At 39.8% G+C, this 144,179-nt stretch overlaps 3 protein-coding genes across 9 annotated transcripts in view; 1 reads left to right on the top strand and 2 right to left on the bottom strand.

The window, feature by feature from the left end:
• The first annotated feature begins 56,271 nt into the window (after positions 1 to 56,271).
• On the top strand, positions 56,272 to 81,714 carry NT5E (5'-nucleotidase ecto). Of its 2 annotated transcripts, XM_053939494.1 has the most exons (9): positions 56,274 to 56,633; positions 61,172 to 61,394; positions 66,896 to 67,084; positions 71,275 to 71,472; positions 72,911 to 73,062; positions 76,187 to 76,299; positions 77,115 to 77,260; positions 78,746 to 78,946; positions 80,521 to 81,714. In XM_053939494.1, exons 1-9 carry the CDS (start codon positions 56,316 to 56,318, stop codon positions 80,676 to 80,678), a joined length of 1,698 nt encoding a protein of 565 aa, XP_053795469.1. In that variant the 5' UTR covers positions 56,274 to 56,315; the 3' UTR covers positions 80,679 to 81,714. The 2 variants fall into 2 exon arrangements, with proteins under 2 accessions (XP_053795471.1, XP_053795469.1); XM_053939496.1 differs by lacking the exon at positions 77,115 to 77,260 and having other exon boundaries at positions 56,272 to 56,633; positions 76,187 to 76,295.
• Positions 81,715 to 83,099: 1,385 nt separating this feature from the next.
• SNX14 (sorting nexin 14) lies at positions 83,100 to 128,812 on the bottom strand. Of its 5 annotated transcripts, none has more exons than XM_053937744.1 (29): positions 128,691 to 128,812; positions 128,483 to 128,603; positions 127,604 to 127,680; positions 127,428 to 127,506; positions 120,904 to 120,947; positions 116,249 to 116,336; positions 112,523 to 112,607; positions 110,143 to 110,299; positions 109,790 to 109,865; positions 108,915 to 108,959; positions 108,752 to 108,832; positions 108,493 to 108,607; positions 107,946 to 108,101; positions 107,532 to 107,656; positions 106,412 to 106,470; positions 102,886 to 102,912; positions 99,085 to 99,217; positions 98,231 to 98,432; positions 97,194 to 97,277; positions 96,958 to 97,058; positions 96,570 to 96,681; positions 94,734 to 94,774; positions 94,449 to 94,568; positions 90,139 to 90,262; positions 89,441 to 89,605; positions 88,305 to 88,400; positions 86,867 to 86,958; positions 86,656 to 86,712; positions 83,100 to 83,271 (listed from the first exon to the last, which is right to left on the bottom strand). In XM_053937744.1, exons 2-29 carry the CDS (start codon positions 128,585 to 128,587, stop codon positions 83,233 to 83,235), a joined length of 2,685 nt encoding a protein of 894 aa, XP_053793719.1. In that variant the 5' UTR covers positions 128,588 to 128,603; positions 128,691 to 128,812; the 3' UTR covers positions 83,100 to 83,232. The 5 variants fall into 5 exon arrangements, with proteins under 5 accessions (XP_053793719.1, XP_053793720.1, XP_053793722.1 ...); XM_053937745.1 differs by having other exon boundaries at positions 127,604 to 127,677; XM_053937747.1 differs by lacking the exon at positions 102,886 to 102,912 and having other exon boundaries at positions 128,691 to 128,811.
• Positions 128,813 to 144,112: 15,300 nt separating this feature from the next.
• SYNCRIP (synaptotagmin binding cytoplasmic RNA interacting protein) overlaps positions 144,113 to 144,179 on the bottom strand; it is a 25,156-nt gene continuing 25,089 nt past the window's right edge. For both annotated transcript variants that reach the window (XM_053937807.1, XM_053937808.1), the window contains exon 12: positions 144,113 to 144,179. This exon is cut by the window's right edge. The gene's annotated coding sequence lies outside the window, so the exon portion shown is untranslated.

The following is a 144,179-nucleotide window of genomic DNA, read 5'->3' as shown; positions in this document are numbered from 1 at the left end:
AAAATTGAACAGCTGGGGGGTTTGCTTTATGAAGATACATTAAAGGAATGATGTTTGATTGTCTGCACAATGTCCAAAAGCCATATGTTAACCACTTCAAGTATCTGAAGAGTGTAAACAGCAAGCAAGGGTTAACTAGGCTAGAACAAGAAGGTGTAACTAAAAATACAGAAAATAAATACACTAGGGGAAATTCTTAAGAATGAGCTTTGTTAATTACAGATAAGTATCTGAAAAAAAAAGCAGCAGGAGCCTCATTTTTCCTTGTAACTTAGAGAGTAAACTGGACAAATCACTGAGAAAAAAAATTAGATATCTATTTGGGTTTGGCTGGCAAGAGAGTTTGACAGCTATTATTGTTTGATAATATCTTCCTTTGTGGTATTTATAAATCAAAATGCAAAACACAAGTGGTCACTCAATGAATTGAAATAGCCATTTACCTCATTTAACCCTACTTTTCTAAAATGTTAGAGCAAACCAAATAACACCCTTATGCAAACTATACTTATGAACACTTCCTGAAGGTATTTTCTGTCAGATATTTTTCAAAATAATAAAATCAATAACACTGCACATTTAAAATAAACCAACAAACAAAATTGTTCCTAAACAATTGTTTAGGACAGAAAGTTGGAACCACTAAAAGAAAACCAGCATCTTCTGCATTTGCAATCCAGAATTCAGGGAGTCTTTTCCTCTGCAGCTTCAGAAATGTTCTTTTGTACTTCTCGTTTGCTACTCAGCCCTGCTGTTGTAAGAAGAAAAGTTTGTTCCTTGTCAAAAGGCTGGAATTCCCATTTATTTGCAAATGAGGAACTTGATATTCCCACTCCTCTTACACAAAGCCATATTGTTATTTACTAATTTCCTCTTAGTCCTGCTTCAGTGTTTTAAAGATGGATTAGAAGGTGCAAAAGATAAAAATGTACTCTAGGTGAGCTCCAGGGAAAATTCACCTCAAAAAAAAATCTGCTTTGGAAATAATTAGACTCAAGATCAGCCAAATAAAGGACATAAGAAACTGAATGGGTTGGAAAAAACAGTTTGGGTTGGAAGGGACATTTGAAAGTCATCTAGCTCCAACTCCCCTGCAATAAGCCAGGACATCTTTTACTAGAATCAGGTTGCTCAGAGCCCCCCCATCCAGCCTGGCCTTGAATATTTTCAGGGTTAGGGCAAGTACCACCTCTCTGGACAACCTGTTTCAGTGCATCACTACTCTCACTAAAAAGATCTTCCGTATATCTAGTCTAAATTGACCCTTGTTCGATTTAGAGCAATTGCCCCTTGTGATATTACCAAAGGGCCTTGTAAAAAGTCCCTCTCCAACTCTCTTGTAAGCCCCCTTGAGGTATTGGAAGGGGCTATAAGGTATTCCCAGAGAGAGGGAAGATCAAAGGTCTTACAGAAGTCCTTAGAGGGATTGACTTCCATGCTAGTCAATCCACTACTCAACAATGCAGGAAAAGAGATTATACCAAGAGCTGTCTCATTTGAGAAAATTAAATTCCAGTAGTAAACAAGTGTCTCTAGAGCTAGGAACCAGGGTCCACAGCCAAAAGAGGGAACAAGTCAAAGGAACTTTGCTGACATGCTGGTACAGCCTAGACTACACGCTCACACCTTCAGCTAAGGGGTACAGACACCAAACTGCAAAATGCTTGTAAGAGTCTCTAATATAGAAAGGGAAACCCCTTTTCAAAAAAAACCAATTTGAACATAGGTGGAGAATTGTTGCCTCAGTCTGCTTACTAAGATTACAGCTACCAAAATTCTCCATTCAAAGCATTTCTAAAAAGCAGAGACTGCTTTTTCAAATTGAAATATTTTGTGTGATTCACAGTGCTCTATTTTTTAGGTTTTTTTTTTTTTTTTTCTTACTTTCCAGGCCATCCTAGAAGGAATGAATCTAGAAAATAAAAACAGAAAAAGTGAGAAGAAAAGGGGGAAGAAAGATGTGAGAGAGAAAATTAAAATTGACCACAGAAAATATATTTGAAAATAGCAGAAAAAGCTAAAAAAAAATGTGGAGAAGTCTCATCAGGATCCAATGAGGGGCTTTCAGTTTACTATCTTATCTCTGGGTGAAACTAGTCACAGAAATCTACCAAAAACTTTGACAGAGCAATTAGTCAACAAAGGAGCAAACAGGTGGAAATCCATGACCGAGAAAGAGAATCCGTCCTGCCAAGCTGGCATCACAGCCATGACCTGCTGGCTCCAGCTCTCTGCAAAGTTTAATGCCCGCATCCTTTAAAGCAGTTAGTGCACTTAATAGGGGTCAGTGGAAATGAAGCACCTACATAATGGTTAGTCACCTAAATATCTTTGCAGATCCAGGCCTTATTTCAGCAAAGGGCACAATAGGGCACTATTTGTCATGGAAAATGAGATTCATCACATTACCAGTGACAGAACTTTCTAAAGAAAGTCCCAAACTGAGCAACTTTATTTGGAAATGACCATGCAGCTACTTTTCTGAGCAAATGTGCACATTTACACTTTGTTCCCAGGGAAACAGTTACAAGAACACTGAAATATGGAAAGATTTTTGCTGCTGTGTCAGGTGTTTTCATAATAGAAAGTTTGTCCATAAACATAGTCCTCCAAAAAAAAAAAAAAAAAAAAAAAAAGAAAAAGAAAAAGAAAAATAAAGTAAGGGTGACTCAAGGAAAAAAGCATCCAGGGCAGAACAGAAATTAAGCTGACAGCCCTGTGAACCCAAAACAGCCCCCAAAAAAGATGTGTCTGCCAGCAGAGCCAGCTGCGGCGTCAGCCAAAGAACTCAGCCACAAAGCCAGACACGGCTGCTGGAAAAACACATTCCAGGTCCTACACACTGCTGCCAAGTCCACCCCATGATTATAGCCACGGACTTGGGAGAACCCAGAGGAAGAAGGTGAAAAGGAATAGGATCAACACTGCCTACAGGGAGAAGAGGCAGTGCCAAGGCAACACAAAAATTACTGGTTAGTCCGATTTTACTTTGTTCCTGCCCTACTTTAATGGAGAGTCTAGCTATGGTCTTTCAAAGTTTAAGGGAGACTTTGTCATTTTTGGCAACAAATCTAGCTTTCATAGCAAACATGATAATGGCCTGAAATTACATGGACTTATGGTCCAATGGATTCCAAAGTGTTTTACAAACTTCAGCTGATATATGGCCAATGTATACAGGGACCTCTTCATCCACCACTGAGATGTGCTCAGCCTCTAAGACAACCTGTCACGAATGCTTAGCAAAGCACAGAAGCTCTTCACAGTATTTTAGGCCAGGATATGGTGAATACTTTGCGCTACTGAATCTGAACAGGAAGGAGGAATATAATTATTTGAGCAGATATTCAGTTGCACTCACTTACACTCCTTCTGCTCTACACCTGCTCTTAAACTCTTACTACACTGCCTTTGAGTGTCACAGTTTGATGACCTTTCTTTTCCAAAGTCTCTTTGGAACGTCCTCAGCAACACAGTTGGATTCTCCTTCTGTTCTGACTGGTGCATATACTGGGCTCACACCAGTGGTTACCCCTCCACATATGTGTCCCAGTACAGTTCCCAGCCAGATTCAACTTCTTCTGGGACAGAAATATATAAAGGCCAATATAATTCTGGGTGAAGCCTTGTAGATCTCTTTCCCTTTGGTTATTTACTGCACAGTGGCAATTTACCATCTATGATGCTTTCTTTCATAAGCACTGATGTATTTTAATTGTCTCCTCCACAAAAAAGAAAAACAAACAAACAAAAACAAACAAACATAAAATCAACCCAAACCACCATTTCACAAGCAGTACAAAGTTTTTCAAGCCCAATGTCTACCTGTCAACATGAACATTCATCTTAGCCACAATTTGATTCCTTCCCCTAATTCTATAACAAAATTATCGTTTTTGCTCTAAATCTCTATTAAGCACATAAATCTTGTGGCCTTTCCAAAGTCAAGAAAATGTCAAATTATTTAATCCTGTAAAAAAAGCTTTGTATAGCTAAGCAGATTTGTGCAACATCTAGAAAGTTTGATGGATTTGGAAATGTGACAAAATATGTAATGCAGATTTTCAGATATAACAACAGAATCACAGATATTCTAAACAAAATAAAATCAAGCACACTTTTAAACTTCACCTCCAAGACAGGGATATAGACAGATCTTTCTCTTCAAGGGATATTAGGGAAAAAAAATTTCTAATTCCATTTGTTTTCAACTTTCTTTTTTCTCTCTCTTTCAGTATTTTCTCTGGTAACAGGGCTGATTTTTACACCTGTCACTCACACTGCATTCAAATCTGGCCCATCCAGTGCCACCATGGACTCATGTCAGGATAATCATTGTAAGAATGTCAAACTCTGATTTTTTTATTTTTAGCTTTTGAAAACAGATGGTATTTTCCAAAGGTAAAATATTTCTGGTCATGTGTGAGAAAGAAATATTAACTGTCATTGACTGAAAATTTCATCCTAATACCGAGCAGATGGTCCCACCCCTTTCAATTCACCTGAGTGTGTCACACAGTCCTACTTTGTGCATCCAAGAATAGACTCAAGCCTTCTTCATATGGTAGATGTACTATCACTTCACAAGGACCAGGTAGGAAATCTGTAACAGTCTAGAAGAGGCGACAAAAATATGACAAAATTGACTATATTTGCCTCAGGAAACTTCTACAAATCAGGTGCATGCTAGCCTTGGGAAACTGCTTTCAGAAGCTCATACATATTAGAAGACCTGAAATAAAACAATTTATTATGCCTCTTAAATATTTCATTACACATCTAGTAAAAGCAAGCAGATGTAAAAGTCAAGCTGTCAATCTCAAGCTGGGTTGTATCTCAATGTTCTTATTTTCCTTAAAAAGCTTCTCATACCCAAAAAGTGAGAATAATGTGCTAGATCTGGATCCCACGGTCTGATTTCACAGGTCTTTAACTCACACCCAGTTACTCCTGTGCTGGGCTCAGCAGGTTGAGCTTGGCTGACTCCAGTGAGTGCAGCACACCCGTCAGGCACTGGGGACCTGGTCTGATTTGCAGATATCCAGAGATGGAGACACCAACATTCCCCACAGTGGTATTTTCCAAAGGTTAGTCTTTTCCCTGTTAAAACTTGTGTCTTATTTCCAATATGATTTTGTCTGGCTTCAATTTCAGGCTATTGGTTTTCATTATTCCTTGGGCAAATAAGCCTGCTCATAATCATACATGTAGATATACAGCCCTGATGTTCCTATCCTGTTTTCTCTGCAGCTCCCAGAGATCTGAACAGATGGCAAAGGCAGACTAGCTCATGTATTAAAAAGGGAAAAGCTCAGCTAGGGAAAATATTGCACTTAAGAAAGTTGTTTTATTGGTTTTTTTTTTTTTTTTTTTTAAGATGACAACAGCACCCACAAAGACATGCAGCATTTTAAGACTATAGTCTTTTGTTGAACTTCTCACCACCAGCTCCTTGCTGGAGAGCTCTCTCCACAGAATTCCTCCCCACATCAGCTAGTGGTGAAAATACTTTTCCTGCTCCAGTTTTTCTTGATGGGGGATCCAAATTTACTCCTTGGTTTGCTACATTTCAAAGGGAATTATAAAATGCCAATCTCTTCCAGTGCTTCTTTTTTGGACTGCTACTCTTAGCTGAGGTGGCTGCAGAAAATCACACCAGCATTTTAATGAGGAATTCAGAGAAGTTAAAAGACCTTTCCATTGGTGTTTAAATCTCACACAAACACCAGGCTGCAGCTGTAGCCTTTGCTGCTTATGGATAAATGTATTATGTTAGAACATGGCCAAGACCTCCTTCTAGGAGGTCCTGCAGGAGTGGAGCCAGCAAGTGATTATGAAAGGCAGCCTAAAGAACATTTGACACTGTTTTCTGCCTACGCTTAACAAGCACCTCGTAGTTCGGGCTGCAGTTTGCACGATTTTGGCTTTTAGAAAATATGAAACACCTTAGTAGATGGATTTTACGTCTAGGAGATTCCATCTGAGGCACTGAATCCACCCAGTTTTATTACTTTCAAAAGGTTGGGAAAAGCTTCAAAGTCGCATCTGACAACTTCATGAACTTATTCTAAAAAAATATCTGGAACTTTGGCATCCATGCACTTTTTTAAAAAATAAACACATACAAAAAAAGGTCTACACCTCAAATAAATCTCACTAGACTTATTTTTTTCAGCTAAAATCAATGAATTTGTTCATTATTATGTATTTCATTTCCTTTGAATAAATAAGTCTTTGTTTACTACCTTTTGAAATACTACTCAGTATGTCACTCAGCCCTAGTCTGTCTTGTGATCCAGTGACTGAGATGGGAGAACCAGCTGGCAACTGAGAACATTTGAGTGAAATAAAAGCAAAGAGCAGAAGCTGCAGACTGGTCAGAGCTACAAAGGTGAAGAGAAGGGCATCATCCATTCCAGGAGAGAAGCTGGGACCACTGTTAGGAAAAAACTTCTGAGGAATGCATATGGATTGCCTCTCTCTCCATGTCTTTTCTAATTATTTTAATAAGACACACTGGGCTTGACCCAAAAAGGGACTCAGGTAAATGATGACTATCTTATACAGTGCATGGCCATTAGTGTCAATTCCACAGCATTGAACAGCCACTGGTGCTCTCTACATTCTGCACAGGGCTATCAGGCAGGTGAAGATTGGATTGAGAATGAGGACGATACTGGAAAACCAACAGAAAATGCTACAGAGAAGTAGCCTGCACATTTGGGATTTTAATTTCAGGTAAGATAGTGTAGAGCCTTAAAAGACTTGATGAGAGCTCAGCTCTGGTCTCCCCCAGGTAACATTCACTTACTTAGACACAAAGGCACCTATTAAGTTACATGAAATTTGCATTTTTTTCTACAGAGCAGCCCAGCTTTAAAAAGAAGATTGGAAATTGCCTCTTACAATGGTCAATATCCTTCTCCTTCAGAGTTCTTCTGAGGGGGAACTGGCCTAGGTTTCCCATTCTTTAGCAGAATTATTTGTCCTAGGTTATTTGTCCTGACCGTGCTAGTTTGTGCTGGAGGTGCCCATCAGAGGAGCACCACGAAATCTGAGGATGCCCAGGTGATGGAGGTGATGTACCCTAATAAGAAAGGCAGGAAGGCTGCTAATTTTGAGCATTGCAACTGGATGTACTATGCTGATGTGCTGTCTTATGAGCTGCTTTTAAATATATCGTAGTTGTTTGCAAAGGTGTTTTCTGCAGCATTGCCTGCTGCTCACAACTTTAGCCCAGAGGGACTAAATTGAAGGAATAGGAAGGAAGCAAAAGCCTTTTGCAATATCCAGCTTTGCATGTCAGAAAAGCAGATGTTCATCGACAGGATGAGATCAATAGAAGTATGGGGGCAAGGGACAAAAGAGAAAGAGCAAGCAGAGGAAGGCAGTACAAAGTAGTAAGAAAAGGGGAAAAGTGAACAAATGACAAAAGGATCATGACAAATTTCCACACAAGCTTGAAGTCACAAATGAGAAAAGAAGAAATTAGAAGCTCCAAATGAGAAAAGGAGAAATCAGAAGCTCCCTTTGAGACCATTAAAGAAGACGGAGTCTGGACAAGCAATCTAATATATGAGAGGCAAGGCTAGACATGGGCAGGCCTTCAGCACTTAATTGGGATTGGAGCAGGCTGACTCTGCCCAAGAAGGAGCTCAGAGGCTAAAAAAAAGAATGGAGGACAACATATACCAAGGAATTGTGTAGGGTTACTTGCAGCTCAGATATCCAGTGACTGAAACACTTCAAAGAGATGCACAAGAGAGCAAGACCACTGGAAGGACAATTACTAAGCAGAACTCCAGATAGAGAAAAATCAGCAAGCCAGACAATGATGTGAGGAAAGAGTTCAACCTCACCCATGCAATAAAGCAAGCAGTAACATCACACTTGTTGGGCCAGTCAGCTTTCCAGCATTCCAACACTTCTTGTCCTCTGGAATCTGGTATCAGAAAATATGACTAATTCAAGAATTCCAGGTTGAGAACAATTGCAGTTGGCACTGCTACATTTCTAAAAATATGTGTTTCTAAACCAAAAGTGCACAAAGTCTCAACAAAATCACTATGCTACTCTAGCTTCAAAAATAATTGTTATAAAACTACCTGCAGGAACCAGATAGTGATTTCCACCATCATACTCCAACGTCTGCAGTTTTCTAAGCCTAGCTTAGTTATTCCAGTTAGCCTAGGAACAGGTTAGCTCTGGACTGTTTTAAATCCTCATTCTTGAATTCAAATTCAAGATTCAGCAATTTGTCATCAAGTTACTTAAGCTTTCACCCTTCTACTTTGCTATCGGGATGTGTAACTAAACATATTACAGCTGAAAATAAACCAAAATGATTGGTAGACTGTGGCAGTAAAATTATAAGTAACTGAGCATGTCTTGCAACATAAGGTGAATAATATCTGAAGCAAGTTAGGACAAGAATGCTTGAGGATTCTCAGTTGGGGTGCTAAGACATTTATTTATTACACAGTTCACAACTAGTTGCTAGCTTACCTTGTTCTCTCTTTTTATTTCCTTTTTCCATTTGATGTGGAATGTCAGGACAGGTACTTGTTTCAAGTTTGAAGAGGAGAATGAAAGTGTTGTTTCTTTAAAATGTTCTGTCCTTTTTGTTCATGTACCTAATGCCTAAAGCAGGACTGTATTGGAAATTCTGGTTAAAGTATTTTCTAGAGGAAAAGGTCAGCCGAAGCAAGAAAGAAGGATGATCTCATATTTCTGACAGCTCAGATACAAGCAAATCTTAGCACCAATAAGTTATGTCATCTGTTAAATTCACATAAGCAGAATGCTTATGTAGATTTTGCACTGTTATGACAAGGCTGTAGAGAACAGGGGGTAAATATTCCATATGAAATAGCTATCTATACAGGGTTACTTGTATCTATTATTATCTTTAAATAAATCAACTGAGAGTTAAGGCCAGCATGGTTTTCTGTTCTGTCTTCAGAGACCTAAGCTGTGCCACATTAAAAAACATAGAAAGCATAAATTCATATTTGGCCAGAATAACACAGAAAGCCATACCTTAGTATCTTACTCACTGAGACACCGTCCATCCTGACCTTGGCTGTAGCTCCATATTTTACACACTATTACTGTCATAGTAACAGACAGAGCCAACAATAATTTGCTTATACAATTTACAATACATTGTCTCCCAGCCACACTGAGGTCTCTTTAACCATCAGCAGATGTGTTGCTTGTATTAGCTATATTTGAACAAAGCAGAATCTGTTCAGCCCTAAAGTCCCTATGGCTGGTTGGCTGTGTTTTGAGCGTAGTGCATAGCTAATTTGGTGTTCATACCACTGTAAGTAATTACAGCACAGCTGAGGAGGTCCAGAAGCTTTAGCCCACAACCTGCTGACTAAATTTCATGTGTTTCTCCCCTTGCTGGCATAGCTCAGCAAGTTTAATTGGCAATTAATATTGTAGATGTTCTGTGATGTTCAGTTCTTAAAGTTCTTTCTACGTCAATAACATCCAAAATTTCTTCACCATAGCCTTAAAATATTAAATTTCATTTATTAAATCTTCAATATTCATGCTTCATAATGGAGCCACAAAATCTTGTACAAAAATCTATATATTCACATTAATAATCCTGAAAAATAAACTAATGCAAAGAAGAAAAACACCATCACTGTTGTCCCACATAAAAGACAGAAGGGCTGTGGTTTTTTAATGTATAGGTGTGGACCTACTTCTGTAAGCAAAGGCATTGAAGAAAGAAAAAAGCAGATCCCCCCAAAAAAGGCAAGTCTTTTGTTCCAAATTTGGATTCCTGATACAGCAATACAAATATATCTAGTGCAGTGCAATAAAGAATGCAGCTATAATTAATTTTTTTTTTCTGGGTTCAAATTCTGACTGGTGAAAATAGGTTGATCCTAACACTTGGTTAGGATCAGCAAATAACTTAAACTAGTAGTCCCTGAACAGAAATTCATTTGGACAGAAAAGCTGTGTGGTTTCAAGGATCACTAGGCTGAGAGCTATGACTACTGTTTTTAACAGCCGAAGTAGACAAAGAATTGCCTTCCCAGAAGGTTCCCCTGAAAACGTTTGCTTCCTATTTAAAGAATATGAAGTCAAGAGAAACAGTTCAGAAAGCTGCAATATATTTTACCTTTCTTGGCTAATTTTTGCTCTTTTACTTTCCAGAATTAGAAGACAAGGAACAAGGCAAGTCTGAAATAGATGGAGTTGACTTAAGAACTCTATATATTCCTCTGCTTACTTACCCCTTCTTCTATCAGTATTTCCTCACACATTTTATCCAGCACACAGCCTTTTCTTTTTAATACCTTTATCCCATCATTTATTTCCCTTCCTGGTATCCATAATACCCATCTTTGACATCTGGTTATTAAACCTACCATTATAGCACAATGTAAAACATGGAGTTTATAAAGCTTGTTGCTTATTTTGATGGTGTGGCTCCACAGCCCAAAGATTTTGCTTTTAAGCCTGACATATCCAGTCTGCAAGAGATTCATACAGCTATAGAGATGTTCTTATGCCTGCTAGAAAATGAGAAATTTAGGTTCAGAATTTCCCCTTCTTCTTGCTGCCTCCACAGGAGATAGTATTTCTCTAAGCTGATCCCCAGCTGTTTTATTGGACCCTTGAGTCCATTGCCAGATAATACATAACCCCAAACAGCCTTAAGATTGCTGGAAGTTCCTGAAGGGTCTGGATGCAGGAATACTGCAACTCAGAGAAAGGCAGCTTTATACTTCCTCCCTTGGGCGTCCTTTTTGCTCTTTGGACATAATAGAGCATCCGGACTTCATATTTCACTTCTTTCTCTCTGCTTCCCTTTCTGGAATGCCAGTGTACATCAGACCTCGCGTCTAAAAACCTAGGTGAACTTGCTATAAAGTTAGATGTTGGTCTAATTACTGCAGACTGGATGTTTAATCCTTCTGCTGCTTCTCTCTGAAGAATCACAATGCCTGAACTGTCAAGCACTGGCAACATTTCTCTAGGATCTTTTGTTCTTATATAATAATATTCATCTTAGTTGAGACAATTATGAAATTAAGGACCTTATTCCTTTTCCTAAGATGGTTTTGCTTAGTTCCAATATGTCTCCAAATTTTCTGAACTTCAGGGTAGTAATTGTCAGCAAAATAGATAATTCTGTTCTTATACAGCTCTTCATTGTTCTTCCCAGCTGCCTGTAAAAAATTATAGCTGAGTTTGATAATTCTGGAAACAGAAAACATATCTTGAGGGGTTTTGTGCTTCTGCCCTTTAAGATCTTTACATAAGACTATCAAAATGCAAGGATTGTATAAGTGACAGAGACAACATTCCCACATTTTAGTTATTTTCTGTGTTTTTAGGAATGCTATAAATCCTGTCATTGCTTCTCCTTTGAGCTGTTTCCTAAATCACCACATTTTACTCTTTGGAGCCTGTTCTGTTTTACCAGGAAAAATGAGATGTGTGTTCCCCGCACAAGGTTAATCGATAAAATCTTTACAGTCTCTTCTCATCTGGCCAGCCTCACTTTAATTTCAGTAACAGTGCTGTCAACTCACTCAGAGAGGCAGTTTAAGCTTTCTGAAGCCTTTGTACTTCATTTCCCCGTTCTTTCATTCTTTATTGCTAACTCTTTTTAATGTATTATCCAAGTTTCTGATAGCCAATCGTTTTCACAAAACCCAAGATCTGCAAGTCATGTTGCCTCTTGAAAATCTCCATTTTTGAGCGTATCTGTTAACCCTCAAATGTGCGGAAGATTACTTGTAAAACATGCTGTAATGTATGGGAAATACTGAAAAAACAGGTTACAAATATCTTCAAATGTGTACTGTTTCTAAAAGTACTGCTTTTCTTCTTCATCTTGTGACTTTTGAGGCCTGATTCATGATTTTCAAATGCCTGAGACTGGCGGTGATATTTTTTCCCAAAAGCAGAGCAAATTTTCTTTTTGGCCAGCAGAGTACCTCAGGACAGTTCTGGACAAGAGTCACTCTGTATCTCACCACTTAAGCCATTTTCCCCAGCAGTTGCTTAATACCATACTTCACCTTCCTTTCCAATGGAAAAGACTCTTACCAGTGTTCCAAGTCCTTTTACATCAATTTTTTCACCATCTAAGTGTTGAAATGGATAAAGTGTGGCAGGCAACATTTATTTGAAAGACATATTTTCCGATACCAGTCACATTTACACATGCATCTCTGCAGCTTATATACACAGAGACACGTCAGAAGATTGGGTGATCAGACACAAGAGCAGCAATGAGTGCTCAAGGACTGTCAGCATTTGGTTTTGCCAGACTGTTTGGTGCTTGTGCCAAATACCTCACCACAGCCTGAGATTTGATGGAACTGAATGTTTTGGAGAATATTGTGGAAAGCTGCCAACATTACCCTTAAAATTAAAGAAAGCATGAAATATTATATTTAATTTTATGATTCTGAGAAAAGTAAGCTATTTATTGAGGATAAGCTTTATGACTGAAATAATTTTTTTAATTGGCAATTTGACTGTACTTTATTTTTTCAGATCCATCTGTCTGAAAAAATAAAGGGAACAGGAACTGAAACAGTGCACAGAACTTAAGCAAGGTACCAGGGTTGTTTAGAATTTGTAATATTAATGTACTAAAAAATCTACTCTTTTTCCAGTCCTCTCATTGTAATATTTGAGAACCTGAGATTTTATATTCATAGCATTCTAGTTTTTAATTAAGGAAATTTAGAATAAGATTAAATTAAGGGCATTAAAAACAAGGAAACAAGAATAGTGAAAAACAGTTAAATATAATTCAAAGTGAATCTTCCTTCTATCATGGCCTAAAGATTACTGCATAGACAACAAAAGCAAGGTTTTCCAAATAAAAATTACCCTAGACAGACCTGATGGGAAAGCTGGGAGCTGAGTTGTTAAACACTGAAAGTAGTGCAAACATGAAAGCACAAAAAGGCCTCTTGGGCAAGTCTGCAAAATATATTTATAAATACAACCTGAGGAGATCTGGGAATCACTGAAGAAATTTAAAAGCTAAGTTAGGCTGGTTTATATTGAAGATTTAGGTGGGTCTACAGTTCTGGACAAAGTGAGGAAGGGCTCAACTACACATGGCAGCTTCCACTGCAAAAAGCCATCATACAGCTATCAAAGGGTCATCAAATGCACGTAGTGAGACTCACAACTGAAACAAGCAGGCTGTGGCATCAACCTGCAAACTCATGCAGGAGCAAAACAAATTTTACATTCTGCAGCATCACACACCTACATTTTTCTTAAAATGAATTGTTATTCCAATAGTCATAGATTCCATCTCTAAAAAGAAAGAGTTTTTTTCCAAAATATTCTTTTTAGAGATCTTTTAAATGAAAAAAAAAAAACCTCAAAGTGAAGGTTCTTCTTTAAATAAATAAATTTTAAGGAGATTAAAATATAATGTGTTTTAAAACCTACCAGTTTGGTATGTTACATACATAATACAAATACATAATACAAGAATAGATCTTTCTCTGTTCCCAGTTGTCTAGAAGTAATGTCAAAAATATTTCTAAACAGCAGGATTAAAATACTGCACATTACTTTTTATGCTGCTAGCAGCTGTACTATCCTCTGCAAGCTTCGCTTTTCCAAATGATTAGAGCTACATATTACAAAATCCTGGTTTGTTTACTTTTCTATCAAATACCTTTAATTTGCACCCTGAATGGAAGTGCTTTAGGTTCCAACTCAAATAACAGTAGGTTTTGAAGCTGTAGCCACAACTGCTTTAATCATGTGCTATATGGAACAAGTTCTAAATATTAAGGAGAATAGGAGCTCCACCAGCTAAATAAAAGGCTGGGATCCAGCAATACTTCTCTGCAAACACAAACTGAATCTCACTCTCTGTGTGACCTTGAGCAAGCTACTTGATCTTTTTGTGCCTTGACAAGACAATTATTAAAACTTGGACTTCTCTGACTAACAGATGTTTCTGTCCATCAGTGTAGAGAATACTAGAGTAAACACATTACTGAAAACATTCATGACAATAAAACGATGTGGAACCAAATTTCTTTCATTCCCTGTGATTTGCATCTTCATAATTCTTACTGCACTCACTGACAAAGCCACTTAAACCATGAGATCACTTGTTTTCCAGCAAATTAAGTCCCAATACTTGCCAATCATTCTGCTTCAGAGGTCAAGGAAGATGAAGTCCTTCTCTTCCTTGCATAGATCCTTTAGACCATTAGAATTACATCTATTTGCAAGAAGAGCTCACAAAGCTAACAAGTTCCAAATGTTTCCTTTTCTTAAATGCATGTTTGTTTCAAATCACATGTTTTTAATCTGCATAAATTACCCATTTATTATTTATCTTAAGTATATGCTGTCCAAGAGATAGCATAACTAATACAAGTTAGAAAACATTTTTTTCTTGCTATCACACAAACTGTTGAGCTAGACAAAAAAACACTATCTTCTCATGACCAAATTATGAAGCCTGTAGTACCACTAAGTAAAATACTAATTGCAGAGAGTATCATTAATAGAGCTGATTACTTAAAATAGGCCTAGGCATAATTAACACTAAATACATCATGGTAAAAAGTTTCAATACCTTGGAGTCACAATCACACTTACCTAATCAGTAGGTTCATTACATGCTATCCCAAGGTGATCACTCAAAGGTAAAGTACTTATTCAAAGCTCATCTTAAATTCTAGTTGTATTGAAGAGAGGGAGGGAAATGCTTCTGAGGGTGGGACATCCCACCCTCTACCAGCTGACTAAAGTCACCTGTCTCAGTGTAGAAACAGTCTAGATGAAACTCCTAGTTGAGTTATCAGGTTGAACATCTAAATTCAGGTGAGAAAAATGCCAGCCAAATGTGGGACAGTCTTCTTAATGATGCCAGGCAAAGAATGTAAAAATTAACCAAGTTCAATATGTCTGTTAGATTGCAAAATACTTCTAGGTCTCTACTTCTTTTATGTGTAATGCTTGGTCATTCTTGCCTCGGAGAAAGACCTTTGAAGCATCTTAAAACTATTTGGTTTTTGGATTTTTAAAATTTATATTCAGATGAATATATGCTTTATGCAAATAGAGAAATAATATGCTTGAACACGTGTCCAACGGTTCTACTGTAAAAAGAACAGTGTTGAAAGAGACAATGCACAAAACAGAGTCGGGAAAACATTAAAACTCAGATGCAGAAGAAGTACTATTCCATAATTAGTGTGAGCTCTGATAGATTCAGATTATTGCTATTCAGGCTAATGTAAAATAAAAACCCATTAGATGTTGCAGACTCAAGGTGGTTCCATGAAACTTGCTCTTCCAGTAGACATCATTGTAGATTTTGGGCATTATTTTATTTTCATAGCATTGATAAGCTTTTGTCACAGGGCAGTTAAAATACAAGTGTTTAAACAGAGGGTTGGTTTGGAGAGTTTTGAGGGGATCTTTTTGCTTTGCTTAACATAAAAACATCCAATAAAAATTATTACTTCCACCTTAGGGCTATTATATGTGAATCCATATTTTCCCAAGGATGCAACCTTATTACACAACCTTTCTAAGGTTGCTTAACAGTTAAGGTTTGAAAAATTAGTTCAGGTATATAATATAGGGTATAGTTCAGGTATATAATAATATAGGGATTAGTTCAGGTATATAATAATATAGGGATTAACCAGAATCTCTCTGGTGCCTCAGACTGATTCCAGAAGGTCATCCAGCAACAGCAATGATGTTATATGTTATGTGTCATATATGCATCTTGTCATATCACAAGAACCTATTTCATACTAAAAGGAATCCAAAGAGATTTTGGCAAGGAAACAAGAGATTCTTAGGACATTCAAGCTGGTGCTTACATGTTCTAGTGGCATCCATTCTTCCAACATATTCATGGGGACTAGAACTAGCTGTAGAGCTGGGAAGGAAAGATAAAAGGGTAATTTAAAAGAATCTGTGAGCACCATTGATGGAATTATGCTTCCAATTTGAGTCTGGTATGAACTCTAATGAGGTTCCCTCCAGAGAAGTAGAAATTTTTTTTTCTGTGCCACTTGTATTAAAAGCTATAATTCCAGAAATTTGCAATTAACTCTAGCTGCAATGTCATGAGTTTTTTCTCCATTCTTATCTAATCCTTAGAGACACTGAAAATCTAACAATGCCAAGTGCTTGAAAGATGTCTTCACAAGACAGTTTCCAGCACATAATATTGTCAAGGCTCTCTAGTCTCTCACCCATTTCCATGCAGTGAATGAAATACTGACATATAAAGATATTAATCCAAAAAGCATTTTTGCACTTCTAGGTTAAAAGAACCTCACAATAATACCCTGCTGTATGTCAATATCACACAGGCAGTTGTCATTACAACTGGCTCTGTCCAGTTTTATTTACTGTGATCAGAGCTTGATATGAAACCTGAAGCCTTTTGCCATATCTCTCAAGAAAATAAAAGAAAAAGACAAAACAGCCAAAAACCTGACTTATGTTTCCCAAAGCTGCAAATGCAATGATGCTAGTAAGCAGGTTTCTAATGAGTTTTATGAGTAATTAATCAGTTTCTTCTGGGACAAAACAAATTTTCAGACATCAGTTATACTGTTGACCAGGGGAAGAGTTAGGTTTTGAGGGGATTTTTTTAAGACAGTAAGAGTAGAAAACCATATGGACTCTTCCTATGGATTGGCTTCACCTTGCTGTACATGGAACTAAAACATACAGTTCTTTCCTGTGCAGAGAAGTCCCAACTTAAATGTAACATTTTTTTTCCCTTTAAGAGCCCCACTGCAAGGCTCTTCCATTATCACCTGCTGGCCCTGGCCAAGCAGGCACCCCAGGTCTGCAGGAGGAGGATGGATGGCAGCAAGGCTCACAGCAAATTCAGGGGGTGACATGCATCCCCTCTTTTGCTCCCCTTTTTGAGTAGAACACGGCACACCAGGAAGCTCCCACGATTTCCCTGGGCACTCAGTGTCCCCCAGCCCATCCCTCAGCAATCTCTTTCCCAACCTTTATGCTATGTCATTTCAGCTTTCATCAGTCCTCTTCCTGGCTTAATGCCTCTGTTTCCTTCTTCTTGGCCCACTCCCAGTTGATGAAGACTTGGTTAGGACTGAACATTAGTCCTAAAAGGAAAAGGACAAAATAACCACAATCTAGTGGTTATTATAACTACAATCTAGTGGTTACAGATGCTCTCCTACCTTTCAGTCTAGATGTATCTGTATCATTTTGCAGCCCTGTGCCCTCCTTCCAGAGTTAGGTAAGACTGAGTAGTTCCCAACTGTGTTTATTCTCTATTGCCCTAACCCACAAAATACACCTATGAACTATTTACATCCCTTATCAGCCTTCATCAATCAGGTTAAATATCAGTTATTTTTAGTCTGCCCTTCTGAAGCAGGCTTCCTCTTCCACACTTCTCCGCACCTGTTTCAATTTGAATATTTTTTGTGTTTTTTAACACAAGCAGACAAAATTGTATGAGAATTCAGCTAAGGTCATATTGGCACCACTCAGAAAAATTCCTCTTTTATTTAATGCTTCTGCTAGCAATATTCTGCTTGAGATTTATATTTACTTTTTTTCCCAGCTGTGCCACATCCTTGGCTCAGTCAGAAACTTTTGTCTTTCCCTGCTTTCAACTGCTGCTTCCTGCTTCACATAAAACTTAAGACAAGCTATGGCAATGAATTGAAATGTGTTTAATAACGTCTTGCTTCACTTAATTTAGTCACAATGAAGATTAAATGTTATTTATAGTGTTATTTTACTTGTTTGGATTAGAAGAATTTCTTATTCGTGAAATTCTAATAACTCAAAAATTATACCAACAATAATAAACCAAATGCAGGGTGAAGAGCAGGCATCTGTGCTGGTCTGGGACTGCAGTTCCAGAAGCTTCAGCTTTGCTACTGTCAGCTTCAAAGCCTGACTACAGTTTCAAAGATGTCATCATCTTGCTTTAAAAATTAAGGCTATTTTAGGAGGTTCCTCAGCTGTTTATAGAGATCCAGCTCTCAGCACAGTCAACTCAAGAGGTGGGAGCATATGTCTGAGGACATCTCTGGGCTTCTCAGACCTGCGTTGGACCTTCCTCAGTGTATGTTCAGTATCCCATAAAGCCTGAGACTTTTCATGGAAATTAGCAATGAGTTGAGCACCAAAAGCCACAATCATGCTAAACTGACTCTAGTTGAAACATGAGGTTCTTTGCTTTTTCATATTCCTTGAAAAGGTCATGGCAAAATGACAGATTTACAGATCAGATAATCTTTCTCCAGCTGTTGCTGAAGCTGTGTCTCCTCCCATGCTGGATGTGGCCAGTTAAGCCAGCATCGTTGCTGTGAAGCATTAGTAGATCAACAAACCCAGGGATCAAGGCCTTTCATAGATTATGATACCACATAGATTATCCTTTATAACAGATAAAATTCCTCAAATCTATATATCTCATCACTGAAGTAGCTTTATCAGTGCTGTTTTACTTTTCCAGAAAATGCACAATTTCCTGTATTATTTTACCAGCTCACTTTGCTGGTTGCTGGAGTGTGTGCACATTAGGAAGCTGGCCTTCTGGGCCATGCTCTCCATTTTGGTTTTATTTTCCTTCAGTGATTTGTCACTGGATAAAACAACAGAGCCCTGGAAGCATGATTTGAAATCCCAGTTCTGCCCTTGGCCCAAGCAAAGTAGAGGACTAGTCAGGTTCCCTTCTACCTCCTGATCTCCCCCTCCTACTTCTCAACTGAGTGTTTTTAGCACTAGCCCATCATGCAAGAGGCAGATGGTAGCACGTCAGATGAGGAAAGTTGCTTCCCTGACCAGATACAGTACCAGAATGCCTATTAGGACAGTGTTAAGTGGGAAATAAACTCCTATCTTGAATGAATGAGAAATAGATTCAAGACAAGACCTGAGTGACTAAATGAAAGTGTTCAGGCTGTCTGGTTTGGTGTCCAATAAATCTGCTTTCCTATAGGGTTGTCACGCAAAAAAAAAGTAGGTAAATTGGATGACCACTTGGCCTGTTCCAGAATATTTCTGCCTTTTATCACTCCACTGCAAGGGTTAATATGATATGGGCTGTAATGAGCTGGCCAGCTCCTGACATGAACAGAACCTGATTGATTATATGCACAGTACACTAACTCTCTGCAGATGATAATGGCCATTCATGTATCATGCATTCAGCAATCACCAACATCTTTAATACAGATGTAAACCTTTGTATTGATGCCAGTTAAGCTACAATGAAGAGAGAAAGAATGTCAGAGAACATTCATTTTCTTTCAAAGGGTCACTCCCAGCAGTACAGCATGCCATTTTGTGCTGCCGCTGTTTCTCAGAAACATAATTCCCAGGAATGTACTGTTCCTAGTTTCAGAAGTAAGGACACAATTAAACAGAAAAATACTGCAAACAGATAAAATCCATTGCAGCACCGCTCTCATCCTCTATGCAACAGCATGATGATGCAATGGCGTTTGTGACAAGATGTCAAAGGGGAGAGGGTGACCACTGTTCCCTGCTGGACCATTTAGGATGAGCTGGACAGTAAATAAAGTCCAGTAAGTTTTTCTTACCTTCAGTTCACAAGAGGCATTTGCAAGTACAATGTCACGGCATTTTCAGAATAACCTCAGATCCTCCTGGAATCAATGAGAGACAGGCAGGTACCACAAAACAAATCCGCAGAAGAGTAATTCAAGGAGAAACTTGTGCAGGGAATGGAAACAAGGTGCAAGTTGAAAAGGGGATAATATGCAAAACAATGGTGATACCACATAAAAACTTGCACAACAGACTAGACAGGCAAGGAACAGACAGCAGGAAAACATGGGATGGCTCATAACAGAAAACTAAAATTTCCAGGACAAGTAACTTGAGCTGAAAAGAAAGGTGGGATAAATAATAATTTCAAAGGATATGTTTCTTTGCAATATAAGCTGAGATCAGTCCTCCTAGACGCAACTACTTCATCATACTGCTAAATCCTAGCTTTGTGTTGAACACAGGTATGGCTGGAGATGGTGCCCCCAGACCTTGTCCTTGGCTTGGTGTCACCCTGTTTTGCTTTACACTCAGCTCTTTTCTCTCTTGTGCAAGCACAAACACTGAGGCACCAATGCACCAAAAAGCTCACCTGGATGAGAAGAAGGAAAAGACAGCCATTCCTCACCTGCATCAGTTTTCTGATCAAATTCAGTAGGAGCTGTTGCAAATGGTTCTGTCAGCAAAACACAGGAGTCAGCAGACAGAGACTGGCATGAAGAAAGAGTGTTCATGGAATGGGGCATGGACACATGCAATGAATTACACCCTTGACATTTGCTGTTTCTGCTTCATATCTGAAAGAGGGCTTGTATGCCTGAAATCTTGTCTGTGTTATTTTATCAGTTAGTCTAGTAAAAACAATAACAGAGAAGGGTCAGAATTAAGATTTGGAGCAAAACCAGCTCTAGTTTGTAACTAATATAGTTGCTTACTTGAATAATTAGACTCACAAAGTTAGTTCTGCTTTGCCTGCCTAAGCCAAGTTTTGCAGCAGTTGGAATTAAATCACAGGAATGGGATTGGTCAGAAAACAAATTATAAAGTAGAGTAGCTTAAAGGTCAAAGTCCCAAAGAGTTAAGTATTCTTTGAGGAATATTTCCATTCCCAAATGTAGACGGGTGTAACTCAGGCTTGAAGTCATTGATAGGAGTGGCTAATTGCATCAGGTGCATGACTATGGCTCCTGAGAGGCCAAAGTATCCCACAACACCAAATTAGATAAATTGGAGGTTTGTTTTCTCTTTCACTCTCCAAGCAGTACTTCTTGCTTACTTCTTCTTCCTCTCTACCCTCTAGTAAATGTGTAAGTCACTTTTCATGTCAAAATGTCCAACAGGGTTGCTTCTCGTTTCAAGACAAGCTTAACCTATCTGATGTGCCATACCAAAAACATGAGAGCTATTTAGCAAATCTACATTTGCCCACGCTGTATTTAGGCAATGTTTTGACAGAGGTCATTTAACACTGGGACAAATGAGATGGTGTCAGGTGTCTGTACTATATGAAGGAGGGGGAAATATTTACCACCATTATTTTTGTATGCATGTAATTCTGAGAGATCTATGTATTCTGATAATTAATAATCATATGTCCAGAAGACAAAACACTCAGCAATTCAATTTATTCAGCAGTTCTTGCTGTATTAAGACACTAAGAAAAAAGGAGAAGCAAAAAAAAAACTTCCATGTGCTGGAAAAGAATAGCCTAGGACACCAGAGAGACAAAGGAATGCAAGTCCATTTAATGTGTAATCAATTCACCTCAGTTTATAATAGGAATTAATCTCACTTCCTCCCGTTCGGTAAAAAGTATGCAAACAGAGAAGTGTACCTGATGAAAGTATATAGGAAGTGTCAAATATTCCACAGATGCAAGCCAGGAGCTCAATTTAATTGGCAAAGCACAATCAACAGAGAAAATAGATCTAAGGACCTACTGGACTTCTCTTTTTGTATAGCTAATTCCCATGTACGTTAATGCCCTGCAAAAATTATTTGGCCTCAACATATCACCAAAAAATCAGTCAGAATTAACTATTTCATCCTGAAGGTGTAATTTTAGGAGACTAAAGTTCAGCATTTCAACCGCTCAGCAAAAGCATTCAACATCAATTAATTTGTCTGTAATTTTCTGGAGGAGATTATTGAGAACTCAGATATGTCACTTTTTTTTTTTTTTATTTGCATCTCCAATGGGAATTTCAGAGCTCTGTGTTCCCTCCCCAGGAAAGTGTCCCATTTCTGGCATGGATTCAGTCACCTGTAAATCTGCCCAGACTCTCAGCCCTTCCACTCAAGCAGAGACATATAGAACCTTCCTACAGCCACAAATTCACCCAGAAATAGCTGAACATGATCACCAGGAACATGAATAGCTCCTATATGTAAGGTAACAGTGTTGGGGAATTTCTCTTTTTCTCCTCCAGAATGAATCACACAGAAACTGATGGCAATACTGCCCTTGATGATGATGATCAAATCATAGATTCATAGAATAGTTTGGGTAAGAAGGGAAGATGAAAAAAATCTAGTTCCTGCTTTGTGCAGGAACACCTTCCTCTACACAGGTTGCTCAAATCCCCATCCAACCTGGCCTTGCACACTCTCAGGGATGGGGCATCCACAATTTCTCTGTGCAATCTGTTCCAGTGTCTCACCACTTTCATAGTAAAAGAATTTCTTCCTAATATCTAATCTAAACCTACCCTTTTTCAGCTTAAAGCCATTGCCCCTTGTAGAAAGTCCCTCTCCAGCTTTCTTGCCACTCCCTTTTACGTACTGGAAGGTGCTAGAAGATCTCTCTGGGGCTTTCCTTCTCCAGGCTGAACAACCTCAATTCTTTCAGCTTGTTTTTCATAGGAGAGATGCTCCAGCCCTCTGATCATCTTTGTGGTTCTCCTCTGTTCTTGCTCCAGCAGGTCCACATCCTCCTGATGCTGGGGCCCCAGAGCTGGATGCAGTACTCTGGGTGGGGTCTCACAAGAGCAGAGCAGAGGGGCAGAATCACCTCCCTCAATCTGCTGGTCACATTCCCTTTGGTTCAGCCCAGGACATGGCTGGCTTTCACAACACCCCCAAAACCTTCTCCTCAGGGCTGCTCTCAATCCATTCTCCACCCAGTCTGTGTTTGTGCTTGGGATTGCCCTGACCCAGGAGCAGGACCTTGCACTCGGCTCTGTTGAACTTCATGCTGTTCACTCAGACCCACCTCTGAAGCCTGTCCAGGTTCCCCTGGATAGCATCCCTTCCCTCCAGTGTGTTCACTGCTCCTGGTAGCTTGGTGTCATCAGCAAACGAGCTGGGGGTGTGCTCCGTACCACTGTCCATGTCACCAACAAAGATGTTAAACAGCACCCATCCCAACACCAGTCCTTGAAGGATGTCCCACTCTTTGAGCATGACCATCTAGCCAATTCTTTATCCACTGAGTGGTTCATCCATAAAATCGTGTTTCTCCAGTTTAGAAACACAGACCTTGTAGGATGAACAACTAAAATAGGGAAAGAATTGTGCATCCTTAGTTCTCTACTTGTCTTGTTCAGATGCAGAAATCTGGAACAACTTCAAAAGAAGACATCAACACCTTCAAGGCTTAGGATTCCAGCCAGCAGCAGATTTCCTTGCAGGTCACAGTTATTATTTAGTGTCAATCCTGCTGTCCCCAAAACAGTGAGTAGCTGAGGTCTCTAACATTATAGTGTTTGTTACAGAAGTTTGTTCTCCTGCTCTGTCATATCTCAGAAGAGGTATTGGAGAGGTCTCTTGCCTACTGCAGAATTTGTTGAGCCTCTCTTGTAGATCATTTTCAGAGCTACATGCTAAAACTGCTAGTTGAAATAGAGCCTATGAGCACCAGTATGATATCCTACTATAACAGTCATCACCACCACAACTCTCTTGGCTAAATGGAAGGAAGAAGTACCCACAAACAAATGGGACATTCGAGAGAATTTAGCACTAATCTCCAAAACTGCAGGATGCTCTGCTTCTTGATGTTCCCAAATTACATCTCCCCTGAAGCCCTTCAAAATTCATTTCTGGAGAACCACCGGGAAACACCACAGGATGAACTGCCTGAGCAGCTCAACACCTACCTGAGGCCTGAACCTTCTTCACATCCACAAACCAGGCACTCTGTTAATCTCTCCTGTGACACTCAATCCAAAAGTGCTTGAAGGAAAAGGCAGCAGAGGCTGCCATACTTTTCCAAAACAGCTTAGTTTAACCAACACTGGATTTGCTTCCTCTCTTGTTGCCAGCTATGGAGACCTACCCTTCCCTTTCACCAGCTCTTGCATTAATTTGACCCCTTGAAAAGTGAATTTAGCTCACTAAACTGGCAGAAATCTAACCCAACAAAACAAAACAAATCAAGAAAAAGTGAATACTTTTCACCACTTTAATGAGCTAATGGATCAGACACATCCCAGGGATGACAGAAGGGAGAAAAATGGAGTATGTGTCCAGGAACAGGCCTGGCCCTTTCACCAGCAGCACGTTCGTGGCCTGAATCAGCTGCCTCATGAAGCCTCACCCTCAGGAGAGGATAAAGCCTGTTGGAGAGGCCAGATACTCTGAAGAGGACTGGGAAAGAGAGAGTGAGACCCTTCTAGTCCAGCTGCAGTGCTGGAGGGCCCAAGCTGCTAGAAAATCAGGGCTAGGTAAGTCTTCTCAGAGGAGAGTTGTGACACCCTCTGGCTGGAAGTTTGGTCACCCATCAGCTCCAAATGGAAGGAGAGGCAGGAAGGGCAAGGGAGGTTGTCAAAGCCTATCAGTCCCTGGAGCAGGGGTACTGTTGGGCTAGTCATGCCTTTGAAAGGGTAGTGCTACAGTTGGCATTTTTTGTTGGCACAAAAAATGATGTGTCCTCCAACAAGAAAATTAAGGACCAATCACAACAAAGTTTACCACAGTGACTGAGGACATAAAGGTCTGAGCTGAAATAAAAGCCTATCTAACACAGCAAACTGGACCACATGCAACATTTTCTGGTTGGTATATACAATTGAGAAACATCAGAGAGCAAGAAGTCTGGGTTGACAAAGCAAGTAAATAATTTGTCAAAGAGAAGAACCTGCCCCGTGTTATATCCATGTATGGATATAATTGACCACATTTCATCTTAGGAGAAAAGAAAAGTTGTGGCCAACTTCAAAGGGAACTGAAGAAAAGTATTCTAATGATTAATGAATTAGCATCGTTGAAGTAAACGAGCTATTCTGAATGCCTGCCCAGAGGCAGTCATGGGAAAGTTTCCAGAACTATTGTCATTTTTCCTGGAACTCATTGACTTTAAGGACTCCACAGCTGCAAGAATTGTGTGAGCATTTCAAGACTGTCATTTTCACCACTGATTTTCTGAAAAATTCTTCCTGAACTGATTTTTATTGGTTTCAGCTGGGGAATCCATTGCACCCAGCCAGGAAATGCCACATGCCTCCTAAGCTACTGCTCTATTCTTCTTGCACTGATGCTATCAGAGACTCAAATTCACTGCGGGGAGAACGCTGGGGGCCAAATTTGCCCTCTGATGTATGCACACAGCTCCCATAGAGCTAATGCAGATTTTTTTTGCCTTTGATGCCTCTTATAAAGAAGCCTGGAAGTATTGCATTAGAACAGGGAGTTCACACTATTGGTGGTCCCCATTGTCATTAACACAGTTAGTGGCGTTCCAGTGAAAAACACAGAACAGCTCTTTTGTTTGTTTGTTTTATAAGCAGATCTTCCAGGGTGGGATCTAGCTTGCTCAAATCCTGCCAAAGATGAAACCTCAGCCTCTAAAATCCACGTAAACCAAGAGTGATCCATTCTGCTTTCTTTTGAGAGCTGTCTAACCTTTCAGGCACTCAAATAAATCAGGCACTTTCCTTCTCTGCCTGAAAACTCTACAGGCAACTAATTCACAGCTCCATGCTCAGCAAGGCCAACTGAGCACACTTCCAAAAGGAGTTAGGGATGGTATCTCACTCCTGTTCCCACTCTTACTCCCAGCCACACCAAGCCATCGCTTCTGTTGTGCTAACTGTGATGCTCACGGGTCCCTTGCTGTGGCAGTTTAACTCACTACACAGCAGAAAATCATCCACGTCTTTGCAGGCCTTGTTTTCTGCTACTACAGTGAGTTGAGTCAGCTCCCATAGGGTCTCAGTCCCACAGCCAGCCCTAGGTATGTGGTTGCACATGCAGACAGAAAGTGTGAATGAGACCACTTTGACAGCATTTTTGGCTCATGAAACTGGTTGCTTTATTGCCAGTTAATGTTCAGAAGGTCCATTCCTGGGAAGAGAGGAGCTCTAAGTCATCTGCTGCAACTTGCAAGCAGGAAACTACCCCAGATCTACCCCTACCCTCAGCAAAATCTGCATAAGTAAGGCCAAGACTACAGCTACTGTAAATCACTGACTCTTGAAAAACCTACATCAGGCAAGTTTGTTCAGTTGACTTGGCTTTTCTTTGATACAGTTTGGACTTTTTCTATGAAGTCTAATAAAGACAGACAAATTAGAGCAAATCGTTAAAGTGAATTAAATACATATAAACATAATTTCACATTGAAGGAAACATAAGTGAAGACATGTAACTTGGAGCAGAACTGAAATCCACGCCCACCAGCTGCAGCCAGTTCACCTCCTCCTTCCCGCACTGAGTACGCACCCCGGGTGTGCTGCTCTGGGGAACTGCTCTGGTCCTCTGTCCAGACTCCCAGCTTCAGCAGAGCTTTGATCACAGCTCTTTCCTGAATGCATTCTTGTGTGCTGGAGCAGCCATGCGAGGGGCCTTGATGGGACTGAGTGCTGAGAGCCACAACAGAAACTCATTTAGTTTGATGTGACAAAACTGCTCCTCAGACAAATGCTCCGTGGTGGTCCCACGGTAGGAACATGTGTAGAAGGCCTTGCTGAAGTAATAATGCTGAAGTAATTTCATGCCTCCACCCTCTTCCAGGCCTTGAAAATTTGTCATCCTCAACTGGTATAAATGGATGCAGCTTCTCTGAATTCAGTGAAGCCATGGTAATTTACTGAGGATTCAGATTTACTGAGGGTCTGGTCTTCATGGTCTTACAGTAAACTACCATAATGAGCTTTATTCTGAGTCCTATTTATAAATAAAAGCTTGTTGTTCATAAGTTCAACCTTTCTCAAGTCACAAAAATAAGATTTTTTTTCTAGCTTCTGATTAGAGAATAGACCTACAGACTACCTATATTTATAAGTATCTAAATACTTAAACTCCCATTTCAAAAAATTAAGGACCAGGTTCTGTAGGAGACATCCTATAAAAGAATTCTTTCCCAGGTCTACAGTGATGCTCAGATGAATGATCAGATGAATGATCAATGATGATCAGATGAATCTGATATCCTAAGATTACAAAGAGGAAATATTAACACCTAAAGCAAGTAAATCAATGTGTGAACTTTTACAATACTTTCTGAAGCAGTTATTTGCATACGTGTGTTCAAGTTCTTATGAGCTTATTTGTTAAGCAACTCCATCACTTGCATATCTGCCATCAGTAACATACAGACACATGTCATTTTGGCAGTCTACTGAATCACTGACAGCATTTATCCAGCAATTTTTCAAGCATGTAGAAGGTCTAGATTCCCAGGACCACCAGTGGTACAAAAGAAAGAGGATACAACAGACTCCTCTGCCATCAAAAGAAAACAGCCATTAATCCACCAGGAGTCTTGAGCAGAAGGACTCACAAATGAGCTTAGACCAGATTTGCGAGCAACACAAAAAGTTCCAGAGAGCTAGATGTGACACATAGGCTGAAATTGCAAATAGCTTTGCCTCTCCGCAAGGAGGGGCCAATATCATCCCATATCTTGCTTACAAATCTGGTGCTTGAACAACCATCTGAAATTCTGGAATCAATGCAGAATGTTAAAGCTGTTAAGCTGTTTAAGTCTGATGGGTGCATTCAGTGAGGCCAGTTCTTTAGTAACTGGATATGAACTCAAATTCATTGAAACTATGGTCTTTTCCAGTCCAAGCCATTCTGTGATTCTATGAAACAGTGTTTAACAGCTATTTTACTTAATTAAGTACAATCACAACCAGGTTTTACGTTTTCCTAAGGCCACGGAAAAAGTTAGAGCATTAGATAATTTCATTGCCTGCTTAGAACGCAACATTTCACACTGGAGCAGGATGGAAATCACATAGATCACTGCCAGACATGCAGATTTGTTCTTATAAGATCTCTCAGACTCAAAATAATTTTATAATAAAGAAAAACTCTGCTTCAAACTACCCTGCAGTACAAAAATTCCAGTGACAAACTTCTACTCTCTTCTTTTTTATTTCACATACCCTTTCAAGTCCTTCTCTACTCCACTGTCAAGTTCTGTTTGCATCACCACACTGAGAAAGAGACTGGAAACAAACCACAAGAAAATCTGTCTTGCTAAAATAAACCTGATTTTCCTTTCATGTGAGATGACTAACTAGCATTTTACTTTAGTTTAGTGAAGAGGTTTGCCAGAATTGCAAAATTTTGGATAGAAACTTGGTTTTCAATTTTGTTTTTCAAATTTCTGTTTATACTTTCAAAGTCAAATGGATTTACGCTTGCGTTTTGACCTCTTCTGCAGGTTTTTTCCTCATTGACCCACCATTCCACTATCTTCACTCAGAACCTAAGCTTCCAGAGAACAATATATTTGCACACTGGCTTGCTAACATAATGAGCATAGTTTTAAACCAGAACTGCTGGACACTTGAACTTGAAGTTGTCAGAGAATGGTTAAATGAGGGCAGCCACAGGAGGGGCTTAAAATAATTAAAGGTAAATTTGCATTAAAGTTTAGAGGCTTAAGGACAGTGGTGGGCAAGGAACCATCTCTTTTCCATGAACCAGTTAAGAGGAAAAGATTGTTGAGCCCAAGGTGTTATTGCAATATTTCATTAGCATTGGATGATATATAGAACTGGCATATTTAGAGAAGGTTACAGTTTGTTCAGTGGAAAGGAAAAATCTGACATACTAATCATGCATACACTTTCTCTGAAGTTCCAAACAGAGGGGGACTTGCTGTTTTAAGATCTTTGGACAATATTAAAAAGGGCTAGAAGACTATTGGGACTGTCTTGGATTAGAACATAGCATAATATCACATTGGGAAATTCACATGGCAAAACTTGTGACAGTTGCAACAAAAATTACCTCAAGTGTATAATTTGGTGTTTTGAATTTCTTAAACTTGATCTGAAAAAAAAGGAGTATTACAAGGCCTGTTCAAGTTGGCCAAATATTCAAACACTTTTATAGTCAGTGAACGGAGATAAATATTTGACAAGAGCTATTAATCCTAGTCAGATATTCTAAATGGAGTCAAACAATCCTGGGAGTGCTCCTATCCACTGCCTGAAGAGACAGCCTGGACATCTGGTCTAGATATCCAATGTCTAGATGTGTAGGATACATGAGCTGACTCCCTCCCAGCAAGTTCTTGAAATATATCTGTCCTGGAACAAAAAGGACAGTACTTGCCTGAACTCCACTCTAAGGAATAGGGAGGGATGGGGTGGAAAGGGGAAGTGGGCTTGTGACTGTGGCAAAGAGCAAAAAGGACAATGGAATTTAGGAAAATAGCTATCAAGAAATGTCATATTAACAGGTTAAAAAAAAAAAAAAAAAAAGAGTCCAGTTCTTTAAAAAAGCAGCAATGAGGGCATTGTCAAAAAGCAGTAGTTCTTCCAATCCATGTCTCATTGTCAGATGGTGGCACAGCACTTCACAAAAGATGCCAGACTCTTGTGGGGAGTCTGAAGAAGATGTCTAGAAATACAAGGAAAATTAGGAATTGCTGAAGGAACTCAGAATATTTAAGTCTAGGGGAAAAAAGCCAGACTGATTTACAAAATTGTGATAATACTCTAAAGATAGAGTAGTGCAACATGAAGGAAATTTGCCAGTTAGCATGAACATGTCTGATTTTAAATTGGTTAAAAATGCTCTGAAGTTACAGCAAAAGAGGTTTAGGTTGACATTAGAGACTTCTTTCTCTAGCAAGACTAGTGAGGTGGTGCAGTGGAAATTCAACAGTCCCAATCTATTAACAGAGTTTTATGAACAACTTTCATCAGTGCCTGCAATAAATGTAGATAATTGCCTTGGAGTAAGTGGTGGAGTAGATGAGCTCAGTCATTTCCTAAAGCAGACTCCAGTAAAGCTAATTTTAGCCTAGAGATGCTAATTCCTCTTGGCTCTCTCCACAGTTAGTCGAGAACAGCTCTTACAGATGCAGATACAGAACAGAACTCTCCCCACTGGCCTAACATGAATAGACCCAATATTCCCCCAATATTACACCCATCCTGGTCCCCTCCCTCCACTACTGCCACAAATAGTTTTGTGTTCCTTTCAATCCACTTACAGTCTTTTCTTCCTGATCTTTTCAAATACTAGACTTCAGCCTGTGAAACCCAAAAAGATTCCCATTCCTTCTCACTGTTATCCTTGTTTCTTATTTCTCAGAATTGAAGAAGCACAATTTATTGAGAATTCTTACAAAACAGATCAGACTGACAGGGCTGTGTATGAGAAATGCCTCAGTCTGAGTTACAGTCAGGTCTGTTTTTCAGGAAGTGCAATTACAATATCACAAGTGTCCTTTGTCTCAAATTTTTTTTAATCAACACTAACTAATCAGCAGATATTAGTGCTCTCTGGAATATTCCCTCAGGTTTGAAAAGTAGTCACAAGTCAGCAATCATTCTTAAATACTTGCATGAGAAAAAATGTGGCCTCTTTGCCTTCCAAAAAAACTTCATAGTGCCTTTGAAATTAACTATAGTTTAGTAGGGCATATTGCCCAATAGTGAAAACAAAACAAAAACATAATCCCTGACAGACAGAGGTCCACAGCAACAACAGGCTCACAGTCACTCTCAGGTTTCTGCCAGGGATAGGGTTCAACTTCCATTGTATAGATTATATGCAGGTTCAGTGACCACAGAAAATGCCCTTGAGCCACCCACTTTCCTCAGGATAAGCTGGCTGCAGAGTGCTCCACCCAGATGCTTCAGTCTGCATTGCATGGGCAGGACTGGCAAGTGACACTGATCATTCAGGGTGAGACCACAGGCACTGCCTCAATCTCAGAGGCACACAGGCAACCCTTGCACTGTGCTTCCTCTAGGAACTAGGGAAAAAAAAACATTGTGGCCATCTGATCATTTTATGAATTGCTTTTGCTTGCCAGGGAACACTTGGGGACCCCTAGCTCAAACAACCCTCAGTTCAGAAATCAAGATTTTTATCTAAAGCCTCAGGAGATAAAGCATAGTACAAGGTAATCTAGACACATGCAGGTTTCAAAATTATTAGAAGAGTAAACACTTAAATCTCAAGTACTGCTCTGCCTTATGGTCTGCTAACCCCAATGCTATTCAGCTGCAGATCCTCTCTATCACTTGCTTCTGTTTTATAAGTGACCATACTGGGAGTCCCTGGGTGAGTGACAGCAGATGATGTGGTAGGACAAGGCCACAGCCCGGTATTGACACAGGCAACATAGCCTCGGCACTGAACCCACCTAATTCACCCTTACATTCCCACTAGCCAGCTGCAGGATAAGAAGGGCTGTGGATAACTGCTGGGGGCTGTAACAATAGAACTGTAGAATCATTAGGGTTGGAAAAGACCTGCACGATCATCAAGTCCAACCTGTGGCTGAACACCCCCTTGTCAACTAAACCACAGCACTAAATGCCACGTTCAGCTGTTTCTTGAGAACTTCCAGGGATGGTGAAGCACTTCCAGGTGATGGCTGTTTCTCCACCACTTCCCTGGGCAGCCAGTGCATTGGGCGTGACAACACTGTCCACGAAGAAACTCATCCTGATGTCAAATCTAATGGTTTGGAAGGAAGCAAAAAGGATGTTTACACACTATCAAAAAGGTCTATAGGTCACAGCTTCTTCTTTGGGAGATACTAAGCAGTATGAAGCCAAAGCAGATCACTGGGCTGAAGTGTTGTTGGCAGGAGAGACTTGAGGCTTGGCAGAGGAACCCAGCTATAGGAGTCCAGGACATCCTTCTGGCTGCCCTGGCTGTCTCAAGACCCTGGCAGGGGGCTTGGGGACCTTGGCAAGAAGTCAAAAACACTTGTGGCTTCAATTTTAGCCCGTGGGAGAAGCTGTCAACTGTGTATGAGGAATTACAAGCCAAAAGGGTTTGAGTAGTATAATAGGTGAATTGACACAGGATGGAAAAGTAGAATTTTGGGGTTTTTAGACTGTGATTCAGGGGTACAAGATGGAGGAATTTGAGCATGTCCTAGCCTTCTTCTCCTTCGTCTTGTCCTCCATGTCTTGGTGTGATGGTGACACTTTTCTATTGGTTTAAGGTAGAGATTCATTGTCTAACATAGGTGATGGGAATTGGCACAAATCTGTAAACATACTACACGTAGTTTTGAGTATATAATGTGGGAGCCGCCTAAGGCTCGGGGCAGACTGCTATGGCTTCTTTACTAGGCGGATCTCAGCAGGTCAGAGAGAGAATGTTATAGATAAGGAAAAATAAACAACCTTGAAAACTCAACTTCACGCATTCCAGACCTCTTCCTTGGTTGCGCGGGCTGGGGAACAAGCACTTTTACGATTTCGGGGTCATTCCAAGCAAAGCAGACCCCGTCATGAAGGGAGTAGAGTGAATGAGCAGCTACAAACTCATTCACACAAGAACACTGAATCTGAATTAGATACCATGAAAATGTGAAACCACATTATCTGTTGAGAATTAGACAATCCTACTAGGTCATAAGGGGGAAAACACCTGAAAATGGCAGAGAGAGCACATGCATTGCTCTCTGTGAAAACCAGAATGAGAGACACAAGTGATAGTTTGCTTAAGGTAACCAGACAATGGCCAGAGAGAAAGAACTTGCTAAGAGAGAAAAGCAGAGCATCACTTGGTGAGAAAGTACAGTTAATGGCCATTTCTGCAAGTACCAGAACTAAGGCTCAAATAAGGAAGAGGTCAAGATGCAGGAGAGCAATTAAAAGGTCCCTTTAGCCACACCCCCAGCTGGAAAAGGGAGACTGTTCAGGAAAAATGAGCAATTAGTAAATAGGTACAAAACTTACTAAGAAAAGTAAACAAACCAGGAAATATCATTCAATAGACACACTTGGCTTATTTTTCAGCTCTTAGAATTGAACTCACTTAAACAAGTTTATGATAAATATTAAGACCCATGCTGCCTAAGAAAAGCAACAATGTATTAACATAAGCCATGCCAACTGAATACTGAATGCACCATAGGAATGCTATTGAATAAGAATGAATAAGAAATACTGAATGCCTGGAGATTATTATCTTGATGATGCCTCTATTATTCATGTCATAACCAGAGCTCAGCACTCCTACAGAGTAGCCCCCCATAGCTTCCAGCAAACTCCTGTTTTTTTCTCTTCCAAATGGTGAAGTTTTGTCTTGAGGTTTTAAAAAGGTTTATCAGTAAAGGATAGAAGATAGGTCGTGGTGAGGTGCATGATCAGTCATTGAAAAATATTCATCATATTTATGATTTTAAAACAAAATTTCTTTGAAGCATTTTCAAGTGTTGCTTTACAATTTTCCACACATAAATTTTGGATACAAATAGCAGCAGATTCAAACACTCTGCTGGCATTTCCAGTAGTCCATAGTCATCAAACTGGCAGCTGTACGGCTCTAGCAACACCACCTGTAATTTAAGATGTGTACGTAAATAGTCAGGGGTGTAAAAATAGACTGTCAGCTTTCCTGAATATGAATGCTAAAGAGCAAAGTGTTGCAGTTCCTTTTCTCAGGTGATTCAGATTTATAATGAACAAATTCCTTATGAATCCTCAGCAAGTATACAGACAACTGAATGTTAGCCAAAGATCCAGCACAAAGGTAGGTTGAAACACAGGAAGAGACGTGTAATAGTAGCAATATATAATTTATTCCAGTATCCCAGTTACACTTGTATCTGCTTTCATCTCCACCCAGATATTTTCCTGCACCCTATAAAGAAATGTCAAGCACATTCCTAATCTGGTGTTGAGTGTAATCCGACATTTGGAAAAGTTTGGTAACTAGAAGGTGAGGTCACATACACCCCTGAGAGAATCTGGATACTTCAAAGGATGAAGTTACCAAGCAAGCAGAAATTATTTTTGCAACTTGCACCACAATACTAAGATTACATCTTTCTCCGTTACTACTGGATGGAAAATAATCCTTATTCAAACACTATTCTTCAAAGACAGCCAGAGGTTCTAGGCAGGTAGCAGGGCCCTTTCACTTAAAAAAACATTAAAAATTTATTTTTTAAATACTGGTTACATTTCTAAAAGAGGAGGAAGAAAGGTTCTCCATAAAATACCCCAAATAATAAGCAACATAGGAGGGTGAGAATGGCTGTGTATGATGATAGAGTAGCCCAGCTTTCAGTGGGATCACAAAAATTCCAGTAGATCTCCTGGTTCCCCCTGCCTCCAGCTGTGCCAGAGCAGCAATAGTGCTGTGGTCCTCACCTCTGACCCACCAGGCTGCAGCAGTCCTTTCCCTGTGTGCAGACTCCTATAGCCCCCTGGCATGGTGGCTTCTTGTACCTCAGTTTTCAGTCTGCCCAGCACGTTTCACATGCACCTCATGCTCTTCCTCGCCAGTGCCTCATAGCACCATGGGCATTCCTCAGGCCCTTTCCCGTCAGAGGCCAGCTCTACACAGACTCCCTCAGCCTTTCTTACCTTTCCCTGTCTACCAGCCTTTGTGAACGACCCCTATCCCACTTGATGAGAGTAAATCATTAAGTCATCACCATTTCTAGCTTATCTTTTACTAGAGATCAGATCACCTCCCCCTGCTGTTCCACAGCTTCATTTCCATTCCTGTCTTCCCTGCTCACAATTTCTTTTGTACAGCAGACAGCTTCAAACCTCATTTTTACCATCTGGAAGACAAGACAGCATGCTTTGAAGAGTTTCCCTCCACCATATTTAATCCAAATCCTTTAACCTTGTGGGGATGAGTTGGTTTTGTCAGTAATTTGAGTAATAAGAGCACAAACATGATTGCTAACTGAGCCAAGCTGTTTCTGAGCTTTCCTCAGTAAAATTCCTGTCCTAAATCACAGCTCCCTGTGTTTTAAGAAATAATTGCTCTCCCAACTACATCTGTCTTACAACCAGAATGGAGTCAGTGTCTTTTACCTGACTCCAAATAAGCAAGAGAGATGCAGGAACCAGAAATTTAGCTAACAAGAGGAATTGAGAAGATCAGCAGTGCCAGCTTGCTATAGAAGTCCCAATAAATGCGAACAGTCCAATGAATAATGACCTTTTAAATTTTTCTTTCAGTTCTATTTAGTAGATGAGAAATTCTTTTCAAGAAAGATATTCCTAGTTTCTGGTTTGGTAGTGGACCCCCTAGCTAATACTTTTCTTTAAATTCTGTGGCCTATTTGCCTTCATTCCTGAAGACCTTTTTTTCAAAGCCCATGAAAGCTCTTACTAAGCGTTCATCAGAACACACACATCAGTTCTTGTGTGCTGCCTTCTAGCAGAATGCTTTTAATTGAAAGGAAAACCCGGCCTCCTGCTAGGTTTGGGTGGGCTGCAATTAGTTCCATACTAGTTAGTTTTTCCAGAAAGTCATATAACTCTTCTACACATTCCCACTCCGGACCAGCTGCAAACAATATGCTGAGTCAGGGAAAAAAAAAAAAAAAAAAAAAAAAAAAAAAAAAAAAAAAGAGGGGGGGAAAGGAAAAAAAAGGCAGCAGAAGGAATTTTTCATTGAATTAAGAATCCATTCTGTCCTCAAATCTTATAAAATATGTCTTGTATTCCATCTGTCCTGGAAGATACCCCCTCTGATCATGACAGTTCTTGGCACTCGCATGGGACCCGTGAACCTGCAGTGATACTGCAAATTCCCTCACTGCACGGAGGCTTTGGACTCCAAGCCAGGGACAACACCTCGCAAGCTAATGGTGTGGGCCTGTGTGGGGAGCAAGATACAAATGTCCCCTTATGCCTGAACCATGCGGCTTCAGTGTAAAAAAAAATAAAAGTGCCTTCCTTACTTGCAAGGAAATCAAAAGCCACTGCCCTAGTAGTAAGCTGCAGCAACTGAAGCCAGGAGAAAAGTCGAACATCTGAACATCTGAATTTTGGCAAATTCAGATGCAAATGAAAGTTGGAAGAAACCTCTTTCAGGGTACTTCTGGTTTATTTGAAGCCAACAAAGCATGAAATGGTCTTAGCAGTTTGTTATTTTTTGATGTAATGTGAGGATCCAGAATCTCTTGACAAGTAGAGTAGGAGCTCGAGTTTCAGTTCGTTGATTGGTGGTTTTCTGGACTCGTCCAAGAAATGTATTCAAACAGCATGTGCAGCAGAAACCATTGTAGTCATGAATGTTCAATGGCAAACATCTGAAAGTGGACATCAAATAATGAAAGCAACAGCTAAGTAAATGATAATTTTAATTTCCAAAGACAACTGTTAGCATTGGGATATGTTTTATCTTTTTACATGCACCAAGGTGCGTGCTAGGATTTTTCTATGTTCTAACAGAAAACCATGAGTTGCAGGTGCATTCAGAGCCTTTACTAGGCCTAAGAAACACTTTTGCTGAGACCCATTAATTTTGTGGGGTTTCACAGCCATGGCTTGGATCAGGACAGTTGGTCCTCTAACACAACTACTGCATAAAAATTCAAATCAGTCACAGCCCATATTTAGCTTATTCTTTCACAAGCTTCTCTTGGTAGTAGTAAAAGACACCAGGTAAATTTTGCATTGTTAACTATATGCAAAAGGAATGTGTCACATTTTATTTCACATGGGAAGTGAAAAAAAAAGATATTTTTATTTGAACTTTTTCCTTTAAAGTTGCAGGTTTTTATCATGGGAAATTTTTGAAAATTTTGAAAAGGAATGTTTTAGCTTCACTTTGATTCAAAATATCAAGGGTTTTGCCAAAAAGCCCCAATAGTATAAAGTAAAATAATTCAGAAATACTTATTTATGAAATATGATTTAGTATAAAAAAAAAAAAAACTTTGGGAGGTATTTGCTGCAGGAAATTGAAAATTTCCAGTGGAAATGAAGAAAACCATAAAAGAAGAAAAAACCATAAAAAATAGGCATTAACAAAACAGTATTTTTGGTAAGAAAATCTTCTGCACTAAATACTGTGGCCAGGAGTAATTAGAATTTGTCCCAAAGCCTGAGAGAGCTACAATGGATTTTTGGAATCTTTTAAATATCCCACCTAATACAGTAATAATGTTGCACAGTGAGAGTGTGAAAAGATTATAGTGAAAGGTTTGTATCCCAGTAGCACCTGAATATAAACAACATGTTTGTTTAACTGACAACAGCTTTTTTCCATACATGATTTTAAATTTGCAGAAAACTATAAATAGATAGCACTTTCACTGAAAGCATTAAATTAACCAACTGGGTACTTGACTTCGTAATGTGGAGCAATGTGGAGTGATAATGAACACCATGTGTGTGTGATAATGGGGGTTGTAGAAAAGAGATCTGGCCAGCTGAGTGAAAAGGAAATGCTAAAAAGGAAAAAATCTAAAGTCCAAGCCAAAACAAGTGACCTAGTGGAGCAAGTAAAGGTTTGTATTTGGGGCAGGCTAGAGGCCTGAGAGAGATCAGCAATTCAGCAGGGTATTTTTAAGCATATGCTCAAGGCCCTCCTTATTCTGCAGGAAACTTAAGCATATGCTCAGAGGTTAAGCATCAGCTAAAGTCTCATTGATGTCAATGGGTCTTAAACACATGCCTAGAGATACATATGTGCTGAAGTGCTTTTACAAATAAGAATGGACTGGGGATCAGGGCCTCAGTCCCCTGGTATTCCATAGCAGGCTAACCCTGCAACCTCCTGGCTTTCCAAATTCTTCGGAGTAGATCTCATTTATTATACACACAGGACCAGACTTAAGCGTTAAGAACTTGCATTACTGTACATAACTGCCATTGGCCCTTTGGTACCAAAATAAATAGGAAAGTACAGATACATTTATAAAACACCAGTAATTTCTACTGCAATGTGTCCAAAGAATTCTCTTAATGATAACAGTGAAAGCATAAAATAAGCAGAAAGGCGAATTTGAGCAGATCATTTAGTCTTTCCAATACTGATGTAAGAAGTCTTCTACAATAATGTATTTAAAGATAAAACTGAATCTTAACTGGAAACTGACTTTGAGTAATTTATTTTGAAAGAGCACATGATGCTTTTAATTTTAGTGCAACCAATGGATCTGTATTTCCTTTTGACTTTCTGTGCCTGATTAGTCACAGATAAGTCCACTTATCAACCACAGAGCTGACTGGCCATCACTGCAACAACAGACTAGACTTTGGCAATTCAACTTCATGTAGGCAAACTGCAAAGCATTAATCTGGCATGATACAAATTTAGAAATCCACAACAATTATTCTCTGAATCTCAGATGGCAGGTTAACATTATGAAAAAAGTCTCGAAAATTTTTAGGTAAGTTATGTCAGACTCAAGTGTGGCTTGTCCTTCTTTAAAACTGCAAGAAAATATACCATAAAGTGGCATGGGGAATTCTATGGTCAGGTTACTAGTGATATTAAATATTTTTTTCCATGAAGTTAGCACGGAATTTGAAATTATCAGTGGAAATCCTTCCTGTGCATTTCAGTGAACCTGAACAACCACTTGGTCTTTGCATTTTGTAACTCTCCAAGGACAAATATGTGGCAGAGGAAATGGTAATAAAGATGCACTGCAGGGTCAGTTGAGAACTACTTTAGATGGATTCTGTAAATGATGGTCCATTTTAAAACACCCTTAATGCAACAGGAGCAAACTGGGGTGCATTTGAGTAGCAGGACACTGCCAGAGTACTGCTGTGTGCAAGCACTGCATTGCTTTTCTCTTAGTGATGCCATAGAAACGATTATAGCAAAAAGCTGACTTAAACAAACAAACAAACAAACAAAGATAACTTCAATAAAATTTATTAAGAAAATCTATTAGTTACATGTGTGTTTTCCTTCTGTCAGAGGACTCATGTCTTTAACTGGAGAGCATTACAGTTTGGCATTTCCTGCAAATGCACTGAGGAAAAGCCACAGCAATATAGTATTCCTTCCATAGATGTTAATGTTTGAAGACTCACAGAAGTGGCTAATGTTCAATTTCTGGTTAACATTTGATTACTTTCTTGCTTTGTTTTTCCAGATGAAGACAACCTGGTGAAAGCGTTCCCACATTCCTCTTTGCACTTCTGCTATGACAAAACTTAGCTGATGTAGGCAAATTCAAGTTCTAAAAGCATATATCTTAGTCCAATTTTGTTTCAAGTTTCTGCCTCTTTATTAAATAGGGAAGAGCACCTCTTCTTTCTTGCCCAAGAAAGCTGCTGGTTATCATTCCCATCCCTCCAGTCGGTCGAGTAACACATGATGCTAGCCTAGTATAAATAGGAAACAGGTTCCTATGGAATCTGAAATACTGTTTGTACATCCTACCACTGACCACAGCGGAACAATGGTGTGCCAATGACAGAGAAAAAAAAAATAACTCTATTTGCTTGCTCTTTCTGTGCCTCTGTCTGAAATATACCTAACTCCAAAGCTATTATTTATAGTTATGAGGTGACAACTGAGAGCTAGCAGTCTGCTGAGTGAAAAAATGTTTGCATTTATCCTTTCTAGAGATATCCTCTATACGCACACACATGCATGTGCAGCAGCTATTCATACATACTGGATAGGGAGAAATACCTAATCAACTACAGTGCTTATTCAGTGCTATGAAAGAAAAGTAAAGTTCTTTATTTTGTGTGAATTAAGTGGCAGAACTTCATTTTTTATGATTATTCAAAATGAAGATCATTTTAATCAAAGCCTACAGCTACACTGGCATTGTTTAAAACACTGAGAAGCAGTGTTGTAAGTTTTCTGTGAACACTTCTGGGTATCAATTTTATTAAAAAATCCCCTCTTCGGAGTTGCAAGATGTTGTAACTTGCAAATATGCTTTTTAAAAGTCAATCTTGGGCAAAAAGCTTGGACAGGATAGACATTAGGAGGCATTTCTTCACAGAAGGGATTGTCAAGCATTGCAACAGGCTGCCCAGGGAGGTGGTGGAATCCCCATCCCTGGAAGTTTCTAAGAAAAAACTCGACATGGCACTTAGTTCTGTGGTCTATTTGACATGGGGGTGTTTGGCCAAATATTGGACTCGTGATCTCAGAGGTCTTTTCCTACCTAACTGGAGGTTTTTTCCAACCTAATTGATTCTGTGATTTTGTGAAAAAAATGTACATTGTTCACACAATCACCAAAATGCTGATGTTGGAGGGGTCTTCTGGAAGTCATCTAGTTCAGCTGCCTGTCTGCAGGACTATCACCAGCACCAGACCAAACCACCCATGGTTTTCCTTAGTCAAGTCCCCAAAACTTTCAGGATAGATATTCTACCTCTTCTTTGGGTACCCTGCTCCAATCATCCAAAGCAAAAACATTATTCCTAGCCTCCATTCTAACTTCCACAGTCACAATTTGATGTGTGACCCCTTTTTGGCCACTTGAAGCTATGAAGAAGGGTTTGACTTCATCATCTCCACAGCTTGCCTTCAAGCAGCTCCAGACTGCCCATAGTTGCTTCCTCATCAGGCTCTACAAGCACAGCACCCTTCACCTTTCTGTAAAAGGCATGTCCTCCAGGCTTCTGGCCACCTTGGTAGCCTCCACTTTGTCCCTCTCCAGCATCTCTGCACTCCCAATGTTTCAGCTAACCTCACACATCACTTCTGTAGTTAGGACAAATAGGATGAGCTCAGCTTCATCAGGGTTGCTTGGAAGGTTGTCACTGAACAAGCCCTTTATTCTGCTTGGGATTCATGGAACAGCCTTTGACAGACCCAGCTGAGGCAGTCTAAGACACCAGTGCCCCAGGCTGTGCCTTTTCCCAATTCCAGAGGTAACCACTCCTAGCTCAGAGATGGCAGAAAATGTGGTGCCACAACAGCCCTCTTCTGTTTGCTCTGGGACAGCACAGGGTGGCAGATCATGAGACCTGTAATGGCTGCTATCACTGCACCTAAATCCCGTGGAGGTTATTTCCAGGTGGACTTTACCTCTGAATTTCAGACAATGTCTTTATTCCTGGATCATTTTGCTCCATGAATGGGTCATTTCAAGGAAATATAAAAAACAGTTCATTGATCAGATGCAGTCTTATGACCGCTGCCCTTGATTTAAGAGGAGCAGAAATCCCCTGCACAACTCTTTCCAGCAGAAAAGCATTTAATAAATCTTGAGAAAGTGTGAGATAAATATGGGGAAAAGGAGACACTGATAAGATAAATACTTTCAAAATAGACAGCAACAACAGACAGTTTAAAGTAATTTTCTAGCCAAGTAATTACAAGAGTTCTCTGTCATAATTTCCCATGGAGGAAAAAAATCAAAACCAAATAGGTATAAGTCTGAACCACAGAAAATCTGTTATACCATCCTTCTAAGGGAGAGTTAGAACTTATGTCAAAATAGGAGGTCTGTGTTTTTCTAATCACACAGAACTTACAGTCTCCATCAGTTCTTGGCCCCTGACTGCATGGATTATGGTGGATACTACTCCTCTCATGAGCAGTGCGACTGACCTTGGCCTCTTCTTCAGCAGTTCAGCTGTGTACTTCACTGTTAAGGTGGGAGAAACAACTACTGAACAGAAGAACTACATTCTAATAGCTGTGATTACCCCCAAATCTCAGTTTTCAGCGTGTCAGGACGTTCTGTCCATGTTTCCTACCAAACAAAGCTAACTCCACTTCCCTATTCCTTTAGCTATCTCCCTGCTCAGTTTGTGGTCTCTGGGCTGCTTTCCAGAAGCCATCAAAGCTGCCTGGCTCTCCCCACAGGCTAGGAAGAGGGAATGAGGTGGGATTTAGGTTATCTGGCCATGACCTCAAGCAGAAAGTCCAAGTATCCCACCAGCAGGTGACAACTGCTTGGCTCTCCTCACCTTAGCCATCATGGATGTTTGATCCAGGCCAAATCCCACCCAGCTCAGGGGCTATCCATTCCTACATGCTTCCAGTCAACCTTTGGGAGCTCAGTGTATACACACACACGTTCCTCAGGCAGTTCCCTGTGAGTGTGCCAGGCCATTAAAAATGTTTCTTGTTCCCAGCTTGGAAATATTTGACCGGTTGAAGAGAAATATACTTTTGGCATGTACTACCAACCCACACTTTGTTTTCATATTCTTTGCTATCAGTAAAGACATTTTAATATGCCACAAAAAAAAAAGCTCTGGATGAATTTGCTCAGTTAAAAGTATTTCTGAATCTACACCATAAACAGAAACAGCTGACTCAACAGCAACACTTCCTAAAAGCCCAAAACTCAACAGCAAGTTACATACAGGAAACAAGATCATTTTAGTCATAAAAAGCAAACTCTAATCTCATATTGGGTATTTCTGTCATCTATATGAGACACAGTAATAAGTAATCAGACCTCTGTCATGTTATTTGCCCAATGCCTTAGGATGCAAATTAACTCTAGAGAAGTAATGAGCCTATTATGACAATATGAAGGAGACAGCTTTCCCTTTGCACTCCAGGAAACTTGAAAACCCCCTCTGAAGATGCCTACGTACACTTGCTCTCCAGCCATCAACTGACACAGAACAGCGGTGGCAAAGCCAGCAAATTCTCTCCAGAATTCTCCCGGAGACACACTGATGGGATGGGATTTCGAGTCAAGCTAGATGTCAGCTCAATTTGTACCATCACAGCAGCATGGTGCAATTTCAACACTGAAACCAGTGGATCAGCCATGTGTCATATCCCTCTATGAAGTCTGGACACAGGTACAAAGGAGACCACGTATAACCAATTGCATGAAGTTGCATATTCTCAAGGAATAAACCTTCTAATACCCTGTGGGGCTGAGGCTGGAGGTAAAAAAACCAAGGTTTGACATGTTCCTCCCCTGCTTTTTTGCCTGTCTTAGGGTTAGAGGTGTCATTGAGTAACCCCTTCCTCAATGGAAAGGGAAAAAAAAAAGTTCTGGTAGTTGATTTGTTGTTTTTGTGAACATTTTGTTCTAAACTCCTGAAATTGTTTTCAAGAACCAGAAACTGTTTTCAAGTTTTTGCTTTGCAAGGAGAAAAAAGTGCTCCCCTTCAAAGAGAGGATAGAAGTGCATTAAAAAAAAAAAAAAAAGAAAGAAATGCATACTTTAGGAATGTTTCTCACAGGAAAAAAAAAAGGACACTCATACAAAAGGACATATAAGGCAAAATTCACCGGGGTATAAGATCATAAAAAAGGAAATATTAAAGCTTACCAAACTTTTCTGCTAATCACACAGCTAACCTGTCTGACTCCTCTCACACATGACCAGACAAGCTGCTCCTAGGTCAATGTCAGTAAGAACACACCACATTACAGCAGACTCGGTATCATGACCCAGACTAACACTCTTACATGGACACTGCTGCACTAACACTCTTACAAGGACATTGCTAAAGGAACACAGGCCCTATTGTTAATCATTCCTTTTAGCAAACTTCCCTCGCAGCCTGAGCTAAGCACCATATTAAATTGTGAAGAAATCACTAGAACTACTATGCTGCAAGTGACTTTTAAATCAAGTGCATCAGTTATACGATATTTAGCACTGCGCTGTAAAGGGTGGTAAATGGAGGTGTCATAAATATCTGACTTTATCATCTGTTGACTCATAATCCAGATGCCAATGGGATATAAATCATGTAAAGCATGTTTCCAGATTAGGAAAGTCTGGCTGTTCACTATTGTTCTAGCAAACCACATTATTTCTTTGTAGGATCAGGAGTGCCCTCTGATGGATAGCAGCTATTACTGGGAAGTAAGAGTAGACTGGAAAGTGACACATCCTAAATTGTGTATGCAGTACAAGATATTCTCACTTCCTGCAATATGCATTTACAGTCTTCTGTATGCTTAACTGCTATAATAACCAACTTTTTTTTTTTTCTTGGAAAGAACTTTTTGCATATTTCTCTTTCCATTTCCATAATTTGTATTAGCATTACGAAATGCAATCAGGGCACTGCGTATGCATACATCAAGTTGTAAAATAAATAAACTGAAAGAAATGTAATACAAAGAAAAGAAATAAAAGACAAAATTTAATACAAGGAAAGAAATAAAATACAAAATTTGTGTAACAAGCTCTGAGAAAGTTCTTGAAAGGCTCTGACAGATTCAGATACCTGAAAATTTAAATATTCAGCTCAATATAAAAAAATATAACTGGGGAAACAGGTAAACTCTCTTAAGTGCTTATGTGCATGTAAGAGCCCAAGAGCTAGTATGTCTTTTTCTAGGTCTATAAGCTTTGTAACCTAATAAAACATGTTAACTATCTCTGCAAACTCTGCCTCATTTACATCCTTAGGCAATCACAAAATAGCTGTGAGAAAACAGGAATTTTTTTTTCTCCCTCATCTGTTACTTTACCTGTGTGTCAGGTAGTAAGCATCTTCAGGCTGCTTCTGATTTTAAATTTTATCACCTCTGATATCAACTGTCCTTTCCAAACTGATTTGGAAGCTGGAGAAGAGACACAGACTTGGAGTTTTTTGTGAAGATGACTGTGCCCAGTACCTGGTAACCTCTCTCCCTTCCACTGGAACAGCAGGACTGGAGTTAATGCTTTTGGTGACACAAAATCCCCTCAAAGTGGTCTCAAACACACACTTTCCCTATTATGCACAAAAAAAAAAAAAAATACAAATGCAAATTTGAAATATCCAAGCCCTTACGATACTCATGAACAGCACCTTAGGGTTAACAGCAATTAATACTAATACTGACCACTCAAAGACCCTTAAAAAAGGCAAAATACTGAGAGTGCACATTATTTAATAAGTTGCAAATGCAGACACCCACAAGTTTCAGAGCAAAACCCGCCTCTTTAGGCGTGCACAGGATGATGGGCGGCATCGAGGAATGTGGCTGGGGAACAGGGAGCTGTGTGCATTTTCCCCATGTCTCCATCCCTGCTGCTGATGCACAAAGGCAGCAGCCATTTTGCCCTAGGTCTGTTGTACCCTGTTGGCAGAGACCCTCACTCTGCTCTCTCACTGCTACTTTATTTCACTGTTATTTTTAATATCTAAACCAAATGTCATTTTTAGATTTTTCCCTCTGATGAGCAAAGCAGGAGGAGATAACAGCTTCGAATGAAAGAGACGCATTTTACTCGAGTTTCACGCATACCGTAGAACCTTAAATATTCTGAAGTAGTCAATACTTAGATACTATGATTGTAGCGTCCCTTTTCCACGTGGAATTGCAGCCAGCCGAGACTCAGACTGGGATTACCCAGACGCTGCCCTGGGTGGGCTATGAGGCATCTCCTCAGCACATCCGTCTGGGGAGAGCCCTGGCGCTCCCGTGGGCAGCCCGGCCGCGGAGGAGCGGGCACGCTGCCTGAGCGCCTCCAGGCCCCTGAGGGCTCTCCCTCGCCGGCACCGGAGCGCTCGTTCTGCCTCGGTCTGAGGAAGGACTGCTCAAGCCCTTGTCCCTGAGGGGTTTCTACACCTCGGAGATGCTCCGGGGCGAGAGTGGAGGAGGCCCCACTGCTCGGGCCCTGCGGGACCCGAGGCGGGCGAGGGGCTCTGCCCCGGCCCCTCCTGAAGGCACCGGCCCCTCAAGGAAGGCGCTGCAATTCCCCTGCCAGCGACGGGGAAGGGAAAACCTTCTGCTGTGTCCCCTCAGCTGCCCGCGGCCCCCAATTAGCCACATGCCGTCTAACAGAGCTTCACGCAATCGCTCCCGACGGTCATCCCGTCCCAAGGCTCCAGCCTCCGCCGCGAGGAGGAGGCAGCGGGGGGAAGACCGAGCCCCTGGAGCTGGGAGCCGGCAGAGCCACGGCCTTTCCCAGCCGCAGGGGTCCCCGCCCGCCGCTGCCAGCATCCCCCAGGGCGGGGGCAGCGCAGGGGAGCAGCGCGGGCGCGGAGGGCGGCGCAGGAAGGGCCGCGATCCCCGGCACCGCCGCACATCCACCGCGTGTGCCCCGGGAACGCAGGGCAGCGGGTGCCCGGCGTGTCCTGGAGCCGCCTTAGAAAAGGCAGGAAAACGGCCTGGGAAATCGCTTGGAATTTTAGCTAATTTATGCTGAATTGGTGGAACAGTGTTAAGGTCTAAATAAAACATGCTTTCCACTTTTCAGTGGGCCCGTTTAATTTTATATTCAGATTCGTGAAACTATTTAAAGTGGTGCCTTTTGGCTGGTTTTAGAGCAGGATTTTCATTTTCATGCTATAACCTTTCCCGTACATTACCACTGCCACCCCCACCACCCTTTTGAAGACGCTGAGTTGCCGTGCCGAGCCTCGGGGCAGTGCTTCGTCCTTGGCACCTCATGGAGCTTGACCCAAGTTCATCTGAGTCCACATCCAGCCTTCTTGCCTAAATACCTCTCCACGTTAATTTTGTATTTTCTTGCATTTTCCCCTGTGGGGTGGGGGAAGGTTGGGGAGCACAAGTCTTATGAGGAGTGGCTGAGGGAGCTGGGGATGTTTAGCCTGGAGAAGAGGAAGCTCAGAGGTGACCTTAACACTTTCTACAGCTCCCTAAAAGAAGGGTATAGCCAGACGGGCGTCAGCCTCTTCTCCCAGGCAACCAGCTGCAGGACAAGAGGACATAGTCTAAAACTGCACCAGGGCAGGTTTAGGTTGGACATTAGGAGGATTTCTTCACAGAAAAGGTGATAAGACATTGGAATGGGCTGCCCAGTGAGGTGGTGGAGTCACAGTCCCTGGAGGTGGTAAAATAAAGACCAGATGTGGCACTTAGTGCCACAGTGTAGTTGACAAGGTTGTGTTCAGTCATAGGTTGGACTTGATGATCTCAAAGATCTTTTCCAACGTATTTGATTCTATGATTCTATTGCTGTCACCCACAGGCCTGCTGTGATCTGTGAGCTTGGTGGGTAACTTGCATATACACACCCCAGGCAAGTGGCATTTTAGCTCTGCAGGAAAGATTTGTAGCAGAAAACTGAGTCTTGCTCTAAAACTAGCCAAAAGTCACCACTTTAGATATTTTCATGAAGAAATAATCCAAATAGAAAATAAAATAGATCCACTAAAAAAATGGAAAAGTGGTTTTATTTTTATTTTAACACTTTTCCACCTATTTAATAATAAATTAGCTAAAATTCAAAATAATGTGCCCTCCTAAATTAAAAAACAAAAGTTTCCATTTAAAAGGTGAAATGGCTTATGCTCTTAGCATCTCTTCAAAACATTTTCCATTAAGATTAATAGGAACTGACCCTTTCAGCTTGACATTTTGTTCCAAATGCAAGCATTGTCCATTGGGATAATAGTCATCATAATAATCATCATTACATTATCACCAACATTATTTGGCATCACAAATACCGTGAGATCCCAGTTCTCTTCTGAAATCCCGGTTTCTAGATGCAGCAGTGTGCAATACCTGCTGTTACTGTTTAGCTATGGCAGTAGCATCTACAAAATAAAATCTCTTTTCAAAATTAGTGGTAAAAAAATTGGGCTAAGGGAAAATACTTGTAGTTTTCTAAGAGGAACTAAGCTGTATGAGAACAGCTCAGAAACAGCAGCTGGCTTATGAGTATACAAAATAATATGGTGAAAGAAGATGCCTACTGGGTCCTTCCTGTGTTCAGGGCCCTTGGTGAAGTGCTTATGTTATGAACAGTGTCAGAGGAAAGTACGTGAGCTAGAGCAGGGTAAAAGAGTTACAGGTTTTTGAGGTTGTCCTTCAGTGAAAACTATATAGTTTGAAATTGTCCTGGGTTTCTGTAGAATAAAATACTGCCTTTTGTTGCTGCATAGCACTGGAGAAGCAAAATTACTGCATTTGTACTCTTAAGTGATCAGGGTATTATCAGTTAAGTAGTATGACACCATTCCTGTGTGAACACATGGTTTAAATTTATTCTCCAAAGTTTGACTGGACTTACTCTTTATAGGTGAGGCCTTTCAGATCCTGCATACCTGTCTCTGCCATAAATAAGGAGTCAGAAGTGCAGTGTTGTACTTTTCATTTTACTTGTCATTCCCCTGATCTGAAATCTTCTTTTGATTTGCTGACAATTCAGGGCAATCATGATTTAAACACGAGATATATGAAAAAGGCAAAATGAAAAGCAGTCCAGAAACAGAACTCTATGGACCAAAAGGCAGTGAATTCCCTAGTCACTGGGATGGATGGACTTTAATTTGTCAATAATTCATCAGTGTTATGGAGAAGTATCAATAATAAAATGATATGAAAATAACAGTCTTGTTGCTTTATGAACAAATCGACCTAGCCAGTCCAACACCTTGAATGAGGGGAGACTGACATGCAAACCATGGTCTATACATCTTTACCCTTCAGGCATGCTGAGGTGATGGCAAGATCAAAGAGGCTTTTGAAATGCCAAGTTCTGAGAAAGGAAATTGGGAAATATAACTCCAGAGTTAGCTGGAGGGGGCAGGGATGGGGGTCATGTTAGAAGGTGTTAACCACTGTAGAGAGGAGAGAGACTCTTATCCCAGATGGTGCAGACATTTCATTGTTGAAATACAACTGTGACCAGCGCATGTTATAAGGTAATGAAATCTGTCACAACTGGAACATCAAAAGTGGTCACAGGCTATAAAGGAACGGTGTTTGTGGGAGCAGTAGGGGCAAGACATGTCGGACACTGGAGGCTGTGTCTCTGAGACGCTGTAGTCAAGAGGATCAGAAAGGAGAGGAAGGAAGAGATTGTCTTGCTGACAGCTGCCCGAGGATAGGAGCAGAGGACAAGTAAGATATTGCTTCCTTTGTAATGAATCCAAGATGTACCTCCGTAGCTGACATTTACTGAGTAAACTGAGTTAGTTGCTCAGACAAGTCCTTTCAGTCCACTCTGGTTTTCCTATACATTCTTAGTACATTCTGTTTTAATTAGACCAGTTGAGTCCTTGATTGTTTGCAAATTTCATGCAGACCTTTCCTTAGCAGTGCTTCTAAAGAAGAGGAACTACAGAAAGATGCCTGGAGCCTATCATAGTTGGGATGTTTGGTCAAAGGGGCTTGGACTATGGAGAATTCTCACAGGAGATGGCACTTGCAGAACCGGGGAATGGCAAAGACAAAGGAAACACCTGGATGATCGGATATCTTTTTATCTTCCTCTGGTTTTCTTTTGACCTAGAATTTGAGAATAATGGAAGTCAAATCAGAAAGAGGGCTGTCAGTCAGCTTTCATGAAAATCGATGCTGCAAAGTAGTAATGTATTGAAAAGCGCAAACTAATTGCAGGAAATAGGGGAGCAGACTAAAAAGTGCAAGTAGCAGAACTCGGCACTTCCAGCAGAGTGCAGCATCACCCTGGACGAGCTATGCATGAGCATGAAGGCTGAGAACCGCTTGCCTACCAATAAAAGATAAAATAGTAGGTGTCTGTAGCAAATAAATCTCTCAGAAAAATAATTACACCTTTCAGTTTTTGACTTTTGAGTAATACTTAGATGCTCTTAAATGATTGACTGTGTATGATAAATGTGTTGGGAATGGAAAGTAGGAGAAAGAATCTGGGACTGGAATTGGAAGTGGCAGCCAGGAAGATCCAGGCCAGACACATGGGGAGGAGTGGAGAGTCAGCCAAAGAAATAATGACTTGACTGGTAGCCTGGTGATAGAATAGGACATTGGAAATAAATGAACTCATGGAACTGACAGAGCAGAGAATGAAATGAGCGGAAGTACGGGCAAAGAGAACAGCATTAGTACCTGGAGCCAGAGACAGGAAATAGAGAAACATACTGGAAGAGATGAGACAGGTGGGATCAAAGAGAGAATGAATAAGCAGAAAGGATATTGTGTTAACCAGTAAAGCCCATCTCTCTACAGAGGCCTTGGGATGCATATGTGGAGCTATTCTGCTTCCTGCAAGTCTCTGTGAAACCCCATGTCTGACATAATATAATATCAAGGATATTGTTGCTGTCTCTCCTTTTGAAAAAAGTTCTCAGGAAGAGGTCAATACTATAGATTTAGAGGTCCCAAGCCAACTGTGGTATCATGGAGATAGTAAGATGCTGCCACATGATAGAACTTACGATTTTTTTGTTCTCATTTTCTTTTTTTAAAAAAACTAGGACATTGCAGACAAAATTATTTTTTAAAACCTTCTGAAGTTTGCAGAGTCAAATCTGGAAAAGTCAGGCAATGAGACAGAGGATTTTACCCAATCCTCTGTGAAAAGACGTTATGATAGGTCCTTGAAGCCACCTGGATCTTTTTGCACTGGAATTCTATTTCATGGAAAGAGCTGGAAAAAGCTTGTTTTGGGGGTGATCAGATTTGTACAGTGAAGGAGGGTGACTCCTCTCCCTTTATACCTCTTTTGTTGCAGAAATACAAGGGACATAAGACATGTGGAGAGAAGTTTATAGAGAAGGACAATGACATGGTAAGAGTCACTGGACAAACCCTGAATAACAGACTTTACTTCAGTGCCTTAGCACCTTCCTAGCTTTGTGATATCTGGGAATTCACTTAGTGAAACTTTGCTAGTTGTTTTTGGTTTCTTCTGCTTTTTTGGTTCACTTTTGTTTTCTAAGTGGTGATCATGTCTTAGGGTGCTTGGCTTGAGGATCAGTGGTGTGCAGTGTGTAGGACTACCAAAGGCTACAACTGAAGCAGTACCATGCTTGAGACAAGCACTACACCCATTTGAGTACTCTGGAAAGCCAGGTATCAGGAGACTGAAGCTGGGGAAGGTGGCAATTCTAATCTTAATTTCTGTGCACCATAAATTCTTGATTTATAAAATTGTCATGATGATGTCACTACATTACTCCAGAGAAGGAATCTAGAAATTAAATAACATTTTGGTAACACTGAGGGTACAGCAGTGAGGGATTCCATAGTCCATCTTGCACATGAATCAGAGGTGCACTTGAAAAGCATATTTTATGATCTTCTGATTAAAACCTGATCATAACACACACAGAGTGAAGTGAAATTAATATTGTGTGGCCAACATGGGATTCATCTGACGTAGTTTTAGTCATCTAGACTTGCTCCAGTCAGTAGGGATTTTATTCCAAAGTAGGTGTCTGTGACAGACAGAGCACTTGTCTCTCTGTGTCTACTTGTTAGCTGCTTTCTCATAGAAAATTTATTAAGAACTAGGTATTTTGCTTCATGGCTTAAAAATTACTATGGTATTTCACACTGTTTGTGAAAACTAGTGTGTTTTATTAATGGCATGTGCAAAATACACAACTACACCAGGTCAGTCAAGAAGAGACACAGCTATCTGGTGAATTTGATTCCAAACTTTATGTTCTGACCAAACAATAATGGTGTAAGTAAAACCCAACTTTGATCTCAAAACTTGTTTTATTTTAGATTCCTACATTATCTTTTACAGACCCTTTTTTTCCCCTACCTGATACTTTTCCCTAGACAGTTCTTTGTTTAACAGCCTGCTCCACATACTCTTAATCTGGACTGTAAACTCTGGGCTAAGGTCTCTTTTTTATGTTCTGTCTGTGTAACACCTAACATCTGAGACACCTCTTGGGTTTGAAACTAAGCACTTCCATAGAACAGGTAATCAATACTCATAATTCCAGTATCATAATGGTTTCAGTCAAGTAGAAGTGAAGCAGTATAGGTCAGAGATCCATGGCTGGATCTTGCACTGCATCCAGGAGATCTAAAGAGCACTGGTGAAAATTCTACAGTGAACCATTACATGCAGGTGCCATTGGAATGGAAACAGAGACTGAGGAAGTTAAATCTGCTTTCAGTAGCAGCACAGGGTTCAGCCAACCACACGTGGTTGCTGTTCCATTCTCAGGGAAGAAGTAGTGACTGTCCTGTAGCAGCTGGAAGGGATGCTATGAGTCACTGGTACCTTCCCACTCAGCTCTACTCTAGTGTGGAAAGGAAGGGGAATTTTTCTAGACTTTTTTTTTTTTTTTTTTCACATTTCTGACTAACCAAACTGCCTGAGAAATTTCATTGTAGAGTTCCCCCAAAAAATTAGGGGGGACAGACGCTCTCCCTATCTCTCCAGTTATATGCACAGAGTAGTGAATTATCCTCAAGGAAAGCAAAATACCTTCTCATTTTATTAAATTAAAATCACTATATGGGACATAAAGCAGTATATATTTTACATCAGTTAATGCCACAAGGCTAACAACAATTAGTGATATCAGCAGAAACTGATGCATAGAGAATTTCACATGAATATGAGGAAGAACTTCTTTACTGTGCAGGTGACTGAGCACTGGAACAGACTGCCAGAGAGAGAGTGGAATCCCCTTTACTGGAGATATTTGAGAGCCATCTGGATGCAATCCTGAGCGGGGAGGTTGGACTAAATGACCCACTGTGGTTCCTTCCTACCTGCCCCATTCTGTTATTCTGTGATATCGAGAAAAGTAAAAGAAACGGCTGCATCAAAAGGCACTGAGTCTGTTTGGATTAAACACTGCAATGAAAATTCATACTTCTATGACACAGAAGGGAGAGACAGTAGATGAGGATCCCCACTGCACCAGGATGGAAATGAGAATGATGTCCAAAGGATTTACTGAGGGAAAGAACAGTGTGGGGGATTGTTTTGTCTTATAAGATACGCCTATGAGCCCATTACCAGAGGCATGAGAGTGTGCCCAAGGAGAGCATGCTCTTGTTCAGCCCTGGAAAAGCAATCACAGCATGTCTCAGAGATTATGTAAGCCAGGGCAAAATGAAGCCATGCTTGGAGGTGATGAGCTATATGAGAAGCCAAGGACATTTTTTATGTCCTTCTGAAGTCTGCTGAGACAGTTCATTGCTCTGGGTTCTCACTCAGTTCAGACTCCCTCCATCACATAGCTAGAAGGATAGCCTATGTGAAGGCTGAGGACTGAAGTCTGGTTATTCCTGTAATACTTTCAAGGAAAGAAATGCTGTGAATCACCGTTCCTTGCAGATTTGTAGATTGCTGAGCCAGAACACCCTGGAATCTTTGTGGTAGAGCATGAGAAATTCCACCTATGTAGGACATTTACCCAGCTGGCTAGCAGGCTCTGTGACAGCTCTAAGTCACCTCAGAGCCAGTCCCTGAAGAGAGGACTCTTCTGGCCTCACTGCTCTGAGTTCCTCATCCAGTGCAGCTGAGTGGCCCTGTCTTGGCCCATTCCAGAACATTTGGAAACCAAGTATTTTGTAATATCTGACGTGAGCTGCTAGGAATTGCAACAGAGGTGCCAGGAAGGAATACAATGACAAAACAGGCCTTTTACCAAGAAGCCCTGTGTGGACACTCCAAAAATTTCTTCTAGCAACATTCGAACCCTAAAGTCAATATATATAAATTAGCCTTTGTTCCATGCTGGCCTCCGGAGTAAGACAAAGAATTTGTTTCCCATCAGTACTGCTGAGTGACCTAGAAGAACAATACACAGCAACCTACTCCATACAACAAGGAGAGGTAATACCCATGGTCTCTCAAGGCACTGCTGGCTGGCTGTGGAGGTTACCAACCAAGGTTTGCAACACTTGCCCATGTCAGAACTAGTCCTGTGTGAGAGGTTTGGAGATGGTTAAAGAAACTTCAGAAGAGCTTTTATGAGATATATCCCGTGCTGAATATAAAGACTGATCTCCACTGTCTTGGAATGTCTTGGGATGTGCCACTGACATTCTGGAGCAAGTCTTAATCACTTCTTTCAGAGGAGCACAAAGGAAGAAAGGAAGGAGTCAACTGCATTACACATTAAGCCCTCTTCTCTCTTTAGCTGTCTCTCTTTCTCATAGACTTGCTAGACAGACACTCTTGGATGCTCTCTTGTCTTCTCTCACTTCAGTTCCAACAGTCTGGGGTTTATTTCTGTATATTTTCACAGTGGTACTCTTTTCCTTAAAGCATCGGTGATAGGCTGGAGAGGCAGTGATAGGAGCAGATGGATTAGGTATCCAGTGACATCTTGTTTTAGTAGCACATCCCTTGGCTCAGATACCTTGTTTTGGGTATCCCAACATGATTCTGGAGTGGGCCATTTTAGCATAAAGCTAGTCTCACACATTTTCGTCTTATTGCCTGAATTCATATCCAAGAAGCTATTTTCCAGTATAAAAATGGCATCAAAGAGCCTTTCCCATAGCAAAAGGATGCCTATTTATGCATCGATCACCTTGTAAATGGATGTCACATGAGATGAGACCTTCACAGCATCAGAAGGCGCCACTTCCTAAGAGAGTCATCATAAACGGCCAAGGCCAGCAGACACAAGTGGCAAGGTGACCCCCCAGGAGTGCTTCGTTGTCCACCCTGTTCCATGAGGTGCAGGGTCAATTCAGGACAGCCCAGGCTGTTTTCTGCAACAGTCTGCCCAAGTAGACTAAAACACGCATGTTTCAGACATGGAGAGCTCTGTGGCGTTTGGGGTAGGGCTGTGCTTACCAGCCAAAGATTGTGTGTACACAATATTGTGTTTACAAGTCCTTTTTGCTTCCTTTGGGGTTTTGCTGTCTCTCTGTTTGCACACAGCTGTGGTGGGCAGAACCAGCATCTGTTTAGAAATGGTGTGGCTGTGGACAGGGATTGATGAGGAGAGGAAACAAGGCCAGACAGAGGCCAACGAGATAAATGGTGTTGGTGCACACAAACATCCAGAAGCAGAGCGACTGGCCAGAGTTATCTTTGTTTCTCACACAGCTGACTTCCTAGCAGATTTGAGACACTTGGTAATGATGGTGTTGCTATTTGTCTAGCAGATTAGAGCAGGGCCACTGGATGAGGATGAAGTGGATGTGATTAAACTCAGGATTGGTGTTTACTTTCAACATACTGTGAGCCATTCAAACTTACCAGGTCAGCAGAGACCTAGTCTAGGGAATGCACCCCAAAGAGCAATCCATCAGGCCTACCATGGCATGACACATTCAGTTGCCCAAAAAGAGCCAGCCAGGCACCCAGACCTCTGCCATGTGAGGCTGGCAGGTATGGCACAAGACCTACACAAGATCCTCCTTACTAGAGGGAAACCTGAAGAGCACCAAGCAAAACCAGCACTTTTGCTTGAGTGATGAATTCCAGCTGCATGTCTACTTTAGTGTGACCAGATCCCTCTCTTACTGCTCATGACTGTCCCAACCAGATTTCCTCTCGCCACAGTGAAAGCTTGAGCAAACTAGAGCTCATGTAGTCACCTCCTCGTGGACACCTGAATGTGTCCTGGCTTTGAACTGAATCCCAGCCAGGCTGCCAGCACATGCCAGCTGAGGAAGAAAGAAAAGCCAAAGAGGATGTGAAAAGGAGGGCAAGGAAGCACAACTCCGGGTTTTGCAAGCATGCAGCTCATGCCATTAAGAATTGCCCTGTGGTGGGGAGTGCAGAGCACAGTGCAGTCAGCAGGGCAATAGCAAGTTACCACATGGCTGTTTTAATTCAAGTCATGTCTGGGAGCACAGGGACAGCGGATCATAGCCATCAGGGAAGAAAATACAGGTCCATTCACTTTTCAGCCATCTGAGGAAACAAACAAAGCAAATGAGTCCAGATTCCATTCTGTGGACTTTGGGTACCTAGGAAACTGGGGCATGATATCATCCAGCAGAAAGGAGACAGCAGCTCATTTCAGCTTCTGTAATGCTGTAAGAAACCACCACTTCTCTGCACAGTGGGGGAACTCGTGTTTTTAAGAGGAAAAGTGACCTGTTGGTCACCACTTACAATGTGCGATTGTCCATAAGTTCCAAGGAAATGTACAGAAGTGGCAGCACTTCGACTTTGAAAAATCTTTTCTCCAGATAATTTTGTTGTTTAATAGTGGAAGAAGATGTGGACTTGCACTGTGAGTGCATGAATTAAAGGAGCAGGTGGGACCCCCAGTCAACCCGATTTTCCCAAGAGATGGTCACCCCATGCTGCACCCCTAACAAGCTGTTTATTTAAGGCATTGGCAGATTTCCCCCTCACCATGCATTTGCCAAGCCACAACTAAGAGCTTTCCATTTAGCCACGGAAGGAAAATCTTGAAAGCAATTCATGAATCTACATTAAAACCACTAGAGCTATAATTAAATCAACTCTTAAAGTAGTGTAACTCTTTTTATGGCTGAAATAGCAGTCTTTATTTTAAGCATCATTGGAGAAGGAGGAGCAGAGGCAAACATTTCCATGTGAAGGCTTGGAAACTCCTTTCAGCGTACTAAACATTCACCAAGGCTTCCTGTGAGAACTGGAGTTTGTCCTTTCACTGCTGGCTGGATTTGATTTTCATCTCGTTTGACCTCCAGCAGCCGGCTGAAAGCCCTTCTGCAACCCGACAGCAGCTGTCTTCGGGTGAAGGACGTCGGTGGCACAGCGGGGACAGGGACATGCGCGGGCGCAGGACGTTGCCTGGCGCTCGGAGAGCACCGAGGGCAGACAGCGAGGCGCGACGAGGCACAGCCGGCAGCCCGGGCGGCCGCCCCGAGCCCTCCTCGCACACGCCCAGCAGATGCGGAGCACCTGCGGCCGCCGCGCCCGGCGGGCAGCCCGTGCCTGGCGGCGGGCGGGTCACGGCCGGAGGCTGCCCGGGGCGGCGCGCAGGCTGCGCGGTGGCCCCGGAGGCTCGCCCGCTCCCCGCCCCGCCGCGCTGCTGCCCAGCCCTCCTCCCCGGCCGCGGCCACCCCCTGCGCGGTGCGGCGGAGCGGCGCGCAGCCCCCGCGGGATGGCGGGGCTGTGCCTGTGGCTGTGCCTGTGCACGGCGGCGGCGGCGGCGGAGCTGCGGCTGACCCTGCTGCACACCAACGACGTGCACGGGCGGGTGGAGGCGCAGGGCGAGGGCCCGCGGCGCTGCGCGGCGGGAGCGCCGGGATGCTTCGGCGGCGTGGCGCGGAGAGCGGCGCGGGTGGCCGCGGAGCGGGCCGCGCACCGCAACGTGCTGCTGCTGGACGCCGGGGACCAGTACCAGGGCACCGTGTGGTTCTCCCGCTTCAAGGGCCGGGAGGCGGTCCACTTCATGAACCTCCTGCGCTACGATGCCATGGTAAGGCGGGCCGGGGGACGGCGAGAGGCGCGGTGGGGTCTTCCCCTCCCTCTCTCCCCTTGGCTGCTGGGTCTATTGCTGCCTTTCCTCGCCCTATGCCGATTTTTCGCATTGCCGCCTCCTTCAGTGCGTAAAGTTGCATCAGAAAAGGCTGTAAGTAATACTAAAATCGTGGCCAAAGGCAGGTGGGAGGCAGGCGAGGAGAAGGGAAGTGATTTGCTGGGTGATGGGCTCCCGGCCGAATTAAGTAGTGAGCTGGCAGCCCCACGGGCAGCCAGAAACCGGGAGATGATGGCAAGGCTACACAGTGTTGCAATGGAACTGTGCTTGGCAGAAGCAGGGGCTGGACGGGCTCTGTTGGAGAGGGGTTGGCAAGCCAAGGAAATGACCCCAGCAAAAGCCGGGCGAAGAGTCTGGTCTGAGACAAAGGAGTTAACTCTGCCTGAGGCTCGCAGCCTGTCCTGCCTCGGTCCTGCGGGAGAGCACAGGCGGCACAGGTTGGCAGTGCTATTTCAAAGGGTGGAGGTTTTTAGTTTTCATCAGTCCCATCCTGGTTGTGTTCAGTCCCCTCTGGACTGGGGTATATGAGGGGCTGTGTACAAACAGCCCAGAGATTACAACAGTGCCTTAGTAAGGAAGGTCTTTGAGACTGTGCTAATCGTGCACCTTTACTCTGCCTCTTTTGGTCGTGCAAGTGCTGAGAGGAAGGTGGAATTTGTGGCTTAGATTGGGGGATGTCACCCCATATCCTTAAATCTTTTGTCTCAGAGGAGTGGTTTATTTTGCTTGTGTATAACTCCGGACAGGAGAGAGATAAAAAGTCATGTTTGAGCATGACTGCTGTTGTGAGAGTGACTGGTTCTTTATTTCATCCCAACTGTCAGCTTGAGGAAAAATCTTCTGGGCGTATCACATCCTCTGTCTTCATCTTTTTTACTTTGTCTGGAAAGGACTGTGCTTTCCTTTCCAGGTAAAAGTGGCTTCACCTGTGTATTCATCCTGCCTCAGGACAGCTGTGGAAGGGAAAATCATGCCCCAATGCACTTTCTTAGGCTAAGCACCAGACAGACAGGTCTGTGAGGGATACTGCTCCCTGTTCACATGCCCTAGTGAACGGTTTTCTAATTGTGAAACTAACATTAACAGGGTCTTTCCTCCCAATGGTGGTGGAGAGGAGTGTGTGCATTCAGGACTCATCCTCACTGAGAGCTGGGGAGGGAGCACTATTTCTGCAGTGCAAGAAATAGCTTGAGGTGGTTTTCCCTACTTTTCTTCATAAGGCTTTCTGCTGTCTGTCATTTTTCAGTCTTGTGCTTGCTGGTATAACTGGTTCATGGGCAGCCTGCGAGCCTGTACAATTCCTGATTATATCACGAGAAGAAATTTTTTCAGGCAGTGTTGAAGTACTGTTCAGTTTTAGAAAAGGTATTTAGGAAGCACCCGGTTTTGGAGATATCATGAGCTTTTTCATCAGAATAAGCTTTAAAAATAAACCCACCCCATACCAGATATCCAGAGGCTTGTGCCAGATGTGAATGCCTTAGGCAAAGTAGTCAACGGCTTGTTCTCTGTGGAGGTGCTGCTTATTACAATTTGAATAGAAGCTGACAAGATAGATGTAAACGTTCTGTAGCTTCTCAGTCTTTCTCTGCTGTCAAAGAGTCTGAGGAAGAGATGCCAAGTGTCGGGCAGTGCTGCAGCATCTGTTGCTATTCTTCTGTCTGTGGACCGTGGCGGGCCGTGCAGTGGGGATGGTGGCTGGGTGGGGGCACAGGGAGCAAGGTAAGATCTGCACTGAGAAGGGTGAGCTGGTCTTTCTTTGAGCAAAATTTGGGAAGCCACATCCCTGACAGTAAGGGTGGGGATTACTGAAATGTTGAGAAGTGAGCTATAGACTAGGATTATAAACAGGATGAAGGAGGGGAGCATGAGTCATTAAAGTCGTTACAGGATGCGGGCAGGAACCATAGGAGGATTTAGGACAGCCTGTAAGCATTAGAGGTTTTCTCCACAAATAGAGAAATTTTCTTTTTAAAATTTACCTTTTTCTGATTTATACCTGTTATCACCACCAATCTGTTTTCTCCTGTTTCATTACCTCCCAAAAATTATCATGGCACCAGCGTTTTGTTCTGGTGTAATTAGGACTAAAATTCAATATAAATTCCTCAAAGGCAGTAATTGGAGAGGTGATGGAATTCTTCTAGCTTTACTTTTAAGTTTCATCCTTCTGTTAATTTGTATCCCGATTTCTGAAATATTTTTGGACTTGCTGCTTGTGAAAAACAGGATTATATAATCACATGTTGTGTGCCTGAATATTTCTGTTTATTCCCCCTTATGACTTACACTTATGCTGGCCAACAGATTCAGATTTGGTTAAGGGATATTGCACAGGTGCAGAGTCCCAGGAGCTCTAGGTGTAAGGGCAGTTAGGTAGAGTATAGCAACCCAAAATAGTCCACATCTTCCTCCTCAGAGGAGGAGCAGCATCAAAAGTAAAACTATCTTTTTAGCCACTGGTGATTTCTCATTAACAATTTAGTAACTACCCACACCATGGAAAATGTTTTGATTAAAGCTATTGTCCTAATGGACATGAAATAATCCAAATGCAAGACAACAAAGCCAAGAGAAACAATCTTTCCTAACTGGTAGGTTGGGTTAGGATTTTGGGTTTTTTTTTTCATCCAACAAGCTGGTGGCAGTTATATCCCATTCAATTTTGTAATTCATTTGCAATCTTTTTTTGGGGTTTAATTGCATATTTAGGAGGAACAGAAGGCATGTACACTAGCCAAAAAGAAAAAGCTTTTTACCATTCTGATATACTCTACTAGTCCATAGATATCATTTCAGAACATTCAGACAGCATCAAGATTAATGTCTTTTTTCTCTTTATTAGTATTATTTTTACAGCAAATTTGATTGCAATTAGAATACAGTTAGGAATAGAACATAGTTGGAGTGCACTGTGTCTTCCCAAGTCAGGATTTTTTTAAAGATAGTTCTTGGTTCTTTAGGACAAGTGCTGCAGCAGCACAAAAACAATTTGGCTTCTTCCCAGGGGTGTGAGCAGTGTTCTCAGCAGTGTCAGCAGGAACAGCTGATTGCCAATGCAAGTTACTGCTAATACCCTGAAATTTCCACAGAGCCTGTGAAGATAAAAGGAGGCAGGAATCTTTGTCTGTCCCAAAAGAAAGATACTGCAAATCAATTGATTGAAATACTGAGCTCCCAAACCTGTGGTGGCTTTAAGGTCCTGTTTGGTTTGGAATGTGATCAGGGTTAATACATCCATTTGAAGAATAAAAGCTGGGGCAAGCACAGCTGGGTGTGTGGGTTGTTTAGGTAGAACAGAATGGTACATAAGCCTTCTGAGACAATGAATGCAGCTTTACCCAGTTAATTTCAGAATAAAATTAAGAGCACACTTTTGCCTAGAAGAGTTGGTCCATTGGCTTTGATACCTCTCACGTGCTTTGCTCCAGCTGCAACCTGAAACCTCGTATAAATTTATTATTTACCAGGTTACACAATTATAGTGTTTCTGTGGATACATCTTTTCCTTGCCTAACACTTAAATATGCTACAAAGTCCTTGAGTTATTGTGCTTCTGCAAAATGCCACCGATGGAAGTTTTGCTGGCTTATCGCCAAACTTGCAGGCACAGGCTTGTGGCAACTTAGGCTGAGCATGAAAAAGGGGCAGGTAGGAGAAATTTCCCTTGAGGTAAGTTCCTTTCCATCTGCTTAACTAGCCTGGAAAAACCAAACATCCTCATCTGGGTGGTATTGCCTTGCTAATAAATAAACAGGACTGCTCGATTTGTGTGGCAGTCTTGACACTTCACTGGGTTAAGTGCACACCCACTGTGGATTGGCTCTGGGGATTCTCCCTAACTGATAAACACTACATCTTCCATAGGCAAGTAATGATATTGATGGTGGATAGGAAGTGATATTTTCTTGTTGCATGTTAAAGTACAGAAGAACCTTTACTAAGTGCAGTATGCTTTCAAAACTGTAGTCCAACCACAAAGCTCTTAAAATGCACTTTTTATTTCAAGAAAATGCTAAATATCAATGACAATATTTGCTTTCTTCAGTATTTATACAATGTATTTTCCATACGCAAAATATATGTTTTCCTTTGTGGTTATTGTTAATCCTCTTTTTTAGAGCTACAGGATCTAAAATGAATGGGTTTTGATCTGATGAATGAATGGGTACACAGTCACAAACAGATAGGTTTTGGATTTTGAAATCTTTATCATGTGTCTGTATCACATCATCTGTGTTCCACCTCTGTATCCATGTAAGAGAGTCTGAAAAACAAAAACCCACATCTAAAAAGAAAAATAACCCAACCACTTCTGTGTTCATAAGAAACAGCAGTGTGTTGGTTTAGACAAGTTAGGGTTTTCTGTCATAGAATGTAGACTTTGTTTTCTCAAACATACCATGTATATAACTGATGAGACTATTTACACTGAATATTTGAGGTAGGGTCTCATATTTTCTTCTTGCTTTTCACAGGCTTTAGGTAATCATGAGTTTGATGAAGGTGTGAGTGGATTATTGGATCCTCTTCTTAAAAATGTGAATTTTACAGTCCTGAGTTCAAATATTAAAGGGAAAACTCCATTAGGAAATGAAATGATGAAATATGTTCATCCTTTTAAAATAGTTCATTTTGACTCAGAATCAGTTGGAATTGTTGGCTACACTACAATGGAAACTTCTTTTCTTTCACAGCCAGGTATGTTTTCTTTAGTACGTAAGTTTATGTCCTTAGTTACTATTTTATTTGCCTACTTTTTAAAATCCAAAGACAAATATTTTCAGCTGAAAAGTGGGAAGTCTGTTGTTTTATCAGTATTTACTTTTATTACTCAACTTTGCCTGATTTTTAACCTTAAAAAGGCTTGCTGACATAAAACTCTCTTTCATATAGACCCAGACCATATCTAAGAATATCAGAAAGTCAGTGAGATTGCAGGAGAGCTCAGGGGTTGTTTGGATTTTTGTTAATGCTTGGGTTTTTAAAGTTATATTCCATTATATTTTTATAATAATTTATCCATTTAAATGAAAGTTAAAACATGAATACAACTTGACTCTAGCATGAAGTGTGACATTTCTCTGTGTGTTGAAATTTTGTTCTTGGATGCCTCTTTGCACAAAAACAAGAAGAGGTTCATAGTTGTTTTTGAAGCAAAAGTTGCCCAAGATGTTTTTAGCCTGTCAAAATATTTGCAAAAATTTGACTACAGAAGGAACACCCATTCAGCTTTTACCACAATTGCTTCATTCATGAGTAAAATTAGAATTGTTGAGGAAAAAGACTTCTCAATTTCTGACTATTTTTTCCAGTGTTTCAGGGGGTTTGGTTTGATGAGAGTTTTGTTTGGGTTTGGTTTTTATAGTAAAATAAAATGGTCTACTGGAATGAGAAACACATTTAAATCAGCTGTAGGAGATATGAGTCACTGCCCACTCAGAGTTCAGCCTACATGTAACAAAAACAGAGTTTCTTCCCTGGGTTTTGCAGTTAGGGATTCACTGCTTTGAAACACTTTCACATTGAAAAGGGATTTCATATTATTATTTCTCTTTCTATTGCCTAGTAATACAGAAATAGTGCATTGTTTTCCTGAAAAAAAAGGAATATTCAACACTTTGAGGAAGTATTAGAAGATAAAACTATTCCTTCTGTGATTTTTAATTCTAATGCTGTATGTTTAACCTGTCAAGAAATGGACATCTGAGGTCTGAATAGATCTCACATGTATTTTTCAGTGATGTGGTTTTGGGTTCCTGCCTTTTTGTCCCCCAACAAAAGAAAAAGAAAATGGATCTGTTTTTTGTAGGCAATAGAATTTTACCTGTGCCTGAGGGCATGAGGGTGGATATCATCAGATGTCACGGTTTGAATAATGACAGTCAATATTGTGCTCCATTAGGGATTAATAAAATCCGCTGCAACACCTGTGTTGGGGCAGCAAGATCATCAAAGTAACCATCTTGCAAATAAATACACTAGGTGAAAATCCAGATAGTGCTGGAATGATTCTATGAAGCATTTGAATACATTTCCAATAACATTCAGACATATCCAATTCCTCAGTATGCTGGAACATTGTAAGAGACTACAGCTAGATAAAAAAGCAGTGTTAAAAGGGAAGTCTTGTTAGCTCCTTAGGGATGCTTCAGCTCCATCTATGGAAGTATATCCCACAGTGTAGCTGAGCAAAAAGCAGAGGAAATTCTAACAGCAACATTTATAGTGATCAGAGTTTTTATAGTTTTCTGCTTTGTCTCCTCGGCATGTGGAGGAACATTTAGAAGCTTTGAAAATGTGAACACAGTGACTATATATTGCCCATGACCTAGCAATCCTTCAGACTGGTAAAATCATGGCAGGCATGGGTCAGTGGCTAAATAATTATCAATCTAGTTCATTATATTCAATTAATAAGAGACCTTGCTAATTCTAAATTCAGCACCTTGCTTATCTCTACACATTTCTTCTAGATGATTCTGTTTTCTCTGCCTCTGTGTGCTTTGGCATGCTCTACACTCTTAGGGCATTCTCAAGGCAAACAGGAAACTTGAAAATGCTGAAACGTGAATTCCTACATTACTGCCTTCTGTGGAAGTATTTTGTGAATGTGATTTCTTCTGTTGTTAAATTTCCATAACTTCCACCCAGCTATGAAATTACAACTTGTACTTCTCATAATCTGCTTTAAAAAAGGTTATCAAAATACTTGAACAGAGTGTAAAGTCCTTAAATCTCAGTGTTTGCATTGGGAGGGACCAACTAATCTCTGCTGAAGGTACTGTTAATGCCACTATTTGGAAACCATAGGAATGGGAAACACATTTCCAGATTACAGCTAATTGGCAGTTTTTCTGGAGTTCTCTATTTTGCTATGTACAGCTATCTCAGCTGAGTGCCCAGCAGGTTTTTCCATGTCCTGAAAGAGTAGGTCATAACTTGGCACATAGACACAGTTACCTGTGTATTAACTTTCTAGTATTTGATGGTTCCAGCCCACTTGCTTTAGTTCTGTAATGTTGTTTGGTCCACTGTATTTTTTGTATAAGGTGTAAATGCAAACCTACTTACTCTGTAACCCTACAGGCAGCAAAATATTTACTAAAACTATCAGCCTGGCAGAGTTTACAGAAAAGGAATTTTAAATTGCATTATTCTGGCTATCTTGCATATTTTTAACAGGCAGACAGTTCTTCTCCCTTGTTCAGTTGTAACAGTTTAGCTGTTTTTTCCGAAACTCTACCTCATCTGAAAAGAGAAGAGGATGCCAAATCAGCTTAATACTGTGAAAGAGAAGTGAAATATTGACATGAGCAATAAGTTAGTCATTTTGATTCAGATTGTTTTGAAAAACGCTAGATGAATGCTAAGCAGTATACTTGCAGCTTTATATATACTTATATATATATTTATATATACTTATATATATATATTTATATATATATATATATATATATATATATATAATGTATATACTATACTGCTTTTTGCCTGGTTTCTTAGAGAATTGAACACTGTAATTGCTCTTACAGTCCCCCACTGCATAACTTTCAAACCTGCTGGCCCATTTCACCTCAACTACATCAAATACTCCAATGACTAGCATGCAAATGCCATGGAGAAGGGGTGAAAGAAACACCTGCAGCCCCAAGCAGAATTCCCTTTCTGAGGGCAAGGCAGACAATAGGAGATCAGTGGCCAGTGGGATGACCTACCTGAGCTCTGGTGTCTACCTGTCCTGACATAACAGTCCTTGGAGAGGGATGGGCTTACCTGCATGGGGTGGACCTTGTTTTTTCCCTCATTATGAAAGTGGGTTGGTTTGTTTTGATAACTTTTCTCTACAACTACCTGAAAGAAGGGTGTAGCAAGGTGGGGAACAGTGTCCTTCTCCTAAGAAACAAGTGACAGGTCAAGAGGAAATGCCCTCAAAGTTTTTCCAGAGGAGGTTTGCATTGGATTTTTGGAAAAAATTCTTCTTGGAAAGGATTGTCTAGCACTGGAACAGACTGCTCAGGGAAGTGTTGGAGTCACCAGCCAGTCTGCATCCCTGGAGATGTAGATGTGGCGCTTAGGGACACAGTTCAGTGGTGAACTTGGCAGTGCTGGGTTACTGGGTTACTGACTCTATGATCTTAGAGGCATTCTCCAGCCCAAAGGATTCTATAATTCTGTGGGTTGAAGACTAATAAAAATGTGTCTTCAATGTACGGCGCATTTGTAGGCTGCAGTGGCGGAGAGGGATAACAGAGCTGGTGCTGATGGGGAGAGTTTTGTTGTCATGGACCACCTGGCTACTGGCCATGGGAGAAGTTAGCCCACTGGCATCTGCATGCTGGCACAGCTCGTCAGTGGCTCATTCCTGCTCTTTGTTTCAAGAGCTCGGATCTCTTTGCAGAACTGGTCCCCACACCAGTGGGGTGCAGCTGGTCCATGGTGGAGGGAGGAGTATGTGAAGAGCCTGTGCTCAGGGATCAGTTCCTGCACTTCCCTTTCTGCCAGCAGCTCTGCATCAGGCCCAGCTGCTGCCAAATGCAAGGATGCGCAAAGAGGGGCTGAAGCCAGTGGCTTCCTTCAGCCTGGAGAAGAAGGCTAAGAGGGAACCAAATGCAATCTTCCACTGGTGTAAGGGGATTTTTTTAGAGAAGACAGGGACAGACACTTCCCAGAGGGGAAGAGAAAGGACAGGAAACAATGGGCTGAAGCAGTAACAAAGGAAATTATGGTGGGACTTAAGGAAAAAATTTGTCATGGTAAGCATGGTTAAGCCATTAAACATGTTGCCTAGAGAGACTGGAATTTCAGCCAGCTCAGACTAGACCCTGAGCATCCTCATTTGGCTTTCTGTTTGTTCCTGCTTTGAGTGGGTTTTGGACTACATGGCTTCTGGAGATCTCTTCCAACCTCAATTAACTTTTGACACTTTGATTCTGAAAAGAGGTCCACAGGAAGAAAATGTGGGGTTGCACTGCACAATCCACTCTGCAATGTGCAGTACAAAGATTCCCTCAGGCACTAACAGAGCTATTGAATGGGTGTGGTGCTGAACCAATTTATGTAACCCCCTTTTATCTCTTCCATTGTAGCAGCTTCCTCCTCATTTCCTGAAACATTTTGCAGTGGATTGTGAATTTGTTTCACTCCTCCCTTTGTTATGAAATAATGTAAATATTTTTACTTTAAAGGTATATTTCAAAATTATTTGATAAAAAAATTCTGCAGGAAGGAGAGAAATTAGGTAGAGGAGGAATTGGTAGAAAAGTCACTTGGTTGTCTTCACCAGAATGTCTACACCAGAAAGTTTACAGTTGCTTGAACCTGTCCTTAAACTCTAGTCTTAAAACTTTGTCAGGGAAATTATCCTCTTACACATCCTCATACATCCTTTTGTGCAACCCAAACCACTGTGCCCAGGATAAAAACGCCTGTAATTCTAGTGTTCATGTAACTGTTTGTCACATTAGAGTAATTTCAACGGGCACAGAAAACTTGCAGAAAGACTGTCAGTTTTCCAGCATCCTTATCCAGAAAGGGTTTCTCCTTTCCAGGCTTTCCGTTCCTTATGCTGTTTTTTCAGGATGGTAGTTCAGATGTGTGCTGTGCTCTATTGGTATTACTGAGAGTGGTTCACATTAGGTAAGATTATTTGTATGAAAAGGCAATTCAGATTTTAATGGAGGACTTTGAAGAAGCTGCTGTTTAAAGCCTTAGGGAGGCAGGATAAAGGAAAGAACAAGATGAGCGTGCCGAAGGGAGATTTAACTTGGGAGAATATAGATGATCTTAAATACAGTTGGGGAAGAAAAAACCCTTTGTAATAGAATAGAACTGTTTATATGCAAACACTGACGCATTTAGTTTCCTTTCTCTAGTTAAATAATAAAAGCCATTCAATTTTTGATCCTACTATTGATGCCACGGAATCTTTTTACAGAGTTATAACTTTTTTTAGTCTAGGCAAGCACATACAGCTTGTTGCAGAAATGTTGTATTAGTCTAAGCACACAGGTTCTCCTGAGAGGCTGAAAAACATCAGCTCAGATCAAGAGCTTGAACCAGTTAAGGATATTTGAAAGGCACTGCCATTCAAAGTCCTTTTAATTATACAATCTAATATCTGATGTCAATTACTTTATTTTTCAAACTAGCAATTAAAGGTACTTTGTAAGTAAATTTTTAAATTTATTTTCTTTTTTAAGGGGATGATGTAACCTTTGAAGATGAAATCAAAGCATTGCAACTGCAAGTGAATAAACTTACTGCTATGGGAGTGAACAAAATAATTGCACTAGGACATTCTGGTTTTACTGTGGATAAAAATATTGCTCAAAAAGTGAAAGGAGTGGATGTTGTGATTGGAGGACATACAAACACATTTCTCTATACAGGTATTTTACTTCTTACTAAAATGTTGTTTCTAAAGCTAAGCTGAAACTGTTTGTCTTTAAACTCGGAGAACGTTCACCAATGTAGTTTACTGCTGGCAGCACTCAGCCAGGTTCATAGCTCATACATGTCCATAACTTCCATGGAAGAAACCAATTTGAAACAGCCTGTGCACACCAAGTACCACAACCCACTGAGAGCTTCCATAATGCTCTGGGTGTTCAAGGTGACCTATGCAAAGTGGGGAAGAGGAACAAAGGTACTAATACTGGTAAATTACTGCTAAACATGCTGCACTTCTTTTAAGCTCACACCTATAAAAGACTAAATTAGTTGTCTACTTTTAAACATGTGTGTGACTTAACCAGAAAAATCATTCAGAGAAGACTTCAAAACTACTACTGGTGTTGATTTTCTCTGTAATGTGATTCTATATTCATAGGTCTTCATTTAGCTTGCCATTAAAATACTTTCCCCAAGTTTCATCTGTTTTTTTTTCAATCCCTCTTTTAATCTCTGAATTTATTCTTCTTTTCTCTAGAGGCAGATGTCATTCCAGAGATAAACATTGCTGATCTGTTTTCTCCTGCAGTAATGCTACTTTAGGCAACACCTAGCATCAGCAGCTTCCCCAATGCTGTAACCTTCCCCAGAGTGTATGGACACAAGTAAAAGAGAGGCTGTTTTGTTCTGTTTGATTGAATTTTTTTAATTCTTTAAATTTAGCAGAAACTCTAATAACTGGTTGAGACTATAATGGGAACTTTCTGCATTTTTTAGAAAAGTTTCCTGTATGCCCTAGTCACAGGGATAACATTACGTACCCTACCCTAGGAACTTGAGCACTTAAAAGGTTTGCACTGTCCATCATCCTCTCCTCTCCCTATTCATCTCCCCTCTCTTTCTCTTGCCTTTTTTGTCTTATCTGGACTTTCACCTTTTGTTATCTCACTTGTTAAAAAGAAACAATTGCATGCCACAGTTACACTTGAGCAGATTAGAATATTTCTTGAATTTGGCCTCAGGGAATAACTTTGATGACTAAGCTGGAGGCGCAAAGCATTTACACACAAGTCAGAGCTCACAAACCCTTTGCATGGGGGTGCAACACAGAAGTAGCCAAACTGGAACAGCAGGATGGACCATCCCAATACCATGTGTCTAAGAGTGACCAGGGGGGATGGTTGAGGGGACTGGATGAGCCTGTGGAGACATTTTACTCAGATCTGCCCATATTTCCCACCAGCTTGCAGCTCAGGGACTCCCCAAGCTAGAAGTGGTATCTTGATATTTACTTCTCCATCTCCTCTTGACTGCCTTCAGCTTCCACAACAGTCTATAGCAGGGTTTTCCAACGCTGACCTGCACAAGCCAGAGACCTTGGTCTTGTCTTGGGGTGCAGCCTGCAATTTTACTGAATTAATTTTGAAATGGGAAAAAAAAAAGGATGGATTCCATATCCAAAGTGTGCATTAATTGTGGATTTACACAGTGGAATCCATATTATCTTGCAGTCTTGTTGGCCAATGCCTGTAGGGAGTTTGTGCCTCATCGTGGTAGCCACAGTAGCCAAAATACCTTTTTGGGTGTGATCTAAAGAGGTGCCACATGTCACAGTTTGGAATCACGATGTGAAGTGCTGCAGGAGCTGAGACAGCTGCACTTATATCCTGTCTAGATCTGCAGGAGTTTGCAAGCACAGCTCTAGTCACCCCAGAGAGTGCCCTGCTGTCAGACTATGTCAAGCTGTTCCACCCCTCCCCATTTGAAGCTGTCCAAGGCCAGAGAGAGCACACTGCAGAGACTCTGTAGCCTTCAGGTTAAAAATCTCAGCTGGGAATGACTTCTGGTCCCTTTTCCAAGGGCTCTACTGTTTTGATAAAACAAAACTGTCTTACTTTTTTTATTAATACTTGCAAGGTGAGAAAAATAAGAAAGTAATGTCTGGAGGAGATACACCAAAAGTATTTATTTAGTCAAAATATGGTTTTTGACAGAATGTGGTCTGAGCATATAATTTTTATCCCAAGTGCAGTGAAAAACATGCTCACCCATTCAGGAGCATCATGAGAGCATTTGTGAACCATGCCCTGCTGAGTAAAAGCCTCCAGTCAACATTCCCAGAGAAACAGCCACATCTGTGGAGGTGATTTCACTGCAGAGTAAAACATCTGATTTGAAGCATCTTTTGCCATGTCACAATGCATATATAAAGCTTATAAGCTTTCATTTAAATCAAGAAGTGTAATCAATAACTGGCAGCAGAATCTGGGAGAATGTTCCAGCTCAGTCTAAGTGGAGATGTATGAGCTGCTCAGCCTGTTCTGTCATGGAGGTTTAGAGACATACTGCCCATGAAGACATCTCCACAGAGAAATCTTAATGTAAGGGTTTCATCCTGGACTAGTCCAACCTGTCTCTAAGATATTTGCCAATCTCCAGTTTATCCACAGGTTATAAGGCAAATATTGTCCTGACTTGTTCAGGTGTAAGATGAACTGAATAGTCTTTGCATTTCAGAAGGAACACATCTGTCTTACAAGGGAAAGATATCATAGTGCTAATTAATCCTGCAAGGAAGTATCAGAATCAGTATTTTATTAGGAAACAAGAAATGAGTAAGACTCTGGACAAACACTTAATTACACAAAGCTGATACAAACTAAAATAATGCCTAGAAAGAATAACTTTAACTTTCTAATGCCCTGTTCATTTGAGGATTAAAGAAGGACAAGAAATCAAAACTTATTCCTTTTTCAGTTCAGAAAATCCCAAATTTATTGCATGCATAAATTCTGGAGAGTCCTCATTAGCTGCAGGATTTCTTAAATTCTTCCCCAAATAAATGAATAGTTAAGTGGCACTCCAAGGAACCAACTCTGCTGGCCTGGCTGAAAGTAGAAAATCTAGATTTGTGGTAAGGTTGGTTCAGTTTGTGGTTTCTTGCAACTCTTCTCCCTGGAGAAAGTGGAGGGATTAGAGAGGAATAGGAATTGTATTGGAGTTCTGGAAGGACTATTTATCATACTGCTTATCCTAGGATTTAATATTAAGTAAACAACTGTAAATGGAAGGAAGCAAGTTGTTCTGTGAGCAGTGGAAGTGAAGAGGCTGCTTTCCTCCAGATCCACGTCCTCATGCTCCCCCATGCCCCTGCCTTGCCAGCAGCCCAGTGCTCACAGACACATGGATGGGAAATGCCACTACTTTTGGGACAGGAGTAAGGAGCAGGCTCTGAGGGAGCGCTGACACACAGCACGTGATGGCTCTCGGTGCTACCCAGCCTTGGTCTGACAGTGGGGCAGAAATAATGACAGGAATAACAGCAGGGAGAGATACTACTCAGATAATGTTGTCAATACTCAGATAACATCAAGGAGACACAGAAGCCTGGTACCCTTGAGGCAAGAGCTGTGTTGTGCAGTTCCAGTTTTTTGTCACTCTGCCCCTGTGTGGTTTCTAAAACCTGTGCTAACCTCTGCCAACTGAGCTATCTCTTTTTTTCTGCCAGTGCTTTGCCTTAATCTGTTTCCAAGTCCTATCCCTAGTCACCTCTCAGACTTGCAGGTTGATAGGAGTTTTAAATTCATGACCACACAACTTTAATGCTAATGAAGGTTGTTTTTGCAGAGGGTTTGCAAGCTGTCTGAAATTTTGAAGGCTGTTTGGTATAGCGAAAAAAAATCATCTGGCTCTATATACAAATTCACAGAACTGTTTGTAGGTATTCTATCTGCTTAACAGTAAAATGCATTAGACTTTTTCAGACCAAGAAGTCTGATGTATGTTTTACTACAATTCTTATTTTCTGTCTGATGTAGAATAATGTAGTATGAAGGCTCGACAGTAAACTTTTCATCCAGTGGCTGGTATGTTTGCATTACTGAGGGGTTTAGATTACAATAATTGGAATGAAAAGTTGCTTTGTTGCTGTTGTGATGTGATGTCATGGCAGAGTGTGCTGTCATAACTTAAAAAAACACTGTGGTAGTTATTGGAGTTCGTGTCCTGAAAACATTGTCTCTTATGAGAGAACTGAATAATCAAATGTCTGCTTGTTGTCCAATACAACCATGGCTGTTTCTATCCTTTCTGGGTTTCTTAAGGCTGAGAAATGTTTGAAATGTCACTGTAGTAACTCCTTGAAGGTCACATGAGCTGAAGACCCGCTTTTAATGCTTGTTCTGTGCAGGCACCCCACCCTCTACAGAGGTGCCAGCTGGCCCGTATCCATTCATGGTTGACTCAGATGATGGGAGGAAGGTGCCAGTAGTACAAGCTTACGCTTATGGAAAATATCTTGGTTACTTAAATGTTACATTTGACAAGAAAGGGGATGTAGTTGAAGCAGTTGGAAACCCCATTCTGCTGGACAGCAGCATTCCTGAAGGTATGTGGACTAGGCATTTGAGTTTGCCTGCAGCACTCTGCTACAATTCAAGTCTTGTCATGTTAAATACAATGTCTGAATAAGAATTCAGCTTATTCACAGTTCTCTTCTGTGTAGGGTTCAGCCTCTGTAACAGTTGAATATGCATGCGTTCAGAGTGTGTTTTTATCTATTTTAAATCCCTGAAAGTCCTTTTGTAAGAGTTCAGGTGATACAATACCTTACCACTTTGTAGAACCTGTTTTAGCTAGTCCTGTAATTGTGATTTAAAAGATTATGAGGACTAATTTACAGTTTTGCCAGAGCCTGGGATCTTCAGAGCAGAGTTTAGAGCAATATAGGAAAGTGGAAATGTTCCAGGAAAAACTTGGAAATACCCTACTCTAACAACGTGCAAATACAATATACAAACCCATGAGTTCTTGTGTGCAGTGCTAACTGTGTTCAACATTTTAACTCTGAAACATTTAAAGAAGTGGGAGGAGGAGAATCTCTCTGTCACTTTTTGTTTGTAACTCCTCTGAGCTCTATTAACTTTTTTTTTTTTTGTCAGCTCTGCAATTACCCAGGGCTGGTTTTCTAATCCATTTCTTCTCCAATGTTTGCTATGTGAAGTTTTGAGCTTTTATCAGACTTTCTAGGTTCTACCTGAGTATTTGTAAAACAAATCCTTTAAAAATTATTTGTTTATAGATATTGACTGTGTTATTCTCAGTGACCTATTAATGTAGTGAGATGATGTAATGAAACTTTATATTCTCCCTCTGAAGTCAGTAAAACTTAAAATTCAGATACACGGGTGGTATAATATTATAAATGTTGTTCTTGCTGACAAGTGTGAGCAAATTGATTAAAACTGTCGTAGCTGATATAAAATAGTTGTAACATCTGTCTGCATATACAAGTATCTTTGTTTTTTTTTATGAAATAATTAAATTTTCACCCAAGAGACAGATGTGCATAGAGAATTAGTTTCTATAAAGGATTTATTCCCTGACATTGATATTTAAGCTACTTTTCCTTTTAACACAACATTAAAGGGAGGACATTACAAACAGAAAAAAAAAAAAAAACCCACACCATCAAAGACCAATCTCACTTGTATTTTTAAAATTCTCTCACCTGTCAAGGTAGGGACTAGAAACCCCATCAGTCAGAGGTTAGAACAGGACTGGGCAAAAGTACAAAGGAGATTACCTTGCTGTGGCACAGGACTGGCTTATTTCCTTGATTGTCCTGTCCTGTCTTCTCCCCTTATGAGCTTTTTTTTTTTTTTGAAGAGAATATAGTTGCCACGTTGCTTGAGAGGCTTTTAGGGAAAGTGTAACCTTTTACAATCTTGAACACCATTTTTTTTTCCTAAGGTTTGTACTCACTGAAGTGTCATTAATATGAGATATGTATGATGCTTATTCCACACTTTTATATTACTTTACAGACGAGCACATTAAGGAAGAAGTGGAAAAATGGAGAGAAAACTTGGGGAATTATTCTGAAGAGATTGGAAAAACCAATGTTTACCTGAATGGTACAAGCCAAGCATGCCGTTTCCAAGAATGTAACATGGGAAATTTGCTTTGTGATGCTGTGGTAAGATGTTTCCACCACTACAGATGGCAATTACATCTAAGGGTTACTCCAGAGCTATCCAGATCCAATCTGTCAGCACATGGGCTCTGTGCCTGCTTTTCAGCAGTGCAATATGCAGTGTGTCCCTAGAAAGACCTGGCAGAAGCAAGGCTATAAGGAATGCTGCTGTAGAGAGTAAGCAGCAGTTTATTCTTTGTGCATAGCCTCATAGAGAGAGCAGCTTTTTCACAGATGGCTTTGAGGCTGCACTTTTAAGGGACATGGCAGTCTGATCTAAGAGCCCAGCAAGGAGGAGAGCTCAGCTCCCCTGAGCCTCTCCTGCTACTGGTCCCTGCTCACAGCACTCGCCCTCTGTCCTCTCATTACTCACTGGGCTTTGCTGTCACTTCAGTGCACTGGCACAGAAAACAAAGCTACTGACAAGAATTGTCCCCCTGAAGAGCCCAAAAGCTGCCAGCTGAAGCAAGCAGTGGGTGGGAAAGGCCATGAACCCAGCTGGGCACAGAACACCCCAGCCCAGAAGGAGCCACCAGCCCCTGCTGTGTTCTGACAGGCACTACTGGGCTTTAACAGCCACATAACTTCAGAAAAGTCTTTTTACAAGAAGTCACTTCCTGTTACACTGCCCTGCAGCAGCATCATTTCATTTAAGTGTTTCACAGAAGAACATTCACTAATGTGACTGTTTCCAGAAAATTAACTTTCCCATAAATGGAAAGTTAAGGGACAATTAATAATCATGAATTTTCAGTTAGATATGTCCCCCAAAGCTATTTATCTAGTCCATAGTATTGCTCTTATTGTAGTCCTCATAATAATTCTCTAGTTCATGAGCTAATTTTCAAATCAGATTCATGTTTGGGAATTCTGCATACAGTTCTCCTAGAATTGGAGCACCTTGCTTTTTTTTTTCCTGCTAGACTTTTAAATACCTTTATTTGCAGAAATGTGAACAAATTCTTGGGCACTTTTCAAGCTTAAGGAAAGTAATCCTGTAATGTTTCAGAAGTCTGTAGGTTTTCTTGCAATACATTTTTTCTTAGGGGAGTCAAATTCTATTTTAGTTCAATCAGTGTCCCTAGACAATCACCTGCAGCCATCAGTAGATACACAGATTTCTCTTCACATTGCCTTACCAGTTCTGTACTTGCTTTCCTGTATGCTGACTTGTGGTTAGAGGTATAAAGGGAAAAAATATACCTGCCTGTTCCACTAGCTTTAATATTTAGAGTTGTCCTGAGAAATGGAGAGATTGAGAATTGCAGAAGAATGATTGAATGTTTGTGCTGGGTCAAAACAGAAGTTCATTTAGTTCAGTGATGCATCTCAATCAGTAACCGAAAATCTCAGAATAAAAAGGCTGACAGGCCTAGAAGGCAATTTACAAATGACTTTAAAGGGACTCGGAGAGTGAAAAGACTGTGAAACTGGTAACAGCACTGTGTGAGCTCCTCTTTTAAGCTACCTCAGCTCAGGGCTGGGAAGTTGCAACCCTTTGATTATGAGTTACAAACCTAACCATGGATCTGGCCTCGGGGCATAACTTTGACTAAGCTGGAGGCACAAAGCATTTACACAGCTGCAAGTCAGAGGTCACAAACACATCACACAGGGGTGCAGCAGAGAAGTGACCCACCTGGAACACGTGACAGGATCATTCATCCCAAAGTTTTGTCTCCAAGAATGACAGAGTGGGGATGGTAGGGGATGAGCATATTCCTGGACAAGCCTGGAGCTGCTGTGCTCAGATCTGCCCCTGTCTCCCACCAGCTTGCAGCTCAGGCATTCCCAAGGCAAAAGTGGTCTCGACATTTACTGGCTCAACTGGAACATGCAGGGAGAGCAAGAAACAACAACAGGGGAGAGAGAGGGAGAAGGGGAGGGAGACAGTGGGGATTAGATCGAGCAGAGCAGCTCCACCTTGCTTTGCCTGCCTCCAGCCTTCCAGCAGCCAGTGGCAGGGTGTTCCACCGTGGACCTGCACATCCTGCAGAGACCTTGCTCTTGTCAGTGTGTAGCCTGCTGCTGCCCACTGCCTGCATAACTGCTGGGGGTCAAGTGGTCCTTGCTCTGGAACACTTGCTCCCCATCCACCATCACACCACTCATGATTTTATAGCCTTCTTGAATATTTCCTTCCATTATCTGTTTACCAGGTCAGACAGTCCAAGTCTACATCTTCATTCTACATTCAGAAGTTTTCTGTGCCATCCTCGTCACCCCTCTCTGAATCTTTTGGGGTTTTTTATCATTCTTGAAATGACAAAAGACACAAATTTCTACCCAGCCTCCACATGCCCTTCTTCATTTTATAGGCTTCTGTCATGTGCTTCCTGTACTTCTCTCTGTAAGACTGAAGAGTTATGACCATAGTCATTCCTATATGGAAACCAGTCCATCCTATTATCCTAGATCATTTCAGCCTTTTCCCATCCCACTCAGTTATTTCTGAGGATTAATACTGGAGGCTTATCATCCAGCAAATATCTGGTCTCCATTTTCTTTACTGTTAGGGATGTCACAAGCAAATATTACCCTGTCCTTGCATTTTGTCAGAGCCTCACCACTGAACTGCTGGGGACACACTGATGTGTCTGTTTCCTGTTTTTCCACTGTTCTACACCTCTCCAGTTACCCAAGACCATTCCAAATATTAAAAACCAACCACAGAGAAGCCGAAAAAACTCAATTCCCTACAAAATTATTAATTTATGTTTTCCCTAAGAGATTTTAATGAACAACAGTATTAAGGTCCTCTTCACTTCTTAGTTCCCCAAATATGCTTGAATCATTTGTCTTTATCACAGTCATTGAAATAAAAAAATAATTTTTCCTTTGTTCAGCTGGCCTGCCTTGGCCATGCCAGAGACACACAGACTAGGGCAGAGCCCAAGAGTTCATTACAGTAAAGGGCAAATATTTTTCATGTTAAGAATTTTAAAAAGCAAAATACTCCTTTGGATTTTTTAAGTAACTAAGTATTTTACAACGGGGCTGAAGATAATGTAAAAAAAAAAAATCAAAACCTTTCTGTCTTTTTTCAATCTCAGATCGTATTTGGTGTAAATTTCCAGAGCCTTTAGTAAGTGCAGATAAAATCTGTTGAAACATTTTCCTTTGGTAGCTTTATGAGAACGTTGGGCGTCCGGATAAAAGGACATGGAACCACGTTTCAATGTGCATCCTGAATGGAGGTGGAATACGGTCACCCATTGATGAGCAGAGCACTAATGGTAGGTAAAATTACCAGCTGAATGGTAACTTCATCAGAAAGAAGGAATCAGCTTATGCCAGCCTGAACACAGTGTTAGCTATGGGCTTGTTCTGATGGGGCTTGCACAGTGTTTAGAGGTGATTTCAAACTTTCTCAAATGGTTGTCCATCATTTGAGCACAACTGCACTCAGGCTGACATTGACAGAAGTCTCTAGCATTGTTTGTACACAATGCTTTTTACAATTTCCCTCTCTCCTTGCTGCCTTGGAACAAAGAAAGGTCTCCTGCTGTACAAGGTCATCTGGTATGGTCGCTGTGAGCCTTCTGTAGTCTGCTGTAGAGTAAGTAAATTCTGGGGTTTCTGCATGCTAAGGTTTGAGTTTTTATTTTCCTGATACCACATAAATGCAACTTGAAAACAAACAGCTTTCTCAGTTTAGCTAAGTCTTTCTGTAGGACTATGTGAGTAAATCTTAGCTGGAAAAAGTGCCTGACTTAGTAGGAATAGCTGTGTTTCTTCATCTTAGATTGGTGGTTTGTCATGTATTTTAGTAGCTCTGTTCTAATAGCAATACATGCAGTTATATCACAATCTGATTTATTGGTCTTGATACTTACTGGACAATAAAAGATGCAGGTTCTTTGGGACAAAACATGTGAATCTCACAGCTACCAGCCCTCAGTTTCTTAAACTGTATTTGCCACGTTCCTTGTCAAAAACTTGATGTTAAACAATCCTAAAATAATTCTGTAAACTACAGGAAAAAGAAAAAAAAACCCTACAGCAACAAAAAACCCCAAACAAAGATGTGAACAACGTCTCTTTCCCCCAGGTAGCATTACTGTGGAAGATTTGCTGTCTGTTCTGCCATTTGGAGGTCGTTTTGATATGGTTACATTAAAAGGCTCCACACTGAAAGAAGCTTTTGAGCACAGTGTGAGGAGATATGGAAAAGGAAGTGGAGAGCTGCTGCAGGTTGGAGGTATATTTTCTTCTTTTTCTCAGTTTTCCAAAACAGCCATCCCTCCTGTTGGCTTTTTACATCTGGAAGCCTTTTTTTTAAGAATGGAATGTCAAGCTGGCCATAGATCCTCGCCCTGTGCCTCTCACATGCCAGCCAGCAGCTGCTGTTTATCTCATGTGTTTAATTGAGCCACTGCAGCACACAGCCCATCGCTGTTCCCTTCAGCAGAGACAGTTGTCCTGAGCTTCCCAAACCCGTAATAGCAGCAGTTTACACTGCAATTAACTAGGGGAAAATAGAATTTAGTATAGCTATAACACAGAAATAGCTACAACAAACTCCAGTTTTTAGTTCCTAACTGGCAGCCTACCTGTGCTGAATTTCAGTTTATCAAAATAATTTTGTGCAATTCTCTAATGATGGATGACCGTTTTAGAGTTTGTCCAATTGGGCTATGGAATTGCTCCAGTGAATTTCTAAATATTTTACAGATGAACAGTTAATAAAAAAAAAATCAACTCATAGCTTTAATTGCAGCTGCCTATATGTTTATCCAGATGTGTACTAGGCTACAGTCATGTTTATTCCTGGTCTCTCTGTGATTTAGTGCAGATTTGTATTGTTTAGTTAGCAGAAGAGCTAAACTTCAAGGGCAGGGGCCGATGCATTCCCTGCCTCCAAGCCTCTAATCCCATATTCCCTGACAATGTGATCCCTCACATGCCACAGACACAACCTGTGTCTCACAGGTTCCCATGTTCTTAGGTACCTCTAATGTAAAACAGGAACAAGCTCTGCTTGCTGCCTCTTCAAAGAAAAAGAAGAAAACCAGTAGCTCTGGAAAGGGTTCAGGATGGAAGAAGCAGAGCAGGAAGAGCGCCAGGTTTGGAAGAGCCTCAGTGTTTTGAACGACCTTTAGTGGCTTCCTCATCTGCAGATTCTTGGCAGGGCTGCTCTGGGAGCCTGGCTCTCCCCTGGCCTTGATCAAGGAAGGTTCACAATGAGAAATGTTGCTTCTCCTACAGTGAGGAGATATTGCAGTGTACAGCCCTGGTCTGGCTTTCCTTTTTCAGGACAGTGCCTATTATCCAGAATAGCTACCAAGTTAGGCTGGCCTTAAGAAAAGTCATTTCAGCCAACAGGCTAGGGAAATGAGAAAGCATGTGACTACAGAAATAAGGGAAGGTATTTTTATCTTGCAGTATTCCAATCCCACAACCAGTGATTTCCTTTTGTGGAGTAGTGATGAGAACACACATCAGATAAGTAAATGAGGTGGGACAGTGCTTCAGCAATTCTTCTTTCTCGTGAATGTTCTTGCTTAGAAGTTGAGTAAGTGTGCAAAGAACACAGGGCATTAACTGGTGTAATTCAGAACGATACAACTCTGGGTCACAGAAAGCAATGCAAAGAACCAGCTGAGGATGAGGGAGAATGCTGCTTCTGGCCCTGTGTGTTCAACATGCCCTGCACTAAGTGGCATTCCAATGTGTATTTTTGTAGGCATCCACGTGGTCTATGATCTCTCCAGAGCCCCAGGAAGCAGAGTTGTCAGCTTAGAAGTGCTTTGCACAGCGTGCCGAGTCCCAGCCTATGTCCCACTCCAGATGGATGAAATATACAACGTGACTCTGCCATCCTACATGTTATTTGGAGGAGATGGCTACAGTATGCTGAAAGACAAAAATCTGGGATACAGTAAAGGTAAGGGGGATACAGTCCAGATAAGTATGGGCACTAACAGGGTAGCAGGCAAACAACTCCCAAAAATTAAAAGATCTTTTCTTTTTACAGTACAAACCTCAGACTTTTTGCCTATACTCAATGATTAAATTTGCTTCTACCCTGACAGCTCTGGCTTGCTAGATTTGGTTGTAGGCAGCAACTCTATTCTTTCTCAGTTAAAACCACAAAAGTTTCAAGGAGAATCATCTTTACCAATTCAGCACTGCTCAGAGAGCAATCCTGAGGTTGTGGTAAACCAGAAAAGCAGCAAAGAACACAGAGAGTACATCTTACAGTGCCTTGCACTTGTACTCATTACTGAACAATGCATCAAAAATAAAGGTGCTATTTTCTATATAGACCTTAAATTTCCACTGTATAGAAGGATTTAGAAAGACAGAATCATCACCTCCACTGTTACACGACACGCAGCTCAGGCAAACAACATAGGGTGAAGGGAAAGATGCCAACCTGCTCAAAGGGAATGAGCCTGCCCAGCCAAAACTAGGGACCCCCAGGAGCTCTGCAGGTAGGAGAACACAGGGTGCCACAGACACCACACCACAGAGGTGGAAGAGAGGTGTTTTATAATGCTGGTTTAAGGTCCTCTAAAGCTGCATGCAAGGTGTTAGAATGTGTTTGTCCAATTGTTATCGTCCACCCTTTAGGATGAAGGGAAACTTTAAAAAACATTTGAGATAAAAATCCATTATTTCTGAAAACACAAAAGGGGTGTAGTGCTGTATTTTTTAAAAAATGTCTCATAGGAGCCAATCTACATTTTTGCAGAACTTTAATTTTGTATGTTCTGCTTGTTCATGGTGAAAGCATTCTTTTACCTCAAAAATTTTCCTTTTGGACCTTTTTTACAGGCTAATTTTTTGTTTCTACGGTATTTAAAGTTGATTCTCACAAGTACAACTGGTGTTTCAAATCAAGTTCAGCAAAACTAGATTTAAAACATCAGCCCTACTTGTGAGACTGAGAAAGATCATTAGGAATAGTGAAAGGGAACAACCTGAAAGGTTCTGGTAAAGTCTTTCAGTACAACAGAAGGGTAAAACTGTAATTATTCTTAAGATGGAGGACTAGCCTTTAGTATTTTAAGAGCTTGGATGAGAAGGGGCTCATTGCATGGTTGGTAGCAGTGACTGAAAAGGGTCTCCTGCTGTAGAAAACCCATGTAATACCTTGTGCTTGTGTGCACACAAGCAGTGCCAAGGCTAGAAAGTTCTCCTAAAAATAGTGTAAGTGATAGCTTTGCCAGGTCTACAGCCCTATACCCCAAACAGGTGGGAGACAATCTACCTGACTGGAAAATACCATTGTAACAAATTCAAAACAAACCAAGCCAGACAAAACAAAAATAATTTGTTTGTTTTTAAAATACAAGTTGCTACCAAAAATTCTGGCAGGTAATGTGTGCTGATTCAGAATGGCAAACCATAGAAAACAATTCAATTCTTGAGCTAAAACTGAAATTTAGGCAAGTTCTGACATTTTGGTTAAGAGCTTGGCAGATGCAGAGAATGCTTTTTTGTTTGTTTCTTTAGGTGAACCTGATGTTGAGGTTGTTTCCCGCTACCTCCAGAGAATGAAGAGAGTTTACCCAGCAGTTGAAGGTCGAATAAAATTTTCTTCTGGAAGTCTTATTGAAGCAAGTCTCACCCTGATCTCTGTATTGTTCACTGTAACATTCTTGCACACTTGATTTTTTGTTTGGAGGAACATAGGAGGAGAGATGATACTGAGGAAGCTCTAAGAGACCTGTTCTCTTCTGTTACACCTTACAATAAATGAGCAGTGAGGCTGCTGCATGTCAGCAGTGAGCAGCCCCCTACCTTGTCTTTAACCTGGTGGTGCCACTGGAACACTGTGTGCAGGGCAAGGGGGCACAATCCATGACTTCTCTTGGTCAGAATCAGCAGGTACCTGAAATTGAGGTCTCAAAAGCAAAGTTCCAGTGAATACTTACTGCTCAATCATAAAACAGTGACAGTGATAAATTGTCAAATCCTTTTAGCTGCTTTAGACAGTGAGTTAAGAACCTGATTCCTGATGTAAACAAGCTTCTAGAAATGGATTTATTATAGATCTTTATTCCTTTCTTTGATCTACACTCAGGGTTAAGGTATTCAATTTAATATCTCTACTTTGCTTCCAGTTATGTTTATCATACCTACATGAATCCCTGAAAGAGCTGGATTAAACTTGGTGCCATTAAAATACTGACGTCTATTTAATATGTAATTCTAAAAAGTTTTACTGCTGAAAAAGAAATATCACACTTTCATTTTCCATTAATAAAGGATGCAATGAAAGCTTGACTTGATTTTGACCAATTTTAGCAAATTGAGTATTCTTCACTCTTAAATATGACCAATTTGGGGACTGTATCTAGAGCGAGAACACAATCTGTGATATTTATATTTCATATAAATATGCTCAATTTTATACGTCTTCCAGAGAACAAAGCACAGGACTGCTGCCTGTTACTCTGTATTAGCAACATTCCAAGAAAATGTCAGATACACGCATTGACTCCTGTAGCACTTCCGGCATCCTTTGGAAATAGTCAGGTACTGGGGTTTTTTACAGCATAACCTGGCTTTATGATAACTGTGATTATTCCTCTTCTATGGGAAGGCTGTGTATAAAAAATAGTTGTAAGAGACACTATGAAATCATATTAAATGCTAAATGTACATTGCTGATGCTTTATCAATAAATGATTGCTTATAAATGAGGGCAAAAATATCATTATTTTTCTAAGATTAGTGGGAATTTTGACATCAACATGTTTGGGTTGGTTAATGCTGTTTTAAATTGATTGTTTTGAATAAACCTGCTATGTTTCCCTGGAAAGCGCACTACACTCTTTTTCAACACTGAAGCTACTTGCCTCTTCCATTCATTGAACCTGTAGATTTCAAGGAGAAGGTGCATTAAGATAAACATTCAGGATTCTGAAATTTAAAGACCCCATTCATGTCCACATCCATTCAAGGGCTGCTCCCGAAAGGCTCTGGACTACACAGCTGTATTAGGTAAGGGATGTAGAACAGGGAGACAAATGACAACTGACCTTGTCACACTGCGAGTTATGTCCTGGCATTGATGATTTGTCACTTCTACTCCCTAAGTTGTTAATTTACAGAATGGTTTTCCCTCAACAACATCAAACCAGTAACAAGAGAGGGCACTGACAGACAGAGGTGTGCCTGCACGCTGATTCTGAGAGTTGCAACAACTGCTTTGGCAGGGCCAGAAAGGAGAGAAGTAACATTTTAACCTTCCTTTGACAAACAGAAGGGAAAGGTCTGCAACAGTAATACAGACAAATTATACTGACAAAGAACAGCAATGCTGCATTAGATTGGTGTGTTTGTAAAAAAGGAGAAAACAGGTGTTTGAAAAGAAAAATTAAAGAATGCCTATTAAAGCGTCTCTCTATTGTTCTGTGAGTAAAACTTGTTACAAACCCACATATAAAAGTCCTTTTCAAAATGTCTTTTATAAAGGCTGGGCCAACAAATTAAGACTTAGAAAAAGCTTCCACACATTTTTATATGAATGAATTTTTATAAAATGCTGTGAACAGATTCACATCCTCTTTTCTAAGCCTGTAAAGAGGATGTCAGAAAAAACCCACAAAGCCAGATAAGAAACTGCAGAAAAATTTCTTTTCACATCCATTATTATTTTAAGAGACCTTTAGATTTGAAGGTCGGGTGTTAAAAAGACTGAATTACAAATGTGATTTTCCATGCTCACAGAAAGATGAAGGCTAAAGACAGTTCTGAGATTAATTATTTGTATGTAATAGATTCAATCATACGCTTTTGTTTGGGGAAAAAAAAAAAAGATTTGTTAAGACACTTTAAACTGACTTAATGGGAGAATTTTGTAACTTCTTCCAAACAATTTTTCTACATATACTTTCAGGAAGACATCCAGTAATTGCTCTTTTAGCAAAGCATAAGTTGGCTGATTGCCCAGCTGTCTGTTTTGATGTTATCCTGTAATTTCATTCACTGAGAGATTTTGGTGAAATTAAGTAGACCTTTACTGGTAATAGCTAAACCAAATTTTAAATTAAAAGTAGAAATATTTTATTTACTTGCAATTGGTATTAAATTTTAATGTCTTTATTGCATAAAGGTATTTTTTGAACTTAAATTTTATATTATTTACAACAAAATATACAAAGGCAATGTTAAAATGTCCATCACAACAGTGCACAGCAGATCCTACTGGGTGTCCACTCACATCCAGCTTGACACAGAGCTTGCTTCCTTTGGACCCTGGTAAAGAGCAAAGGGAGAAAATTTACTTACTAAGTTTGAAAATGTGTATTTACATAGAAATTACTGAACTGAGCTGCAAAGATTAATGGTATCTGAAAACATCCACTTGAAACCAGAGTTAAGAGAATGGAAGGCTACTGGGTTTTAATGTGATTTCTTAAAATAGGTGTTCTCTTCTTTCTGTAGAAGTTCTCACCTCCCCCATTACTAACTGCTAAATACAGTTTTCCTAACACAGCAATTTTCTGCTCTGGAAATAGTACTGGAGAGATATTTTTTTCAATTGGATATCTTTCCTTACTCTGCCCAGAATGCTTTTTCCCTTTCAGCTGTCCCTTTTCCCTGTATCCTGTCTGACAGACTCCCAAGGGCCTGGCTGTACACTATCTCAGAGGCGATTTTCAGCTCTTGGAGCTTGCTGACTTACACAAGCTGCCATCAAACCCAGCACACATCGAGTGACCCAGCGCATATCCGCACCGGTACGTGGGCAGGAAATACCTTCAAGATACCAATCTCAGTGGTGGGAAGCAGACTGACATCCCCACTAAGGAAAATCTTCCCATTTCTCCCACCACTGTTTTCCCTTCCAAAGGAGCAGTCCTCAAAACAAAACATCTGCAATGCTCAGTTTCCCCTTTACAAGTTGACTGGGCATGAATTGTTTTTTCCATTCTTCACTGTAACTGCAAAAACACTTTGGTATGAAGCAACTCAAAAAGGACCAGTCAACACTGAACAGAGAGCACAGGCATTGGATTGGTTCCCCCAATACATACTGCATGGATAGCTCAGTAAGAACCAGTCATTACTTTTAAATTTGCCCACTGCAGTTGTTAGGAAGAAACAATTCTCTTTTCAAGTGGCTTCACAGTGACAACTGTTTGCAGTGATTTTGGGAAAATGTTTTTAGGGCTCTGGATGAAAACCACTGCCACCCCTCCACCCACACCCTCTCCATTTTGCATTTCCCCTCTCAGTCCTGGTACACTGTCAACCAGGTTCCACTGCCAAACATCACAGACAGCACTTTGGTCTGTATTGCTCTCTGTAAATAGCTCAAGTTCCCAGCTGAAGTATTTTTCTTCCCTTCCTCTACTGAATTCAGGGCCAGAGATTCCCTTGCTCTGTCCCCATCAGCTTCAGTCACAGAGGACAGGGGGAGCCCACCCCTCACCTCTGCCATTTCACCAGGAGAAAAGGTGGCATCCCTCCTCAGCAGGTGGTTATGAAACACTGCAGAGCAGCTGGGCAGTGCCACGATTACTCAGGAAAAAATAGATAAAGAAGTAGAAAACATGATCTTGATTTACTTTGAATAATCTTTCTCTTGATTTGTTTTTGAAGGAAAAATATTTTTCTCTATTAAATATACACAGCTGTGAAACCACAGCATGGCTGGGGTTGGAAGGTACCTCTGGAGGTCACCTGGTCTAGACCTCAAGCAGGGCCTCCTAGAGATGCACAGGACCATGTCCAGACAGCTTTTAAATACCTCCAAGGATGAGCATCCCACAGCATCCCTGGGCCACCTATGACAGTGCTTGGTCACCCTCACAGCGAAGAAGTGTTTCTAGATGTTCAGAGGGAACCTCTGGTGTTTCAGTTTGTGTCTGTTGCCACTGGTCCTGTTAGTGGGCACCACTGGTTCTGTCTTCTTTGTACCATCCCCTCAGTATTTACAGACATCAGTAAGATCCTCTGAGCTTTCTCTTCTCCAGGCTCAACAGTCCCTGCTCTCTAGCCTCTTCTCACAGGAAATATGCTCCAGTTCCTTCATCATCCTCGTGGCTCTCCACCAGATTCATTCCAGTATGTCCATGCCAATCTTGTACTGGGAAGCCCAGACCTAGACACAGCACTGCAGGTGTGGCCTCACCACTGCTGAGCAGAGGGGCAGCATCAGCTCCCTCGACCTGCTGGCAGCACTGCTCCTACTGCAGCCTGGGATACCATCAGCCCTTTGTTCAACTTTGTGTCTTTCCAGCTTGCTGGCCCCCAGCCCATCCTAGCACCTGGGGCTGTTCTTCCCCAGGAACAGGACTTTGCACTTCCCTTTCTTAACGTTCATGAGGTTCCTGCCAATCTATTTCTCCAGCTTGTTTAAGTCCCTTTGGAAGGTAGCATGGCCCTCTGGTGTATCAGCCACTCCTCCCAGTTTTGTGTCATCATCAGGCTTTGCACTCTTGTCCCATCACCCAGATCATTAATGAAGATGTTAAACAGGACTGGAGCCACAACTGACCCCTGGGATAACTCTGTCGTTACTGGCCTGCCTCCAACCAGACTTCATTCCACTGATCACCACCCTCTGGGCCTGACTGGTGCTTTAAAGACTATTTAAATGACACTCATTTTTTCCATAATCAACTGAAGAAAGACCAATGTTACAATAACCACATATAATTAGCTGCTGAGACACAAAACCAGTTCAGCTGAGTAAAACAGCAGGGCTAAGTCAGGTCTTCTTTTCTGCACTCAGGTTCCCAGGCTACTTCCTTGTTCCCTTGGTCAGCTGCCTGAGCATTGGCTTGAGGAGGGCAGCTACAGAGCTGAAGCACAAAGCAGGTCAGACTTGCTGAGCCAGCCTCATTTCACTGAAAACAATGCAAGTATTCTGGCTTGTGCCAATATCTTGTATTTGTTTCTGTTTGTCATGCAAAACAAATCCCTGCTGGCACTCTGCAGTTGTCAGGCACAGCGCTCATGCAATGAACATTTGTTGTTAGTGAGGGGGTCTTTAAAATTTGTTTTGGGGTTTTGTTTTTTACTAGCTAACTAGCAGGTATTTTCTGCTTGCCATGAAGACCAAACTGTAAAATTGCTATGCAAAAATCTGTCAAGGTTTGATATACACAAGAACAAATGTCAGACAGATCCCAAACCTTATTATATGCATTTATATAGCCATTTCTCTTGTGCAAATTCTTCCTCCTTTATCTGGATAGCTAAAGTTAACACTGCAGGACCAAAGTAGAGGTAAGAAATCCTCCTGCCAGATATTCTCAAGAAAAATGCTGCAGCTTTGTATGCAGAATTCCCTTCTTAAGTTGGAAAATGCATAAAATAGAGTGGAGACAAATCAATCAAAGAGAAAGGCACAGAGATCCTGACTGCTGGTTGAGCTGCCCAAGTCTCCTGAAAGGCAACTCAGACTTGCTGCGTGCTAAACAAATGGGCTCAAGCTGATTTGGAAAGAGCTAATTAGCCAAAAAGTAAGTAGTCCAGATTTCAATTATTTCAATATATTGGAAAACACATATTTTCCCCAAAATTTAGAATTAATATTTGTAATACAGAACAACAGCAAAAATGCACCAGTGGCCAAATTCAGCAGCAGGTTGAAGAATTCTGCAGTTCTCAAAAGGAGTTAGCACATACCTTACTCAGCTCTGGAAAGAGTTCTTGAATCCCAATGTCCAGCAGAACGTACGTTAACTAAAAGAAAATACAGAAAATTAAGGACACTCCAAGGCAAAACTACTGCTTTTTATTCTTAATTCTGAGTAAGAGCCCACTCCTCTGCTATATCAAACATTCACTTTAGGAAATCCTGTGCCAGAAGGCAAGTTTGTCACACGTAGTGAATTACCTGCTTGTTGAGCACTGGCTGCTGCAGTCCATCAAACAGAAGCCTGATGCCTTCATATTTAGCCTCTTCCCCAATGCACTTGCCTATTAAATCTAGACCAAATTCCAAAAACAAATACACAAGTCATGAGGAAGTACTGCAAAGCAGCTTTATGATGCAGTTATAAAACTCAATTAATTAACAAGAAAAAAAACTGTTTAAATTAGAGTTCAATGTTTTTCTGTCTCAAATGGTAAATGGAAAAAAACCTCACACTTTTGGGTTCATTGTTGGAAACCCAGAGCACTGGGAATATTTCTCTATCTGCTCTAGAGTGTCCTGACCCCCACAGGAGCACTGACTTTGACCCTCATTCATAGAGAAAACTTCCAAAGCTTCAAGGTAAACTAGAAACCACAAAAGTGTGAAACAGATTGTAGAGACTGTAGAAAGTAGTGTAGTATGTCACATGGGTAAGAAATTTAGGTTTTAGGATTTTTAGTATGTTACAGATGGGTACAAGATAGAGGACATAAGGTGCTGTCTCGAGTTCATGCTACTTCCTTCTTCTTCCTTCTTCTTCTTAAGTAGTATCTTGTAATTGAGTAAAAAATCCACATTACAGGTCTTTAAAGGTCAGTTATTAGGTTAGAAAGGAAAATAATTTAAGTGTCACTTCTTAATTGAGTAGCTTAATTTTTAATTAGACTTAAAAGGCCTTATAACAAGAGATTGTTAACCATTTTTGTGCTGTTTTTCTTGCACACAGAGTCTGGTACAGACAATGTGCTGAAGTTTTGATAAGATAACAATAAACAAAAGTTAAAGACCAAAAAAGTCCAATGCATCTCTCATTCCTAACACAAAACTGCTCCAAGAGGGTCTCCCTTACCAGGGGAGCTCCCAAAGAGTTGCCCAACTTAAGACCCACAAACTCACATTCATCCTTTTCTCCTTCCTTTCCTTCAGGGCTCCACACCCAAATAACTACTACACTTTTTGTAATATCAGTGTTTTGTTCTAATGCACTGTTTAATAAACCACAAGTGGATTTTAAAAAATTACTTTCAGTTAAATGGGCCCCTCTTTCCTAGTTTATACAGTGCAAGGATAACTCAAATGTACTTTCTAGCTTAATGATGTGCCTTTTTTAACACAGTTTTCATCTGGATAAAATACAAACCATAGGAACATTCAAAAGATGAAAAATTTTGGTACTATGTACATGTGTAAAGCTCTTGATTTCCATCACCATGTCTTTATTAATCACTATGCTACAAGCTTAGTCAGCAACACTTAAATGACAAAACTGAACTGTTGGGTTTTTACACCAGGTATTCCAGTAAATCTCAGCAGCCCAAATGTTATTTGATTTGGAAAGACAGTGTGACTGTATTTGGGTTAAATATGTGCTTGAACAATTAACCACACTCATACAGGCAGTCATGGAATACAGAACCTGGAATGTATCTCATCATTTCTTCAAAAGTCTGCTTTGCTCGTTTCTGTTTATCCTGGAGAGAGCGAGGCTCGGTGTTCTCACAGAACACGGCATCTGCAGCGAAGACACATTGGAAAAAATATATCTTTAGGCAGCTACACATCACTGATAAAGAAATATGTTTTGGATTGTGTATTCAAAACTGAACTTCTTCTCTGTATTTTGTTGATTACAAGGGAATGCTAATCTGTCAGATAATAGTTTTTGCTTACATTCGCCTGATCAAATCCCTCCTGTTTGAAGGACAATCATCTTTTCATTATTTGTTTCCATTCTTTTCAAAGTTCAACAAATTCTCTTTAAAGTTTGGATCAATTCCGTTTTAGATTAGTTATGATCTCCTTAATCTCAATTTCCCTTATGCTTTCAAAACTATAAGCAGTATTTACACTTTGCGCTAAAACACGGTCTGGAACTGTCAAAAACTTCAAATCTACCTATGAAGGAGAAAGCAAGTACTGCTATTCATCTGAAATAATAGGTGCTCAGTTTTGGTTTTAGGCTCTGAAAGTCGTACTGCACTCCTTTTCTGCCTTTCACAAGCTTCATTTTTGGTTTGATAAGGACAGAGCTGTCTTGACTCCAGAGTTTTGGCCAGATGCATTGTTTGGATCAGACTGCAGTCACATAATACTCTACAGTTGTGAGGTAATTAAACATTTTTTTTAGTCGCTCTTCCCTTATTTGAAGGTCAGGAATACTCAAGCCACCTCAAGAGTCAACCACAACAAAGGGAACCAAAAAATTAACAATAAAAGACTGATGTAGTACACAAGTGAAGTAACTTGACAACTTAATGAAACATTTGTGTTGATACAGTAAACCATTTTATTCTATTTTACTTGTTCTTTGCACACCCAAGCAAATTACTATTCAAAATATTTTTTTTTCTGTAATCATCACTGACAGACAACATAGGTGGCTCAACATCTTTCCAAAACAAGCTTTGAAGTTAGTCCAGGCCCACTTGATTTTTGATACTCCACCGGTGTTAGTCAGCATTGCAAAGTTTAGCACTTGGAAACTTCACTGAAGGAATTTCAAGCACCAGACTAAAGCAGCATTTTTTCATCAAAGATGTAACTATTACTGACCTCTCAGCAGTGTTATCAGAGAAACCAACCGGTGCTCCTCAAACAGCTGTTCTAACTTGTTATGCAAGTAATAGTCTGTGTACAGTTCCAATGTGTTTTTGAAGAGAATTCTTCCTCCCATCAAGAGATGATGCAGCCAGTCAGGAATGCGGAAAACTACCCTACCTGCAAAGTCACAGCAACATCTATGAGTAGCAAAATATAGCAGGGTCTCCTACTAGTCATAATAAAGGAATCATTTATTCAAAAGAAAAGAAAAAAAAAAAAAAAAGATTGGAAGCAAGAAAAGAATATTTCAGTTTTGTTAGTGCAGCACTGAAAATATCAGTAATCTCCACAGTGCTTATCAAATACTTCCTTTAGCTATTTATATTAATTTAACAACTCCAATTCCCAAAGTCTACCAGCAACCTAGGTAGACCTGAGAAAAGGGATGGGACCTACTCTCATAAATGCATACTACTGAGATGCAGAAAGATGAAGACATAACAAAGCAACTAAGCAATGATGAATGATAAATGACATTTTAGCACCACAATAAAGTCTTCTAAGGAATAACCACATTACTAAGTTGTATATTAGCTTGAAAGTGTTGAGTTATATATGATTGCTACAATAGGATTTTGTTTCTTACCAGAGACTGTGAACTTCATATTTGTCATGAAGTATATGAATAATTAAGAGAAATCACTTCTTACCAACATACATTAAGTAGTCATAGACTCCTTCTACAGTCATCATTTCCAGGAAGTAGTTCTGATTTTGTCGTCTTTCTGTGTTCTCAGACCGGTTTGCATTATTCTTGAATAAATCATTAAAAAGCTAAAAACAGAAACATAAGACTGAAACCACTGCATTCAAAGGCAAAAGGATAGCCACCAGTTCTTTGGATTGGTTTCTTTTTATAAAAGCAGCTTCTTTCCAGAGCTTTCAAAGAACTGACCAGGGGCGTTGATTTGTTTAATTGTTTCTGGTTTTGTTTTTTCAAATCCTTCACTTTCCGATAAAGAGCACATCACATGTTGCCAAGATACACAACAACCAAAATACCTGGGTTCACAACAAATCAGCACTGAGACATTAATTCATGAGCCTTTCTGCTGCCACTACCTTCTTCCAACCTAAACCATTACATGATTGTATGCATCTAGACATTTATCACAGGCTCTGATTTCCTTGATGCACCCTGTTCTGAAAATGAGGGGCTAAGAGGATACAGAGCTTGTCTGCCTTAAATCACAAGGGAAGTCTACAACACTGAAGAATTCCTAAAAGCTCCTGTTGGTTTCCACTTTGAAATAAATACAATGGTTTCTAGACAAAATATACAAGTTTTTTACATAGAGAAATGCCTTTTCCCCCTGCCAGTTTAATTATTTATAGTAAAATCATCATGAAATAATATTTGGGTTTCTTTCAATTTACCTCATTTCTCCATTATGTTCCTTTAGCCTTCTATTCTCCTATGTCATCACCTTCCTCCCTGATCCCTTTATTTCCTTGCCTTTGGTTCCTTCTGAAAAGATACTCTAATTCTTGCAAAACTTCAAAAGGCTCTTCCCTGCACACCAAAAGGGGTCCCAAACCACCTAGGCAGCACTCCTTGCCTCCCCTGCCTCCAAGTGTGTGAATCCTAAGAGAGGGAAAGGGAAAAGTCTCTAAATCCTGATGCTTTCCATGTTTAATATCTAGCAATCCCTACTAACAGTTTATTTTAAATTAACTTACCCCCAAAATAGTTAATCTAGATGTAAAATAGGATTTATACAAGATACTCTGTATTATGAAAAGAAAGTTCAAAAGTTTATGCCAGGGTTCTAAAAAAAATCCTGGAACTAGAAGCAAATGCAACATAATCACAGAATTGCCTAGGCTGAGGTGATTGCCAGTCAAAGAGGTTTTTTTTACCACTCCCAAAATAACATTAGTTCCAAGAAACAGGAAGTCATTTGCTTATATATGGTTCACTTTCTGTACTGCAATTCTCCCCAAAATAAAGAAAGCCAAGAACATGCAAATCACAACATCACACAAGTCTCTTCAACAGAATGCTTTGCACTCTTCGGAAAAATTACATCAGGCCATCTGGCAAGAGTCAGGTTTTTGACCTGTACTCCTTCAGGTCCTCTCTTTTGTTAAGTGCTGAGTAACTGGTATTACCTTCTCAAGGTTCACTCAAATTAAACAACACCAACTTATCATATAAATTACACAGAAGGGCAAATATGGTTAATGCACTCGTGGATGACTGGTATCCAGGAACATAACAAACCTAAAAAGAACACATAATTATTCACACCTATTTTATGGAAGCATCCCTGGTAAGTTGCTTAAAGAACTGCAGTATAAACTGAAGCCTACATCCTGCTTAATACTGAAACCAGAACAGCAGAAAAACCTTAGCTGTAATACTGTAACTTAAACAAGAGCCTCCTTTATTTTTTAGATACACCTCACGACCTGGCAAAGGTGATAAATACTGAGCCAACTCAAAGCAGCTCATTGTGCAATGTAGGCACAGGTTCAGTGTCTGGAGGCCAAACTAAATCATTAACAGCAATCTGGTAGGTAACCTATAAAAAAATCAAACATGTAGGCCAGCTTAGGGCAAAGGGACTTTCAAGTGCTATTTCCTCTTTTACTCCAAACCAAAAGCAGCATCTTCTGAATGCTGACTGTACCTCCATACACTGATCTGTGCTGCACCTTGAACAGTAATGGTTCTTTGATCAGAGGCACACTTTGGAAGCATTTCAGAATGCAATCTACAATGCACTGCAGCAGTGGCAGTGCAATACAAAGTGGCATTAGACCTCCATTTCCATGTTTTACACTTTTCAGTATCTTGGCTCGGAAGAAATTCAAGTAAAAAACACACAACTGGTTATCTAGCACAGAAGTTGAGATTATACTCACAATTCAGAAAAGCACAAGATGATGCTTTTGATGTTCCTGTGCATGTTCATATTTGAGACTAACACCACAAACCTCAATGCTATCATTATTTGTGTCCTTAAGATTAAACAATAATAATGATTATAACCATTAAATATCCTTAAAAGGCTTACAATGAAGAAATTCCATGAATTAGTATTGATTAATAATGGGAGCCAAGCTCTTGGAAGTCAGTGCAAGATAAAAGGCCTGTATTAAGAAAAAGACTAAAGTAATCCCTTGTACAATATGCTACCATGCCTTATTGGGAGAAATAAGCAAAGGAAGCATGAATGCTCATATAAAGTGCCTCACAGAAAAAAAATAAGGTTACTTAATGGTGAGTGCATATGCAAACATACACCCATACATTCCAGCACAGGTGTGAACTGTACAAAACCAATACCATGACTATGAACAGTATCTACAGCCAGAGGCATAAACATCTCTCCTGTTCTTCCTGCTCATTTAGAAAGTACAGAGGATTATGCCAAAATAATAAGAAGAAAGATTTTATGCACTGTCTGAATCATATGAGTCAGTGTAAGTGACCACGTCTTCCTCCAAGCAGCTACTCAAACACATTTATTATACTGCTGGGGTTCCAAAAACAGCTTTTATTGCTGTTGGCAGGCCATCACAAGCCAGCAGAACAACGCCTTTATTGGCATATTTTGCAAAGCTGCATCAGCTGAGAAGTCCTGACCTATTATAGCAAGTCTGACAAAAGTATGTTCAGAAGATGATCAAGCTGCTTACAGCTGGTTCAGAACAGAAACATGGCCAGAAATCCTGCTAGTGCCCCTAGGAGGAGGAAGCAGAGTTTTTTGTGCATTTGTTTTTTTTTTTTAACCAGACAAGTTGGTAACTCTTATTCTAGTGGAGCTGATAAAGAATGAAATCCAATTGCTCCAGGTTATACTGGGGTTGACTACCCACTTCCATTGTGCATGTTTAAATAGAAGTCTTTCCACCAATATTTAGAACACACAAACATACACATGGCCCAGGAGCATGCAGAAGATCTGTCACATTAGTCACATTTCTGACTGGGCCTGCCCAGACAGACCTTCAGGCATTTCTTATTCAGCCTGCTGAGGAAGAGGGAGCCTGCAGGTACCCCACTCATGGCAGCACCAGGGACCATGCATTGTAATCTCAACACAGTCCAACATGCTGAAACTGAAATAAACAGATATGTGTCAGAAAACACACATGAGAACACAGTGGCAATACAAGCATAAGGTGGAAAGCGACTACCATTTACCAAAAAATTGAAGAACTCTCCTGCTCTGAGATAACACGCTCTTCTCACAAATGGGCACTCAGGAAGCACTAACCTTTCACTTTCATCTCTGGCTGCCTGCCAGATCCCCACACAGACAGCTCACACCATCCTGGTACAGATGTTTGGCATTCACCTCCTTCACCAGAAGCGAGGTGCCTTGCTGCTGCACAGCACTGCACACACAGAATCACAGAATGGACTGGCTTGGAAGGGACCTCAAAATCATCTAGTCCAACCCTCTGCCATGGGCAGGGACAAATTCCACTACCCAGAGCTCCATCCAATCTGGCACTAAATACCTCCAGGAATTAGGAATCCACAACCTCTATGAGCAACCTGTTCCAACACCTCACCACCCTCAGAGTTACACATTTTTTCCTAATATCTACTCTAAACCTACTCTCAGTTCCATTTCCCCTTGTCCTGTCACTAAATGCTCTTAAAGTCTCACTCCATCTTTCTTGTAGGCTCCCCTCAGGAACTGGAAGGCTACACATCTGCACAAAGATGTCATGTCTCACAACAGAAGTGAAAGTGCAGAACTCAACAGCTCAAGTCTGTGCCACACATATCTGGGGAGTAGGAAAGTGTGTTACTCCACTCTCCCTTTGGTCTGGCCTTTGGACTGAACACCCGCAGTGTCTGCATTCCTAGACAGCATTTTCCAGCTTGGCTTCATCTGAAATAATTTTAGTTAATGAGTTCTAAGACAGCTCCCTAGTATGAGAGAAAATGTATGATTTTCCCCACTTCTGTAAAATGGGAAAGGAACATGACTTACTGTACCTTCTTGTTATTTTCAGAAGTGGGACTCAGAATGGTAAGTTCAGGCCTGCTCGGTTTAGGCTTGGGAGATTCACAGGAGTTAATAAAATTCATGATGAATGGCTCCAAATGCTGACCTTTCTGAAAAAAGATATGAGTGACCTGTCACTTGCATAATTATAGGAAGTGAAAACAAAAACAACAAAAAACCAAGAATTTTCAAGCAAAGTTTTGATTAGCCTGTAACTCAGTAATCTCATAAAATTAGCTAATGAAGTTAAGATATTGGCAACCTGAAAGACTTACCTCTTTCATCAGCTTTCCTGGAACGGATTTTATGATTTTACCTACAATTAGAAAGAAAGAAAGAAAGAAACAAACACCTTCTGTTATCTCTGTCTGATTTTAAAGACATTTTGCTCTGCTAGATTTTATGTACTCATTGTCTAGTAGTTATTTAAAAATACAGTAATTTTTAAAAATCTGCTTGTTTTGTTTTTTGATTTGGCACAAAACCCTATGAAAACAGTCTTGCACATAACCAGCTTGTAACCTAGTGATTGCTACTCTTCAAGAAAAGATACTTAGAAATATACAGATTATTAATCTGAATACTTAAAAAAAAAAAAAAAACACCACAATAAAGTACTACAGGAGTAAAGTACTACCTCTTAACTCTTCTAGAGTTTAACCATAAATAACTCTAACACTGTAGCAACTGCTAGTACTACTACAACACCAGTACAGGCAAAATTCCTTTTTGCCTTTTTGAGTATTTAAGTTACTCATAGAATCATAAATACTTATCACAGAAGAAATCAAGATAACTCAGATTCTCCTCTTTCTGTGGAAAAATCAGCAAATATGGAGAGATTCTGTGGGGAACCAGCCTCAAAAACCCTCGTGAGTAGAATTTTCTAAATTGGACAGGTTACAGCCATGGCTTTAAAGATCAGCTCTTGTGTCCTGATAAGGCTATCAGGATATGGCACAGTAACTTTGAATGCTGAAAAATGAGAAGTGTCTAGGACTAGTTTTATTTTAAGCACTACAGTTACTGTAATATTTGTCTTATCTACATGTCATTAAATGTGGAATTTACATCGAAAAGTATGTACAGTGATCAAATGGAAATAATAAAAGCTCTCATCCTCACAAAAAGCCCTACCAAAATGCCAAGACTCGTTATACTGCTCTTTATGGAAGTGAAGCACGGTCTCAGACAGGAAATGCATTACAGTAAACACCATCATTATAAGCTTTGAAAAGGATGCATGGTTCACTCTAGAAGGGAGACCCGAAACAAAACCAAAACCTTTTGACTGGAGGCTGAGAACAGAAATGTCACTCAACAACTCACGAAGCAGACCAAGAGAAGGGCTGCCCTAGCAGCACCACACCGTGCAGAAATGCAGCGGCGCGGCTCGGACACAGCTCTCTGGGACCACAGCCACAAGGGGCACAAGACATGGAGACAGAATGGCCATGAGGTTGACCTGACCAGCTCAGGCCCACTATTCTGAGACAGCTACACTGCAGCCAAGTCACACTACAGTCGACTTGTTTGATTTATTAAGAACTACTGTCATTAGACATTAGAACTTCTCAACTTCCATTTGACCTGCCTGTATCACACACACAGATTCTATTAAGTAGCTCATGTTAAAAAAGATCTTAACACCAGCTAATACTAGAAATATCAAATATTGGAGTTTTCAGAATAAAGTAAGAGGAGTTTAATCAATTAAAATCCAACAGTAGTTTTATAAGTGTTCATGCCATCTCATCTGCACACAATGACAGACACATGCCAATTTGACTTGTGACAATACAGTAAATTTTCTCCAACTATGCAATTTATTAACAGAAATCTTATTTTGCTTGCTGACACGAAAACTCAAAAGCCACTTAAGCAATTTTTTCCCAAAACTTCAAAATGTCTTTCTTCTTCAAGGAAGAAGTATGAGCACATCTCCCTTGCTGAGCTATAATTTTAGGGGCTGTAAAGGAGCAGAGTTCTTATTTCCTACATCCACCAGAGTTATCTATTCATTACTACAGTCAATCACAGCATCACAGAATTCAATCACAGCATCCACAGCATTCCTATTTGTCAGCATAAACAAGTAGCATATTACATACCAAGATTCACATCAGGCAACATTTTATCAAGAAACTGAGTCTCTCCTCCATTAGGGGATAGGAAGTCAGCTAAAAGCTGGCTGTTACTTAGTTCTGGATGTTGCAGAAGTTTCTTTGAAACAGAAGGAACAAAGGAGGTATAAGTACTTTAAAACTAACTTTTAAAAATCTGTTTCTGTATAGCAAAAAGATATTCAAAGAGTATTATACTGCCACAGATATCGTCATTTGCACGAGATTTCTGTTTTCAGTCATGTGAAACTTTAACATTGCCCACTTGAATCCTTTCTCTAATTATAAAGTTACTTGGAAACAAACAAACAAAAAAACCCCAGATATTCTTTTATTAGTTTTAGAACATTCTTTGCTCCAAATGTTTGTTTGATACCTGCAGATATTCCTGAAACTCCTCTCTCTTGGATTTTAAGAACTCATAGTTCTTGGGGCCAATGATTCTCTTTGAGGGAAGCTGAGCATCAGGAAATGTACCTAATAAAGACATCAAGGAGTTTAAATTATTCTTGTAGTGCAGTAAACACTGATTTTATTATTTTAAATTTAATGTAAGCAATGAATGATAATCACAGCAGGGGAAAATGGCTTTCCAAATGACAGAGAACGTACCATGAAATTCCGTAAGTTTTGATTCAAGCACGTAGAATTCCAGATACCTCCTATAGACAGACCAGTGTTCAGGTTCATGTCCAACTGGATAAAAAAAAAAAAGTTACAAATAAACCAGGTTTTATTGCACCTGGGAGACAAATTAGCAACAGCAAACATATGCTGATTATCATAAGAAAAACCGCAATGGCATTAGCCCCAGTTGTAATAACATAAACCTCAAGGTACTTTTAATGTTACAGTAAAATGCATAACTGGTAGATAGATATGGTACTAGCAAGGAAATTATCATTTATGGGATCACTACAGTCTAAACCATGGAGTCCTGCATAACTTCCACATTTATGATGGCTGACTATATTAGATCTATTTTCCAACATTGAACCAAATGATTTACAGAAATAGTACTTGTTAAATACAGCCCTTTGCAGCACCAACTTGAATGCTGATGACTGTTAATCCTATCACTAAAGGTATCACTAAATGCCTCTTAAATACTTTCTGCTCTTTGTGGAAGTATTAGTCTCACTAAGACAAATCCCAGCAGCCTTAGGATGATGCTATTTCCCCCCACTCCACATGGATGTATTGCTATCCAGAAGCTGCTAAACTAACTGCATGCCGCGATGGTTCCTAATAAGCAATACATTTTCATTTCCTAAGAACTAACTTTAAGGTTATATAAAAAAATTACTTGTTGTTCATTATTCCAAAGTTCAGAGTGGGTGAAAAAAAATATGACAGGTGTTTATTAATATGAATTTTAAGATAAGTATTTTTGGAAAGAGAACATTTCAAACTTTGGTATGAAGTCTAAATAGAACTGATTCATGCTGAGGAGTCAGTTCTCCACTAGCAAATGCTAAATGTGATCATTTATCTCTCAAACTCATTTCCTCAGAACTTTCAAGCTATTATTTTGAAATCAGAAGAACACGTATACAAAACACACTTGCAAAAGCCAACAGAATACGGCACACTAGGTTATTCTGAGTTCACTTTCAAATGAGCCTTTATTGATCTGCAGCATTGCATACCTGCCCTTCTATCATTTCTCTCTACATCAATGCAGAATACAGGAATTCTCTCCTTTCTGTCTTTTCTTTCCAAGGAGGGATCATCAAAAAAATCAACGTATGGGATGCTGATTTTCCACGCAGCAAGGTTGCGGGGTGTATTTGGGGTGCTAACAGCCTCCTCAGGAGAATCATCTTCCATCACCATAACACCTTCTTCAATCTGTAAGGATTCAAACAGAGATCTCCAGTTCTATTTTACTTGGTACAGTCTACCTCTGCTTCAAACCAATTCCCTCCTCTACTCTTTTTCAAATTTTCCATTGGTCCCGCCACTGTGGTTCAGGTAACAATATCCCGTGCAGTAAATTCTACCACTGGCTCTATTCATGACTGTTTAGCACAGAAGAAAAACATGAACTCAGGGAGACATCCAAGACAAATGAGAAAGGACTATTGGCTCCTGATCTATAGAGAGAATTCTGCACCACAGACCAACTTGACAGCAATTTCTACACTATGTTATTTATGGTCTAAAGGTCTTGTGGCAGGCTGCAGATGAAGAGCCATGCATGCAGTCTTGTGCATACCTTACTACCCAGAATTGGAGAAAAAGTCTTGCTTATAAAAATATCTGACACTGCTAGTTCTGGTACTTCTCTGTATGAAAACAATAAGCTCAGAAGCACAGAAACTGGGGATGTGACCTTGGCTTGTGAATGAATACAGGGAAGATAAGGCAACTTAATCAGAAGCCAGCACATGAAAACTGTGCAGTGAAAAAAGCAGAAGTTTAACATTTTCAAATGAGCAAAGGAGAAAAAAAAATTGAAGCCCAACAAAGATTTCAAGTAAAATTTAATGGCTTTACTCACAAAATCATCTTCTCCTTCGTTTAAGTTATAGTTAGGCAACATAGCTCCTTCCATTGCAGAACTCTTGAATACACCTTTTATTTTGTTCCCTATTTTGCTGATTCCAAATGATTCTCCTCTCTTCTGTGTGGTCCTAGGATTACAGAAGCCACAGTTCACAATACAAGGCACATTATTACACAGCTGCTTATTAGGCCATTGCACACCATTTGCAGATAAGAGAAACAACTCTATAAACAGGTATCCAACATATTTAGAGTTCCCCTTAGTTAAAATTCATTTATGGTATAACTGTTCTCTGATCAATCAGCAAAATTTCTTGATTACACTTTTTAAGAGAGACGCGGGATTCCCACATGCTTAACCACGAATAAACTCTTACAGTAGTATCTTAGTAATTCATGACACAGAATAAACAATTAGCTAGGTAGAACAATTTTGTTTTGACAGCAGAAACTGTGGTATTGCTACAGGCACACACATCAAGTAGGTCATTAACTTTGTCCTTTTCCTTGAACTTGTATTTAAATATTTATCCTTCTACCAAGTGTAGATGCATTTTTAATGGAATTTTACAAGCACATATCATTCAAGATAAATCTCAGTTTTTAAGCAGTAGATACAGATAAAAGGAATGTGCAAGGAGCAAGACTGAGCATGAGAGAAAACAGATGCAACTGAGGAATCCTGGCAGGAATCTTGGCTTGAAGAGCCAGTCTGACAGAAAGATGAAGAGTTTTTGAAGTCTTGCCACTTATGACAAAGCATCCAAAAGCCAACAAACCAGGTATGGGAATAAAAAAAGATACTTGGGCAGCAAGCAAACTCCTCACTGAGAGAACAGATTTTTTATTATTCTTATGCCCTTACACAAGTCCTGACACTGAAGATTATTTCTTGCATAGAAATGCTAGCAATTTTGGAAAGAAAAATATTTCTGTTGAATACAGAATCAACCTGAGGTTCTTTACAGTGATTCACTATATACAGTTGAGAGACAAGTTAAAAATCAATACCGTGAACTTCAGAATCAAACATTCAAAACAAATTTATAGACTGCTATTAGACATACAACTAGTACTCTGGACAACATAAAATCCTGTTTCTTTTCCCTTTAAAACAAGTAACTACTGACTTCTGGAAGGGATTACAAAGAGAACTGCAGCAATCAGCAGGTAAATAATTTTCTTCATTCATAAAACCATGCAGACAACATCAACTGCTGACTCCAAGCATGCACGTGCATGTTACTAATAACCCTCCTGTTTATAATCTTACACAGACTGTGTGCATAACTAAAGTTGCATAAATAACCCACTGTTTTTCCACATCTTTTGCTTTTTCTATCTCATCTAATCATCAAGTCCAAAGCATACTGGCACCATCCATCTTAATTATCTCTCCTATGCAAAGACAAGGTTGCTTGGCTGCTTGCAGTCTAAATCCATATTTGAACAATTTTACTCCATTCTTGCACAACTTCTACTACATGTTACTGTGCTGAACTGAGCTGTTTCACATAGGGAATTTACCTGAATCTTGTTCAAGTGCTTCAACACTGGGCTAGAAAACACAAATCTCAATCAGACAAAACTAGCTTTTCTGGAAGGCTGGTACTTCAGACCTCTGGCTTAACCTCGAAGGGAATTTTCATAATTCCTCTGAAAACTAGTGCAGCTCTCAAGAGTTTGAGCAAAAACACTGATTTGCACAAGGTTAGTGATTTGATAGGAGGACTCCAGTCTCAAAGCAGTTCTTTGCCACACTGAGCATGCTGCAGGTGAAGGCAGCATTCACCTGTGCCTGTAGTGAGCTGTATGCAGCCAGAACTCAACCTGGCAGCTAGGAACCAACCCTTCCAGCCCCAACACAGAGCCCAGAGATGACACCAGGTGAATAAAAAGCAATCACTGAAGTATAAACAAACTAGGATGGGGATCTCTTCACAGAAACAGACAAATTCAGAACAACAACAGTGAATGAGAGGGTACACAGACATTCTCCACAATATATGGAAAAAACACAGGACTGGTTTAGCAAAAATCCTTGATCACAAATCACATTAGATGAGCATGGAAAAGAAATGTGTGGATGTTAGCAAAGATGGATGGACTGACAACAGGATGACTTGACATTTCGAAGAAATGGAGCAATAAAACAACATATACAAAAGGTATCACAATGAAAATCTAACAGACTCACTGGCTAAGCAGAAATAGAAGAAAGACCTTGAGACTAGGTAGAAGGGAAGATGGGGCTAGGATAGGGGCAGGTTCAAGACATGAAGAACCAAAGATGACAGGAGGTAGCCAGCTTAGAACAGAGACTAAAATTTTTTTTAAGACCTGTCAACAAATATATATATCTCCAAAATTTGTTGGAAAAATATCCTACTCCCTCTAGTGCTAATCCATATAAATAGCATTATCAGACCATCAGTCTATAGTTGCTTTCTCAGGAGGGCCCTCTGTGTAGAGTCTACAGGCTCCAACATTCCTGAGGAATGATGTGACAACAAGAGCTTGGAACACTTCTTTTTTTTTTTTTTTTTTCCAAAAATTCCAAAAGTAACACATACCTAACTTTAAAAAAAAAAATTACAATTATTGTTTACTCTATAAGAGGGAATTGCAGACTGAAGACTGCAGTAGTCCACTGTACACTGTGGCATTCTTCAATCATGGATGGTTGCAAAATCATTTTCCCACAGGATGCCTGCCTCATTCAGTGCACTGAAAAGATCTTGGCAGGTGATGAGCCAAGGCTGTGCAGCTGAAGAATGATGCTGTGAGCCTCTCTGGGTCAGGAAGGACCAGACCAGTTGTATATATCAGACAAGGCAGATATTAACATGCACATGAAGTCATAGTACCATTTCCTTTGGCTGACTAAACTCCCTACACACAGTTAGGAGAAATGCTGAGCACATACTGCTGCACTTGAAAATCACTGAGCTGCATATGTAACTCAAGAACTCCTTATTGCTCAACAATCAAGCAACTTATAGCTCAACATGCTGAACTGGCACATAAAATATAAAAGCACCTAATTACCTTGATTCTTAACCTGAAAAATTAAGTTGAAAAATTTCCCCTCAAGACTATATGAGCAAACTATGTCATACTTATCTTCTGTTAAATTCTAAGGAAAAGTCCATGAAAAAAACATTGTTTTCTGAGTTTGGATATCTTGTATTTAAAGAGGCATGAATAATGAGAAAACAAACCAGTGGATAGCTACTAAGGCATTAATGAGTGGTCACATACTACCTTACAGCAAATTATAAAAAACAGCATGTGTTGTCATCAAACCTGTAACAGTCACAAGAGAAGCTGCAGAGAGAACTAATTTGGGCAACTGTTGGGTTTGAGTGCTTAAAAATCATAAAATGGTTATATTTGCAAGTTAGACAATGATCACTCCAGATACAGCTTGCAAGATAAAACAAGCACGCAAGTGGATAACAATATGACATGGAGTAAAGGAAATTTTGGAGCAGCTAGCAGTTACAAGTAAAAAAAAATGTTTCAAGCTCTGGAAATATATTCAGCAAAGTGCTGTTGTACAGCAAACAATGTTAATGTAATGCAAAAACATGTGAAATTAGTAATTAAGCAACTTCTAAACACTTGTGAAAAGGACATGGGGGTGAACAGAAATGCACCTGAGTCTGGAGAAGACATTCATGTCTTGTACAAATAAAATGAACAGTTAATTACTGTTATAAAGGCTGTATGATGAAGTCATGAGAGATGCAGCATAACTAACACACAACATTTATTGAGTGTTAGATAGACTTACCGTAAGTCATCCAAACTCAGGCTACTTCTGCAACAACAGGCAAATGAATTACCTCAGAGCCCAGCAGGAAATCAAAATAAAACCAGAACAACAAAAGAACCCAAACCAAACCAAATCTGACTGACCTATCCCAACAAAACTGACCATGGGTTAAGAAAAGAGGTAGTACCATTAAGACTTCCTGACCTAGAATCCTAAGAAAGTGAAATGTGAACAGTGTGTATTCATCTCATCATCACAAGTCTGGCCTTTGAATTTGAAACATCAGTTATTGAAACCTTCAGATTCAGCACAAGCAACCACAAATTAACGGAGAACAATTTTCATTCTTAGCGTTATCTGTAGTGCCAAATAGCCAGCTAACTTTTTGTATTAGCTATATTCAGAAGTCAGGTAGGAATCAAGTTAATTTGGCCAACACAATGAAAAGGCTGTGGCCTCATTTTGTGTAATAATACATCCTCTCTCCCTCTCTCTACTAGTACAGTATATACATATATAATACAGTATAATATATGTATTAAGTATAGTAAGAGCCACTATTAAAATTTAAAAATTTTAATATTTTTATTTCACAGATTTTAAGGTTTTTGACATTCTACATAACCTGGTATATAGAACCAATGCCTCAGTCATCAACCCACTAATTCCAATCAAGATGTTTAAATGAAATTAACTATACTGTCACCAGGATTTTAATTCATTTGAGCTACTGAATTCTGGCCAAACTAATATGGGAAAAAAACATTAAAATATTAGATTTTGTTTTACAGAAGGATCTGATTGTAGGACATCTTACACTGCCTCTGGCTGTGTAAGCTGGGAAACTGGAATTATAACCTAGCAGGTTAGAAATGATGATGACTATTACACTGCATAGAACTTTTCACAGACTTAATTCCATCGGTTTTTCTCCTAACCACTCCCTGAAATTGTTAGTATCTTTTCTACATGGTCCTTTAACTTAAAAAAATGCTTCAATTTCACTGCTATTCTAATATAAGATGTGTCTATTTCTATTTGTGGTTATGGCATGTCAAAAATCGAGATCAATACACAGAAATCCAGAAATCTAGGAATTCATACTACATAACAGCTTTTCTTTCCTTGTTAAGACTTTCAACACAGACTACATTTAAGTAATGTAGTAATGTATTATAAATACATAAATGTGAGAGAGGGAGACTGAATTCTTGCTTTCTCTTCCATGCTACCCAAATTAAGTTAACAGACCCAGAACTCGAAACATCAGTTATCATAGGCCACACACATTAAATATTAGGTGAAAAACATCAGTTAGAGTTAAAACTGATGACAACCACAGTTAGTTATCAAGTTGTCAGAAGACCCTCAATGTGACTTCTTTATGCTCCAGAAACCCCTGCCACTGCCCACCTATTGGCTTTGCAGTTTTCATAGCACACTATTTGTCCTATCTGTCTGCAAAGAGCTATGATTGTTCTGTACAGTTCAAACAAGTGATTCAAACCTTCCTCCTACCTTTTCACCTGTATTTTCTAGAAACTGTCATTTTCTTGTCTTGCAATAAGGGAAATCTTTCAACACATTACCCGCACGCACGTTCCACTGGGATCTCATACCTACTTCTTGATCTGATTTTTTAACCAGCAGTATCTATGCAATACACACAGTACCCACAGCAAAGCACATCAAAAATATGGTAAAGAAAACTGATCTCTTTGCATCTAATTACTTTCAAGTGGAACTAACGCTAGAATAAGAAAGAGAGGGCAGGACAAAATATATGGAATAACACCTGGAATAATTCTGTGAGAAACCTTGATTTTTCCCCACCCCTTTGGAAGTGACTGTACACAATTCTGCAGAGGGAAATTCCAAAGCAACAGGCAAACTGCTTGCAAGATAGGACCTCTGTTTCATGGAAATAATCACTGAGGCACCACTTCTGGAACACACAGTATCTTGTATTGTAAATCAGCATATATACTGAGAGTATTCAAATTGTTCTAAAATGTAAACCAGATACATTTTCAGTAATGCTACTGATGCTGTTTGAGAATATGCTGCAACAGCTGCCAAACAAAATTTGTTTATTTTGTAGTCAGAGATGCACTTCAAAAACTCCAGGCAGCAACGGCCTGTAACTTCCCCCTTTCTCTGTTTTTAAAAGCCAAGCACCAAAGAGGTGACCTACATGTTCTCATATTTTAACTAGATTTAAGAAGAGTATGACAGAATACTTCCAGCCCCTGACACGAACAATTTGGGGGAAGAAACCAGGGGGCAGATTTAAAGGTCTAGGTGAAACCCTGTAGCCATCTTCAAGAGAAGCCTGAAGTGTGTTTAAGGTCACCCTACATGGAGTACTGTGTAGGAAAGGAATGCAGTTTGGGCTAGCTGCCTTCATCCCATGCCTCTTTGTTGAGAAACAGAAGCTTGCCAGCACCACTAGGAGACAGCACTACACCAAAGCTCCAGTCCTGGACCTACAAAAACTACAAAGACTCCATAAAAGATGTCACCAATGGAGACATAATAAAAAGAACAATCATCCCGTTTTTGAAGAACAGGGGCAGGGAAGAAAGGTATATGCCAGTAATACAAATCTCACAGTAGGCTGTGAAACAGGAGTTTACTGTCAGGTGTAACTCTAATGAAAGCAGTAAAGGTTAAATGAATCGGTGTTACTCCTTTAGAAGAGGACAAACATTAGCATTTTTCACAGTACCATGGATCTTACTTCATGTCAAGAAAGAAAGCCTACCCAAATTAAAGACTGTCTCAGTGATGTTTTCCTTCTTTTGGCTAGGCCATAAGAGAAATTCAGTTGGGCTAGGCCCACAACTCTCAGAGCCATCCAACAAAAAGTGAAACACAAGAAATTTTGAGGCCTCAAGGTTTATCAACCCAGCCCAAGCCCACAGGGGAAGATCACCCATCCCCACCACAGGAGAGGCTCTTCTCCTCCACAGGCTGTAAGGAACCTGAAGGAGGTCTGGACTATAAGTATATGGCTCAAAAACAAGGCTTCTGTTGCTGCATTTCTGCAATGGAGTTGGGGGACAGAAAACACATTTGATGTAGGAGAAGTGGCAAAACCTCCCTACCACGGTAAGAGGAGATTCCCATCAAATAACCAGGCTGCTTTGGCATAGGGTACACTGTACCTATCACTGTAACATCTGAAATCCAAGAAGACACAGCTTGGCACCACTAAAATGGTGCCAAATATACACAGTCAATTAAATCTCCACTTTAATTTCATATAATCTTATTCTCACTGCTTATTTTTTTCCCTTCCCTCTTCTCAAATGTTGAGGTCTAAATCACATCTGAATTCTTGAATGTAAAATACTTCAAGAGAAGAGATGTTTCCTATACTATTGCTTGCATCTTTAGTATGCAATTTGCTCATTTAGAAACAAAAAAGTAGAGCTAAAAATTTAGTCAAATTAATATAAGGCAATAATAAAATTCTCACAGCTTACTATTTTGATGTTTTTAATTAAAAAACAAACCCACTTAAAAGTTCTACCATACCTACCTGTTAAACTTCGAATTGCGGGTTGGTGACTCTGCTCCTCTTAAAAGGTGTCTGAAGTACTGTAGCAGACAAATAAAGTATCAAAGCAAACACTGGATTAACTGAGGTAAAGGCTACTGTGCAACAACCTTGCAAAATTCAGGAAATGAGAACTGAAGGAAAAGCCAATCTGACCATAATCTAGCAGTTAGAATTGTAATCTGGAAAAGGACAGACCATACAATAATCAATACATGAGACTAGGACTATTTACTTAACCTCACATAATCATGAGATTAAAACCACAAAGCAGAAATAAAAATTAAATTAAGCACCAAAATCCACGTCTCCTCCTTGTTAAAAAATTCAAGCATTTGAAGCATTACAGCTATCATGGGAGAGACAACCATCAAAACCCTTTTTGAGAAATGCTCTTTTTATTAATGCCAAGTAAGGCAAGTACCCACTGCCTGGACAAATCAATATAATCTGCCTCAAACGAATGCAAGAAGCTTAACACACAACCTGACTCACAGACACAAACTTCTGAAAGGAACATGAATTCAGACTCACCCCTGTGATTAAAGTGTGACCTACTAGAAGGCCTTAGGCAGATAAAGTCATCCCAGTGCAGGGAATTCTTAAGGTGGCATTTAGAACCCAATCACACAACAATCTTAAATACCTTGTAAATTGCATTGAGTGATCTTGAAAACAAACACCAGACTTTTAGCTGCAAGAATGCATAATGCTGACAAAACCTAAATACAACTTTCGTATCTTTAAATACCATTACATTTTTAAAAGTAAATAAAGACATTGTGTTCTACATCTATCGGGCAGATTACTTTTGCACCAAATTTTCAATCATGAGGACAGGGTGGAGAGGATTTTGTAATAGCTGTGATATACACAAATTGTTACGTCAAAAAAATGAAGTTTTCCTTTTATTCTGTGATGATGTGCTGGACCAGAATGAATTTTATTTTCCTACTGAGAATGGTCCAGCTCTAGAATGTCAACTGAAGTGGAAGATGAAGCCATGTGTTTCAGTTCCACATACACATGACTGTTGTAAATAGTGCATCCTAAAATATATAACCTCGCTTTTAAGACTGCTCTTCAAATCCTTCATGCTTACCTCATCACTGTGACAGAACATAGGAGTAAAAACATTCTCAAGCAGAGAAAGGACGTGCTCATAAGCTTCAAAAAGACACCGCATAGTCTGAAGTTTCACAACATCCTCATATGGACCTTCAGCAACTATTAAAAAAAATTAAGTATGACTAGAGGGTGATATACATACAGGCATATAAAGTTCATGTTTTCTTCTGGTCAGAGTTTGTGATTATTTTACAAGCTACTCAAAGTTTTATAAATAAAAAAATAGAAATAAATTGCCAAAAAAAGGATTATGCACAATATAGCACGGGAATAATTTTTAAAACTGGCAAAAAAAAGTTTGATGATATTCGGCAAAATTTGTTTTCACTTCATTACAGGACGCTGTCTAAATTCCAGTGTACATTATTCCTTTCAAATTCCAACTTACTTCTTTGAATCTCTTCCACAATGAAAGGGTCAAATCTAATCTTGTCGATGCTTTCATCCAAACAGTAAGTTTTATAAATTTTCTGTACTTCGTCATGAAGAGACATCTTTTCAGTATCTGATAGCTCTGGTCTCAAAATTCGGTCGTTGAATTCCTCTGAGAAGTAAAGGAAAGAAAAAAGCATTTCTTGATCAACTTGGCAAACAAATAACATCTTGAAGCACCCGATATCATCAACTCATTTTCCTCTAAGTAAGTAATTTGCAAAACTTCAAAATTAAAAGCAACATATGACATGTCAAAATCCGAGGTAACAAGGCAGCTGCCTTCTTATTAACTATAATTCAGATCTGTTCATAAAGCTATTACTAAAAATATATTGCAATTAGAAGAAATTATTCCTTATCACAGTAAGGATAAATTCATGAGGCTGTTCCTGGCATATGAATGATTTTTTCTTCCTAAATTACCCAAATGCAAATTGCAGTGTTCAATTAGAATGATTTCCATATCATCAAGTAACATCAGCACATGTCTGCAATCTTACCCACAGCCAGGCAGAACTGCAGCACATGGACAGCCCCTTCCTGTTTCAGGAAGTTCATAAACCTAAATAAAAGGTCTTGCTGATCTCTGATCTCCTTTAGCTCCAGTTTCAGTACCTGAGTAGGTAAAAAATGCAGTCAGCCAACTTTCAAACTTTCAGTCAGTACATAAATAACGCAAAGAGCTGTAGAACAAAATCAGCAGGTAAAGTAAAACACTTATTCAAAACAGGAAAGGGAGTAAAGGTTGCCTTTGCTTACAGATGGTTTTTTGTTTCTTGGCTCAGCAAATTTCTGAAGGAATGGAACCAATGAAGAAGTAGGCTCAGTTGCTATCTCAGGCTGCAGAGAAAAATGACAACTGCATAAGAAAGCTTCTTTCATGGGTGATCAAAATCACCATTTTAACTCTGTCAGTACTCACTGGACTATCATCAATGAAGATCAGCAGTAAATGGTTGACAGTATCCTGCAAGAAACACAACACAAGAAAAATTATTATTAAAGAAACTCAACAAACAGATTAAAATTATTTCAATACTACGTTATACCCAAGTTTAAACGTGAGCATATTAATACTTTTAAAAAAGCAAAGTCTGGCAATACACATTTGAGAACTGACCTTCAATGGTCTCCTCAAGCAAGTCAGGGAATTTCTGAAGAGACTCACACAGAAATATTCTTTACCCAGTGGAAGAAAGGCCTCCAAAGTATTTTTACTCCAAGTGCAGATCTAATGAACTAGTAATACTCCCACTACAGTACCTTCTGTTTGCAGCCAGGTGATGCCTACATAAGCACTTCCATTTTGCCTAATAAAATACATGCATATATAAAAACAAGGATGGCAGTGTTGCAGCTTCAGAAATAAATGCCTCTTGATTTGCAGAATTAAGGGAAAAAAATATTTTGATACAGCTGCAAAAAAAAGCTTGTTATTTACACTGCTATTAAGATCCCCAGAGCTGGAGTTCAAGTAATTGAGCCCTTTTTAAATGTAGCAATAGTAAGTTGTAGATGTTTAGACTAGCACAGCATTCTCCATTTGACAGGAGCTGTAAACCTTCACTGAAAAATACATGCTTAAGAGATCACACCAATACTGTTATTTCAGTCAGTTCAGTGAGTTAATTCATATAAACAAATAAAACAGCTGGCCACAAGATTTCTTTTTCTTGTATCTAGTCAAAATGCATAGCAAGTAAGTCATTGCACACCATTTGCTTTACCACAACATACTTAGTAGGTAAACAGTAATTTTGAATAAATTAAGATTATTCTTCTGCTCCAAAGTCTTACAGGGTCAGCTAAGAAATCCATTGAGGGAAGGAAAACTGAACCAGGGAGAATCTCTCTAATGAGAAGGGCCAGGGATCTGAAAAGAAAATAAAAGAAAGGAAATAAAAATCCAAAGCAGTATTAGATTACATAAATTTCTAAGTGAAGTTTCCAATTCTGTCATATACTACTAGAAAATATTTTAGGATTTAATAATACCATAAGCATGCTATTTTAAAGATAAATCCAAAAAAATCATAAAAAAGGGGTAAGAAGGAAGGTGACTGTGAAGTTCATTCTTTCACTTTCCAAAATTATTGTACTACACAGTATGGAAACACTTTAAAAAACACAATTCTAAGTAATTTATATACCTGCACTCTGTTGACTTTGGGGGCAAAATATAAGGAAAAAGAAGTTCAGTAAGTTTTCTTAAGTAGTGAAGTTCATCTCTTCGGCTTCTCAAAGCAACATGCAGTTCTGGTCCATATTCTTCTAAAGCAGCTTGCTGCAAAAATTCTGCATTTTTTACTGAAAGTAAAAAACAACATTACAGAGTTGCTTCAGCTTCTTCTTACTGGTAAACAAAAGGCAATTGGTTTTTGTTTGAGCTAAAAAGTTAGTATTTGTAGTACACACACAACTGCCAAAGGGATAAAATGTTGAAACTTTACAAAAGAACTTTGGCTTAGACGTTGAAGCCTAGCTATGTAAAAATAAAATCTCATACTGAAATAAGAATTCCTTCACCAAACAATTGCAGTTTTCATGGTATCCAGAACGCTTTCTCATTTATTGTTATATATAAATATATAAAAAATTATATAAACTTTTATTTATATATTCAATTTTATATATATATATAAACTAAATATAAAAACTCAGCATCTGGATTCTCAAAAAAATTGCATCATGCAAAGTCTGCCTCTAATTGCCTTTTTCCTGACCTTCCTCATGATCTCAATTTTTTTGGCCTACAACACAATTTGAAATCAACGTCAACTTTTACTCAATTCTGCAGAATCTGTTTCCTGCTTAGAACACTTAAAAACAAACGTGAAGGAACATACATTTTAAACACAGGGTGAATCAAGCCAAAACCTGCAGGAGGATCTGCTACAGTACTGCCTCTTAAATTTCGCCGGAATTGAAGGAATGCCTCTTTATCAGATTACAAACGATAGATATTAATTAGAAGCAACAATGCTACATTTCTTCAGATCACTTCAAAGGCAAGAACTGTTATAAATCACACCCAGCTGAACTAGCAATGTGGCACAGCCCCATGCCAACACCACCACCAGGCATAGTGAGGTATGTAATATATTCCTTTCCAAAGTTAAAGCTTATTCCCAGCATATGAGAGAAGCCTGCTGGCTTGGCCTTCACAGCCAAAACCCATGAGTGGTAGCAGCTGACAGAGGGGATGCAGGAATATATATCACCTGATACATCTGTCTAGCTGGTGTCACTAAAAGCAAAGAGAAGCAATGCACCCTCTAGTGAGGACAGGTAATGAATTGTGGAGGTGTCTGTGCAATTAGGAATTACTAAGAGAGGTAAGAGTAACAAGAGTAGGAGAAAAGGAAATGCTCCCTTACAGCAATCCACTTGAAAAGGATTTAGAAAATAAGGAGAAAAGGCTAGGGTCAACTAGCAACTAAAGCAGGGTCTGAAAGCTGCCTCTGAACCATGTATTGTGGTGGCTGCTTTAGCAATGTTTACTAGAAAGTGCTACTAAAAGTAATTTTCAGCTGCTACTTCACCTATCTGCCCTCAGGAAAAAAGTCTTTTTCTTTAAAACACTGAAAAAATTGGCTATATTTTCAATGCTGTACATTTAAAATATAGTTCTTTTCCACTAAAGAAAAGTGTTTCCAACTCCTTAGCAGAAATCAAAGGGAACATGAAATTTGGCATAAACAGCACTGCAAGATTATCTACTATCTTGAAATTGCTGTTGTGCCATGAAAGACATCCAACATGATTACAATGTCATTACTCATCTTAATCATTAACACTACTCACAGGACCAATGGCATGTATTTATGGATATCAAGCAGACGTTTGGAGGGAAAGAAGAAAAGTTCATGACTCCAGTTAAATAAACATTTACACTTAAAAGTTGAATGAAACCACATTTAGTAGATACAGCACGGTGGAACACAGCCAGTGAAAAAAATAACAACAACAGCAAGTGTTTCCAAATATTTATTCTATGTGCAGTTTAAATATAATTTTTACATTAGGCTTGGGAAGATACTCTTATCTTGGATAACAAATATGCTTCTGCTTCAAGTCTCTCCATGGCTTTTCAACATATTACAGCTTCACTAATGCAGATTTGAAATCATTCTATCTCTAAGAGCTATGAGGTACAGTGCACAGATGTACAAATCCTTTCATCTATAACTGCTCATTTGGAATATAAAGGAAAAACTTCAAGAAGCATCCCTAAATGATCTTGATTGCTCTAAATAGACAAAACCATATTCCTGTTCACCCCTGTACAGATAGAGAAATTTAGTATTTTCATCGTGGGGCAATAAAAATCAAAACAGAGAATACATATATGTACTGTAACTTTTTCCCTATTTGCCTTCACAACCACCAGAAGAAAAATGTAAAAGGATCTCATTTTTTAAAAAAGAGGCCATAAGGATAAAAAGACAAAGCAATACAATCTCAAACATGCATAAAAGAATATTAATACTTGGCCTTTGAAACTGACAACATATTAAGTTTTGACATTACCTTTTTGCCTGGCCTTGGCTATTACTTCAATGTGTTTCATTGCCGCCTTGAGCATCTTCTTCGTTACAACTGTTGGAATGTCCACCTAGAGAATAATTTCAAAATCAAACCAAAACTGTTTTATTTTTTCCCCCAAAAAAGTTATTACAGACAACCATCAATCATAGTAATTTGCTGATATGTTCTGGTTTGAACTATAAAATGAACCATTAAGAAATAATTCAAAATTCTCTAGGTGAGCTGACAGGGACCTCATTCTTCTGCCAAGGTATATAAAACCACATAGAACTAAATGTCACAAACAGCACAGTTAACTCATTTATTGTCAACTCATTCCCATTATGATTTTTTCATTGCAACAAATATAGCAAGGCAGTGTGACTTTCGAGTCACAGTGTATGAAACCCAGTTCTATGGGACGACTGGACCACCAAGAAAAGGATCAAGTTAACTATGCTCTGCTTTAACACCTGCGTGCCTTAACACTCTGCAGTCGTGTCCACAAGGACTGAAACCAAAGAGAAACCTTCCTACTCACAGGCAGAAAAAATGTCACCCTTCAGGTGATGGCAGAACCCAAAGAGAATTTGAGTTACAGAGTCAAAAGACCATTACTGCCAAAACCAAAACCATGTGATCATAAGCCAAACAAAAAACACGCATGATTTAATCAAGGATGGTACTAGGGTCCTGCATTTCTATTTTCTTTGTTGGCTACAAAAATGGAAGGAGAACAATTCAGGCACAAACGACTTTGGGTTGTCTTAGCCCTGCTCCAAAGAGGCTCTGATCAAGGTGCTCAGGGCTGTATCCAAGCTGGTGCTGAAAACCTCCTGAGTTGAACACAGTCACCTCCTCCAGCCCCAATAATCTTGGTGACCCTTAGGTTGAACCTGCACCACTTTCTTGTAAAGATGAGCCCAAAACTGGATTAGTATCCAAGATGCCATCCAAAGAGCATCAAGTGAAGGCAGAAAATCACTTTCCTTTATTTTCCCTGCTCCTGTCACTACAGCCCAGGGTGGTGTTGGTGTTTTAAGCTGCCACTGGTGGCTCACATTCAGCTCACAGCCTACGATGGGCCCAGGTCTTTGCAGCAAGCACAGCTTCCCCTGAAGCCAGTCAGTCCCCAGCCTGTACAGTTTCAAGGGATTCTTTATCACCTGCAGCAGTTTTCACAGAAACTCATCTAGAAGGTGATTTACACTTTGCATACTCTTTATTTTAAGCAAGAGACACCTCAGAGATGCAAAAACATACACCTGTGAATGTTCAAAATCTAAGAATTCTGAAAAAGTTTTTCCTAATGGAGGAATCCCTCGATACAGCATCTTTACAGACAAGTAAAGAGACAAAGCAATTGCAAAGGCCACCACAGCTGAGAGAAAAGTTGGTGGTTTTTATTCAATTGTACAAGGAGAATATTACATATTCCTGCATGCTCCCCTATAGTATTTGAGGTGCACAGCTATGACCTGACCTGGCCAGCCCCAACAAGCCAGTTCAATTGACTGGAACTGCCTAAATGTAAGGTCAGCTCCTGTTTACAAGCACAAAAGCACAGGCTTCTGGTTTTCAATGGAAAACCCTGTCTTTTGTGCCTCACATTCCAACAGTAATTTCTAGAAATTAAGAGCTTCCTATCACTTATAAGGAGAGGGCAGTGTTTCTTCCTACAGAGGTAACTCAAAGAGCACAGCTAAGGAAATTGTAATCAACACTGCAGTAGACACTGTGAACTTTTGTCAAAAACTTCAATCAGATGCAGGGTTATCTATACCACACTGTACAAAGGCATGGTATAACCCTTGCCTTTCCCTTCAAAATCCATAACCAATCCAGAAATGGCCACAGCAAAGAAAATCCAGATTTGAAGTATTTCAGCATACATTTAGGAGTTGACTGGCCTGTAGTGCTTCTAACTTCATTCAACAACCATGCTTCGACCTAGGCAGCTTTAAACAGAAAAGAAAAGCATTCTTTTCATTAAAGCAATTTCCAATTTTAAGTCTCAATACAAAAGTAGAATATTCTTTGGCAAAAAAATATAAAGATTTCATCTCAAAAAAATGAAAAAAAAACCTGTGTTTTCTTACACAACTCTTCCTCAATTTAAGCATTTTATCTCTATTAGCTAAGAACTATTGCTTTCAAGCATTTAATAATAAATCCAAAACAGCGTACAGCTGCTTGGCAAAGGTATAAAACAATTTTATTTTTCAACTGATGATGATGAATTTCTCCTCAATATATGTACTTCTGTGATGAACTTTATTTTGTATGGTCCCCTGACAGTGCTTAATACTGGCACACATCTTGAGTGTTTGTTGCACATATTGCCTACCCAGAGAGCTGAAGATACTACATTTAAATCCTCACTGTCAAAGGCAGAGATGGTAAATTAACAGTCTGCTTCAAGATGCTGTAACTCACTTGAGATATCCTAATCAATGCCTTACTGCATGATCAATACAGGAGACACAGTCACTTTCTGAGTCAACAGTGGATCCATGAACAATGCAACTAACATCAGCAAGTATTACAACTCCAAATTAAATTTTAAGACCGTGGTCTAGATTTTCACTTTGAAGCTTTACTCCACTCTTACATCTCCATACAATGTCTGTGCTACATGGATTTCCTAATCTTCCCCTGTGCTCATTTTAAAAAGCAACATGCCTGATTTAGAGTAAACAAGAAAGTCATCTGGATTTGATATGTAAGATGGAGAGAATCACGCTGTTAATAAGTCATGACAGGGTACCTGTGCAACTTGTAGCTCAGAAAATATTGCTGTTAGTAAGGAGGGGGGATAAAAGACACATATTCATAGTAGTGGCTCCAACAGAGAGGCCAGCACTGACTAATTCTGGAAATTGAGTTAGCAACCCTTTCTGCATAGAACAGCCAAAAAGTTAGAAGCAGTTCCTGTGAAACAAGCTTGAAGCACTTTTCCAGGAAATAGTTGTGCTGCTAAAAAGAGAGCACATACAGAAAAAGTATATGCTAATAGATTAAACACATCAAATAAAAAGTATGTGCTAATAGATTAAACACAGCAATTAAAAACTTCTAATCTTTAGCACTCAAAATGCTCCTGAAGAATTGCATTAATATAAGAACCACATCTGTTTTAATTCTTACAGTAACCTGGTCACCTAACGACAATCTATTCTTTATAGACAATGTAAGGGCCTGGTTTGCATTTTAAGAAGACAAGCAAGCAGAAGCTAGAACACAGCTCACCATTTTCTAGTAGGTCTTTTTCAGTAATTCTCAAAATGGTTTCCACTTGGATTAAGTCACCAAAAGACAGCTAAAAGATCACAAGGTTTTAATGATGCCTTGCACTGGTGTAATAAATACATCCATTTGCAAGAACAGGGGAAAGGTTTGAGTCACAAGGGACCTTCACAGAGCACTTATTCCAATCCCCTGCCATGGCAGGGACATCCTTCACTAGAACAGGCTGCTCAAAGCCACATCCAACACGGTGCTGAACACTTCCAATGATCAGTCTTCACAGATGGTTTACAGCTAGGAAGGGGATAAGCTCCAGAAAGATGGGGTAGATACCACAAAGAAGTAACTCAGATGGTTAGAAACAACCTACACTGTAAGGCTGACTTTGGAATCACAATTTAAAAAAAAATTAAGAACTCACAAGAGATGGATATCAATTAATTCTGATGGAAAACCAACACTAATACCTTTAAGTCACCTTACCTTGTGAATTCTCCGAACTAAGACAGATGCAAAAAACCGTAGCGTCCCTCTCAGTTCATCCACTGAGGACTCATCATCAGTAATATTTCTGCAGTGTTTCAAGCCATGGCATATGAGGAAACAGAACAAAAGAAATTTCTATTAATCCAACCACAATACATTTGGCACTATTAAAAACCTAAGAATAAGAACGTTCAACAGTGATACTTCAGCTGGAATGAACTGAAATGAAAGCTACCAGAGAGTCAGCAGTCTTCTGTCTGAGGAAAATACACAGCATTCCCACAAGGTCTGTGCACACAACAGCTTAAGAAAAACGTCAGGAAATTGCAATGATATACCAATTTCTGCTGTCATATACTATCTGCATGATTTTGACTGACTAAAATCTAACCTAGTTTCTACATATGGAAACACATCCAATCTCAATGGTATAAAAGAAATTGAAATTATTTAAAGTGGCTTCTGCTTGGAAGCAAAGAAGAATTCAAATAGATTTCCAAATTGCTATGTCAAAATATCATCCAAACTTTTAATCTGGCTTGCCAGTTTCCATCCACTGCAATAAGATATGTTCAGTGAAAACTCACAGTAAAAATAATTAAATGTGATTCAGGAAGAAAAATACCTAACTCCGTGACTTTTTTGGAAAACTGAATGAAAACAGGAAATACACTACGTCTTAGATGAAGAAACTGCAACTTAACTGAGTGGAAAAAGATCATAATGCCAGCATTCCACAAAATGCAAGCAAAAAACAAAAATCTATCAGTTACTAATATGAACTTTAGAGCATAACTAATATATTGGTAAAACTGAAGTATAACAGCTGAATATTGACAAAGCAAAGGAAGTTGCATTAGGTTTAACTAATGATCATATGCAAGAGCACACTTTTTGGTGATAAATTAGTGTACTAAGTAGAAACACTACTTGCATTGTAAAAGAACCCTACAAGGAAGAACAGGACATTTAAAAATAGCTTTAAAAATTATGCATAAAACATTTTACATTATTCAGCATCCAACTTTTAAAGCACTTTTAGCCTGGGTTATAGAACATTCAAAGGCACGTTGATGATGAACAATCAGGTACATATACTAGAGATACCAGTGACCTGAGAGTCAAAGTATGTAACTAATTGCATGGAAAAAAAAAAAAAAACACCTCAAAGAAAGCAGCCTGGCACAAGAATCACAACCATCCTCCAAGAGCTAATCAAATGCAGATAAGAACACTGTAGGGGAAAGTTTGGTTTAAGATCAGCAGCTGACATTTTATAAGCAGTATGGTTAGAAAATACCCACATTGTCAGAGGGATTAGCATTGCCAAGGGATTAGCAAACAAACTGTATTACGGTATTACTAGCATTTGACAGACAAGAAGATAAATGAAGTAATTTGGACCAAGAAGTTGTTATTTTATTGACAGTTGGATAACCAGTATCTTGGCTAGCTCAGCTTGGACACGACTTTATGCCACATATTCTCACAACAGATTTGCAAAGACATTCTTTTAATCACCAGCAGACTGAAGACTGGCAAAAAAAACATCATGAACCTGTAAAATGCCAAATCTACAGTGACTCAGGGGAAAGTCCAAATAACCCTCTTGGAAACATTTTAAAAGCTGGCTGTGTTTTCCCAGAACTTTAGGAATATTAATTGTAAACAGTTACAAAGTCTAATGTCTCAAGAGAGATACACCCAACTGCTATTGCACACAAAGCCTGATGGGATTCACTGATAAATGAAAATCATATACAAATAGCAAAGTGATATTTTTCCTCCATGTGTCAATTATTCTTACAAAACTTGGCTAACTCCTTCCAAAAAGATGTAGAAAATAAGTCACAAGCTAATAAAAATGTAAAGCTATGGTTTGTAACTCAACAAAAATTCAGAATTTTTCATGCATTACTTGCATTTAAAAAGAACTTGCCTTTAAAATAGAAGCAGCTCCATATATGAAAACATTGTGTTTAGTCACCATCAAAGAAAAACATTTTCATAGCAATGTATTACAAAAAATGTGGTAATTACTGAATTCTGTCCTAATCTGAGAGAACTGGATTTGCAGTACCATCAATGTCCAAAAATATTTAGTAAGCACAGAGTGAGCCATTCAAATTTTAAACTCTATTTAAAATAACGCTGGTATAAGCAAGATATTATATAGTTTTGCTGTACAGCATAAGCAAAAGACTTAGACTCAAGTTTTGTAGCTCTACAAACTTGGGATTACTTACAACTATGCTCTATTTTTCTCACACAGTTGAAAAAAAAAAGATCTTAATATAACCAGCATAAATACTTTAAAAAACAAAAATGCACATAGGTATAATGACCTATTGCAGTAAAGTTCACTGGATTTTAAGCACTAACCCTCATTCCCCTAAAGTGGTCTAAATTTAGGACCTGCTTAAATTTTAAGCTGCTAATAAAAAATTAGAAATCCTTACACAGTTTATTAATGAAACAAACATAAACCAGCTTTAGTGCTTATAGCATTTTTATTCCTAAGCAAAAATCCATTGTTTTATCTTGCAACACACCCTGTAAACATTACACTTCCCTGGCTTCTCACTGAGATACATCCTGGTAACAATAATGTCCAAGACTGCATCAGTTGGCACAGCACATAAAACAAAAAACAAGTTTTTTTTTTTTTTAAATAAATAATAATAAAAAAAGGAGAGATAGCTTCTGCGCAAAATCCATTCACATGAAAGGCAGAGCAGCTAGCCCAAGGATTTATGCCCAAATTTTTCTTTGCAAAGGAACGCAGCCAACTGTTTTAGCAGCCTATCTGCCAAGTATGAATTGCCTGCTAGTGCTCACCCAGCCACGCTGCTAAATAAGGACAGCATGGATGCAAAGGCCCTGGGAAGATTTAACCTGAGTGAGGTTTATTTGCTCAGAAACAAACGTGCCCTGGATGCACGAATCCTCACTCCCAGGCGATGTCAGCTTTGCCAACAGTGCAGGTACAGCTAGAGCAGGGAAGGTCAGAGCTGACATGCTCTACAAGCCAGCTCTCAAACCATGGCACAGAGACACAGTTCAGGTCTCCCTGCATAACCCCTGCAGGAAACACCTGAATGTCCAGACTAAATAGGACCAGATCTGACATTCCTACGGTTAAACTGAAACCAGTAAGCCTTCCAGGACTGAGCTGTTTCCTGTAGAATTGCTTCACTGAACTCTCAGTACTTCAGGTTCACTGAAAGCTTGTTAGATTTCTTCAGCATGGTGTGAATTTACGGAACTAGTTCAAAATCCTGAGGTGCAGCCATGCAGAACTTAAGACGGGGCAGGAACACCTACACTGCTCACCAGAGGGCAAGATGGAGCAGAATGCAGGCTGGCTGGCTTCATGCAAAGTGTATTTTACACTGCATTTCTAACTGTACATTATATATACAGTGAATTGTTATCCCCACCAGATGATGTATTCCAGACTTCCACTGCCTTGGGTGTCAGAGAGGTAAGTTAACTGGTGGAAGCCAAGTTTTCTTGTCAGTCCAAAATAAAGACATTAAAGACACCTTCCAGCAGCCAAGAAAAAAACTGTTTTCCAGTCATGCAATATAGGAGATGTTTGCCTTACATTGGTTACTTTATCAACAACCCAATAGAACACGCTCTAGTTTTCTGTATTTGAAAGTTTAAAACCTTGAGATTGCCAACTTGCATACACAACACGTGGTGCTAAAGCTCCCTCTGCTGTTTGCATCAGCAGTGAAATTTTACACGTCAGCATATTCAACACACAAAGTTAAAGATGGGACATGGAGGTACTGGCCACAATCAAAAACCCAAGAGGCAAAGAAGTCTGAACAGTAAATTTTGGGTCCCAGAGACAGAAAAAAATCCAAACGACACAGAGTAAAAATAAAAGAAAGCATACTTTTTTTAGGACAAACTGAACTTTCAATGAAAAAGTCAAATTCAGAATTAAGGCAAGATGTTGTTTTAACACATTAATGCCAGCATCATCAGTTAGAAATATTTTAATATCTTCTTACAAAGTACTGCGAAGCACTAACTAATATATAAAAGTTCAAGGAAGAAAACCCAAAAGAAATAAAAAACCACAGAAAAAATAATCAGCCATAGTCTCTTCTTTATTCACCATTTAATAGTTACACAGTACTATGCTATTCAGCACAAAATAATCACTGACAGTCTTAAAAGTTGGAAATTTATGAGATGATCTCCAAGAAGTTGGCCACAGGTATTTGAAATATCTTTTCTTTAAAGCCCTGCAAAGTTATTTATTTTTCTTTTTTTATGGAAAGTGATAGATCAGTATGCTTCTAATCAGGAAGTAAATTTCACAGGTAGCGACAGGTTGAATTTTTACACAAATTTTCATCAATCTGTATTTAGTTCCAAGTAAGAGCTATCACAAAATGAACATATAAAAATATACAATCTAATGAAATTTCAGAACCACCTCTATTATAACTAAACTATTAAAAGACCTGTTCTATTCTGCTAAGACATAATAAAACAATGATTCATAGCATTCAAAAGTATGCGTTATCTTTCACTAAGGAAACAGAAATGTTTCTTTTCAGGTGTCAACTTCTTAAGCAGGTTGACAAATATTTGTGATATTAAAAATAATAACTTTTAGATAAAGCTCGTACCTGTACCATGGATAAATAAAATTTTCCAGCACCAACTCAAGCACCTGTGCAGAACAAAGACAACCATGTTACAAAATAAACAGTTTACTACAAATCCCTGTTAGAAGAGGCAACATCACAAATACCCTCTAAAACTCATAGAACATAATTTATACATGATAAAACATAAAAATGTCTAAGTTGTGTTGATCAACCAGTTGCTAGATCAACCATTTTGCATTGTAATCAGTACTTTGGGCAAGTAACAGCAAAATGATGGTTTCATCAGATATCAACAAGAAACATCTGCCACAAGTATTATCAATACCATGAAGCACAGTGCCATGGCCACTGCCAGGCAAATGCTACAAAAAATGTAACCTTACCTTAAACAGCCCACCCCTAAATTTTCAGATCAGTCAGTCCCTGTTCTTTTCTGATGGAGCATGGAGTGTCCCAAAGGCACAGTTACATACTACACTTACACACACCTCCATCCTTTTCCACCCACCTTCAAGGTGGGACAGTCATTCCTGTATGCTCACCACTCTCAAAGCAAGCAAAAGAAGAGTCATAAAAAGCAATTCCTATGAAAGCTAGCCGTAACAAGGAAGGAGACAGAAGGATGAAGTTTTCTTAGGATTCCTCTTCCTTCACTATAGCCCCAAGATATCATCCACACTACCTTCTCCCACTCCAACCCATCCCTTAATTTGAATCAGCATTTCAGATATCAGTTTATCCCCAACAGCGTCAACGCTGATGAGGAGAGTAAGAGAGAATATGTGTGTTGCTATGTGAGGCTGCTCACCATGTTCTGCTGAAGGAAAGGTTTTGCAAAGCCACCATGTACAAAGAAAAATGTGAAGTCTGTCAGAAAGGAAAGCTGAATGTAACAGCTGATATACAAGTGTCATTCATGAGAATAAGTGCTACTCGTCTTACAAGATCTGCTGCTGCACTCATTCACACAGTACACACTGCAAGAATTCAAGACTTACTAAATTTATACTACCTTTAGGGCATTACATGCCTCTGCTCCTCTCATGATTATAAAAGCATACTCAGTAAAAAACACACATGGCCTTTTTAATTCTTCTCAACCCCTTCAGACCTGAGCAGCTCATGAATACTCTTTTTCTGTCTTCACTAGTAAGAATATCACCTACTTGGATTGGATAAGATACTTTCTCTTTTCCAGCTGTTCCACTTCAGTGATTTTCTTCCCCTCTCTCTGAAGAGACGTTTTGCAGCTTGGGATAACATTAGATGTCTGTGTTATGGACCACACAAAGTCATCAGTGTCTTTTCTCCTACCCTTATGTGCTACAGCAGTAATAGATCTCAAAACTGTAACACCATCATGTGCTAATGATGGATGCCTAAGCTAAATGTTTTATCATGTTGTCCTGTGTCATTCCCATCCCCCATCTCGTATTTCCATTTATAAGCAGGGTGGAAGGTGAGGGAAATGACAACAGATGCTTCAATTCCCAGTACAGAAGAGACTAAGAAATCCCAGAGAACCTTCTATGGAAGTTAATCTTCAGACAATAGAAAGGAGACCTCATCCAGCTCCAGTCAGCAATCACAGGCCATTGCCCTTAAAAGCAGTATATCAGACTACTTAAACCAATTTCCCTGATGCCTTCCATAGCACTACATGAGCCACCAATTTACTCCACAGAAATCTCAGTCTCACAGGTATTGTGACACTATTTTTCTTCATGAGGGGTTCCTAACAAAATAAACCGCTTTCAAGGCTCAAAGTGCACTCTTCAGAAAAAGTGCCTTACAGAAAAGCTTGCAAAAAAATCCATCTGTCTATTAAAGGAGCCCTTTTCCTTCTTCTCCACTTTTCCTCTGTGCCTCCCCATCAGGAGCAACAGCAGCAGAGCATCTTCTGTTTGGAGTGGAAAGTGCACTTGCAGAGCCTTCAAGCACGGAACAGCGCATTCAAAGGGATACAATGAACTCCTCTTGAAACAGCTTTCTTCATTTATGACTACTGCTTTTGAACTGAGCGCCTGTCTATCAAGCTTTCCATTAATGTGCCACTACAAATTCAGTTCATCAGATGCTAACATAATTTTTTCGCCCTCTCTTCCTCTATAGTCCTATAGAGGCCTCTGAAGGCACTAGAAGAATTGTTTCCAACAGTGAGAGATCTGATCCTTACAGCTGCCTAAGCAAAACAATGTTCTGAGATTCATCTTCCCACGGTTATTAAATAAGCAAGGAAAGTAGAAAAATGTGCAAGACCTGATGACCCTTCCCACTCAAAAGTGGAAGACAAAGTCTCCTTCAGACTCATTCCATGTTGTAGTAACTGAGCACCAGCTGAACCATTTTACAGACTTGGCAGTGCTTCTCTTCCACAGCCACACTGTAAGAGCAAGCTTTATGGCACTGCTTCCACAGAACACTGCAGACAATCCCACTAGGCAAAGAGGCAGCATGCACAGAGACACACAACTAACTCAAAATGCCCAAACACATGGCATGGCAGAGGCAGTTAAGTACGATGCTCCATTCCACCAAGGTGCTGTACAAAAGTTAAAGCAGAGCTAGTGTGTGAAATCATCCCCACTGCAAAAATCGAAGCATTCAAGAAGTAATAAGCCATTGACTGCCACTAACTGGATTTCAAGGCATGCAGTCCATACTGTTTTTCCTTCAACCCTATCAGCATTCCAGACTGTGTCAGTGTGATTCTGCTGGAATGAAAAAAATTGGCCACATCATCCGCTGCACTTTCATGAAACACTGGGGAAGCAGGACATGTGTACCCACTTCCATTCTATCAACAACAAAAATATTATTCAGACTCAATTGCTCACACTTCACACATGCCAATGAAGTAGATGGGACACCTCAAAAAATGACAGCTAATGATAAGCCATTTCCTTGTCTGTAAAGTATAATTCTCCAGTTTTAAATACAAATGATGAGTCATTTCATTTAACATCTACCTATTTTTCCAACCATTTTGCAACATGACTGTTTTTACTATGCGTGGGCAGCTTGGAATTAGAAAAATATTACAAATGTAAAGCCAAATGCAGCAGGTAGCAATATAAGCAGTAGCTGAATTTAAAAAAAAAAAAAAAAAAAAGAGAGAAATTATTTTCTAGCATGCACTGCAACACTGCAAGCTAGTCAGTCTTTGCTGCTGAGACAAGCTTTTTGGGGACTGCCACACAACTGACCCCAGCTGTCAGGAGGAGGAACTGTAGAGACGAGTGATGACTGAATCAGTAGCAGGTCAGAACTACCAGGCCAAATTAGAACAGAAAGGAGCAATGATTTGATATATAAACCACAATAACAATTGTAAAGCCTCAAAAGACAGCACAACCTGACAGCTGAGGCCACTTCCTGGGGGTAGAACAAGCCATTCCAATAAGAAAGCATACAGTCCATTTTGTTACTGCAAGAGTTCAGGACTTGCAAAGAGCACATTCTGGCAATAACTAATTTCTTGTCATGCATTTGTCTACTTCTTGCTTTTAGAAAACAAAACAAAAAAAAAATTCTCATCCCATAATCTCAGGTCCCAAGAATCTGAGATCAAAAGACAGCAGCACCTTGATCCAGTGAGACCTTTTTTTTCAGCATGCTGATAAAGAGTAGCTGAGCAGCTTTCCACAGACTTGACTTGCAACCATCCCTCACATAGCAAAAATGAGATTGCAGAGAAAAAGATGAATTCATTAACAGAACAACAGGATCAAACTGTCCTTTATACAATCTGTAGCACCTGGATTATACACAATGTAAAACTGACCAACTGATATAATGTCCTAATTCAAAAAGAAAGAAAACACTGAAGAAACAAACATAATGCAAAATGGATTAGAAACTGGAAACAAAATTATACTTAGGTCACTGCTTTATCTTGTGCAGGACGCATCCCAAATTATAAAATATTGATGGTTGAGACAGTTTAGCATTCAATTATAACAACAAACAAGCGTGGGGAGGAATGTCCAGGCACAGGTTTTGTTATTCTTTTAAACCACGCACAGCAGCTGAATAGACTAAAACAAGGCTGCAAAGGTTAAGAATTTGCAAAGTGAGACAAACCATCATCACAATCCAAGAAGAAAAATCCATACTTGGGAGGAAAACTTGGATTTCTTCTGATTTGAGCATGTATTAAATTATTCTGAAAGCACTTGAAAACACGAGCTTGAAGGCTATACACCTGGTTCAAATTAGAAACATTTGGAAACGAGAATATTGCCTAAATTCTTCAAGCTGCAAAAAAAAAAAGAACTGGAAAAATTAAAACATAATAAAAAAAATTCCAAAATTATTCCAAGTATTTGAAGGAACTGCTTTTTAGAAGCAGGCTGCACTCCGCACTCCTTTAGAATCTAATTAACCTTAATTCAGTTTACACTGTATCAGCTTCTCTCTAATGTATGACTAACCCACAAAAGAAAATAAGAGCAGTCTCTCCTTCCAACCTGAGGCAGGCTATCCAATTCCAGGCCAGCATTAGATGCTGCATCCTCAGAGCAGGTGGTCAAGAGGAATATGGTATGGGCAGAACCCCTTGCTACCCTTTTACAGTAGAGAAGAGCTGCAGTGAGGAACCATGCAAGGAGATTTCTCATCCCAAACAGTATCTGTCCAACACAGGTGGAAAAGGTGGCTCAGACCACTTGTTTGGGTCCATCGAGGAGGGTGACCCTGGCTCGCTGCCCTGGGAAGGTCCAGAACTCAGGCCTGGTTCTTCCCTCCAGTTAAGCACACAAGGGAGGGAAGGGAATGAGAAGCATGGGCATGGATACACATAACCCACATCTGCAGTGCTAAATAAAGCAGGGCCTGGGACACGCCACTGAAGTGAAAAGTAACAGCAAAGAAAAGGCCACTATTCCAGTAAAAGCAGAAGTACAGCAACCACATACAAAATGCCATGAAGATAACTGTGGTATCTACTCATATCACTTGTAAAGAGATACTACAAAGACCCTTTTCAGCATCAAATTCCCATTTAAGCCAAACAAGAAAATTTCCAGTTCTTCAGCATTTACAACATCCTTGGTTAGACTGCCACAGCTATTTGGTACCCCAAATCCTAAAAATATTAAACGCCTAGAAGCATTTCTTTTACATTCTATTATTAAAGCAAGAGTCTATTGAAATTCTATTCATCAATATTGTCATTTTACCGCACTTAAACTTAGTTTAAAAATAGATTAAGTAACTTTAAAAGAATAAATGTTTATTTCTGAAATCACAGAAGATGTCACTTCATTCAACTAGAGGAAGTCAACAAGTTGCTACCTCTTCTTTTCTAAAAACATTCCTCAGCTGTCCATTCCTTCCTTAATGTTTTCATTCTCCTCCCACTCCTTCAGTGGGCCATGCTTGGGACGTCTCACAGAGCTGAACTGAAGTTTTAGCTTATACCACAGACACACATGGCTCTGGCTTCATACACCATGCTGTTAATGGCAAGAACTGACACAAAAAAATTGACTCACTTCTGCCATGCCAGTTCTTCATCCTCCTACCACAGAACTCCAAAGCTGGAATTCTAAATAAATGGATATTAATCTACACATGTGCTTGTGCATTTTCCTAGCTTCAAAAAACAAAAAGCTTATCTGTTTAGCTCCCAATACACTTCATCAATTAGTAATCAAGGAAATAAAAAAAAACCAAGCCCAAAGAAAAACTGCTCTTCAAACAGCTCTTTTTTAAAAGAGATTAGAACAAAACAAAATTCCTGATTTACAGTCTTGCTACAAAAGATACATATGTTGTTCTTCTTTGAGTAAATGCAGCAATTTCTTTTTTAAGACAGATTTTGTTACAGCTTTGTCTGATGATTTTAAATAGATTCATGGAATGGTTTGGGTTGGAAGGGACCTTAAAGATTATCTAGTTCCCATACCCTGCCATGGGCACCTTCCACTTGGCCAGGTTGCTCCATCCCACCTGGCCTCAAACACTTCCAGGCATAGGGCAACCAAAAGCTCTCTAGGCAACCTGTTCCAGCACCTCACCATGCTCACAGTAAAGAATTTCTTCTTAATATCTAATCTAAACCTACTCTATCAGTTTGAATCCATTCCCCCACGTTCTTTTAATAGTTTTTTTTCCATCTTTCTTGTAGGGTCCCTACCATTAAATTATCATCTTCATGACAGAACTTCTGTAATTGGAGCAAATAATCTTTTACCCTCAACTACAAAGAAACTAAGCAGGCTGAAATCCTTAACTTTTTAAGACTCAGACATGTTCAATTTTAACTGTTCTTTCCATTATTCTTCCCAATTTACACAGACATTTTTTCTAAGTGCACTGCTACACAAGCAGTCCATGTTTAAAAGCAGGCCATCGTGGCTCCCTGCTCCCAGCAAACACTCCTTTGACTTGACTTTTATGTGAACAAGCTAAAATACCTGCAAGGTACGTGTGAACCACCTAGTGAACCAGAAGCAAAAGGTTTCAAAGACACGTAATAAAACCCCACAGAATTTGTACTGAATGTACAGGATGTACTAAAGAAGCGATGCACCCATTACCTCGGAAAGTGATGCATCAACCTTGGAAGGCACTTTCAGATCCAGCCATGGCTGATAGTTTTCCAGAAGCAAAGTAGGTCTGTAGGAGAGCATGGAGAAGTTTATGTAACAATGTGCAATCGACAGTGTCAAATGGCAGCAGTACCAAGCTTAGGAGTGCCACATATGTAATTTACCTGTGCCTCTTGCATTTGACCTTGCCACATACAGCACAGCTGTGACCGTGGGGAAACAGCTCCGGCAGTTCCAACTGCTAAGAGATTTGGACAAGCTTACATTCTCCAAAATGATGATTCTATTAATATAACGACACATTTGTGAATTTCCTTTCAGAGCATGCTATTACAGAGAACTGAATAAAGACAAACTTGTTCTTCCAGCAGGAAAACAAGATAACAAAGCATGGCATGAAAAACAACTGAATCTTAAAAGAAAAACCGCTTCTGCTGAAGCAAAGTGAGAGGACGCACATATCCTTTCACATCTCCACTCACCTCACCATACATTAATCACTCTAGTAACAGACCAGATGGTTTCTCTGCCTTATGGCCTCGAACTATTGCAACTCTACCTTTTTAGGCCTATGAAATTCTACATTGAATTAAGTTAGAAAAGAGCAATTTGCTTTGGGAACATTCTTCTCTTTGAACTGCAGTACTGCTTAGAGAATCCTGACTACAGTGAGCAAAGAAGACTGACTCACCAGTGGCCTGCAAAAAGGAGGGCAACTTTAGAAAAGAAAAAGCCCCATTAAAGGAGCAAGCAACAACATAGTTTCTCCACTGCCTGCTACTCAAATGCTCAAATGCACAATGAGGGAAGCAGGAAAAAACATCCTTGGACACTCACACATGTGGATTTGATGGGACTATGCAGAAACATAAGAAGAATTCTTAACCATCATCTATTTGCCGCAAAACACCTGTCAGCAGGAGTGTATGAGCTGTACTGACGCACAATATTCCTGAAAGCAGCTAGGATTAGAGAATAATTGCCTCCATATAGATTCTTATAATATTTTAGAAAAGCACAAGACTCTTCACAGGCATATTTACCTTGGGTTTATACTTTATTGTGAACAGAATATTGGGCAGGAGGGAATCCGGTCCCAAGGAACAGTAGAAGGTGACGACCCCAGCCACGAACGACCAGAAGACCATCAAAACATGAAGATACCTTACAGACGCACAGGAAGGGAAAAAGCCGCTGCGTGAGAAGGCGCAGCGCCGCCGCCCGCGCCCGGCTCCCCGCCCGCCCGGTTACCGGTTGAGGAGGAGGGTGGCGGTGCCCAGCCCCAGGAGGAGGCAGCAGGAGAGCGGGTACTGCCGGCAGGTCTCCCGCAGCCCCTCGGCGCCCCGCAGCCGCCGCAGCAGCCTCCGCCTGGCCGCCCGCACCCCCCCCATGGCGGCCGCTGCCCGCGCCGGCCGGGCCGGAGGCGGGGCCGCTTCCGCTGCCGGCGCCCGCTGATGGCGGCGCCGCGACGGGCCCGCGGCAGAGGCCGCCGCCGGGGCGGGGACAGCGGCGGGGAGGAGCGGCCGCCCGCCGGAGCGCCCCGGGAGCCGCGTCCGCGCAGCCCCGCCGTGGCGCTCGCCGCTGCGCTGTGTCACGTAAATAGAAGGTCTCTGATGACAGCAAGCTTAGCTAGTTATAAATACTTGGGTTCTGGACAACAAGGGGTTCGCAGCGCCAAGCGGCCGGGAAGTGGTACGTCTGATTAAATGCTCTATATTTGGATGATGACTGAACTAAGTCATTCAGTGACTGGAACACTAAAACCCTATAAACACCACTCAAAGCTTCATATATTGGCTGCAAAGAAAAGGAAATGTAATAAGATCCCACCTTAACATCGGTGGGTATACAAGAGTGAGAAGACATTGAAAAGAGGAATCCTAGAATGTAGTTTATTGCTAGCGAGAAGAATTTAAAGCCAACGTCACACGAATAACACCTCCAGTTGCACTGGAAGCCACAAGCTTTCAAACCACTGGAGTGCTTTCAGCAGCTCTGTCTTACGAAACTCAAGGCTCTGTTAATAAGACACTGCTGGTTGTGGGTGTATCACTTCAATGGGCAAAATTAAACAACTCCTGGGAGTTCGTACCCATAAAGGGGCTTCTAAGTGGCGAGTCTGAAGGCGACCCGCGCAGGGAGAGATGCCCGCTTTTACTTGTTTTGAGAAGTTGCTGTTGCCTTGCACGTCCATTTGCAGGAGCCCCACGCAGGCACATTGAGCACACTGAACAAGTGAGGGCACATGAAATACTGAAATACATCTGTTCACATGAGCCGCGTTTACAAATCTTCACTGAGATCCCCCGCAACTATGCTGTTAAGAAAATGCTGGTATTTGGAGGGTGAGTCAGCATCTAGAAATCGAAATCCGAAAACAGCTCTCAGAATCTTTGCTCAGATGCTTCGTCAGTTTATGCAACACTTCCCTTGACCTCTCAAGTAGGTGAAACTCTGCAGCTCGACTTCAGTATGTTGACCTTTCTCAGAGTGCTTGGCAAAAGCCCAGGGTCAGCTTGAATTTCTTTTAGAGTTTCTGCACAGTATTATTTCATGTCAGTCCACATTTTCTAGCAGAAAAAACCAAGATGCATTCACACAGCAAATCTCCATACAGCCTATTCAGAGGAAATCGGATTTCATGAGATGCATTTTTTTTTGTTATCAGCTTACTTTATCCTCAGCTTTACTGCTGGTGATTTTTAGTCACTTGTCTTGCAATGCTTTTAATAAGGAATAACTTATAAAAATCTGTAATTCTTACAATATTTCATGAAGATGCCACAGCACAGCATATCTGTAACACGGGAACTGACTTGCACAGCAAACCAGCAGAAGCTTAAGTCAAACTTCTGCTTCCATTTGCATTCTCTCCTTCAGGTAAAGTTTCTTCAATTTATAGCTTCATTGTTCAGAATTGTGTTTATTTACTGTAAAGTTGCCACATTCACATCTGGCACTAATTGTACCTCATTATCTTAGAAGCTGTGCAATTTCCTTCACAGACTTCACATCTGCTGGGCAGACACAACAAACTGCTTTACCCCATCCTGCTCTGCTGGAGTGTTGGCATTGCCCATCAGCCTCTGTCACTACAGACAGGCCCCTAGATTGTTCTGGTACGCTGAAAGACTAAGCAGATGTTTGTTTGTTTTTCAACAAAATAAAACTACAGAAGAACAAAAGGGAACTGCTGACAACACCAAGCTTTTCAAAATTCTTCGAGAAATAAGAACTTCATCCATTCCCTGGAAATAGCAAGATTTGAATAGCAAGGCTCTGAAGTAATGTGGCCTGGAGTGGGTTATTCTGGAAAGACAGATTTTATTTTAGTATTTAAAATGTAAAAGGATCTTTCACTGATCATACAAGTCATTTTGTGGAGTCAGTTCTCCCTGGTTTGGGGTTTAGGGTATGTTTTCTTTGATGTTAGGAGAAGCTTGCCTATTCTAGCATCTAAGAAGTATATTACAGCAGATTTTCAACAACTTGAAATATAAAACTACAATTCTTGGCTAAGTAACATCAGTTATTAGGCTGAGATTGTATTTACCACAGTGCTTTTTTTTTTTTTACTTTAAAAAATGCTTTTTTTAAACAAGCCAGACAGTGAACTGTAATAAACAGATTCTCACCAGTTAATTGCATTTCATTTACTCTGCAAGTCTGCTTTTGCTCTTTTCAAGGCCTTACATAGCTCTCTCTTTCAAGGATACAGTTGTCAAGGCTAATTTACAATAGCTAATCCTTCATATTTACTTAACAAGGAATTAATTTTCCTTTATAATTATTCCTCTCAAGTCCCTGTTCGTTTTGTGGGCCGTTTCCAAGAAGTTTCAATAGAAGGCTTCACATTAACCTTTAACTACAGCCATTTAGCACAAAACTCTAGAGAACACTTATTTTTAATATTCAGCAAATAGCTAAGCTTAAGGAAAGAAGTGAAAGTGAAGTTGGCCAGTCAGATCCCAAAAAAGGCAAGCATTAGTAGGCTCTTTGTACTTGACTTTTTCAAATTCAAAACTTAAAGGGCATCCACCAACAGTCACTGGTTTCCACCTGAGACAATCCAGGTGTATGCAACAAATGTAAGGTGAAAACTGCCCTTTAGTACTTTCTGGCCTTAAAAGGAACACTGAAACTCCAGGGAAGTGATGGCTGACCATTTGCTGCACATTTCTGGTTTGGGTAGAATAATTATTAGCACTTTGAAAAGCAAAATTAGCCTTACTGTTATAAACACAGTTATATTAATTTGTCTGTTAATGAGCTAATAAACTGTTCATAGTCTAGATTTATGGCACTTGGAAGTCATATCCAATACCCACACTGACCCATGTTTGCCAGCTGTATGGAAATGTGTGCTGCCTGCAGTTGTAGGGTCTTGTATTTGCTTCCTGGATCACATGCTGACCCTCAGGATGACCAGATTCAAGCAAACTGGATGAGAAAGTGATAACCTGGGCCCAGAAGCACCTGCTCAATACAGCAACAGGGACTCTGGGTTCCTGGATAAAATCCCTCACAAGTTTTCTTCTACAGGAATGGGGAATTCAGCTGGTGCAGTAAGAAGAAGATGGCAGGTGGCAGGGAGAAATGGTTTAAGAAAAGATGTGTAAAACACTTTGTAAAAGATCACTGGTCTCCACACTTACAGGGGATGGCAGAGACTTAAAAATTGTGTTGTTTGTTTAGAAGCAGATTTAGAAAACAATTGAAATTAAGGGGAAAGACTAAGAAGTTTCAATTGCAACACACCACTCAAAAATTTTCAAGAGACTGTAAAATACAGTTCTGTTAAAAAACCTGAAAATACTTACTAGGCTGTGTTTAGAACTAAAAATACCAGGCAGAAGATTTGCAGGGCAAAAAAAGAAAGACAAGGAGACTGTTCCAATACAGAAATTCAAGGACCCATTTCAAGTGGAGTTTTCAGAGGGTCAGTTTAGTATTCCCAACAGGAACAATGCTTTGCAAAACAAGGGGTGCTGAGGAGCACAGAGTGTGTTAGAATTTTACTGGGACAAAGTCCACTCAGGAAGAAGATAGAAAGCCAAAACAAAAAACAGGCAATGTACTAGAGTCAGTTTTGCCTTGAAGAACTTGGTAACTCTCAAGGAGAAAGTAAAAATATTCAGAGACAGACTGGTGTATAGTGCTTTTCTTCAACTTAACATGAAAAGGAATTTTATGAAGAAATTCTTTCACAGACAAGACACTGAAGAAACTTTAGATATTAGAGATGAAAATAATTTGTTTGGTCATAAACTAGTTATGGGACATTAAAAAAAAAAAGGAAAATAGAGCAGTAAGTTGCAAAGTGTAGATGTTGACTACAACACAGTAAGAAACAGATGCCTGCAGGAATATGCACAAAAAGAGAGGGGAACTATAAGTATACAGGTGACAATGGAAAATTGTTAAAATAAATGAATATTATGATTTATGGCAACATTTGGCAAAGTTGTACTCCTTAGAAATTTTATCTTCATTCACCTGAGCAAAAAACAAGGTTTTTGGATATGCACCTTAAGTATTAAGTGAGGTTGGTCAATTGGTTGTATGTGCAAAGGAAAGATCTGGAAAACCTAAATTCTTTGAAAAATGCAGGCTGATCAGGGAGGAATGAGGGAATGTCAAGATGGATGTTAAGAATTTGTAAGAAAGTGCCTGTGAAAGAATTAAGGAGCTGTACTCATGCAAAGCATTAGAACAATTCCAGAGCACATATGTAAGAGGTCAGTCGAAATGAAAATTAATCTGTTCACTTACTGTGGGGATAAAGAAAATCTTGCCCTGGATACAGATTGTGAGAATAACTATGTCAGGTCCTGAAGGGAATTCCTGCTTACCAGCCACGGTCAGTGGGGAAAATTTTCAAGTAGAAAAGTTCAAGGATAAACTTGAGCCAGAATCCTTTGTTTGCAGATGAATTTAAAAGTGTCAAGATAATCCTGTTAGATGATGTGTTTCTGTTAAATCATTACAAACTGTTGCAGCACCTACGCCTCAGAACTATGGTGAGACCTGAAGAATTTAAAGTTAAGTTAGTTAAGTTTTTCATTATAGATACACACTGGACTCATGGAACTGTGTTGGATCAGCAAAAGTTCAGCTGAGTGAACATCCTGTTGATGATAGCTATCAGGGGATACATACCTAGGAAAAAGCTGTAAAAGCATGGCAAGAATATAATAATAAGTTTCTGGAACTCTGATTCACAATCTTGGGGATATCCTGAGAAAGAATTTATTTCCTAAGTTTCAAGTTGCTTTTGAAGAATGAAAAACTTTAACATCCATAAAAATTAAGCAAGGAGTTCCACCCCTTGCATTTGTGTGAGTGAAGATACAGCTCTCCAAGCATTCATGTGTTTACTAGAGATGGTGAAAAATTGTGCTACTCAGCACAATTGCTGCTTATCATTTTACCAAAATACTTTGGTCATCTGAGAAAACTGTCTTTTCCAAAATTAAGATTTCTGCTCCAGTGACTTGTCCTTCACATAAGAGCACTTTTGTACCTTTTATCATCTTTGTTGTTCTCCCTTTCCTTTTCCAATTTTATTATCTCCTCTGTTGTGTAGCAGTGAGTAGGGACAGGCTGCAACATGGGGAACAAAACTGTTAAGAAAATAGCATTCAAAATTATTTTTATTATAGCTAATGCCTTCTTAAATAGTTTGATTATTTTTGCCCTGTCTCAAGAGTATTTTAACATTTTTGTCAGTGAAGATTTATGATCCTTTTTCCTCATTTGGATACAACCCTCATTTCTGATGGATTAATTTTTTCCACCTTAAAAGAAAAACAGTGAAAAAAATCCCAACCTAAAGCCTTCACATACTCAGGAAATTCTAATCAACAGGCAGAAGTCATTAAAAGTGGAAAAAAGACTAACTGCAACTACAGGTTGCTGTTGTAAGGCAGTTTGTATCCAAGAAAGCTTTCTGTGGATACATAACATGACCATGTAAACCCAGACCTAGTGATGAGATCTGTGAGATCAGGGCTTCCTTTGGTGACTGGTGAGCTGGTATCCTGGAGCCCATTGCTTTCAGCTTCTGTGGACACAGCAGCAAATTCCTGGAGTGTTTTTGTCAGGTCACAATTCCAGAGAGATATTTTTAGTTCAAGCAACCAGTTCCTCCAAAAACATGAAGTATGTAAAAGCAGCATGAACAACATTAATTGTCACCTTGCAAAAGTTTTTTGTTCTTACATCTTTCATCAGACACTTCATAGGAACTGTTATGGGCAGTTTGCCCATGTCTTACATACTTTGTGGCATACCTGGAGCATATAGCTCCGTAGTGGAGCTCCACTGCAAGAGGAATATGATTGTTTTAATGAGAGTTTGAGAAGTCTGTCTCAGTACCATGCTCTCTGCAAGGCCAGGCTTCCTTACAATCACAACTGATCAATCCTTACAGCTGATCAATGCTATCTCTCAAAGAGGTACCTAAGTTCCTGCAGGTATCCCAAACTTTTTTTGCCATCCAAATTGCTGGTATGTCTGATAGAAAAAAAGGCATGTATTATTACACAGCATTTCCCCTCTAGCACTGGCATTAACAGTGCTTCTGCAGAAGCAGATGGTCCCTCTGTGGGTCTACCAGCAGACAAGGAAAAGGCACAAACTGAAATCAAGAAGCAAGGACTATTTGAAAAACTTTGGTGAGTCCTGCAAAACTCCACTGAAGTTTTGCTTTGCTTTTTATTTTCTGTTTTATTTAAATAAACTAGCATTCTAGCTAGGAACGGATTGGAGCCAATAAGGTCTGATATCATGTAGGGAATTATTATTACCACTCAGTATTTTTCTGAAACTGAATAAATTGATTTGTGACTGAATTACTTGCTACTATATAAGCTATCTAGCTTACCTTTGTACAAAAGAACCACAAAACAAACTGCTGAAAACACCAGGCAGTAAGTTTTTCCTCTTTCATAGATACATATTTTGAAGTATGTATTAATAAAGGAACATTTTAATATGAAAATCAGTTTACCATCCTTTCTATCAAACTTGAAGGAATAAGACTTTCTTCCCCTTAAGACACTGTGAATCTTCCTGTCCAAGCTCAAGTTTGGATGTTCTCTGTAGGTAGAGTTTGTAGTATTTTCACCACCACCACCTCAGAAATTGCAAGTGAAGACTGAGGTCTTTGGGATTTCAACAGATGCTTAAACATACATCCTAATCCAACAAAAAGAACTTGGATGCTGTAGATAGACCTCAAGCTGGGGTCACTGCAGTTCAGATGCAAGAGGGAAGGTTTTTTTTTTCCCTGAAGAAAGTAGATTTTGCTTCAGAAGATAATCAAAACAGAAAAGATTATCTAATATCATCCAGGTTCCTATCAGACCATATATTTAGGATGAGTAGAAAATTCTGCACTTACCACCATTCAGCTTGGATGTGGTAAATGGTACATTAAGTACTAAGCTGTAACTGTAGAGTGGTATTTTGTCCATATCCAGTGTGTTTCTGGGATAGATTATGATCAAGAAACTTGGGAGTATCAGCTAGTCTCAGATTCTGGAAAGCCCATGTATCTGGTGTGTTCCTGGACCACTGCCCAGCTGTATGCTCCCCTCTCCGTTTTCCCCTTCAGCTGTTAGGTCCGGAAGTCAAGCTACCTACGCAGTAACGACTAGCTCTCCTTCCCCAAAGCCCAAGGGCAAAAAGAACAGAGAAAAGAACAAACTGAAATCATGTATTATCTGGAGGGGCAGCCTTGATAGTGAGAAGACATGAATTTAGTACATTTAGTCCAAGGTGTCTTAGTTCAAAGCTGCTGACCCGAGTTTCACCAAGAACTCAGACCAGGCACCTATCTCTGTAATTTCACATTACTTCTACCTTCAGGTACATTCCCTTCTCCCAGTCTTCAGAGATGCTGCTCACCATGCTCATGCCTGCAGAGAAAGTGACTTTTCCTGACTAAAAGCTCTCTATGAAAACAAATCCTGTATATTCTCAGCACTAATGAAGGACATACAAAGATTTATCCTCTTTTAACTCAGGAAGTAGAGACCGTGCTGGCAAACAATTTCCAAGTGTATTGTACCGTACTGCATTCCTTCTTCAGCCTCCTCCTACCTTCTGATCTGATACAGGCCTTAGCTTTAGAAAAAAATCCCTTTTGTTCATTAAGGAAGCGTAATTCTTTGAACTAAGACATGTGGCCTAGACTCAAGGAAGAGAACATCTTCAAACAAAGTTCAGCAAGCTTCAGACTGGTTAAGTCTTCATCTCTTGGGGTCCCAGAGATATGCTTCCATGCACTTTAAGCACTTTCATTTCGGAGTAGCAACCACCTTCAGTGTAGAACACACTTATTTCGGTTCCTTGCACTACCAGGTCCTTAATGAATTAATGAATCAGCCACTTCTCCCTCCCAGGATGCTGAGCTTGTATCACACTTCTCAAGAACAAATGCGACTCTATAGAAGGCACTGGTGTACTTGGGAGCTCTTTGGGCCCATCCTGAACACTGCAGAAGCTGCTGAATTGGAATTGATTCACCCCAGCTTTACAAGTGAAACACCTATTCTCACGTTAGTGCCCTGCATTGAGACATTCAAATCAAGACTTCAAATGCAAACTTTGCTAGGAGCTTGGCATTTCCTCAAGCATCACTCAATTATGAGGCATCATTGGGCCTTATTAAAAAGTTTTTCTCAACTACCCTACTTTTACCCAACCTCTAAGGGATTATTAAGAGTAGAGAATGGCAAATGTGTTATACCATGAAAAGGAAATGGAAGAACTCCTTACCTATGTGGGGAAAGGTCTGACTTTGGAATATGTGTATCAGATATTCAAGGCTGGCTCTTACTTCCCTCTAGACAAGGCCATTAATTCATCACTTCCAAACAGCAATTTTACAAATACCAACTCTAGGACATCTGAAATAGCAGCATTAGGCATAGTAACAGAGTGATTTTTTTTCCACAGATTTTCTATTTTGCTGTGTTTAAAACCTCCTCTCTTACAGAGATGCAATTTTCTTTTGAAATATGTATCAAGATAAAGTGGCCATGATGATTGTAACAGCCAGGACTGGATATTCTTACCTTCTGACATATAACCCAAGGGCCCTGTCTGCTTTTGACCTGGTGTTTCCATCTGGCCAAGATCCATCACCTGACATTCCCCTCTCATCATGCTGTGGCTGCTACATGGTGCCTGGCTAAAGAGTGTACCTACCTTTCACAGGAAAAGGACAGACAGGTTAGAGCCAGGTTATTTCCCTATTTTTTCTTTAATCCTAGATTAGAAACTTGCCAGTAGTGTAGTTTAGGCAGATTTGATGGCTGTCTTTTGCCCACAGGGAGAGGACTTCTTTTTCAAACTGTTTCATTTCTTTCCCTTTTCTCAGGGAGCAAATAATATGTTCTGTTAAGAGCTTTCCAAAATGGGGAGTATTTGTGATGTGATGAGACCTAGGCCAAGCTGTTAAACACAAGACAAACCCCTTGGTATTTCTCTGAGGAGGAACTCCCTGGTTGTCAACGTTGCTTGAGAAAGAACAGAGGTATTTACAGAAGACCCTGCAAGTTTTTCTTTTCACTTTTTGCCCTTCCAGATGTCTAAGTTAAGACATGACTGTTCTTTCTTAATGTGAACATTAACCACAATTTTAGTTCATTTGTGAAACCTGAGATCTCTCTACATTACTTTTACCATGTGGCAGAAAGGCAGAAATTCCGAGATTATTACATTAATCTCGCCTGCCCCGTATCTTAGAATCCCAACACCTCTTCCTAAACATCTTTCAGGGCCAGAGGATACGGGTATTGGGGGGGGTGGTGGTGTTTGTGTTTTGGTTCCTGTGGGTTGGTTGTGTCTCCCGCACCGACCCCCAGCAGTATATGCATTTTTACTAACTAGAGGTATTCTAAGATTGGCCCTCCTGTTAAACAGGTTCAGTCTTTCTCAACAAAGAATCATCGCGATTCTAAAATGCATGCCTCAACTATGGGATCTAACTACACCCAGCCATCTGAACTTAAAACCAGAATTGCTAAGTTATTCTATCTTTAACTGCATTAAGAATTTGAATCATACATGTTTTAATCTTCATGTATTAAAGAAGAAAAAGCTTGCTTCCTAAAGATTTAGAAAAGTGTAATACACACTATGCATGTCTGTCTCTTGTTCTTCCAGAGACTACAAAAATTGAGTTGATCATCATCTACCTGCAGCTGTACTAGTTACTATATTGTAATATCGTATTGAATATTATATCCATATATCTATATAGTATATACTATATATCTATATAGTATATAGAATATTGTAGCTATTCTTTACTAGCTCCACAGTAAAACTACAGAAGCATTTTAGCACACTTCAATACCACATAATCTGCGTTAGCACAGGCCATCACTGAAGGTAGTTTGTGCACACCTGGTTGAGATGTGACCACTACCTGTTATAGCTCAATGCCATCTGTACCTGCACGGCGGGTACACCTTCACGCACCTCAAACTGCATTACACACTGGCAGGCTTCATTTGCCAAAAAGCTTAGTTAGCAATGTTTTTTCACTATTCATCTCTATACTCCACTTCACTCATCACTCAATGAAAGCAGTACTATTTAGAAATATTACACCTGAGGCAATAAACTGTGAATGTTTATATACTGCCATTAAGAAAACAAAACTCTTTACTTGCTAGTAGCAACCTGAACCGATTTTAACAGTTAACCTAAGAAAAGATCAACTAGCTCAAATTAACTTCTAGGGTCTAAGACTTACTGATCAGTTCAGGATATATGAATATTAAGATCATTATCTTGGATAGAAACATGGCCACCTGAACAAACCAAACTTCAGGTTAGTGTAATATTAAGCAAAAATACAAATTGCCATTTATTACACCGTTCCCACTGTAAGGACACTTTAATGCAAACCCAAGCTGCAAACACCAGACTAAATCCAATGGATCGAAGACCTTACAGATCCCTTCTTAAATGGAAGATTGATCTCACTGGAGTTATCCCCATAATGAGTTGGGATTTTTCCTGAGAGGTTGTGTTAATTACAAGAAAATAGTGGAGCAAGGCACTGCTAATGATTGAAGCCACTTAAGCCTTGTTATACCATCAGGTCTTCCAATGAGAGAAGTTATGATCTGTCCCTTTGGGTCCAGGCCTAGTCTTCTGTTAGCATGAAACCCACATCATATTTCTTCATATGCAAATTCTGAGATTTTAACAACATGTATGCCAGTTTTCTTCAAAGCAGCTTTTAAGCATCTCACTAATTCAAAAGTAAGTGTAAATGATCACACTTCTGTAACTGTAGACAACAAATACAGGACAGTTTCACTAGACTAGTTTAAAGCAGTTACACACTGATCACTTCCTGGCAAGACACATCAGTGATTGCCACTGAATGTTTGTCTTCTGCTAGAAGTATTAACTTAAGAACACACACAAAACTCAAAATTCTGTTGAAAATTGTGGATTGGAAACAGGTTGGCTTATCAAAACAACTGTTTGTACTAGAAGAAAAAAACATTTAATTGCAACATCCAAAGGAAGTCTTTGACCACAATCTGAAACACGAACAATCCTTTAATAGCCACTTTGGCTTTCCAGGTGCAGGGACTATATATTTTTATCTGTCATCTCAAATAGTATAATGTTAAATTACCTCTGAATCATAATACACATCTGCATAATGAAAAGATTACCTATAATTTATTTTATGCTAGCTCTCAACAGTGTTTTGTAATACAGCTTCATTTTAAAGTATACTGACATTGCTTCTTAAGAAAAGCCCTGGTATACTGATGAGGCATCTATAAATTTATCTTTGTCAAATTCCCAAGGAGGAAGCTTTTCAATCCCGAATTCATTACACTTAGTAATAGTACTTAGCAGGTATTTTTAAATAACCATTATGAGTGACAGAATTAGGTACATTCCTCATCGCACTGAAGAGGAAAAAAATCTGGAAACTGTTACTTTAGAGGCTAGAACAATACTGAAAGTACACTTGGAACCAGAAACTCAGGATCTGAAACATTCCATTCCTGGCTTTCAACAGATGACTTGTGTTCATGTAAAAACCTTTAAACTACTATTTAAACCCATTAGTGTAAAAATAGATACTGAATTATCTGTGAAGCATTTAAGACATTTTTAGATCTGAAATATTTAACACTAAACAGTGTCAGATTACACTCAACATTCACTTGGCATTGAAGTGGACACACTAAGAGTTAAAATCCACAACCTGGGTTAATCAGTGCAGATAAGGGATCAATTGAACAGTCTACTGAAGTTGGATTTTAGGTACTGCAAGTCATTCAAGTACTAGAAAGTCTATTTTTACTTACCATTATCTTCTGTGCAGTCAAATGACATAGACTATTCTACTAGCTGTGCAGCAGAACTAAGAGTGCATTTCATTACTTCCTTAGTGCAAAGAAAACAAGGAGTAAGATTCCATGTCTTTTCTGCACGTTAGTGACCGAGGCAAGTACGCTGTCACACTAACTGCACGTAGGGAACTGTCACCAATAATCAGCCAAATGAATCACTCTCAGACTGTGGGGAATTAGATTTTTGACACTCCACAAGTTTTACCTAAATGACTGTTTGAATACAAGTGTCGGCTTTAGAGTGGACACCAAACTTCATGAACAATTACCTGAACTGCAACGTATTTTGTAATTCAAACTTTAAATATTCAATCTGCATTTCAGTTCCCATTACCTACGTTACGACTGCATTTTCTAGACTTCACAGATACTTTTATTCTTCTACTTTTTAAAAAAATAAAAAGCTTCTACCAGGTATCTGGGAAGTCTGACCATCTAAAGCTTTTGTGAAGATAGCTTTAAATGAATCACATAACTCAATTTATCCAGATAAGCCCAGCTGTGCAGCATCTGCTCAGGAGTTGGCCATTTAAAAATATGTATTTTGTGGAAAACCTAGTAACCAGTTACATATTGGCAAGAAAAAGTATAATTACATGAGACAGTCACCCCTCTCCAAACTGCCAGTAAACTAACAATGTAGTCCTAGTGGCACTTTTCAACTCTCTTTTGTAATCATCTAGACGAAGGGGCATCTAAGCAGTGACACTTTCCTCCCATGGATTTTTTAACCTAAGTAAATACACACTTGCAAACTGTGACCAGATAACTGTGAAAATCAGGCTCCTGGAAAGATTTTAACATCAGAGCTTCTAAGAAGCATTGTTTATTTGTACTAGATGGCTGTAAAGTGACAGTAATTTACTCCTTCTTCCCCCAATACCTGTATTAAGGATCAAGGAATCTTCAGCTCAACTTCCTCTTCTGTTGCCACATCCCATTTTCATCTGACAGAGCAAATGGCAAAGTACAACCTGGTGTTTCCTATGCCCAACTAATTTAACTAGTTAGCCCCAGACAAGAGATGTCATGTGCTGGTGCTGGAGGTAAATCAGCAAGACTCCGTAAAGACAAGACTTTTATGTCCATTAAGTCCAAATAGTCAAAAAGTCAGGAATTCTAAGATTCAGGGCATGAACACAGAGTCAAGCCTGCACTTGACCCATTTCAATTGTCCAAAAACTGTCTTGTCACATTCACTTCCACACTGCCTACTTCAAAACTTGCTACTCCATTTTAAACAATTAATATTTTCCACTAATATCTCACTAATGCGAGGGAATAACAGTCTTAATGTTGTGCAGTGTATCAATTTAAATACACTCTTTTGTGAAAATGTTCTGTGTGTTTATGTCCATGTTGCCTTTCAGTTTTATTTCTCAGAAAAAATGAAAAAAAAAAAGCCACCCCTCACTGGTGTATGGAAGCACTAAAATAATTGCTAGGCTGAACAGTAAAGTTAAGCCTCTGAAGAATAATCAAAGGCACAAGGGAATAAAAAAGTTGCAGCCATGTATAATATTTCTATCCTGAAGTTGGGAATCCTGCTTTTAGAGGACACTGTGTTTATTTTAGACTATGTCATACCCCTCGCCCCCAACAAGAACAGAATTAGTATTCCTTATTTTAGATTTTAAAGACAGTATTTACATAAGAGTTGTACAACGCAGAAATTCAGAAACTGATCTTAGTATCTTATTGTAGTAACAGCCTTCCTCCAACAGTATAAACACAAACTTAAGTTCTGGGTCATAACAAATCTCCTCTTTAAAAATCGGAAAGAAAAAAAAAAGTACAGTTGCATGTCCTATATAAAACCTTTCAAATAAAAATGAGTATTAAAACAGGAGTATAATTTAAAAAGCTGTGTATTGGAGTGTTTATAAACCAGAAGTGTTAAGCAGCAGCAGTTTCCGGTTTCTTATTAAATTCAACAAGACTTCAAATTTAGAAACACATTACAAACCAATGTGGAACTATACTACTTATGCACCTTTGCAGGTGTTTCAGTAAAGAAAGCCTCCTACGAGAACAAACAGAGGAAGCACATTATATTAAGTCAAAACTTGCCTTCAACATGCCAGAAAGAACTGTGTCATATGCTCATTTGTCACCAAAGCACCTCCTAAGAGATGCATTATTGCTGTAGAACATTTCAAGTTTACCAACACCCAAGTGCAACCAAACTGATGTTGTATATATGCACTTGCCCATTCTCACCAGTATTTCCACTTAATGGTTTTTCTTTAAACAATCAAATTTAAAGCTTTGAAAAATAACATTTTTTTGATTTTAGTTTTTTTTTTCCACAATATTAATCACCACATGCAATTTAGTTTTCTGATAGTTTTTTCTAAAAAACTGCACCAATATCAGAACAGTGCAAATCATATTTAATTGTAAAAGTTATAATGGCTTGAGTTCATAATTAGAGGGAACACTGTCAGGATCTTGGTATTTTGCTCACCCACCATTGCTCGCATTCCATTAAAAACTTTCCTGTCAATTTTGCCTTTTTTTTTTTTTTTTTTCTTTAAATAGTTGTCCCCCCCATGCTTTTATCAGAGCTGAAATTAGGGATTTAATCCACAATTTCAACACACATAGTGCCTTAGTCGCAATGTTTTTATGCACTTCCATCTACTGTTACAATTCCATAAACGTATTATCCCCCGCAACACTTTTCCAGACTAAGAACTAGTCACTAGCACTTGTGATCCAACAAGTGTTTTAGGTTTTTCGGCAATGGAGAGATTTCAAGATTAAGAAAGCTGAGGACTTTCCCTCTCCTACAGCCCCCAGTGTTTCATTTCATAGCAAGTTCAAAATTGGTTTCCACATCTTGACAGTGTTCCTCATAAAACCGTATGACAGTAAAAGTGCCAGTAGGCATGGCAACCTCTTGGAAGGGAGCATTTAAACTCCTTGGCACTGGGAATGCCAGCACCAAGGATTACATTGAAATTCAAAATTATACTTAAGGCTACAATTAGAAAACCCACTTTCCATAAGCCTAATTTCTCCAAGTAGATTTCAAAATTCAGCTAATGCAACTGTTAAGTTTTACGCTCGAATTTGAGGAAGAAATTTCTTTTCTTTAGCAAGGGCAGTATATGAAACTCTGGTAGCAAATGTCTCTTAGGCATTGACTACTCATTTCACCATTGTTCACTTACTTTGTCTTAAAGTTCAAAACTGGCAAGGCACATTTACATATTCCAATGAATACTTGACAATTTTTAATTACACTTTATGTCCCAGCTATCCCAGTAATTGACATACAACATACTAAAATGGTTTATTAAGATAACAAAAAAAAAAAATCAATTAATGTGAA

This window comes from Vidua chalybeata, chromosome 3 (assembly GCF_026979565.1).
Source record: "Vidua chalybeata isolate OUT-0048 chromosome 3, bVidCha1 merged haplotype, whole genome shotgun sequence".
In the NCBI taxonomy this organism is placed as follows: Eukaryota; Metazoa; Chordata; class Aves; order Passeriformes; family Viduidae; genus Vidua; species Vidua chalybeata.
The sequence above is the reverse complement of the archived record's forward strand: the minus strand, read 5'-3'. Positions and strand labels throughout refer to the sequence as shown.

Bases quoted from the DNA above. Each gene is read 5' to 3' on its own strand.
- NT5E (XM_053939494.1), top strand. From the start codon at position 56,316: ATGGCGGGGCTGTGCCTGTGGCTGTGCCTGTGCACGGCGGCGGCGGCG. The intron at 71,473-72,910 runs GTATGTGGACTA...ATTACTTTACAG, and splicing joins GGACAGCAGCATTCCTGAAG to ACGAGCACATTAAGGAAGAA. The intron at 78,947-80,520 runs GTAAGGGGGATA...TTGTTTCTTTAG, and splicing joins AAATCTGGGATACAGTAAAG to GTGAACCTGATGTTGAGGTT.
- SNX14 (XM_053937744.1), bottom strand. From the start codon at position 128,587: ATGGTCTTCTGGTCGTTCGTGGCTGGGGTCGTCACCTTCTACTGTTCC. The intron at 109,866-110,142 runs GTATATAAATTA...TTTTCTTTTCAG, and splicing joins CCAAAGTCAACAGAGTGCAG to ATCCCTGGCCCTTCTCATTA. The intron at 83,272-86,655 runs GTATGTGCTAAC...GCTCTTTACCAG, and splicing joins TCTTTCCAGAGCTGAGTAAG to GGTCCAAAGGAAGCAAGCTC.